The sequence below is a fragment of the Misgurnus anguillicaudatus genome, chromosome 10 (assembly GCF_027580225.2).
Source record: "Misgurnus anguillicaudatus chromosome 10, ASM2758022v2, whole genome shotgun sequence".
Taxonomy (NCBI): Eukaryota; Metazoa; Chordata; class Actinopteri; order Cypriniformes; family Cobitidae; genus Misgurnus; species Misgurnus anguillicaudatus.
In genome coordinates, this window is record NC_073346.2 from 20,459,961 (window position 1) to 20,585,923 (window position 125,963).

Genomic DNA, 125,963 nt, shown 5'->3' on the forward strand with positions numbered 1-125,963 from the left:
ACCATTCACTTTATTCATAAGCCTGTCATTTCTCAGATGCGGACGGTGCACGAGGCACAGCGCTCTGGAACTGTCCAAGGTCCTGTATGACAGATACGTCTGACGTACATCAGACGATCAGCTGTTCATCTGCATCACAGATCACTCACTAGCGCACCTGTCAATACAGGTTATTTACGGATCGTTGACGTTATCACCTCCCGTGACAATGATGCTCACTCGTGGTTAGTCTACTCCATGTATGGATTAGCTCCTCGGGCATGGTCTTAGAGGTTTCTCATTTGACATTTGTGACACGGCCGGCTGGTCCCCGCCATCCACGTTGTTAGTTTACAGCTTCGACATCCCTGCTTCGCGCACTACTGAGGTTTGTTGCATTAAAGGTGCGCCCGTTAGCTCACCTGTATGCACAATATGGTTTTTAATTACATGCTTCCACCGTGCGCTTAGAGAAGCTCACATATGCACGCTATAACTTTTCGGTATGCGCTTGGAAAAGCTCACCTGTATACACGGCTGTGTTATGCTTTGAGACACATACATTGTTGTTCATCTGTACACATTCACGGCGCGTTCTGTGCACTGATTTATCTGTACGCATTTACGGTGCACTGAAGGGTTCACCCGTGTGAGCACAATTTATTATCAAAACACATGACGGCGCGCTCGAGAATCTTGCCAGCCTGTGCATTATAACACTCTGATTCATCTATATGCATTCACGATGTACTCAAGTGTTCACCTGTGCCCGTGCAATTTATAGTCAATACACATTTACGGCGCGCTTGGAAAGCTCACCGATCTGTGCACTATAATACTTTATACCACGGGTCTGTTAAATGCTTTATTCTGATTGGTTGAGGAATGTTCCATGTGTGTTGATTATCTTTCTGTAAAACACACACCTAATCTGTCAAATGTCTTAAAAATAGGCACCAGAGCAATGTTTGTGGTAACCATGGTATAAGAGGAATAATTGACTCTGGTCCTTTGAATTATTTAAAAAATAATGCACACGGTGTAACGGCATTACCACCTTGTGTGTGTATTAATTTATTATAATTCAATGACCTGTCGTCAATTATTCCTTACATCTTTATGCATCCCGATGCGCTCGAGGGCGCACCTGGGTTCACACTATTGTGGTATCTGTATAATCCCACGCTACGAACCGTTCTGCCGCATATTATAGTCAGATCGGCCGTTCGTGAGCTTCGCAGATCACTCACTACGTATGCCTGTTGCTAACAGTGGTTATTTAGATGGATCGTTGAAGCCATCGCACTGGCTCACGCCCCTCTATGAGCTATGTCCTATATGTTAGAGCCCACTCTGTGCGAGTTTGGCTTCATCATGGACTTGGTCTACTGGGGTATCTATATTCGATATCTGCTATGTGGCCGGCTGGTCTTCGCCGTCTCCGTTTGTCAGATTGTACAGCTTAGACGTCCCTGCACTAAGAGCGCAGGTTCTCTAGGCTCAATTATGCACGCTCATGCGTTTTATGTGTACACCACGGTGCGCTCAGCGAGCTCACCAACGTGACTCTGAATTTACTTATCTCGCACACCCGCTGCGCGCTCGGTGATCTCGCCGTCTTGTGCTATGTTATGTGCTCCCGGTGCGTTTTAAACCCCACCGTATGCTCGTTAACATTGTAAGACAATTTCCTGAATAAATATAGCACCTCCCCAAAGGATACTGCATGGGGTCAAAGTGAGTGCTCGGGAAAGCAACTCTCTACGATTCACAGTGGACTTCCCACTGAGAAACATTTGGGTTTCAAAGACACACCTTTAGGGTGTCATACATTTGTATTCTTATTGTCTCAAAGCAAACTGTATATGAAATGCTACATGCACAAAGAATCTAAAATCTGTATCTTATTTGTTTTTCATTGAAATATCTCATTGCAAGTGGTTACAATGGTCTCACCCATATAACAACAGAATACAATGTTAAAGTATATGTGAAACTTCATTCAATGTTAATAGACACCTCCCATTCCAAGCATAAACCAATCACCCACTGTATACAGATTAAGGACAGCCCTTGGTTCTACAACAACCAATCAGTACCAAATTCCTATATGCTTTGTTCTCTGGTTATTTAAGGAGATATGTAGAAGACTCAGACGGGACTTTCGATATCTAGAAATGCACCCCCATGATGCTGTATCTTTGATACAGCATCATGTTTCTTTTTATTTTATTTTGAGGAATCTGTAACCAGATCTTCATCTCCTTACCAGGTATGCAATGGTTTTTCGTTTGTTTCATATTTGAATCGGAATGTAAATTGGCTTCTGAATTATGTGCTACCTACCTGGTTAATAAATTGTTACATTTGCATTCATTCTAATTTGCTCTGTATCATTGACTCTTCTAAGTTACAATAAGTATTATCCTTTGTCACCATAAATCTATAACCGGGGTGTAAATTCATGCTAATTGTCTATATCGATGAACCAAGAGGTTCAGCCATTACTTTACTATATGTGGACTATCAGATGATAAGTCAGGACCTCTGATCAGTATCTCTACTACAATTATAGTTTTGAGTTCTGTATTAAGTTGGATATAGTTGGCTGGGTTGCATAATATTTTCTAATGATAATTAAGGGCACGCCAGCATGGGGCAGTTGCTTCAACCATTTCCTCTGGTTACACGGATAGACTAATTATTTAACCCTAACTAAGTTGAGGGTAATTGTAATGATTATTCGAGGGCTATATAAGTCAGGACCTCTGGTGTGGTTAAGTTTAATTATTTAACCCTAACTAAGTTGAGGGTAATTGTAATGATTATTCGAGGGCTATATAAGTCAGGACCTCTGGTGTGGTTGAGTTTTATGTTTCAGAATCCGCACAACGGCCGGTGTGGGCTGATATGATATTGGTAATCGAATGAATGAGTTCAATGTTAACATGAGTAAATAGAATGATCAAATGTTTATCCAAATTCTATATTTATATCAATTTGATTCATATTACAATACGTTTTATATCCTTGGAGTCAGATGTAAAGTTGCGTAACGTTAATTTGTCTTTATAAGCGCCGGAAAAGACCGAACGCGCTATAACCCTTCGTTTGGATTCCGTCGTTGGGCCAAACGGATGGATGGGGTCATATTTGTCCCCCTTACAACATTTTAATTGGTGCTTACACTTTGGCTTTAAAGTTGTGAATATGCCGGATATAGGGCCACACGCAGTGTCTCTCCGGTAATGCACTTCAGTCCGTTGTGTATGCACGGCGTGATAGGATTACGTTCCCCCATAGCGTCAGCAACTGACGCAATGCGAAGTGAACCGCACTGAAAGGGAACGCTTAGGTTACTCACGCAACCCCGGCCCCCCGAAACAACGGGAACGAAGCACCGCGTCTCTTGCCGTGCTACAACGTCTACGCAGCGAGTGTTATTCGGCTGCGCGCTTCAGTCGAATAATAATAAGCTCTTGACGCTTGACCCGCGCTTATATAAGGACGTGTGCATCCCGCGCGCTGGCTCAAACGTCATTGGTCTGTATTTTTTACAGAAGTTTACCAATAGGCTTCAATCGCGGAGTAAACAGGAGTTTCCCCCCATAGCGTCAGCAACTGACGCAATGCTTTGTTCCCGTTATTTCAGGGAACCGGGGTTACGTGAGTAACCTAAGCGTTCTCTAAGCGAATCTGTGTGTTGATTTTTTAAATGTGTTTTCAAACAAACTGAGCGTAGTCAACTTCTCCCCCTCCCCCTCCCTTCTGTGCTTTCATGAACGTGCCCAAACCCAACCCCCAAATCCTTCTTGGCGTTTATTGGTTAGAACACTTTGTTATGGTTTCTGGTTTGGCTGTTATTATTGCAGTTTGTGGAGGCTGGGCTGTCTACAGAGATCGCGTTTTTTACAGTTTGATCAGCGGACAGGAAGCAAGCAGATAGTGAGGAGATGTTTGCTGTATGTAACAAAAAAAATGTTATGGTCTAAAACGCGTGAATTCGCTTAGAGAACCTTTAAGATGCACTTATACAGGTATATACTCTTAAAAGTATGGGAGAAAATGAAAAAAGGTTTTAGATCACAACCAGTGGCAGATTTAGCAAATTGGGGGCCCAAGGCGAAGGTATGTATGGGTCCCACCATCTAATCTATAAACATTTTTTAAAAGTTTAAAAAATAATTGTTTTACTCCAAAATAAAGATGGAAAGCAGAGAACACAAACCAACAGAGAATAAGTCAATGGGGCAAAAACAGCCATGAACAGTAAATGAGGGAGAAAACATTTTAATCTGATGCTGCACAAAACTAGCAATGTATCAAAGCCAATGTTGTTACTAATCTTTCACATGCCCAAGACTGTGATAAAAGGTAAAAAAAATCTAGTCCACAATCACTTTTTATATTGAAAATAAGTAATTGTATGTGTGTTTCCCCAAATCCGTTTTAAGTTTTTGAAAAAATCATTGGCAATGAAAATACGTGTGAAAATAAGATTTTGTCACCAAAAATAATTTTATTTGCTAAAACACAGAGAAAGTTGTTGCCAAATTAAGACTCAACAGCACCCTGTAGTGGATGAAAACATCACCAACATAACATAAGGGTTAAATTCGTTTTTTTTTCTGTAGAAACGTTGTTTACTTCACCACAAAATAATTTTTATTAGTGTAGGGCTAAGGCTATTAGGACAAGGAAGTTGACTCACCAAAGCCCCATTTTCGCATTTATTTGTCTTGATTTGTCTCTGCTCATGTACTTTCCCAGTCCTCCTGTCACTTTATCTTTTGCACTACACGCACCGTTACAGACTAGTCCATATCATTGTGAAAGAAGATATGTGGGACAGATAAACATGAACTGGACATTTGAACTACTATTTCAAAGTTTCAACATATTTCTTAAGAATATTACAATTTACAATGCTTTTGAAGTGTTCCTGATGATAAGGGTTTTATTTATTTATTTATTAGGTTGGCCCCAAGCAGCCGCCTACCTATGCCTCTATGTTAAGACCGCCTCTGATCACAACTAGAGAAAAATTGTAGCAATACAAAAAATATTTTTAGAGTTGTTTAGATCGTTTCAGGCTTTAGAATTCAAAATGTATGACCAGAGTTCAAAATATATGAATAGTCAGATTTACAATAAACAAACAATTGGGTCGCACCCAACAGCTGAACAATGAGTTGTTTAGATCATCTTCAGTGTGTTTGAGCTGCCATCATTTAAAAACATCTCGCAATGACATCAGTGCCATTGTTTTGTCTCAAGATGCATACCAGTAATGTTTTTTGTTTTGTTTTTGTAAGGTTTGTTTGAAACAAATTACTTACATGTCCTAATACAACTAAGACCTAGTCCTGGATTAATCTAAACCCTGTGGGAAACTATTCCAATATTTATTAATAATCATGCAGTTGCTATGGATTTGCTGCTGGTGGGTTGCAAGCGGTTCACCCATAACATATGATAGTTAAAGCTATGTCTCCTAACCACCTTTTTATCCATAAGTTTCGAATTCCCTGACTTGCCCGCCCATGCATGAGTCATATGCAAACAAAATATGCATATTATGCAAAAATATGTGTTGCTCCTATACGAAGTGCACTTACAGACATTGTCACTTACAATAAGCATACACTATCAGCACCACACCAACTTATCTTTGTCTATTTGTAGTGTTATTAGCACTCAGTTTTTAGCTGGCCCTGTATCAGCGTGTTGTTCCTGCTTTCCTCTTGCTTACAGAATTTTAAACTTACAAATAAAAAACCCCTGAGCATCCTTTGAGGATCTGTGCACTAAAGAAAGGTAAGCATTGTAAAGATGTTATCTTTTAAAAAAAAACTTTTCATGATTTTATGAAAAATGAAGTAAGATTAAGTTATTGCTATGCAGATAAAGCTTGAAAAGATTTTAAAGGGTTGTTGATGTATAAGGCTGATTTTTATTTAATGGATGATGTCTGTGTCAAAGCAATGTGTCAACAATACACGTCAACACGACATTAGTAATATCTGAGATTAGTGGGAAAACACATAGCCTCGCTTTTGAAATAAGCTATAGACTGAGTTACAATTTAAAGTTGGACATTTACTTTATACAAAAATATTACATGGCCTTTAGGAATACTTGATTCTGATTGGTCATTCGCAACATTCAAATGTCTGTTATCCTCCCAACACAACTGCTTAAACTGATAACACAATACTTATCCAGGTACTTCGACAATATAAACAATATGTTTAATGAATCACTGCACTGTATCTTTTCTTATGCCAATTTTGAGGTAATGAAATTTTTCAAAGCAATAGTGTCAGGTTATTTACTCATGTAGCCATAAAAATGACTCTAAATCATACTTGAGCTTTTCAGCTGACTTTTATTTGTTTGCAATTAAACGTCAAGAGAGTGCCCATAAGATTGTTTTTATAGGCCTTATTTCTTCCTCCAGACTGTGCCCAGCATGGCCATGGCCACACCATTGAAACTTTGTGACATGGAACACTTGTGGAGTCAGAGACACCGCTGAAGTCCCTGAGAAACTTTCTATAATTCTAGAAACGCTGAATAAACTAAAATCATCAGTGGCATTTCTTCAAGAGACACATATAGGTCCCAACAATATTGAACATGTTAACAACATTTTGGGTTGGAAATCATATTTCAGTGTTCACCATCCACGTAGCAAAGGTGTTGCAATACTGATAAAGGATGATTTGCCTTTTGAATATATAAATATGGACGTGGACCCCACTGGTAGCTACATTGTACTTATCTGCAAATTATTTGGGAAATGCTTCACTTTGGTTAATGTATATAACCATATACATGAACACAAGGTCCTACAACGTCTGTCTGAATATCTTTGTCAGACAGCCAAAGGTGTCTTGATAGTTGCAGGGGATTTCAATACAATTGTAAACCCAGATCTTGACAGAGAGCACCAAACTGGACATACAGAACCCCTCAGACCTTATCTCGAAGAATTCATATCATCTTTAATGCTTGAAGATATCTGGGGAAGATTACATTCTGACACATTTAAATCTTTTACTCGGTTTTCATGGAAACCATCCGGCAAGAAATTATCATTCATTAGGAAAGAAGCCAAAACATCATCCAAGAAAAGAAAAGCGTTTAAAGGTGCATCAAGGCTGGACATGGTCCTTATGCCACGTACTACTGTGCAACTCATTGAAAGTTGTGAAATCCTCAAAATTTCGGATATTTCAGATCACCACCCTGTAATTCTGAGTCTGCATTTGCCGAAATCACATGACACTGAAGCAGTTTACTCAGGAGATCAGGCAGCATGTTCTAGTAGAATGAAGATGATTGTGTTCAATAAGAGGCCTTCTGAACCAAAAGCAGGTGAAATTTGTGAGGCGGAAGTTTTGAAAGCTTTAATGTCTCTTATAGAATATGAAACACCATTAGGGGAGAAACTGGAAAACTTCAAGAGTAACAAAGAGCAAAAATCAAAAGAACTTAAAGCCCGTTTCAACCAAATGATCAGAAAAGGCATACCAAAAGGTTTTACTGAAAGTCACGAAAAAAATGGGTGGCACGTTTTTAAAGTGGAGTACATGATACTTGCCACAATATATGCTAGGCGAGTGGAGACATTTCTTCAACCATCATTCAAAACAAAAAGCATCAAAAGAATTTATAAACTCTTTGTTGTTGTTAGCTTTTCTGAAAAACCCACAAAAATCAAAAGACGTTTTATAAAAGAGGCTTTCTCATCACTGAAGCGCATACATCCTTCACCCCCACGTGACTTCAGAATTGTGAAAAACATGCTTCCAAACATTGATGGAGTCTATAAACAGCTTAGAGATGGCTGTCCACTTACACCAACTCTCCTGACAATGTCTCTGAAACATCTAGCCAGTAAGTTAAAGGTTGCTTTGAAAGATTCTGTTGTTGATGTATGTCATCATAGGAAATGCATTACAATCTACATGGATCCTAATCAGTATCTCACCTTAAAACAAAGCATACACAAATTCCAAAAAGAGTCTGGTATTTCTCTTTTACCAAAAGTAGGTCAGGTTTGGTTACAGAAAAATCGTAAAAAAGCACCAAAGGCTATGCCTGTGTTGAGTAATGTTCAATGAGTCAAATGCATGATGCTGCATCAAAAATTATAAACATAACAGGAACTAAGTAGGAAAGGACTTTTGCGGCAATGGCATAGAAGGATATTTTTCGTTTCATACAAGTTCTTATAGAACCATTTTGTAATTGTTTAAATCTAAGAACCTTTTTTTCTACAAATGGTGTAATGGGAAGGTTCTATGGAAGTTATGCATTGTTTATGGAACCACAAAACTTGACAATAAGCCATTTTAAAACCTTTGTTTTATTTGTAAATTGTACATTTAAATAATTTGTTTCTCTGCTGTAACTGTTTGGTCTGATAATGTATGGTTGCATTGTATACTGGATATTGTGATCAAGTTTTGATTCTTTTTTTTTTTTAATTTCAATTCTCTATATGTCAGGTCATAGCATGCCAGATTATATATTTTTGTATTAACAGTATCTTAAAAAAGCCATTTAGTAATTGTATAATTTGATGTTTACCAAAATAATTTTTTTTTACTATGTTAAGCAATTATTTAAATGTGTGCAGTCGTATTAAGTTGTATTTAGTTGCTACAATATACATAAATGAACAATATATAACACTAAGATATTGATTTTAGATTACAAACTGTAAAGAGATTCATATAAGTCATTGTAAATATTGTGTACATTGCCCTATTGGTCATACCGGTTCTGCAGCCTATGCATAAAAATAATAATACATGCCGTGTCTAGTGAAGGATCCTACCTTAAATCCTCATGTGCAGAATGTTTTTATTATTGTGTTTTTTTAGTTTATTCCTTATCATTTATTTACATAATCATTTCATAATCATTAGTTATTCATATAATTGTTTGATTATTCAATATTATTTTTATCATAATCAATTTCATTATTATCATTTTTATTATTACATTATTGTTTATTAATTCGTTTATTCATTATTCATTTATTTATTCATTATTATATTTCTATATTTTATTATATCATTCATTAATTCATTGTATTTCTATATTTTATATGTCTCTTTGTGGTTCAGTTTCACATTTGGGAAGTTTTATAGAGCTGTTCTGTCTGTGTATAAACAAGATAGATAAAGAGAATGTTTCTGGAAGCCCAAGGTCTAAGGGATGATGCAGCTGAGCAAATTTGGATATAACAAGTGCATGCTGTATTCCTGGGTAGACGAGGTGGACGAGGTTTGAACATTGAGGCATATGCAACTGAAACTAACTGTCATCAATAAAACTCTGTTCTATTTTATCATCTAAAACCTCCGTCTCACGACTTTGTTTACAACTCTGTTTATGCTCTCTTCTAGCAACAATTGATCAGCCTTGTATCTGACAGATACTTTAACAAAGTAAACTTATATTTTCTGACGTGATCTGGTGTCCGGGGCTGGATCGTTATATTTTTTCTGTGGTGTGGAGACCAGATCTAACACTATTCTTGTTTTACTCTAGTTTCTAGACTGTATGTGTTTTAATTTACTGCTGTATGTATATATGTAGGTAAAAAGACAAAGTACAAGTTTAAATTGTTACTAGATTTTTCTTCTATGCTTTAAGATATCTGTTATTTAGCAAGAATTAGAAGAAATAATGTCTATTGTTTTGTTGTTGTTATTATTATATTATTTTGCATGCCTGCAAGTATACAATACTGCTTTTGTTCTATGTTTGGTTGGTTTTTGAAATTGAATTAATAATGTGTTTGGCTTCTCTAAAACTAAACATATTACATCTTGACCTAGACCCTTATATACCTTATATGTTTAGATGTTATTAGAAAGGAGATAAATTGTAAGCCTATGCAGACTATCTCTAATTATACATAAACACCTCTATATTCACCTTATTATTGACTTAAGAACCTGACGATTACAAGCATCTTAATACAACATGTTTACAAAAACAATGATTAGACTGATGTTCTTTAATAGATTTGCCTTGACAACAATGCACCAAAATAGCTTAATCAAAACATTATAATCTCTGAGTGAATGATTAAGCACATTTTAATGGATAGTTCACCCCAAAATTTACTATTCTTTCATCATTTACCCACTCTCATGTTGTTACAAACCTGTATAAATGTCTTTGTTCTGATGAACACGAAGGAAGATATTTTGATATGAAAATGAAGGAAGATACGTTTGTGAGCCCCATTTACTTTCATAGTAGGAAAAAGTATTATTTTCATCAAAAAAGTACTTAATTTTCAATTTTGGGTGAACTATCCCTTTAATACAACTTTCTTGTCTTATCTAGATTTTTAGTATTGGTGAGAGTGATAGATGGAACTAGCATTATGAAGATCAGTGACTGATAAAACTATGTTGCATTGCCAAAAAATAAAGAGTATCGGTGTGTGTGTGTGACTGGCCTGTCTTTTCTGATGGCTTACATTTTATTGACGTCATACTTTAAGAAAAGTATATGCTTCATTACACAGATATCTTGGAATTGAAATAATGTGTAGTTCTGGTAAACTAAGCCATCCAGTAAAATGTGTCAGATAAAGTTTGAGGATTGAATTAACAACACCCATGATTATTCAGATTTAGATAGTTATTTATTTACTACTAAAAATTAATTGGAAATGGTTTAAGAGCCCCTTACGGCAATAAACACCCAAAACTAATGATTACAAGTTACACTGTAAAAAGTCCAACTTCAAAAAACTCTGATAAAGTAATTAAACAAAGATAATTAGACCAAAGATTTATTTTACATCTTAAAAAAGTCTTGAAAAATGTCTTAAAAATGTCCCCTTTAATATCCAAACAAATATATAAATAAGTAAGTTTGAAAGTTCCCGACATGCATTGTAGCATGTAAAATTATGTTGCTAATATTATTTTGTTTCAATGTTTGTTGGTTTTATTGATGCTGTTGTTGTTTTCTCTGTTAGTTGTCTGTTGTATTTAGTTTGGTTTTAAGGAATGATTTGATGATCTGTTTGTGTTTTCAGTGTTAAGGTCTAAGGGTTTGACAAAATGCAATTAACACAAACTGTCTGACTTTTAAGTGCAGTATGTGTTGTATAGCAAATGGAATAACAACGTTTATTAAAAAACGTTGTTTTAAAAAATAGTATATCCATAGATTAGCAAGATAATCTTGGCAAATTAAGTTATAATAAATTATAAATTATAAATTGATTCAGCCAATATTGCTTTAGTATTTTTAGGTGGTGGTCAATACTTTAAACTATACAGCTCAGCAGAACTTACATGCAAAAAAAGTTTTAAAAACACTTTTTAACAGTATAACAGCTGTAGTATGTATCAAATAAACTAATATCAGAAGAGCAGGAATATGTCAGAACACTTTTAAATAACATGAATATACTATTTTCCATTTCAAGTAAAAAGTGAAGTAACATGCAAACACATAAACAAATATGTCCTTTGAAAATGACTAACCAGATTTTTTAAACCCAAGAAGACAGTATATCACAGTTTGTGTGGATGTTATAGGTTACACACAATATTATAGTTTAACATCTTTACACTGTAAAAAATTATTTGCTGTCTTAGATCTTCAAGAGATGAGTTGCTACAACTTATAAAATCAAGGTAACATATTTCAACTTTATTATATTATTTATTATGTTGGCTTGACAAAGCCAACATACTGTTATTGTATCTAAGCTTATTATGTTGGCTTGACAAAGCCAACATACTGTTCTTCGATCTAAGCTTATTATTATTATTTTTCTTCTGATCCCCAAAATTTCTGACTGTAACTCCTCCTAGAGCTTTCAAGCTAGATTCACCAAACTTTCCAAAAGTCTTCAGACTGGTCTGACTTAGCGTGCTATGACTTTTCTAACTGATGGGACCTACCGAATTCCTAAACGGGGCGCTCAAACACCCCAAATTTTCCATTGACTTAACATTGCGACAAACTTTGACGGGTCATAGCTGCAAGCGAGAAATTTGTAGAAACTTGTGCGTTACCACATTTGAAGAGGCTGGCAGGCTCTGTAAGAACATACATCACATTGGGGTGTAAGTTTCACCCCTGGGGTGTAAGAGGCATCCAAATTTCCCCATTGACTTATAATGGGGCAGGAAACATGCCCATATAAGGGAATAAAAGCGTCCCAGATGGAATATCTTCACTTTAGAGGGTCGTAGAGATATGGGGGTAGGCTCATTTTACTCAGGCATCCAATCAGTCTCTCAGGATCGACCCATAGCTATTAAGCCACGCCCCTAGCAACCATTTTTGGGCACCATAGCAACATATCCCATAGACTGCCATTATAAAATGCCCAGATGGATATCTTTGCAGCACAGTGTCACAGAGACATGGGGGTGGGCTCATTTTACTCAGGCATCCAATCAGTCTCTGAGGATTCTTATTGAGGTATTAAGCCACGCCCCTAGCAACCAAATATGAGCACCCTAGCAACATAATAAACAAAGCCTTATATCTCTGGATCCGAAAATCATAGAGACATAGGGGTTGGGTCTTTTGGTCATGTTAGCTTCATGCTAGCTTCATGCTAAGTCATACTAGCTTCATGCTAGTTTCATGCTAGCCTTATGCTAATTTCATAGTAAATCTTGCTAACTTCATGTTAATTCATGTTAGCTTCATGCTAGCTTTATGCTAATTCATGTTAACTTCATGCTAGCTTCATGCTAATTCATGTTAGCTTCGTGCTAGCTTCATGCTAATTCATGTTAGCGTCGTGCTAGCTTCATGCTAATTCATGTTAGCTTCATGGTAGCTTCATGCTAATTCATGTTAGCTTTGTGCTAGCTTCATGCTAATTCATGCTAGCGTCGTGCTAGCTTCATGCTAATTCATGTTAACGTCGTGCTAGCTTCATGCTAATTCATGTTAGCTTCATGCTAGCTTTATGCTAATTCATGTTAGCATCATGCTAGCTTCATGCTAATTCCTGTTAGCATCATGCTAGTTTCATGCTAATTCATGTTAGCATCATGCTAGCTTCATGCTAATTCATGTTAGCATCATGTTAGCTTCATGCTAATTCATGTTAGCGTTGTGCTACCTTCATGCTAATTCATGTTAGCAACATGCTAACTTCATGCTAATTCATGTTAGCATCATGCTAACTTCTTGCTAATTCATGTTAGCATCATGCTAGCTTCATGCTAATTCATGTTAGCATCGTGCTAGCTTCATGCTAATTCATGTTAACATCGTGCTAGCTTCATGCTAATTCATGTTAGCATAGTGCTAGTTTCATGCTAATTCATGTTAGCATCGTGCTAATTCATGTTAGCATCATGCTAACTTCATGCAAAATTCATGTTAGCATCATGCTAATTCATGTTAGCATCATGCTAATTCATGTTAGCATCATGCTAACTTCATGCTAATTCATGTTAGCATCATGCTAACTTCATGCTAATTCATGTTAGCATCGTGCTAGCTTCATGCTAATTCATGTTAGCATCGTGCTAGCTTCATGGTAATTCATGTTAGCATCGTGCTAGCTTCATGGTAATTCTTGTTAGCGTCGTGCTAATTCATGTTAGCGTCGTGCTAATTCATGTTAGCGTCGTGCTAATTCATGTTAGCGTCGTGCTAGCTTCATGCTAATTCATGTTAGCTTCGTGCTAATTCATGTTAGCATCATGTTAATTCATGTTATCATCATGCTAATTCATGTTAGCATCATGCTAACTTCATGTTAGCATCATGCTAACTTCATGTTAGCATCATGCTAACTTCATGTTAGCATCATGCTAACTTCATGTTAATTCATGTTAACATCATGTTAGCTTCATGTTAATTCATGTTAGCATCATGCTAGCTTCATGCTAATTCATGTTAACATCATGCTAGCTTCATGCTAATTCATGTTAGCATCATGCTAGCTTCATGCTAATTCATGTTAGCATCATGCTAGCTTCATGTTAATTCTTGTTAGCATCATGCTAGCTTCATGCTAATTCTTGTTAGCATCATGCTAGCTTCATGCTAATTCATGTTAGCATCATGCTTACTCATGCTAATTCATGTTAACATCATGCTAACTTAGTGCTAAATCATGTTAACATGCTAACTTTTTTGTTAAATCATGTTTACGGAAAGTTAGACTACTAAACTAAACTTGTTTTAAGTTTCTCTCAAACTGTTTTAAACGTTTAGGCCAGGCTTTGTCAAGCCAACATAAAGTTTGTCTTCAAACTTTTCTATCTAGTTATTATTATTATTATTCTTCTGATCCCCAAAATTTCTGACTGTAACTCCTCCTAGAGCTTTCAAGCTACATTCACCAAACTTTCCAAAAGTCTTCAGACTGGTCTGACTTAGCGTGCTATGACTTTTCTAACTGATGGGACTTACCGAATTCCTAAACGGGGCGCTCAAACACCCCAAATTTTCCATTGACTTAACATTGCGACAAACTTTGACGGGTCATAGCTGAGAGCGGGAAATGTGTAGAAACTTGTGGGTTACAACATTTGAAGAGGCTGGCAGGCACTGTGAGAACATACCTCACATTGGGGTGTAAGTTTCACCCCTGGGGCGTAAGAGCCACCCAAAACTCCCCATTGACTTATAACGGGGCAGGAAACATGCCCATATAAGGGAATAAAAGCGTCCCAGATGGAATATCTTCATTTTAGAGTGTCGTAGAGACATGGGGGTGGGCTCATTTTACTCAGGCATCCAATCAGTCTCTCAAGATCGTCCCATAGCTATTAAGCCACGCCCCTAGCAACCATTTTTGGGCACCCTAGCAACATATCCCATAGACTGCCATTATAAAATGCCCAGATGGATATCTTTGCAGCACAGTGTCACAGAGACATGGGGGTGGGCTCATTTTACTCAGGCATCCAATCAGTCTCTGAGGATTCTTATCGAGGTATTAAGCCACGCCCCTAGCAACAAAATATGAGCACCCTAGCAACATAATAAACAAAGCCTTATATCTCTGGATCCGAACATCATAGAGACATGGGGGTTGGGTCTTTTGGTCATGTTAGCCTTATGCTAGCTTCATGCTAAGTCATACTAGCTTCATGCTAGTTTCATGCTAGCTTTATGCTACTTTCATAATAAATCATGCTAGCTTCATGCTTATTCATGTTAGCATCATGCTAGCTTCATGCTAATTCATGTTAGCATCATGCTTATTCATGTTAATTCATGTTAGCATCATGCTAGCTTCATGCTAATTCATGTTAGCATCATGCTAACTTCATGCTAATTCATGTTAGCATCATGCTAGCTTCATGCTAATTCATATTACCATCATGCTAGCTTCATGCTAATTCATGTTAGCATCATGCTAGCTTCATGCTAATTCATGTTAGCATCATGCTAGCTTCATGCTAATTCATGTTAGCATCATGCTAGCTTCATGCTAATTCATGTTAGCATCATGCTAGCTTCATGCTAATTCATGTTAGCATCATGCTAGCTTCATGCTAATTCATGTTAGCATCATGCTAGCTTCATGCTAATTCATGTTAGCATCATGCTAGCTTAGTGCTAATTCATGTTAGCATCATGCTAGCTTCATGCTAATTCATGTTAGCATCATGCTAATTCATGTTAGCATCATGCTAGCTTCATGCTAATTCATGTTAGCATCATGCTAGCTTCATGCTAATTCATGTTAGCATCACGCTAGCTTCATGCTAATTCATGTTAGCATCATGCTAGCTTTATGCTAATTCATGTTAGCATCATGCTAGCTTCATGCTAATTCATGTTAGCATCATGTTTACTCATGCTTATTCATGTTAACATCATGCTAACTTAGTGCTAAATCATGTTAACATGCTAAGTTTTTGTTAAATCATGTTTACGGAAAGTTAGACTACTAAACTAAACTTGTTTTAAGTTTCTCCAAAACTTTTTTAAACGTTCAGGCCAGGTTTTGTCAAGCCAACATAAAGTTTGTCTTCAAACTTTTCTATCTAGTTATTATTATTCTTCTGGTCCACACTTTTTCTCACAGTAACTCCTCCTAGAGCTTTCAAGCTACACCCACAAAACTTTACAAAACTTTTAAGACTGGTACGTAGATTGGTGCTATGACTTTTCTAACTGATGGGACCTACCGAATTCCTAAACGGGGTGCTGAAACACCCCAAATTTTCCATTGACTTAACATTACTACCAACTTTGACGGGTCATAGCTGCGAGCGAGAAATTTGTAGAAACTTGTGGCTTACCACATTTGAAGAGGCTGGCAGGCTCTGTAAGAACATACATCACATTGGGGTGTAAATTTCACCCCTGGGGTGTAAGAGGCACCCAAATTTCCCCATTGACTTATAATGGGGCAGGAAACATGCCCATATAAGGGAATAAAAGCGTCCCAGATGGAATATCTTCACTTTAGAGTGTCGTAGAGATATGGGGGTAGGCTCATTTTACTCAGGCATCCAATCAGTCTCTCAGGATCGTCCTATAGCTATTAAGCCACGCCCCTAGCAACCATTTTTGGGCACCCTAGCAACATATCCCATAGACTGCCATTATAAAATGCCCAGATGGATATCTTTGCAGCACAGTGTCACAGAGACATGGGGGTTGGCTCATTTTACTCAGGCATCCAATCAGTCTCTGAGGATTCTTATCGAGGTATTAAGCCACGCCCCTAGCAACCAAATATGAGCACCCTAGCAACATAATAAACAAAGCCTTATATCTTTGGATCCGAAAATCATGGAGACATGGGGGTTGGGTCTTTTGGTCATGTTAGCTTCATGCTAGCTTCATGCTAAGTCATACTAACTTCATGCTAGTTTCATGTTAGCTTTATGCTAATTTCATAATAAATCTTGCTAACTTCATGCTAAATCATGTTAGCATCATGTTAGCTTCATGCTAATTCATGTTAGCATCATGTTAACTTCATGTTAATTCATGTTAGCATTGTGCTAGCTTCATGCTAATTCATGTTAACATCGTGCTAGCTTCATGCTAATTCATGTTAGCTTCATGCTAGCTTCATGCTAATTCATGTTAGCATCATGCTAGCTTCATGCTAATTCATGTTAGCGTCGTGCTAGCTTCATGCTAATTCATGTTAGCATCGTGCTAGCTTCATGCTAATTCATGTTAGCGTCGTGCTAGCTTCATGCTAATTCATGTTAGCTTCGTGCTAGCTTCATGTTAGCATCATGCTAACTTCATGCTAATTCATGTTAGCATCATGCTAGCTTCATGCTAATTCATGTTAGCATCGTGCTAACTTCATGCTAATTCATGTTAACGTCGTGCTAGCTTCATGCTAATTCATCTTAGCTTCATGCTAGCTTCATGTTAGCATCATGCTAACTTCATGCTAATTCATGTTAGCATCATGTTAGCTTCATGCTAATTCATGTTAGCATCATGCTAACTTCATGCTAATTCATGTTAGCATCATGCTAGCTTCATGCTAATTCATGTTAGCATCTTGCTAGCTTCATTCTAATTCATGTTAGCATCATGCTAGCTTCATGCTAATTCATGTTAGCATCATGCTAGCTTCATGCTAATTCATGTTAGCATCATACTAGCTTCGTGCTAATTCATGTTAGCATCATGCTAGCTTCATGCTAATTCATGTTAGCATTTTGCTAGCTTCATGCTAATTCTTGTTAGCATCATGCTAGCTTCATGCTAATTCATGTTAGCATCATGCTTACTCATGCTAATTCATGTAAACATTATGCTAACTTAGTGCTAAATCATGTTAACATGCTAACTTTTTGTTAAATCATATTTACGGAAAGTTAGACTACTAAACTAAACTTGTTTTAAGTTTCTCTCAAACTTTTTTAAACGTTCAGGCCAGGCTTTGTCAAGCCAACATAAAGTTTGTCTTCAAACTTTTCTATCTAGTTATATATAAAGTTATATAACAACTGAAGATCATTAATAATAAGTTGAAATGACTTGTAAATCTTTTTTTAAATTAAAGAATAATAATAATTAAGGGAGCAAATTATTTTTTACAGTGTACTTTTAAGTCATCACAGCAACATAACCAAAGAAAGGCCACACCTAACAGTGACGCATTTCTATAGCATGGAAAAGGTGTTTACTCTGAATTCAAGATGCCATTAAGGGAACCACGAATGCACACATAGTTTACAAAGTCCTGGGTGCTCGAGAATACTTACAATTTCTGCATTTATGGTGAACAACAGTGCTTTAAGTGGCCCAAAAGAGGTGCCGGTACTCTTATTTTTTATTTTTTTTGCTGACTTGACTCCTATATTGAAGGGGTTTTATATTCAGCAGTCAACAGACGACCTTGTAAAAAATAATAAATCCTTTTATAAGTTTGTGGATTTGCTTGAGCTAGAAATAGCTACTGAACATAAATAAAATGTGCAAAATTATTTTGAAAAAAATACCCTTAGAAAGAGTTACTGTAGAAAGAGCTATTGAACATAAATAAAATGTACAAAAGGTAGATATGTGAGTAAAATTTTCAGCATGGTTAAATGCTAAAACTAGTTCAAATAGAAAGAGCTTGAAAAAACTTTAAAATGACACCAGACCAAGTCTATGGGTTCAAGAATAACAAAATACTGTCCATTTGAGAATAGAAAGTCATCACTTGATTTTGTCCCATTGTTTTCCATTTTGCGGGTGATAAAACTACTGTGCACGTCGTTCAAATTCATTGAAATTCCGTTCACTTGTAGTTTAGCAATTAAACTAAATTAGTATTACAATTTCAAGAATGTTTTTACTCTGCACATCGCCTGAGGAAATCCGAAGTTGTATCGAGGGGAACAAAACTGACAGCCGCGACAGCTGAGATTATCACGTACCTACAAAAGGGTATTGGAAAAGGTATTGGAAAAGGCTTGCGTCTGACCTGCAGCTATCATTCTGGCTTGGTGGAATGTCAGCCAGCGAATCCTTTGATTCTGACCTTGTTCTTTTACTACTCAGAGTCTAAAACAAGGAGGGAAGATTAAGTGTTCATTGTATTTTCATTTTAACCGTTGTGCGTTTCACACACAACACACCCCTCCAGACCATGTTGACACTGACTGACAGCAGCAAAAGCAACGCCGACGCATGCGCTTTTAACTTGTAAACGCAAGGGTGTATGGGTAATGTAGTTGGTGGGACGAATTAAGCGTACATTGTGAAGGGCGCTATGAAAAGCGGCAGCGCAGCCAAAGGATTAAATTAAACCTCTGATTTTTAAACAGATGTGCAAATGAGCGTTCCGGTATGCTAAAAGCACGTTCTGGGCGCACGGAGAGGTGGTGGTACGCTCAAGAGCTATATTTGGAAGTTGCGGAACTGAGTACCGCCGCGTTCCGGCCCACTTAAAGCACTGAGCAATATATGTCAATGTCACAGGTCAGGGCTGGCCACAAATATAGAGAAGCCACGCCCCTTCCTAGTTTCCACCTCGAGGAGGTCCCAAAGCCAACCCAATGACCAGACAACACAAGCGTAAGTATTAATTTAAAATGAACTTTATTTAATTTATTTAAAATGTAAGGGGGAAAAGGGGTAGTTAAAAGAAAGGGTCTCTGTCTGCTCTCCAGGTGGACAGTGCCAGAAGGTGGAGGGGAAAAGGAGACCAGGTGCCGGGGATCCAAGGCTCCACTGAGGACAGGGGGGGAAGGCAACGGGTCGAGGCTCCTATGCCTTTGTTTCTTGATCCCGTGGTGCCCTCCTTTTCTCCTGGAGGCAGATTAAAAACAATATGGTAAGTGGTGGGTCAGTGTTACGTATACCTGGGGGTCTTTCCGGCGACAGGCAAATACTTCACGGGTACTGTACTCCGGTTCTCTCTCTCCTTCTGCAGGCCCTTAGCTGTGACACAGAGGATTAATTGGCAGACACTGGGACTTTCACTCTCACCTCATAGGCTCGTGACAAGCTACGGTAAGTACTTCACAGGTAGGATACTCAGGCTCTCTCTCTCTCCTTCTGCAGGCCTTTAACTGTGACACAGAGGATTAATTTGCAGACACTGGGACTTTCACTCTCACCTCATAGGCTCGTGACAACATACGGTAAGTACTCCACAGATATGGTACTCGGGTGCTCTCCTTCCCAGGCTTTTGGCTGTGACACAATGGATTAATTGGCAGGCACTGGGACGTTCACTGGTTACTCTGGCAGCACATTACATAAAGCAGAATCAGGGTAGCTTTAGCTACTCATAAAGCAGAATCAGGTTAGCTTTAGCTACTGTATCTCTTCAATTTTACTTCGATTGGTAATAACTTTTGGTCATTCAACAGGCAATTTCAACATCGACTACTGCTCGTGGATGGTGGACTTACGGTGACTGCAATCCCATGGACCGATGAATGTGCTCCAACCCTCGAGATGGTGGAGGTCGTGTACAGCCCTCCCAGAGGCCTCTGGTACTGCAAGGGGGAAAGCTAGCACCGTCACGCAGAGCCGTACCCTGCCCTCTCCTCTCTTTCACCTCGGCTACAGATAACTGGACAGGGGCGCACCTTTGAAGAGGCTCCGTAACAGGTGAGATATAACCTTCGCCACCCTTTTTACAACAGTACGATGTTCTTTATACACACAAAGCACTTGTTAATATTTGGTTTACTCACAGCAGTCTAGCACAATCGAGGTCCTTCACCACCGTTCCACCGAGTCAGGCTGGATCCGAGAGATGACCAATAAGAATGCTTCACTACGGGGCCGCACACAGCATATGCTGTAAGTTGGTTTACCGGCTTCCACAGCCTTTCGTTCTCCCACGGCGAATTCAGTGAAGGGAGGGGGCTACTGACAAAACAAACACAGCATCACACTGCACCACTTCAAAGTGTACTTTCACAGCAAAGGCACAGACTCACCCACAGCACTCGATGTGAACATTAAGGTCACCGCCCCGTCTTCCTTGAGTTACTCCTGGGACCGGTTGGCGTTGTAAGTGTGGGCCAGTAATATACACGTCGCTGCGGCGGCCCCAGAATCGTCTCTTCCTGGCTCTCCCACCACTCTGCTCCGTGGCAGGGCCGTCAATGATAGTTAACAATTCTCCTCCGTTTGTTCTTCTTCTCCTATAAACAGATGAAATCTTCCTCGCATACTCAGCCTCTGGCTCTGTTTCTTCTGCTGCTTCGTCTCTAGTAACCAGTAATCTCCTACCGCAACCAGCGTGACTGTACCCAGGTCTTTGCTCTCCAACACCGGAACGGTTTGTTCACACCACACGGCCACCACAACACCAACAAACTGCCACGATCAACGCCAGTGCTCCTTTAACACTCATGCACAACTCCTTCCTTTCGCCTCCTATGGCCGGTACTCTTTCCGCTCGCTTCCAAAGCGATCCCCGGATCATCGGCGCCTACCGACTCTTCAGAAGGAGTGTGTACTTTAGTCCGCCCTTGGCGGAAAGGAGCTTACCCTGAAATCGACCGCCCTCTACTTGTGTTCCTACAGAGCTATTTATATGTCCCATCCTCACACATCCTCCAATCACAAATTACCACCTTAATTCTTCTCACCTGTGGCTCGTAAAGCCCCGATTGTGTTGCCATTGGAAACCAGGAAGTACTGGTGTTTGAAAAATTCGGTCCGGGCGGAAACTTTCTTCCCCATTTTAGTTCCGCCCTATAAAGTCACCCTGTGACATAAACATTTATCTTTTAACAAATAAAATGCAGATATGCCGGGTATCGTATTAAAGTTATGATACCATAACCCAGCTGTTTAATTTTAAGTTGGGGTCTAAACCTGAAATGCTTGTTAAACAAGTCTGAAAGATTTGAGCACTTATTAAGTGCTTATTAAGTGCTCAGCAGCAAAGATGCTGAAATAGTATTTCTTCGGATCTATTTATTACAGGGCATTATTACACCCTGATTTTGGGTGGAAATGTTTCTTCACAGTCTATGACTGCCAAAGCAAAGGAGTAGCTATCCTAATAATATCCTAATGGATTTACTACAATGCTTAAGGTCATTGTCCTCAGTGGTGTAGTGCAGGGTATACGCAGGTATAAGGCCTTCCTGCTTTGCTACTGTTCGGACGCTCTTGCTTACTGCTCTATCGCTTTTTAAATTTTATCTTATAATTTTAACTTCAGCAAATCAGCATAGTGCTCAAACAACAAAGCTTGGCATCAACGTTAAATTACAAACTTTCGGGACTGGAGGATTACCATCAGCTTACATTCCAGAAGGAAATACAAAGCTGCCTTCATTCAAAAGGATAAGAAAAAGAAATGCCTCATCAAAAATCTACTTGCTGCACAAACTGCCACAGACTTTTACAAAGTATTGCTGTTTTTGAAGCAAAGTTACTTACAGGACTACCAAACCAGAAGGAACACACAACAGAGCTTCATCATCATAGATGCCCTCAGCATACAGCCGGTGAGTCCCATGAATCTAATGATCAACACACTAATCAATGGTACAAACAGGGAGCAGGACCCAAAATCACTCGAGAAATCAGACTGTCACGAGCATCAAATTTTGCCGCAGTTGCTTCCTCTACCCCAGATACAGCTATGACAAGGATTGCAAACACTGACTTTCTACACCACCTATACATCTTGAGAACAGATTTGAAGTATTAATGAATATGAGTGAGGAATCCCCAAATGTGATAAATGTGATTGAACACCGATCAAATCAGCCAGCAGCTAAAACTGATGCTAACTGCCGCTCAAGATCGAACACACAGCGGCACTCAGCGCAGAGCACATCCGAGCCCAGAACACTGATATTGGGTGACTCAATTATCAGAAACATTAGCAACAGGGACTCACAACGGGCTGCCTTCCACAAGCAACCGTTTCTGATGAAAACAGGGAACTTCAGAACATTCTGATAAACATAAGACTGTAAATCGAGTTGTCATTCATGTGGGGAAGAATGATATTCACAAAGAACAATCTGAACTCCTTAAAGGATTAGTCAATTTTCTTAAAAGAAAAATCCAGATAATTTACTCACCACCATGTCATCCAAAATGTTGATGTCTTTCTTTGTTCAGTCGAGAGGAAATTGTGTTTTTTGAGGAAAACATTGCAGGATTTTTCTAATTTTAATGGACTTTAATAGAGCCCAACATTTGATACTTAACTCGGCACTTGGCAGTTTTTTTTCAGCGGAGTTTCAAAGGACTGTAAACGGTCCCAGGCGAGGCATAGGGGTCTTATCTAGCAAAACGATTGTCATTTTTGACAATAAAAATAACAAATATACACTTTTAAAGCACAACTTCTCGTCATGTAGATCCGGTAGTGATGCGGCAGCTGACCCCACGCAATACGTCATGATGTCAAGAGGTCAGAGAGGACGAACGCGAAACTCCACCCCCGTGTTTACAAGTGTCTGAAAGAGGACCGTTCCTACGTTGTTGTATGTCAACTGATACTAATTAATGTCTTTGTGGCAGTTTATTGTTTAAAATGGTCCGCAAATGTGTGTTTTATATATGTAACACGTGACCTCCCTACGTCACTACGCATTTACGTTTTCCCAACGAAAAGTTGTGGTTTAAAAGTACATATTTTTTATTTTCATGGCTAGAAGAAAGCTACAGTGCAACAGTCCTTAATGAAACAGCCCCTCCTAACTTTACTTTTATGAGTGTCTGCAGAACTGCTAGGCGAGGTGGAGGTGTAGCTACTCTTTTTAAAGATGTCTATCAATATAAGCAAGTGTCATTTGGGAATTACCCATCTTTTGAATATCTAGGTGTTGAAAGGTACTCCACGCATTATATTTATAATTATTTACAGGCCCCCAAAATACTCTCCAGCATTTGTTGAGGACTTTACAGCCTTCGTGCTTTCAGTGTGGAACTAGGCAAAGCTAGACAGACTTTCTTTTCAAATATTATAAACAACAACATAAATAACACGTGCACTCTTTTTTCTACTATAGAGAGACTAACAACCCCCCCCCCCAAGTCACATTCCAAGTGAAATGCTCTCAGACAGCAAATGTAGTGAGTTTGCTAACTTCTTCTTTGAGAAAATCAATAATATCAGAAAGGTGATCAGCACATCCTTGAGCTGCGCCGGGGTCAGACAAGTCAGACCACAACATCAGAAAGTAGTTACGATGTCTGATTTCAAAGCAGTTAATGGTAAAATTTTGGAAGAAACAGTACAGCATCTTAAAACATCAACCTGCGCCCTTGACACACTCCCAACATCTTTTTAAAAGTGTCTTTAACTGTTTAGAAGCAGATCTCCTAGAAGTGGTAAATTCATCACTTAACTCTGGGACTTTTCCAAAGTCCCTTAAAACTGCAGTTGTTAAGCCCCTCCTGAAAAAGAGCAACTTGGATAACACTGTGTTGAGCAACTACAGACCAATCTCAAATCTTCCTTTCATAGTCAAGATCATTGAAAAAGTTGTTTTCATCTGCTGAACAAATTCTTAATTTCTAATGGTTACTTTGACATTTTTCAATCTGGTTTCCGACAGCACCACAGTACAGAGACAGCGCTCATAAAGATAATAAATGATATTCGTCTCAATACAGACACAGGCAAACTATCAGTGCTGGTGCTACTCGACCTCAGTGCTGCTTTTGACACTGTCGATCACAACATACTTCTTGACAGGCTGGAAAACTGGGTCAGACTTTCTGGGATGGTCCTAAAATGGTTCAGGTCATACCAGTGGCGGAGCCAGAGTGCTAATTGGGGTGGCAATTGCCACCCCAGATGAAGTCCTTGCCTGTTGCCACCCCGCTGAAAACATTACACTGTTTGATTTTTACGAACATTTCTCAAATCTCCCAGCGGACGTGAATGCGCAGCACGGACAAGCGTGCAGCGTGCTGTTGCTGTTACACTTTTCATTATGCTTGTTCAACTTCATGCGGCGCCGCAAGAACCGACAGCCAGTGACGTCAAAGTTCCACGAGAGCGACTAAAAAGCAAACTCCTCCGTATGATTTCGCGAATCGCTCTCGCGGCACTTTGACGAAATATAGCTGTCGATTCTTGTGGCGCCACATGAAGTAGAACAAGCCTATTGGTTAAGCTTACACGCAGCTCCTTCAAGCTCCAAAACATAACGCGGCAGCAGACACAGGAACGATGAAGAGCGTTTTGCTGGTATGTACATCTTTTATTGGTATTAAATTAAACAAAGTACTGTTTTTACAGGAAGTAAGGGAGACGTTGCACTGTAGTGCTTAGCATTAATACTTCAATGAGCATTACTAGTCTTGTGAAACTGACTAATAATGTCACGCCTGCGTGAAGATGCTTAAAACAATAAAAAACATGTCGTTAGCAAATGTTCAGCAACAATCACAGACATTAGGTAAGCTTATTCATATTGGCAGTGTAATGCAGCATATTGAACTTAATAAAACCACCGTGGAGATAGTACAGGTATGTAAACAACGCGCTTTTTGGCGCCTCACGCTTTTTTCACATCAGTTTGGGTGACTTGGGTCTGAGAGGGTTGGATTATAATTTCACAAAGTCATCTGATGCCATTCCATAGCTTAATGTGAGTGAAAAAAGTCTATTTACATCATTACATTAAAGTTTATGGAAACTCGTTCCCTCCTGCCTTAACATAACATTTCTAGACGTCTTTAAGCTATTTTTCTTGTGTTGTCAAATAGGCTAGACCTCAATATACTCAGATCTTGTCATAATGTATTACTTTAGTATTTGTATTATTAGTAACGGTGTACTTATGGTAAATAAAAACAAGCAAATTGTTCCAAATTTTGTTTTCTTCATGAGGTGTGTAGGGACAGCAGAATGAAGAGAAAAAGCGATATTACCAACTTCTTTCTAAAGAAGCAAAAGTCAGGTGCAGATCAAACAGATCCCAAACAGATCCCAGTTGTTCTATTTTTGCTGTATACAAAAAAGGCTATAACTGTGTACATTTTGGAAAATAAACAACTTTAATTTAATCTATACACATTTTGTGGAAAATAATGTATTTTTAGTGTTATTGAACACCTTTTATATTGACCCCCCAAAATAATACCTTGCCACCCCTGTTTTAAAAGTCTAGCTCCGCCACTGGGTCATACTTAGAAGGGAGAGGTTATTATGTAAGTATAGGTGGCCATAAATCTGAGTGGACATCCATGACATGCCTCAATTCTAGCGCCACTCCTGTTCAACCTGTATATGCTCCCACTAAGCCAAATAATGAGAGAGAACCAAATTGTCTACCACAGTTATGCAGACGACACTCAGATCTACTTAGCTCTATCCCCTAACGACTACAGCCCCATTGACTCCCTGTGCAAATGCATTGATGAAGTTAACAGTTGGATGTGCCAAAACTTTCTTCAGTTAAACAAAGAGAAAACTGAAGTCATTGCGTTTGGAAACAAAGATGAAGTTCTCAAGGTGAGTGCATACTTTGACGCTAGGGGTCAAACAACAAAAAATCAAGTCAGGAATCTTGGTGTGATTCTGGAGTCTGACCTTAGTTTCAGTAGTCATGTCAAAGCAATAACTAAATCAGCATATTATCACCTCAAAAATATTGCAAGAATTAGATGCTTTGTTTCCAGAAAAGACTTAGAGAAACTTGTGCATGCTTTCATCACCAGCAGGGTGTCAGGGTTTGTCTGTGTGTTTTTGTTTTTTCACCTTATTTGTGTATGCTCTGTTTTTGTTTCATAGTTTAGTTATTTTTCTGGGTTTTGATTATGTCTTGTTATTCATTTGGTATCATGTTACCTGTATTTTATGTTCTTTATTGCTTTGGTTCACCGTGTTGTGTTAGTTCATATTTTTATTTAGTTGTGTTCTCCCCTGTATTCTTGTTATTGTGTTTATTAGGTTTTCTCTGTGATTTGAGATTCTCCGCCCTGTCACTATGGTTACCCTGATTGTTTCATTCATTGCCTCCCGTGTGTTACGTTGCTGTGTTCCTATTGGTCAGTGTCATACATTTATTCACTTCCTGTACACTTCCAGTTACGTTCCATTGTGTTTGATGTCACAACGTGTTGCCCAGTGTTTTCGTGTATTTTGTTTTCCTACCGTAATAAAGTCTTAAACTGCATCTGGATCCGTCCTCTTTGTCATCTGTGTGTCACCATCGTGACAGAATGGAACGTCAACAGGATCCAGCAGTTTTAGTGAGCCCGGCTAAAGGACTTTGTTGTTCCGGGATTCGTTTGGTTCCGGCCATGTCGGAGAAGGAGTTTCGGGAGAAACGCACGAGACTTGCTAGGTTGCGCCCGGGGGATGAGTCGATCGAGGAGTTTGCTCAACGTTTCTGGACTGATTCCATTGGATTACGTTTAAACGACTCTGAACTCAAGATATGGTTCAACCACTGTTTGGGCGAGCCCATTCCGATGGCGGAGGTTTGCGATCTGGAAGTGCTGAACTTTTTTGACTTTGTCTTTCACGTTAATTTGCGATGCAGGCAGCGTGCGCGACTCGCGGCAGAGTTGCCTAGGAGGGGGTCTGCTGCCGCTGCACCGGTTACTTCCGAGTCAGTGGGCGCTGCTTTCTTGCGCAGTACACGTCGGAGGAGCAAGAAGTCCGCACATGAACCCTCCGTTGTCAGCGACGATGCCGCTCTCTCTTCTTCCGTTTCCTCGGCATTGAAATCCGAGCCTGTCCACAAGATGGCTGCCTCCACGCACCAGACATTGCACAAGATGTCTGATAAGACTAAGACACTTCACAAGATCGCTATTTCCACCACCTCGCCTATATATTCAAGGACACAGCGGATGAGATCGAGTTTGGCGGAGGAACCATTAATTTCTGTAAGGATGGCTATAAATGTATTTCTTACTCTGAGGTCAGTCGTCGCTGAATCCGTTACTCCAACTAGGCCAGGACGAGGTTCCAGGTTGACGATCAGACGTAGACCTTTCTCCACTGCGCCGTTGGAATCTACACCTGTCGTCAGGATGGCCAATGTTGTGTCTTCACCAGCTATCGAGATGGCCACCATTGTCACTGCACCTGTTCTCCAGAGAGCAACTATTTCTTCTGCACCTGTTTTTATGAAGGCTATTGATACATCTACATCAGTTCTCAGGATGGCGGCTGTCATGCCTGCACCTGAGCTCCATATGGCCGTTTCCATTCCTGCTCTTACTCTCCTGAGGGCCGCTGACACGACTGTTCCTGTTTGCAGGGCCGTCGTCATGCCAATGCCTGTTGTTAGGGTGTCAACAAAGGTCTCCCAAAACCCCAAGACTGATCCTTTGGATTTATCTGATGTGCTGCCTGTTACGGATGGAGGATTTGGACCTGTGTCTCCTGAGTTTTCTCCCACGACAAGAAGGTCTGAATCTAAGCCTCCTACTCGATCAGTCACTATTGGGCCACCAGCGTCACTAAGTTCACGTGAGTCAAAAACTTTTGTCATGTTGGATAAGAAGGTGGAGAATGATAGTTGTGAGCTAACTGCTTCTACAGAGTCTGCTGAATCTACAGTTTCTGGGTTTCCTGTTTCGACCATAAGGTCTGTCACTGAGCCCCCTAAGCTCCCTGTAATGTCTAGGATGGTTTTTGCTGGGTTACCTGAGACTTTTAGTTCAGCTACATTTTAACCTAAGCTCCAAAGACTTTCTGCCCTTGCCAAAGTGGTTTTGTATGATTCACAAAGACTTTTTGCACTCACTGATCTGCTCACTTGTGACATTGAACTGTTTGCCTCATCTAAGATTGCTGAACATGAACTTTGTCTCCTGTCTTTAGTGACCAAGAAGGAATTTTGTGTGCTGTCTGATTCAGAACTTTATGAACTCTCTGTCTCACCAGATATGTCTGTTTCTGAACTCTATGCTCCAATTAAGGGGTCTTGTGTTGAATTTTGTACTCTGTTCGGAACCTCTTGTGAACTGTCTAGTGTATGGCTCCATGATCTCATTAACATATTACCCAGTGAACTGCTTAGCGTGCCACTGCCTAGTAAAACTAATGAGTGTTTTGAGCATTATTATACCTGTGTAGTTTATGAGTTGTTTGCTTTGTCTAAAGGGTCAGATTTGGATCCCTTTGTCTGGTTCAAGAAGACCTTATAGTGATGCGCGGGTCGGCGTTTTTTCCAACCCGCGGGTCCCGCTTTTATGAAATATTTGGCCTGCCCCAACCCGCACCGCAACACTGTATCTATTTTTACAACCCGCACCGCCCCGCGCCCGCGACCATTAAAATAGACATACTAGGCATTTGTAATGTAAATAAAAAGAGGCTTTATTTCAGCCTAAGTGCTTGGAAACAGCCATTAGATTACATCGCCCTGTAAACTTGTAACAACATACACCAATGAGCCATAGAAACCAGCATGGTCATATTAATATAGAGATAGGATAATGATAAACCAGGGGTGTCCAATAAATCGATCGCAAAGGCAATGCCGGTGTGGTGTAGATAGCACATAAGTTAACTGTGTATTCTCATGCTGCTCCATGCCTCCATGGGAAAATTGGCATTATGAGTAATTGTGAAACACTTAAGTCTTTTTGAGTTGCTGTGCCTTTTTTCTCATATGTGTTTTTATAAATCTTATGCCTGCCCCTGCAGCTCGGTCGTGTAAACTTACGAAATTTACAAGCATGCAATCGCATCGCATTCTTGCTTTCATGCACGAGCTGAAGCACGCGAGAGCGAGCGAACGAGGGAGAGAGAGAGAGAGAGGGGCAGCGTTGTGCTGATATATGCTTCTGATACTATTGTAATTTTCTTTCAAGTTTGTTTCACTAAATCTCCGCTATTTTAAACAGTACTCGACATGTGCTCCAGGATTTTTTTTAACTCCTCAAGAAAATAGAATAATGGTGACATCCCTAAATCCAATGTAGAGATATATGCAGTATAGTCCACGCATTTAAAGTGTTTTTAACATGTAGAACTTGTCGGCTTTATCATTTTAAAAGTAGATCACCATACAAAAAAGCAGCATTTGTATTATCTATTCACAAATTCCCTACCTTAAAGGGACACAAGGCAAGTCTGAGTATTATTTCTCTACTAGCTCCCCCTAGTGTCTGGGAGTACATGCTTTCTATATCTGAGACTTTACGAGACTGAAGGACACCGGGTCGGATACAGCGAACTTGCAAGTGGGGTATTCTTCCTACAGACGGTAGGGGCGGGCGAGAGAGTCTTCATTCGTCATGTAATGAGTCATTTAACCATATACAGACTTACGAAGATGATTTATTAACATAAAAATGCTGCCTTGTGTCTCTTTAATTTCTCCTGCAGATCGTCTTTCATCTTTTAATTTTCCGTTTGTTTTGTTGTTGTGGCTGGCAGCCAGCGGGAGCTGCTTGGCGCTTCCGTGACGTCAAAGGTTTGGGGATATCAAGTTACGTTGCGCAAGTTACGTTGCGGAAGTTACGTTGCCACATAGGCCTACGTAATTTAACCTTATAAGAACGTAATTAAATGTAAAAATATATATTCCCAAATATTTATTATAGATGCTACAGGGAATTAGACGCAACATATCAGTTTTTAATTTTGTTTTAATGACCCGCCCCAACCCGACCCGCGGGTTACCCGCGGGGCCCGCGGGTTACGAGACGACCCGCGCATCACTAAGACCTTACCCAAGTTTGTGGCCTTTGCTAATCTGGCTCTGAGGGCCTCCTGTTTATCCCTCTCTGTGCCCAGGTTCCTGCTGCCTCCAGCACCACCCTGGTCTCCACTCCAGCTCTGGTCTCTGGCTCTGCCCGCAGCGCCGCCTTGGACTGTGCCTCTGCCCGCGGCGCCGCCTTGGACTGTGCCTCTGCCCGCGGCGCCGCCTTGGACTGTGCCTCTGCCCGCGGCGCCGCCTTGGACTGTGCCTCTGCCCGCGGCGCCGCCTTGGACTGTGCCTCTGCCTGCGGCGCCGCCTTGGACTGTGCCTCTGTTTCATAGTTTAGTTATTTTCCTGGGTTTTGATTATGTCTTGTTTTTACTTTGGTATCATGTTACCTGTATTTTATGTTCTTTATTGCTTTGGTTCACAGTGTTGTGTTAGTTCATATTTTTATTTAGTTGTGTTCTCCCCTGTATTCTTGTTATTGTGTTTATTAGGTTTTCTCTGTGATTTGAGATTCTCCGCCCTGTCACTATGGTTACCCTGATTGTTTCATTCATTGCCTCTCGTGTCTTACGTTGCTGTGTTCCTATTGGTCAGTGTCATACATTTATTCACTTCCTGTACACTTCCAGTTACGTTCCATTGTGTTTGATGTCACGACGTGTTGCCCGGTGTTTTCGTGTATTTTGTTTTCCTACCGTAATAAAGTCTTAAACTGCATCTGGATTCGTCCTCTTTGTCATCTGTGTGTCACCGTCGTGACACAGGGTGGATTATTGTTATGGCCTCCTCACTGGCCTTCCCAAAAAGACCATAAGACAGCAGCTCCAGCTCATTAAGAACGCTGCTGCCAGGATTCTGAGCAGAACCAGAAAATATGAACAGATCACACCAGTCCTCAGGTCGCAGAACCCGCTTAATATCCGCTTAATCTCCTTATCCGTTTCAATGTATATAAATATATATATATATCTCCCAAGGGTTTTTTCCTCCTAGGACTTTTTTTACTTCCCCGGCTAATAATCCGGGGTTTTTTTCTCCTAGGGGGTTTTTCAACCCGGGGAGGCAGCCCTCTTGGGCTTAACTTCTATACTCACATTAGTAATACGTTCGCTTTTAATGTTGATTTAAAGCCGCAGCAAATTTAGCTGCTTGTGCTATCGTGTATTATGTTGTGCTATCTGTCGATTTTCTGTGCTTTTCACTGCATCTATTATGTAAAGCTGCTTTGATACAATTACCAAATTGTGAAAAGCGCTATATAAATAAAATTGAATTGAATTGAATTGAATATGCTCATTGAATATAAACCCAACAGATCACTCAGAGTCAGATCATTAGGATCACACCAGCTAGAAATACCAAGGGTTCACTCAAAGCAAGGAGAGTCAGCTTTTAGCTATTATGCCAGTCGCAGCTGGAACCAGCGTCCAGAAGAGATCAGATGTGCTCCAACAGTAGTCACATTCGAATCCAGACTCAAAACACATCTGTTTAGCTATGCATTTACTGATTGAGCACTATGCTGCGTACGAACTGATTGCACTATATTTTATATGCACTATTTTAATTCTTTTTATTTCCCTTGTTTTTATTCTTATTTATGACTGTTTTATACTTTTATTCCTGTTTCATTCTTTTTCACACATTTAAACAGTTTTTATTAAAATCACATTTATTTTCTTTTAATTGATATTTAAAATTCATGTATATTTGATTTCTTGTTTTCTCATTTCTATGTAAAGCACTTTGAATGACCTCTGTGTATAAAATGTGCTATACAAATAAACTTGCCTTGCCTTGCCTACGGAGTATACCCACCTCTTTATTTGTTGGCATGGGGTATACCCACTTCTACTGGGGGCATAAATTAAGAGTATACCCACTTCTCCAGACACCACTACTACACCACTGATTGTCCTGTTGCATCAACTAACGTCTACTGAGCTTCAACTGGTGGACAGACACCCTGACATTATCCTGTAGGATTTTTTTTTAAACTTAATAATTCATTTTACCCTCGATGATGGCAAGTGGTCCAGGCCATGAGGCAGCAAAGCAAGCCCAAATCATGATGTTCCCTCCACCATACTTCACTGTTGGGATGATGTTTTGATGTTGGTAAGCTGTGCCCATTTTGGGCCGTAACAATTTTCCCAAAAAATTCAACTTTTGTTTCATCAATCCATAAAATATTTTCCCAGTAGCACTGGGGTTTGCCAAGGTGCTCTTTTGCAAACTTCAGGCTCACAGCAATGTTTTTCGGGAGAGCAGCGGCTTCCTCCGTGGTGTACTGTCATAGACACCGTGCCTGTCCAAAGACTTCCGTATGGTAGACTCAGGAACAGAGCTGTGTGCCCGTTCCAATGATGTCTTCAAGCCTTTAGCTGTTACTCGTGGGTTCTTCTTTACTTCATTGAGTATTCTGCATGGTGTCTTAGGAGTCATCTTGACTGTGCGCCCGCAAAGTACATGAATGCGCAGCAGCACAAAAAATGCTTTTAAATATGAAAGATTAAAGGATCGAATGTAAAAGATTATTATTGAGTCTCTTGGACATAAATGAGGACTAATTATGAGACGTTAGAAGGCGCAAAGAGTTGCTTCACCTGCAGCCTGGTAAGTAAATAAATGCTTTGCTTTAAACAAATGCATCTGTTTTTAAATATTTTTTTAATGCTACCTCACGGATTTATTGTATATGATGTACCTGTGGATATGGTGAGATGAGAAACATTTTTAAGTAATGCTTAAAAAAACTCTTTGCTAAAAAAACGCTGTCCAAAGTGCTGAAACGTGCGGAGAGCCGTTTGTAATTTCTTTATCTCCTGTTTGTTACAAATAAAGTATTTTTAGAGTACAAACCTTATCTTACATACTTGTAAATTATTTTTTGATGATATTGGATAGCCATACATTTAAAGCAATTACAAGCCTGTACAATTACTTTTAAAGGTTTTAATAAAAAAATAACAATTTCAATACAAGTGAAAAACAACACAATTATTTAACATTAATCTTAAACTGGGGATCTTCTTCCTCCGCTTAGTTTTTCAGTTTACAAAGTCCGTCATCTAAATAGGGATTAGACATAGCGCCAGCGCAACTTGCTTTTAAAGGGGATGAGAGCTGTGACTCTCATTGGTTTACTGCACGTTACGCCCAAAATACTCCCATTACAATAGGACCAACCCTTTTCGACCATGCGCTCGGCGCACAAACCATTTTTCCCGTCGTTAAATTAGCAAAAGTGGATTCGGACACGCCCATTTAGACGTTGCGCTGTGCGCTTTAGACAATGCGCTTAGATCGTTAAAATAGGGCCCATGGAGTGCAACATCTCTTGATCAGATATCTTTATAAGAGCATGGTTCAGAAGAGCTGATGCTTCTTTAGGACAGCAGTCTTAAAATGTGTGAGTGTCTTAATGTCAATCAAAATTGCACTTAACCACACATTTAAACTCATTTTATTAATTGGACTCCAGTTTGCCAGCTTCTGACAAAAAAGCTTTCATTAAAGTAATTAGTCCATGGGCTCACTTACATTTTCCTCCAGCACTGTGAATGTTTAATGGGTGTTTCCAAAAAAGACACAAGAAACTGGAATTATTTATGTCTCGTGAGCTTATGCACATTGTGTTTGTTTATTGTTGTGACTAGGGCTGTCAACGAATATTCTAAATTCGAATATATATTCGAATAGTTAAAAAAAACGAATTTCGAATATGAAAATTAATATTCGAATTTGATGTCTCTTGATTTACTTGTTTTGACTCTAAAAAAACAAACGGTGCTATATAGCACCAAAACTGTTGATTTGAATCGTAACCATAGAAGAACCGTTTTTAGTGCCATATAGCACCGGTGAAGCACCTGTGTAGAACCATATAGGTGCCATATAGCACCACTATAGCACCACATTTGGTTCTACATAGCACTATATGGTTCTACACAGGTGCTTCACCGGTGCTTCACCGGTTCTATATGGCACTAAAAACGGTTCTTCTATGATTACGAGCAAAGAACCACTTTTGGTGCTATATAGCACCGTTTGTTTTTAGAGTGTATGTAATATACGTTGTCAAATATGTTTAAACTTAAATAGACTATAGAAGTAGTTATGTCTCTTTATATGAATTTGTCCTGTTATTGACGTAATGCGTCATTAAACGTCGTTAATGTCATTGAAAAAATGGGCAACCAGATATTCGAATAGTTCGAATATTCGTGGGTTTTTTAGGGCGAATATTCGAACGTCATTTTTGAGCAATTTTGACAGCCCTAGTTGTGACCTAGATGAGGATCAGATAACATTTTATGGCAAATCACTGTAGAAAACCAGTTCATTCCTAGGGGTTCACATACTTTTTCTTGCCACTGTACATAACAGAAATTAAGTAGGAAAAAACTTTTTGTTTTTATCTTAAAACCTTTTTTCCAACAACGGTATGTTGTAAAGGTTCTATGGAAGTTATGCCTTCTTTATGGAACCACACACCCTGACAACACGCCATTTAAAAACCATTTATTTGTAATTTGTATATTTAAATAATTAGTTTATCTGCTGTATAATACTATTTTATTGTACTGAATATTGTGATTAAGTTTTAATTAGTTTTCTTTTATTTAAATTCTCTATAGTATGTGCTAAAATATACATAAATTAACAATATATAATACTAAGATATTGATTTTAGATTACAAACTGTGAAGATATTTATGTAAGTCATTGTACACTTTTGTTTACATTGCCCTATTGGTTATACCGGTTCTGCAGCCTATGGATAATAATAATACATGCCGTGTCTATTCTTGTTTTCTATTAAAGTTTATGTCTTTTAATTTACTGCTGTTGTATATATAAAAGACAAAGTACAAGTTTGAAATGTAACTAGATTTTTCTTCTATGCTTTTATATATCTGTTAATTAGCAAACATTGGTAGAAATAAAGTTAAGTATATTATTATTTTGTTGTTATTATTATATTAATTTACACGCCTGCAAGTAGTGTTTTTGCTCTATGTTTGGTTGTTTTTTGAAATTGAAATAATAATGTGTTTACCTTCTGTAAAACTAAAGATATTACAGCACTTTACTGTATGTGACTCTTGACATGGACCTCTGCTTTTTTCTTAAGGAAATTGTTACCTGTCCTTTCATTAAATACCTAATATGTTTAGATGTTAGATAAACTGTTAGACTATGCAGACTATCTCTAATTACACATAAAGAGAGATTCTAGGACTGTATGTGTGCTCTTCTAAATTTAATTTGTAGTATTTTTCCCCAAAATCTATCTAGGCTATATTTGTGTATTGTACTTGCCTTTTTAACCCTGTTTTGTGTAAGTTATTAAAGGCTGGGTGCATGATCGCTGAAAGCCAATGTTGGTATTTGAAATCACCTAAACCAACATGCCCCTACTCCAATAGAATCTAGACCTTCTTTTGATAGACCCCCCCCACACATATGCAACCCAGGCATCGATGTCAGTTAGTAGACAGCAGTGCTTTCAAAAGGTATTAAATCCCATTTAATTATTTCTAAAGGCAAATTAAAATAATCAGATAGATATGGTCCTGGTGGCCATAATTTATGTTCTGGGCTGGGTCATTTTATTTTCGTGTTTGTCTTTGTGTCAAGCCCGTATTTAGTAAATCACGACATTCATTTAACACAAACATGATGGTTTGCGCTGGCGCAAGCTCTAAATCTGGCCCTTAATGTGTTCTTGTTTTGATCATCCTCACCTGCCTCTGTTCTAGTCCTCTAGAACTATCCAAACTCTCATCCAATAAAATGTCGAGATAAGACAAGAATGTTGTATTAAATGTGCTTTATCATTCACTCAGCGATTATAATGTTTTGATTAAGCTATTTTTTGTGCATTATAGTCAAGGGAAATCTATTAACAACAGTCTATTGTATTGAGATACTTGTGATCATCAGGTCCTTAAAGTTAATAATAAGGAAGATATTTGTTGACTACTTAAAGGCGGGGTGCTTGATTTTTGAAAAATGCACACTTGTAGCCAATCAGCATAAGGGGCGTGATCATTTGACAAGGTAGACAAGGTAAACAGAAAAATCTAATCCACCCTGAGAAAAAATGAGTTCCATTTTTTGCATAATGAAACTAGCTTTGTAAAGATCAGTGACTACGTTGTTTCTTTGACAGTAAACAATATACACAATACAACTATGTTGCATTGCCGGAAAATAAAGAGTGAAAAGTATGCTTCATCACACATATAATATCTTGGAATTTAAATAATGTGTAGTGTGAATTCTGGTCAACTGAGCCATCCAGTAATATTTATTTACAACTAAAAAATCAATTGGATATAGTTTAAGAGCCCCTAAAAACAAACACCTCAAACGGAGTACAAGTTACACTGTAAAAAAAGTCTAACGTCCAAATAGGGAAGAGTTTGAAATTCCCAGCATGCATTGTGGTATGTAAAATGATGTTGTTAATATTATTAAAAAGGATGACTGTTTTAGTGTTTGTTGGCTTTAGTCATGATGTTGTTGTTGTCTCTGTTAGTTGTCTGTTGTATTAAGTTTTGTTTTAATTAATGATTTTTGATGATCTGTTTGTGTTTTCAGTGTAAAGGTCTAAGGGTTTGACAAAATGCATTCAACACAAACTGTCTAAACAGTTGTCTTTTAAGTGGAGTATAGTAAAATGGCATTAAATCAAAAATCTTTCAATTCTTTAATTGTTTAAAAAAATTGTGTATCCTTAGACATTGGACATTACTCAGTAAACTGAGTTAGGTGAACTAACTGTCTCAAACACTGTACTAAACTAAAATTTCCTGAACTTTGTTGAATTAAACTTTTAACTTTTCCCAACCTCTGGTTTTATAAAGAAAAGATAAATGGGGCAATGCTTTGCATGAGGCTGTTATTGTATAGTTTTATTCTGTAAAGATAAAGGCTTGTTAATATTTAAAATGTATTTAACTTTGAATAAGTAAGTAAATAACATACATTTAAATCTACGGTAAGTTACTGGCAACCCAGCTGCAATAACATTGTAATTTCTACTGAATTTTTTTACAGTGTATGGTTTTGATTACAAACAATATTATAGATTAACATCTCTGCACTGTAAAAAATTCTTTGCTGGCTTATTTTTTGCTTAATCAACTTAAAAGAGATTGTTGCTAAAACGTATAAAATCAAGACATATTTCAACTATATTTCATATAACTTATATTATAAGTTATAACAACGTATCTCTAGTCAAGATGAATAATAGTAAGTTGAAATGACTTGTAAATCTGAGTTAATTAAACAAAAAAAAAATTAAGGCAGCAAATGTTTTACAGTCATTTTAAAGTCATCACAGCAACATATCTAAAGAAAAGCCCCACCTAACAGTGACGCATTTCTATAGCATTACAAAGATGTTTACCTTGAATGCAAGATGCCATTGAGGGAACCACGATCGCACACATATACGAAGTCCTGGGTACCTGAGAACACTTTCTTCATTTACGGTGAGCAATATATGCAAACATGTATCTTTTAACAAATAAAATGTCGATAAAGATTTACAACATCGAAAATTCAATTCAAAAGTTATATTAATACTGATATTTTTTTCAACATTTATGAATATTTGTAAACTAATTGAAACTATGGAATAAGGGGCAGTTGTAGCCTAGTGGTTAGAGTGTCAGGCTTGTAACCCGAGAGTTGCCGGTTTAAGGCTCACTGTGGTGCCCTTGAGCAAGGCCTTAACCCCACTTGCTCCCGGGCGCTGCAGGGATAGCTGCCCACTGCTCTGGGTGTTTGTGTGTTCACACATTGGCAAATATGTCACTTTCACATAACACAAATGTATCTATGGGTATCATATTAAAGATATGGTGTGTGTGTAACCATAACCCAGCTGTTATATTTTAGGCATCTCCCTTTGCCTAGAATTTTACTTTTGGCAATTATCAAGGTCTTAGCCTGAAATGCTTGTTAAACAAGTCTGAAGGATTTTCTGGGCACTTATTAAGTGGTTAAAATATTATTTTACATCATATTACACATTTATTTAGTAGAGAGAAACCACTTGTTGCAAGTCACATTTTTTTTCAATAATGATTGAGAGAATATTAATATTAATTGGAATTCTTGTAATGTTCTTTACGATCCTCGATTTCTTAATATCTAATCAGTGATGGAACCACTTAAACTACGATTTGTTTCATGGAATGTTCGTAGTGTTAAGAACAAAATTTTGAGAATAATTGAAGAGCTCAGCAGAGAAAATGCTGAAATAGCATTTCTTCAAGAGACGCACATCGGGTCTATTAATTACAGGACATTATTAGAGAATGCTGTTGGGTGGAAAAGTTTCTTCACAGTCTATTCCAGCCAAAGCAAAGGCGTAGCTATCCTGATAAAGGATGATGTACCATTTAAGTACATATGTCATGATGAGGATTATAGTGGAGGATATCTTGTACTCTTCTGTACCCTACACGATGAGCTGTTTACCCTTGTTAATGTGTACAATCACAAGCATGACAAAGAGATTCTGAACCGACTCCATAACTATTTGAAGGAAACAGCTGAAGGGGTGCTTGTAGTTGGAGGTGATTTCAACACAGTTCTGGACCTTACCTTTGATCGAAAATCCACGTCATCTGAACTTAAACATACAGCACTGAAAGCCATGTTTGAGAAATTCACTACCTCGCTTAATCTTATGGACACATGGGTGCACAAACACACCACAGACAAGGCCTTCACCCGATCTCAGAATGGCAGTTTCTCTAGATTAGACATGTTCCTTGTGCCTGAAGACATCTTAGAACGAGTGTGGAATGTCGAAATCTGTACGAGAAATCTAAATGAAATCTCTGATCACAAGCCTATAGTTTTAGGTCTAACTCTTAGAAAAGACTCTAGAAAGAAAAAACAAAAAGTTGTAAACTGGATAAAGAAATACACATACAGTAGAGATGATAGAGCAGGAATGATTAGTGGAGCAGAAATACTGAGTGTTATCAACTCTATGACTGACTCTGATCAGCCACACCCTGACGGCATCAGTATACAGTCATACAAGATGCACCGCTGTCTACTTACAGAAACCCTAAAAATATCTTTCAATCATTTGCTATATTGTGAACAGATACCTGACCCTTTCAAAGAACCAGCCTCTGCGACAGCTCCTAGAAAAATCTTCAATGTGAATTATTTGATATTTGCTATGATCGTGGCCAAACGTCTCAGTATGTTACTGAAATGTCCTGAAAAAAACAGCCATCCAAACACTGACTGTTACATTGCAACTTTCTCCACAAAACCAATAAGAATCAAATGGGCCTTCTTAAAGAAGATCCTGTCAGACCTGTGCGAAAATTGGAAGAAAACCATACCACAACAACAGCCGCTAGGTGATTTCAGCATTCTTGAGGCTTTAGGATTCCCCAATGATTTCTGGGTTTTAGACTATATTCTTCCTAAGGTCCGCAGCACTTATGGTGTCATCAGAGAGTTACAAGAGGGCTGTCCACTCACTAGGCCACTAATGACTTTGATCCTGAGGTACCTGGAGATTCACATCACAGAGAATGACTACGATACTCACATCTGCCACTTCAGGCAGGTTTTAGTCATGCATAAAAACATCACCAAACAACACAACATTTTTAAGAAGTTTGAAACTAAACTGAGTATTTTAAAGATGGAAGAAGCACACTTTGATTCACTGTAAGCCTAAATGATTTTTAAGGCTTATAGGGTTATAAACAGAAGGTTAAAGACAAAAATATTGAAAGGACTCTATAGTTCTACAGACACATAATCATAAACATTAGTGTAAACAGTTCTACAAGTACACATATTAAGCATTTTTTTTACATTTTTAAAAAAATTTGAAAATCATACTTATTTCTTAACTGTTTAATTTGTTAAAAGCAGTTTCATTTATATGTGGAATTAAAAATGAATGTGTGTATTATGCTTGCATGCAAACATGCCATGCTTCTGATTGACTTTAATCTAAAGAACAAATAACTGATACATTCTTAAACAATTTTAATGTATTATGCTTTTGCAGCAATATACACCATTTTTATTTGTAATTTATCGCATGATCAAGTGCTAAGGTGGAATATCAGTATGGTGGTGATTCAACATAAACAAAACTGTAAATTGATTAATACAAACAATAAAGATGATTTAATACAAAGTTTGATATATGAAATAAAATTATTATACTATAAAGCATATTGTATGTGTGACTTTTGGTCTTGAATTTTAATTAAAGTGCAAAATGAGTTTGTAATATTTTTTGATTGCTGATCTGCTTTTATATAAGACTATTTTATACAAAATTGTGGTTTTAAATTAGGGCCCAGTTTCACAGACAAGGCTTAGCTACAGTATAGCCAGTACTAGGCCTTAGTTAAATGAAGATGTTTAAGCATGTTTATAAACATGACATTACTGGTGTGTACCTTGAGACAAAACAACTGGCATATTTTAAGATGTTATTTTCAGTTAAGACACCTTAAGCATGTGTCTTTAGTCTAGGACTAACCTTAAGCCTTGTCTTTGTAACGGGGGTCGGGGTATTAAAAAAAAGGTTTGACTTAAATTTATTTCAACAGTAGCAAAGTCAAGGCACAAATTGTACAATTAAATATTTGAGATGTTGTGAGCGCCAACTTGTGGTTGTACTGCAAAACTGAATAAGTCAGTAACCTCTGATGCCCATCAACAGTGTTTCTAGTTGGAACAGCTAAGAACAAGCACGTCATCTAGAGGTGAAAACTGGAACATACACACAATAAATACAATAACTATAGTGTCTGTCTCACACAAACCCGTAAACCAGGACAAACTTTACAGGCTGTCTTAGAAAACTGTGTGCTTTAAACCACAGATAATGTGCTTTGATCAAACATAATACTACTGTGTGTTTATGGGTGATGATTATTTGAGTTATAATACACAATTTATTATCATAATACACATTTTATTATTGATTTAAAAATGTAAATTATTGTGTTCTCCTTTAATAAAATTAAAGAATTAAAAACATTAATTAATTTCATTTTCTTAAAAGACACCACTTAACATTTCTTAAATTACAATGAGTTCCTCAGTTACATTACACAGCATTCTGAAAAAAATGTTGCCTGAAATACACATATGGTTGCTACTCAGACTGACTGGCTCCAGATTCACCCTATTACAAATGTGACTGGGATAAAAAAGACTCAAATCTAAAAAATTTTTTTATTTCTTTAGCTCATTTTGAAAATGGTAAAGACAGGAGATCTTCACAGAAGATGTTGACAACTTCACAAAAATGTGAAACACTCAAATTACAAAGAAATTGACATTCCTAGATACCATAACAAAAACATTGTAAACTGTTTTCTTTTGGCACCCATTATTAACAATTCTGAGATTAACAAAAAACCAACATGTTTTAGAATGTAAAAGGGCCAAGAAACTTCAATATTATTAGAAATCAATGGGAAAAAAAACTATACATTTTGAGTATTAATTAAAATCTTTCTTGAATTTACAGGTTTTAAATACAAACATTTTCTCATCACCTCAAATACTTAAAGTATCCTGAAAAACAGGATTTGTATATTAATAAAATAATTTATTTCCCACTAATACTAATAATTTAATGTTAAAAAAATCAAAAATCAAAAGTTAAGCAATATTTTACGCAATAGTGTGCATAATGTTTTTCTGCTCTCATCAATAAACTACTTCATAATGGAAAACCACACAATGCTTATTTCTATTAAACATAAAACAATTGCATATTCCCTCATTCAGTAACAAATAAACCAGCCTGATCTCACGAGAATTCATACATATTTTACAAGTGGCTTATTCGTATGAATTAATATGAAGTTAATCGTGCAAAAACGTACTATTATCATAAAAAAACAATAACGAAAACCCAACCCCTAACACCAGCAACACAGGGGTCAAGGCAAAATTTACAAAAATCTACAAATGAGGTTGTATGAATTAATACGAATTAGCCACCTCGTAAAATACCTACAAATTGCCACGAGACAGCGCTAAATAAACATATCACACAGAATTCACATAGCCACAAGTATACTGTAAGAATAAGGAAAGAGTATAAAAAAGAAATATAAACAAAACAAATTTAAAAGAAAACAAAGTGGTAAATTGGTCATGTTATCTAAAAATGTTTAAGTGCCTAGTTCAGCAACTACTTTCACACTTTATAGACAGTCACAAAACGTGCAGGCCAACAACAGTACATACCAAGTGGAGCCCAGTCATAGTTTTTCTTTTCCTGTGTGAACCAGTATTGGCCATCCGCATCATCACCACTAACACATGATGTACATGTATGAATCAAATATCATCCAATCCCAGAACGTAAAAAATCCATAATATTCTATAAACAAAATTCCAGGATTTTCCAGGCATTTTTTGAGTTCTGTCAGGCTGCTGAAGGACAACACAGCATAATAGTATTTAAAAGAATGTTTGTCCAGAACAAACAACAGCTTGTCATTGGATAACTATTTAGGGTGTTCTGGCTTTGGTTTCAGTCTTTACTTCATGTGAAAGATAAACTGTCCAAAAATACTACAACACTTTTGTAGTATGTTTTCTTTCCAGCCATTGATCCCCTCCACTACTGGAAAACTCCAGATATTCTTGGTGATGTGTTTGGTGATCACAGGTACGAGTGGTCACTTTGTCCCTGATCTTTCACTCAGTAGTACATACAGCAGGACTCTTTGGCTCAGTTTGGTGTACAGGAGGGGAATGTAATGATTGTCTTATAAGGACAACCAAAAGTAAGTTAAGCTCTTTGAGGCAGATTTGACATAGAGAGCATGCCAAAAAGACAACTGAAGGACAGAGATTAAAAATATACAGCAAAGGAAGAAGTTAGAGTCTGTGTGTGTGTGTGTGTGTGTGTGTATTTAATTCAGAGCACCACCCTAGGAGGGTTGAATAGCATTTAGTGTAATGCAACTAGATATAGAAAATATCTCCTGGAATTGATTACTTGTCTGTTTTTAAGTTATTTAAGAGCAGGACCTACAGGAAAAATAGCAAGGAAAGGAAAATGAGGAGTAGGGAAATTTGTCCGCCTGTCACATGATGAAAAGCGGTGCGGTCGGATGTCACTGATGTCTCTGTGGCTGAGAAAATAAAAAAAATAATTTATATATAATATATATCATTTATATAAATTATATAAAATATACGTTTTTTACATTTATTCTATTGGCAGACACATTTAACTCATTCCCTGCCAGACATTTTTTTTTAATTGCCTGCCAACATTTTTTTGTGATTTTCACAAAATGCTTTCCAGAAAAAGTTTCTTCTAAAAATATATAAATATACAAATATATCAAATAAAAGAACAGCTCCTTTGCTTTTAAACAAACAAACAAACAAAACAAAAAACCGGGGAAAAAAACGTTTCATCATATCTATATTTTTTGGTCTGCTTTATTTACTCTTAAATATGGGTATTTTTCTTTAAAAATATAATTTTCTTAGCAAAAAGCTGAAATAATAGCATTTTTGTGAAGAAATGTTGTTAGAGATCAGATTCAGAAACGATTATTAAAACATACATGGAGTTTAAAATTAGTAAATAAAATTCTGTCTTATTGGGCCATCTAGTGGATAACCGCGGTATTGCAGATTAAAGAAATAGTCTACCCTTTTGCCACACCAAACTATGCCATTACCTCAACCTAGACAAATTAATAAATACATATCTTTTTTCAATGCGTGCACTGTACAACGCGTTGTGAATGTGTTAGCATTTAGCCTAGCCCCATTCATTCCTATGCTACCGAAAAAAAGTTTTATTTTGTGGCACCATACTTACTGGTATAACTCCTCATGTCTTTAAATAGGGAAAACATGGAAGTGTTTGGTGGCTTCCCTGTTTGGTACCATAGGAATGAATAGGGCTAGGCCAAATGCCAACACATTCACGACGCGCTGCACAGTGCACGCACCGAAAAAGACAGGCATGCATCAATTCGTCCAAGTCGAGGCAACAACACAGTTCAATATGGCAAAAGGGTAGACTATTCCCTTAACATAAAATTGATCAGAAACACGTTTTTATGCAAATGTTTTCTCTTAATTGATGAGATAAATGGCAGGGAAAGAGTTACGTATTACAATTATAAAGTATCATTTAAAGTTTAGAAACACTTTGTTTGTGTGAAATGTTTCTCATGACCATGTTAAAATGTGCTCATATGTTTATCAAAAAGTAATTATAACATCAATCTGAGACTATAGGTTAAGCTGGAGGGATAGGCTCAGAAAAAGCTATTTCTGAGAAGAGGTTTCACATAAATGTCACTTGTTTTCATAAGAAGAGTTTTTACATTAAACTTTTACCTTCTCGTCGTGATGATCCGGCTGTTGCTATAGAGAAAAGAGAGGGAGGGGAGAGAGAGAGAGAGACAAGTGAGGTGTAAGTGCCTTCTCAATTTTTCTTTTTTAAAGAACTACTTGGAAAATCATTCTTCAAGAAAAAATGAGTTAAAAAATGCACATACAGACACATTTAACATTACACAAACAGAAATGCACTGAAAAATTACTACCGGCTGCGCAACCTCAAAATACATCCCTAATGCAAATTCTTTTAAAGGTCGCACACAGAAAAAGAGCAAAAAAAATGAAGGTGTAGGGAGATGAAAGATTTTCCAGAAACAAAAACTGGACTGAGAGAGGATGAGGAATGAAAGGTGAACCAAAAAGGAAAGATTTAGAGGGAAAGAGGAACGAAAGAGCAAGAGATACAAGAGTGAACAGAGAAGAGCCACAAAAGCAACAAAGAGAGAGTGATGGAGCGAGACACAGGAGAAGACAGAGAGAAGAAAAGATGAGGGGAAGAAGTGTGAGAAAAAGCAGAGGGAGAAATGCAGGGGAAGACGAGAGCCTGTAAGAAGGTCAAACGGCAAGAGACGAAAGTGAAGAGGGGGGCGGCGTTTGTGTCTGAGTGTCACTCTCACTGCAGGGGTACAGACTGAGAGACGTAATGGAGAATAGATGAATAGAGAGAGAGAGAGAGAGAGAGAAAGAGAGAAATGTTGTGGATGTTTATATGTTGTGGATTAAAACAAAGTGACCCAAAAAAGTGTTGCCTAAACAAACTAATGTATAGGGTAAGTAACACATGACACATAATGCATTAAATTATTGAGATTTGAAATAAAAAATTCACATTAATATTTTAGAAAATGTATAGTATACAGTATAAATACATTTTATTTGCTCTGCTTTTTCACTTTTTCTCAATATTTTCTATGTCTTTTATGTCTATTATTTTAAGAAGCCATATGACAAAAAATAAGCATAAACAGAAAACTACACTCTTACAGCAGCCTGGTCTCACTGTTAATATGATGTAATAATACATAACTTTCAAAAACACAAAATGTACGTTTAAATAGAGACTGAAGTGTACAATGTAGACGTATTTGCAACATTTAAACGTAGAATTATTAAGTTATTACAGCTACAAAACTTAAAATATTTACAAATCTTTTATACCATAAAGATTGCTGTAGAATTTCCCTTTAACCATTTCATCGATAATGTTACCACCCTAACCCTACCCTAAACCTAAACTTAAACCCTTTTTGTACAAAAAAATTAAAATATGTAATGTATTCTTTTTATATTCTGCAACGTAATGGAGAGAAAAATGTAGATTTTTTTTTACAATAATAACAAGCATTTAAAAGATATTTTAAGCCACTAATTCAGTCCTACACGAAACAGTTTATTAAAATCATGTACTATTAGAAATAAAAAGTGTAATCACAAATAATTTATTTATTGCGAAATTTTAAAGTAGTACCAAAAGTAGTTAAAATGACTATGTGCTGACGTGTAAAGTACAGAGAAGTATTAAAGTTATCAATCCACAACGAGAACGTTAATCCAGCTTCTCCCCCCTGTCAAAATTTGTGCATTTCAAAATTCAAACGTACACTGAAAGACGACAATCATTGTCACAAATCTCCTGATGTAACACACAAGAGCCAATGAGCATCACTGCTGTAAAGCTTCTTGAGGCGCCATATTTGAATTCAGATTTATAACTAATGCGAGATTTGATGTTTTTGGTTGCTGATGAGAACTGGAATCAAGATCGCTGGATAAAGGGCAGAATTTGGATCTATTCCTCGTAATCGTATGAATTTTTAAGATGTGGATACAGCGAATGAATAAAATGAACATCTTTTGTGAATTTATGTTGTGTTTTGATATAATTATTGTTGCACAGAAGAAAATGTGTTTTGTGTTTCATGGCAAACAAACTAAATATTACAAAATGGTTAAATGATAACAGAAACGTTATTCATTTTAAGGTCTTAAAGTGTATTTTTGTTTAATATTGTGTTATTTTCTGAAAGTCATGAACATTTTATTAGGTAAATGAGTAAACAAAAAAGTCAGAAAAAATAAAAGATGTCAGTAATATGAATAAGAAAAGCCAATGCCCGCTCTTCATTTTAATATTTATAAATATAAATACGTTCAAATCTGTACATATGTAAAGCTGCATACATAATTAGCATATTAGTCCCTACAATACGTCAATATTATACGTTTTAGTGTGTATGAAAACGTAAGTAAATTTTTACGTAAAAATACACATGTATTCTCATGGCATCACGTTGGTTAGAATGGATGTGTTAAAACAACACATATTTATGTTATTATTGGAACAACACATTTTGTGTTACTTTTAACACAACTTGTGTTTTATTGTAATACAAAATCAACACAAAATGACATATAACGTGTTAAAAGCATGACACAAACAATGTGTAAAAAATTAACACATCCTTTCTTAGAGTGTATCTTAAAAATGATCATTAAAATAATAAAATAGATAACAATTATATCAGAATTAGCCAAAGGCTACCAGATTAAATAAAAAGCAACCAGTTAAACAACATTAACTAAGGGACCAATTAGTCCAAGAAATAACTTAACTTCAGTAATTCTGACCCGAAAATGATAAAAGCATTGACATTCACAAAAGAGTGCAATGGTGTACAATGGTAAAATAATTTTCTGGGTGCATGACTTTTATTGACTTTACTAAGAGGACTGATAAAGTGTCATTAAAAGAGGCTGCTAATGAGACTGATATATGCTGTTAATGGTGTGTGTATATAAGGAGACTATTGAATAGAACAAGCATCTGCAAAGACTAAAAGGATCTAGGAGAGTGTATAGGATAAAAATCACAACCATATCAATAAATTAAACCAATTAAGTTATAATATTTTTTTTTACAACATTTAAAAACCTAATACACTTATAATGCAGCAGTTGTCAAAAGGCATTTCTTTATTTTAATTATCTAAAGATTATATGACATGTCATGTGATATATTTGATAACGACTATAAGAAAACTGCTGAATGATGAATCCTCATTTGTAAGTCACACTAGACAAAACCATTAACAAAATGAATAAATGTAAATGTACTATTCTCCGTATACATTTTAACATGTGGGTTTAAATCAAATCAGCATATAGCAGAAAGAATAAAAAACATACAATTAATTTGATTGTTCAAACAGGTTTAGATACAATTGAAGGTTGCAGAAAAATGTGATTAGGTTAAATTTACAAAAAGTAATAAATAAATAAATAAATAAATATAATGTATTTAGGTTGTTTTATTAAAATGTATTTATGAATTATTATTTTATTAATAGTACTAAAAGAATTGAAATTGTAATAAATAAATAAAAATATATAAACCATGCACATTAGTTAGTTAATCAAAGGCTGGGCAACTCCATAAAATTTCATTAAAAAAACTTGTAATAAAATTTCTATTAAATTGCAAACTTAACAGTTTAAACATTGAATGAAACAAGATCTTAATCAGTCAGTACAACAATTCATATATTTTCTAACCTTAATAATTACCTTTACAATTAAATATACCAAATACTAAATGTTTTATTTTAGTATCGTCAGTGTTCTGTAAAAATACAAACGGCACCTACAGCTTTTCTTGTAGGAAAATTATTATTCGTATACAATTTTTTTGAAAATGTACAAAACAAAATGGCAGCGTTTTGTTTTCATGCTCAAAATGGCTGCAATTGCGGTTTTTCCTTGTATCAAAAATGGCTGCTGTGGTATGAAGCAGAGACCGACTGGCAAAGAGAAGCGAGAGATGAAGAGCAGGCGAGAGGGAGAAGCAAGAAAACCATCTCCTTACTGCAAGTGCAATATTTTACTTATTACAGCCAAACGAAAAACACACAAAAACGTTAATGCTTTTGTTTTTCGTTTACGATTTCTGAACAATCGGTGACTGCGGTTAAAAACTACACTGGGTGAAAAGTCACCAAATTAGTTTTTCCTAGCGTTTCGAGAGAAAAGCTTTGGCGAATGTGAAACTAACAAGGCGAGAGATGTGGGTAAGAGGAGAGGATGAGGTATCCACAGAAGTGGGCAGTAAAAATGGACAGGGTTTTTTACGGGTTTAAAAAATAAACAAAAGAGCTAGAAAACTAGAAGAAAGAGAAACAGACAAGATTTGGGAAAGGAAATGTGCTCACAGCGGTATAGAGTGAGTTAAAAAAGCAGAAAAAGAGAGAGATCAATTAGAGAGAAAGTAGAAGTGACGGAAATGCTTTCTCACAGCGGGGAGGAAAAGCAGTATGTACGAATGAGCGAGAGGAAAAAACAACAGCAGAATTAATGTTTTGACAAGTTGCCCCGAGTAAGTGGAGGTAGACGAGCGAGTGAATAAGATTAAAGACGAGGCACCCAGGAGCTTTTTTGTGACAACACTCTTATTAAGGAAAAATATTGGGATCTTATTTTTTATAATTTAAGCACACCACAAAATTATAGCTTTTTCTTACAAACACCCATTCTTGGCTGTTGTGGGCATTATATATATTTTAGTTACATAGTAAGGGGACGGATTTAACTGCAACACAGATCTGAGCTTTTGGGGAGCCTTTAAACATAAGGGGGAATGATTTTACTGTTACACTCCACAAACAGCAAAATCCATCACAGTCTAATGAGCACTAAATTTGCTTTATATATATCAGACCTTTAGTACAAAAGCTTTAAACACTTACTCGCACCCGAGATAGCAAAAAGCTTCTTGCAGCATTAATCATCATCATCCAAGAAAAGACAGCACATTATATCTGTAGTGGTGACTCTACTCCTGATCTGAGTTTTGTCCTTAGCTTATTCTGGATCCCAGGAGTCCGGTCATTATGGCTCAAATGATCTAACTGAAAAGCGCTCCACTCGATTAAACTTTAAACAGCTTTTTGAAAGCACAGCATGACTGGTGTTCAGTTCTGACTGCGACTGCAGCATTGTTGCTATATGGCTAACGGTTCGGAGGCTAACGCTGGCGGGTCTGACAGAACCCAGAACACAGACTGTAAGATAAAAGACCTGTCACAGGAAGGAACCAAAACAGTCTGCAGCATTACTAGGAGGGACAAACAACACCTGTGCAAAACATGCCCCAATACAAACTCTCATCATCCACTTCTGCTTTCATTCAGGATCAGAAGGGAAAGGCAGTGAAGGTGTGGAAGAGATGAAGGGGGTTATCATAAAAAAATTGAGTGCTGAAATATTTAGAGCAGAGTGAAAGCAAATGAGGATAATAAAAGTAGATATTCATTAAAAAAAGACATTTTTAGGTTAAGAGAAAAGCTTGAAGTGAATAGTTTAGCAGAATATTGGGTCACATAATATGGGATTTTAAATGGCCAAATCTAAATAGTGAAATAAAGAAAGCACATTGACCAAGACCAACACACATGTTAAAATTCAGTGATGACACACAACAAACACACAGAATGGCTGAAAGAAAACAAACAAAAACAAAAATCACTTATATTTTACACAATAGGCATGGGCCGATTACCGGTTTCAAGATCGAGGTTTTAAACACACTGTAAAAAATTCTGTAGAAATTACAGTATTGGCAACTAGCTGCCAGTAACTTACTGTAGATTTTACATTAATGATATTTACTGGCAACAGTTTGTTCAAAGTTAAATGAACATGAACATTTTTCCGTCTTTATTTTCTACAGTAAGTTACTGGTAACCAGCTGCATAAATACAGCTAATGGTTTACAGTGCAGTCAAAGTTTCAAAACCACTAAAATGTTCTGTGATACCATCTCCAAGGTATGAGCTGTGTTTATACAAAATTCATTAAATCATTAAGTCATGTGATTGATTTGATGTTTACATTTAATTTACATAACGAAAATATTATATATTTTTTGAAAGCATATTATGATTTAAAGGCTTTATTTTTACGTGGCGTTTGAAAATTACACATTTTAGTGTTGCAATATACCGCAACACCGTGAAACCGCTATATTTTTGCTAAAGGTTATCATACCGCCAGAATCTTATACCGGCCCATGCCTATTACACAATTTGTACTCTCAATTACAATATTTGATATTGGACCAGAGACAAAAAAAATATGGTAACAATTTACAATAAGGTTGTATTAGTAAATTAACTAAAATGAACAAACAAGGAACAATAGTGTTTTCAGCATGTATTCATTTTTGTTAATGTTAGTTAACGTCAATATAGTATTCATGTTAGTTTATGGTGCATTAATTAGTTAACAGTTCACACTTGAAATTATAAATGTAATAGTGAATGCCGAAATTAACATGAACTAAGATTAATAAATGCTGTAGAAGTGTTGTTCATGGTTAGTTCATAGCTAATGCATTAACTAATTGTTAACAAATGTATAACTAAAGCGTTACCAAACATCTGTTAAATAATCTGCTATAGTTACCAAAAATTTTCATGTAATAAAATTACACTTATAATATATGCAGCATAAAGTTGCAAAGTTGGTTATGCAAGTCAATTCAACCTAATGTTTTAAGTTTTGACTTGTAATAAATAAATAACTTGAAATTGTTTAACTTTAATTTGTAGAAACATCAAAATTAAGAGTTTTGATTTTAAAAAGCGATATCTCAGTTTTAAATTTTTTTTGTCAAAACATAGCTATATTTTTTAGTTACTGTATGAAGGCTTAAATCAAAACAAACCAACTGCAGTTGGATTAATATCAATTGGAAGGCACAATCAAAAACAAGATAAAAAATGGATTTACCTAATTTTGGAAGCAAACTCTTATATACAGTACTGTGCAAAACCACCACTAGACTTGTTGTTTCAGACGTTTAATGTCCATTCATATTTATTTTTCAATCTATTTTATTAAGATATAAATAGGTAATATGTACAAAAATATATATATAATTTTCAGGACTAAATGTCTTCTTTAGGCATGGTTGGTTTTTAGTGTGACCTCTCCTGGCACTAAACACAACTTGAGCGTTTGAATGAAGTAAAAAAACGAATTTCTTTAAATTAGGATTTAATTTTATTTAGGTTTAAGAGATCCTGCAGTTTCCTGCTATTGCTCAAATGGAAGGGGAGTTTACCCTAAATACATGACACATCAGTTTACATTTTTATACAGTTTTTAATACTACAAACACATTTCCTGTATTTTCTGGATGTATTCTATTAAAGGGACTGAGAAACAATTGTATATGATCACTATAACATTGCAAAAACAACAAATCTAATTCTGGCATGGTGGCCTAAGACTTTTGCACAGTACTGTATGTTGATTTGATATCATTTTTTACAGTGTACAAATGTTTTCATTATCTTAACAACCTTTTGATCTACAGGAATGTGTGTAAATGTTTGAAATTAGTATTGTGGAGAAAAATATAACTTTGAAAAATATAACATTTTATTAAAAATGTTTTTGAAATAGATAACTTGGACCAAATAATGAAGAAAAAGCAAACAATAACAGGCTAGAATAGGTGGGTAGTCCTTTATTGCTGCTTTAAAAAGCATCTCATCGTCTCAGAAGCTGCTTGTATACATAATAACATTTTATCATGTATACATTTTTGTAAATTAGTAGATGGTGGCTACATTGAAAATAAGTTCAAATAGAACAAGTTTTATTTATGTATTTATTTATGAATTCATATGAAATCATACAAAATAAATCGTGCAAAAACGTACGATTCTAATAATTAAAAAAAACAACAACAGCAAAACCCAACCCCTAACCCCGCACCTTACCCCAACGTCACAGGGGTCAAGGCAAATCATACAAAAAACGTACAAATGTGGTACAATATGTACGAATTCTCGTGAGATAGCGTTGAGATTTACACAATGAAAGACAACCAGAAATCAGGAAATGAAAAGAGATTGAAGGACCAAGTGAAAGTCCAGTGGATCAGAGTGTGATTAGTTTTGCTCTGGTAACGTCAGATCATAAAAGTGAAGGAGGGGAGAAAAAGACTAAAGGAAACCGAGTGGGGAAGATTAGTGCCACTCCAGGAGCGACTGAACACTAGAAAGAGAGAGAAGAGCAGGAGGGAAGAGCAGAAATGTTACAGTTTAGTCTGGATTAGTTTCAGTCAGAGAACAGAAAAAGATAGAGAGCAAGGGAAAGAGAGGAGGATAAAAGAGATGGACCATCTCTTTGCACAGAAAAATGCGCAAAGACGAGAAAGAAAAGTTGTCATTCCACAGATTCATTAAAGCACCCAGCCTGGATAACAAAGTAACTGTCAGTCAAAATGAAAGAAGATCCATTTTCTCCAAAACAAAAAAAAAACTTAATCAAACATTCAGTGCCTCTGAATTAAACAAAATCCACCTCAGATCATCCTCACATATTAGAGAAACATTTCAAATCAATTGCATGAGATATTATCCTCTCTGACCTCAAAATCTAAATTTTTCTTATGAAATGCTACATAACTCTCACAAAGCAGCAAAGCTCTCCTTAAAAAACAGATGTACTGTTTGATTTCCTTTATATAGAATAAAAACAATGAGATCAAGTAATTCAGATACATGTATGTTACCTATCAAGCTCCATACTACGAGGCATAATCTTTTAAATAAGCACGGTGGACGCCTCACTAAGCTTTTGAAACATTTTAACAGCATAATTAGGTTGACTGCATTTTTACAAAAGGTGCCACGAAAAGTTAAGGAGACTACGAGAGGCCAAGAGGCAGGTTTGGGGCCAAGGCAGGACTTAGATATTGGGTTAGACAGCTCCTAAGCTTGTGTGCGTGTATGTACGCGTGTGAAGCGAGAGGTGGAATTGGGTCGGACGGCTTACGGACTGGACTGCCATTCCCACTCTAACTGGGCGGCATTCCCTGCTGATCCCGTATCAGGCAAGTCAGGCGGAAGGTCAACATAACTGCAGGGGTCTGAGAGCAAGCCTTGCTTGATGCACACACAAAAGCTTTGGCACAGACGATTTTTATTACAATATTAAACATTAATAACACTTATACACAACAATGAGGTTCTATTTGTTAACTAGAATTAACAATGAACAACACTTTCTAAGGATTTATTCATTTTAGTGTACTGGTCACTATATTCATAATAAAAAATGGAGTAATGGAGTTCACTTTGTTTTCGCATTTACTTGAGATATCCCGTGCATGGATTAATATTAACCTTAAAATAAAAAACAAAATGTAATTATTATTATTATTATTAAATTTGAATACTTTTTTTATGAATGCCATCAAATTAGTCTTTTTTTGATATTTTTTTTTTATTTATATTGAAATGTAACTTTCACATTAACACAAACCTCCTCAAATTCCCTTACAAACCCCATAACCCTGCAAACCCTTGAAAAATAAAATAACAAACACTTCATTTGTCGGAAAAGTGAAATCCATTTACAACAAATAGAGTGTAGTTTTAATATATAAGCTTTAATATATTTACCGCAAAACACAAGTTTGCCAGGAACGGCATAGAGAAAGAAAAGATGATAAATAAAACGATACACAGGGAAAGAGGGAATACATTAGAAGGGAAAATGGGATGATGAAGACCAATGTATAAAAGCTAGGGCAGGGAGAGGGAGGGGCAAGAGAGGTTTGCGTGCGGAGAGAGGGGGATATCTGAGTGCGTGACAGGGTTTGTTGGGGGGGCACTTTTTAGAAAAAGTGTGGACAAAAATATATAATAAAAGAAGTATGTACTTACTGGGCGGACAGCACACGGTGACTCGTAGCTTCATACAAGGGAGGGGGGGTCCATCATCCGTCGATAGAGCTAGAACGAGAAACAAAGACGGAGGCTGAAATCTTTGGAAGTGAGAAAGAAGCAGCTAAATTTGTTGCCACCAAATCGATGCTTATGACTACTCGCACAAAACACAAATACACATATAACTCAAGTCCATAAAACGAGCGCTTGACTCCGAAGAAATGGCTAATCCATTAGCGCGAGCGGGAGGCGTAACGCTCCCGTTAATGCTGAGCTCGGCAGGACCGACTGCAGAAATGATGGACACTGTGATGCAGTCAGATGGGTTGCGTGCAAACATTCACACTTCATAAATGTACATGATTACACCATTACGACATTATTTACACACTTGGAGGTGATATTTTCTTTCAGCCCATCTCCATCTAACAGGTTTCATTTAAGCGTGACTGCATATCTATTCCAAACAAAATTTAATAACGTAGTCGCTTCAAACAGCTCAGACATGGACTAACACTTTAAATCCACAGAGGTAAACCAGAGGTCAATTTAAACACCTACTATGTGTATTTTAATAGCATATAATAATAAACAAAATCACAACAGGGCAATTTAATATCAATTACATGCTTCTACCTAAATGACATATGGAAATATGTTTAAAGGGGCCATGGCATGAAAATCTGACTTTTTCCATGTTTAAGTGCTATAATTGGGTCCCCAGTGCTTCTATCAACCTAGAAAATGTGAAAAAGACCCAGTAACTTAGTTTTGGTAAAGCATTCTCTACAAGCACATGAAAAAATAAGTTGTTGAAATTTGACTCTTCTTATGATGTCATAAGGAGCGCTTATTATAATAATACCACCCCTTCTGCACTATCCAATCACAGCACTCCCATTTAGTGCAGAGAAAAGCACAATTGAGTTTTAATTGCAACAAACCACCATCATTGTGATCAGTGTTTGAATTTCATCAGCTCATTTGCATTATAAAGGACACACCCAAAACGGCACATTTTTGTACACACCTACAAAGTGGCAATTTTAACATGCTATAATAAATCATTTATATGGTATTTTGAGCTAAAACTTCACATATGTGCTCTGGGGACACCAAAGATTTATTTGACATCTTAAAAAAGTCTTGTGAAATGGGCCCTTTAACGCACTGAATATGGAAAATATAATATGCATATAGAAAGTAAACTAAGGAATTAAAGTAAAACTGAAAGTCAGTGATCATCATGCATATCATGCTATTTTTATTGAATTGTATTAAAATCTACTTCCTGAAATGTGTTATCAATTAAATTAATATTTAGATAATATTTCCTATTACATTAAACTTGCCAAAATAGTTTATTTAAAAAAAATCTGACTTTCTGCTAGTGATGGTCGTTTTCGAAGCACTGCTTCATGAGGCTTCGAAACATTTACGAATCTTTTGTTTCGAATCATTGGTTCGGAGCGTGTTTCAAACTGGCGTGTTTCACGTGATTTTAGCAAACGAGGCTTCATTACGTCATAACTGTTTCGAAACGTTTCGAAAATCCGATGGTTCACCACTAGGGGGAGTTGATCACATGACCAATGTCTACTATGTTTCGGTGAACTCGGGTCAGTTTTATTATAAAAGTTCATAAAACATTTATCCTTCTCACTAATAACGCTGCCATTTTGTCTATTTATTGTTTATAGACAGATTTAATGACAAAAATGTGCATAATTAAAAGGGTAGTTAGTTTTAATGATTTGTTTGCCCTAAATAAAACTAAAAACACATAAAACACTTTTAACTATGTCTTAATTAAGTTAAATAATTTTTTGAACATATTTTAATAAAAATCTTGCTATTATTTTGTAAAAAAAGTGTAAAATGTTTGGCCATATTTGCTTTACACTATTTTGACCAGCAGGGGTCGCCAGCGTGTGTGGTGTTTCGAACTGCTTCGAAAAACTGAATCAATTTTCGAAGCAATTGGTTCAATTGATTCGAAGCTTGAAAAGCTTCGTTTCCCCCATCACTACTTTCTGCTATAGAGGCAGTTGCTGGCGTATTAATGTGTTAGGTTAAGATTAAGGGTAAGCTATATTGCAACTGTGCAGACACGCAGACAGACAAAACAGGTGTGTTTCGCTTCATTAGTGAAGACTCTCGCAGACTTCATACCAGGCCAATAATATTATCAATGGCATAGCCCTGCCTCAACACCTAATCCTCACATAAACCTGCACACATTATTAATTTAGAGTAATGCACCCAATTTATGAGCCGAACATTTCATTAAAATGTGACGTTTCACTATAGCCTATTTGTAAGACCACTTCAAATTTGGGCCAAACCTGTACACACACAGACAAATCTATAAAGGACATCACGAGCCCTACAATGCAATGTTTACACACAGGCAAACCTCAATATCAGCCGGCCATCGCAAATTCTCTTCCCAGAATCGAAGCAGCAGGTCTGAGGGAGAGCCTCTTAAATTCAGGCCTGAGTGAGTCTCTGGCTCCATCTTTAATCATAACCATAAATCCATAACAGCCATTTCAGTAACACACACCACAGCAGTGGCCATTTTCATCTAGCAGAGAGGCTTTTACCCCACGTCTAACAACCGCAGATACGTCCATTTAGCATACGTCGTAATTTCACATTGACGATAATGAGAAAGGCTGACTCCAGCGGGGCTGTGTGTGTATGTTTGTGTATACGCGTGTGTGTTTGGGTTTTCTAAAACTCATACATGCAGTATGTGCTGTACGGTAATGTATGGGTATGATTTATAGCGCTTGAGTGACCCTGGATTTTAGAGTCAAAAGTAAACTCAGAGTTATATAGTCAGATCATGAACATCTTTAAAACGAAGCAGAGACACAACGGTGAGGTGACGGAAACAGTTTGTCTTGCTTAAATTTCACAGTCAGGCACAAAATCCTATTTGCCTTAGCCTGAAAAACATGACTATAGCAGAACTGTTCACCCAAAAATGAATTATTTATTTACCACCCGTGTGTTATAAATGTTTTTTATTGATACCAAAACCTCAACAAATCAAAAATTAAAAACCTTTAAAAGAAATATACAAAACTGCATAGCAAATAATACCAAAAAAGTCAATATAATTAATGTATCCTACAAGTTTTCTGAAACCAAATGATAGTTTTGTGCACAATTTTCTCTTCCAGTGAGTCACTTACTATTGTAACCAGATCAGGGGTCTCATTTATAAAGCATGCGTATGCACAAAACGGGGCTGAAAACGTGCGTATGCCAGTTTCAACGCAAAGGTTGTGATTTATAAAAAAACAAACTTAATGGGAGAATGGGCTTGCAGGGTAGGATCTGAGGATGATTCATGTACGCACACTTGCAGGTGATTAGGGCTGTCACAATTATTTAAAAAAAATCATCTTATCGGATTGTTTGACCTCATCGCAATGATTTCGGATCACCGCAATGATTGCATATCTCTTTAAAAAACACAAGGGGGGGCTGCAGCGCCTGTGTAAACGAGACAGTATCAGATGGCGCTCCTTAACTGACAGTGTAATGCGAAACATTGCAAAGCCATTCAATACCATGGAAAAAACAGCATTTAAAGAAATGCTGCAAATATTTGATTAGTATGCAGTGCCAGGTAAAACATACATTTCCAAAACTTCAATTCCAAATTTAGGGAAGTGAAGAATGCTATTAATAAGGATCTGTAATGAATTTATTTTTTGCAGTTATTGTGTTTATTTTCTATGAAGAATTTTCAGTTTTTGAAAGATAAATTCATTAAATAATTACTCATAAATATGTGTTATGTGTATTAAAGGAATAGTCTACTCATTTTCAATATTAAAATATGTTATTACCTTAACTAAGAACTGTTGAATCATCCCTCTGTCATCTGTGTGTGTGCACGTAAGCGCTGGAGCACGCTGCGACGCTACGATAGCATTTAGCTTAGCCCCATTCATTCAATGGTACCATTTAGAGATAAAGTTAGAAGTGACCAAACACATCAACGTTTTTCCTATTTAAGACGAGTAGTTATACGAGCAAGTTTGGTGGTACAAAATAAAACATAGCGCTTTTCTAAGCGGATTTAAAAGAGTAACTATATTTTATGGCGTAATAGCACTTTTGGGAGTACTTCCACTCGGCGCAGCAACACCCTCCCTCTCCCATTATGAGAGTGAGAAGGGGAGCAGACTTTTCAGGCGAGTCGAAGTACTCCAAAAAGTGCTATTACGCCATAAAATATAGTTACTCTTTTAAATCCGCTTAGAAAAGCGCTATGTTTTATTTTGTACCACCAAACTTGCTCGTATAACTACTCGTCTTAAATAGGAAAAACGTTGATGTGTTTGGTCACTTCTAACTTTATCTCTAAATGGTACCATTGAATGAATGGGGCTAAGCTAAATGCTATCGTAGCGTCGCAGCGCGCTCCAGCGCTTACGTGCACACACCCAGATGACAGAGGGATGATTCAACAGTTCTTAGTTAAGGTAATAACATATTTTAATATTGAAAATGAGTAGACTATTCCTTTAATATTTACCCGGTAAACCTTTTCAAAAGATTAAATTTAAATAATCACAACAATGTATGAAAATTATTTCATAAACAAACAAAAAATGTATGAGAATTAAATGTCAAAGCAATAAAACAGACAATTAATTGTCATAATCGTAAAATTCCAAAAACAGGCAATTAATCGCCATAATCGTCACAATTTAGCAGACAATTAACCGTCAGCCAATTTTTATAAACGCTTTGTTTTATAAGTCTTAATATTATTTGGCGTATGCCATTTTTGGCTTTTGTGCATACGTAGACTTTTAGTAGTTTTATAAATGAGACCCCTGATCAGGTAAAATTGCTCTTTAAAGTCATTATTCTCCCCAAAATGAACCAACCCGCAAATCAGACTGAATGATTAATTCACAAATAAGACTGATTGAACTTCACAAATCAGACTAAATCATTCATGAAACTCATTCAGCTCACAGCAGACTTGATCCAGTCACAGCGGTTCTTGAGATATGAAACTATTTCTTTAGTTAATGACTTAGAATAATATGCACATACAGTACCAATACAAAATACAGTAGGGGTGAGTGGGGTACAAACTAACGCTGGGTTAATTGTAACAGGGCGACTTTACGTATTTATACAGGGCCGAGCATTCTGTGCTTTTTGTCTTTTTCTCTTACTGTCAGAAGATGATCTTCTGTGAATTTATGAATAGTTTTGATGTGTTTTTGTTAAGATATTGTACAAATAGTGATAATGAAATGAAAGCAATGTAAATACTATTAATCCAAATGATAGCTATTAATACAATATCAGGGGAAATAACTGACAAATATAATTTTTTCGATTTAAATGCAGCACTTTCTAAAAATCTATTTATATGCATTGATGCATAATACAAGGATGGTTAGATAAAGAATCATGGATGGAGGAATGTGTGGATATCTAACTATAGGCAGATATTTAAACAATATCCACCTTTAGTAATTAGACAGAATCTTATTTTATTATTCTAGCAGATGTTACAACAAACCCCACCTATGGGGTAAGTTGTAACGTTTGCACTCCTGTCACTTTCGACGTAACTGTACAATAACGGTAGGTCCCACAAACAAACTTTAAGGGCTCTATCATACACCTGGTGCAATGCAGTGCAATGCGCAACGCAAGTGTCTTTTGCTAGTTTCAACCTGGCGCAATTATCATTTTCACATGTAGCGCCATGTTGTTTAAATAGCAAATGCATTTGCGCCCAATTTTGCGCCCATGGGTGTTCTGATCTGAAAACGAGGTGTATTCAGGCGCATTGTTGGCGCGTTGTTATTTTGAGGCAACTAAAATAGACTACACCATTGCATTGACCAACAAAAACCTGCTCTAAAGTCTAAAGTCAATGGCGCAATATTGTTTTTGTTATTTAATGAGCTCGTTAGTAATATGCGCCTATAAAGGGACTACAACGCGGGTTTGCTTATCACATGGAAGCGCAGCAGCACATAAACGTTAGTTTCTTGGACATAAATGAGGATCGATTATGAGACACTAAAAGGCGTAAAGAGCTGCTTCACCTGCAGCCTGGTAAGAAATGAAATGCTTTTTTTGTTTTAATTTTCGCTTTAACCAAATGCAAATAGTGCATATATATAAAAAAAATTAAATACTACCCCATGGATTTATTGTATATGATGACTTTGTACCTGTGGATATGATGAGATGAGAACCGTTTTTAAGTAATGCTTTTATTTAACCAGGAGAAATCATATTGAGACTATAGTCTCTTTTTCAAATGATCGGCGCTTACCGAGTGCTGAAGGCTCTCCACATGTTTGTAAATCCTTTATCTCCTGTTTGTTACAAATAAAGTATTTTTAGAGTACTAACCTTTTCTTGAATATTTGTAAATTATTTTTTGAGATAACACAGATCATGTAGGCCAGTGCTTCTCAAACTTTTTAGCATATGGCCCCCCTTGTGTACAGTATGGTGCATTCCTTCGCGGCCCCCCAAAGAATGACAAATTTGTTCTAAAACATAACATTTTAATAAAACAAAACATATTAAATTATAAAAAGTAGTGCTGTTGGTTGGTAGCCCTACTTTTTATGTTTAATTACACAGAATTCATGACAAATCAATGTTAATTTTAATGTATTTTATAAAATTTCATAAAACTGGGGCCCCCCCGGCCCCCAGTTTGAGAACCACTGATGTAGGCTATCCATTCATGTACAGCAAAAAAGCCTGTTGTTTTATATCCATGACTGAAAGAAAATTACTTTTAAAGGTTTTAATACCAATAAAAACAACGCAATTTTTTAATATCAATCTTAAACTGGTGGTCTTCTTCCTCCGTTTATTTTTTTAGTTTACAAATTCTGCCATCTAAATAGGAAATCGGCATGGTGCCAGCGCAACTGGCTTTTATAGAGGATGAGAGCTGAGACTCTCATTGGTTTATTGCACATTACGCCCAAAACACACCCATTACTCATTACAAGAATAGAAACAACCGTTTTACGCTGTGTGCTTGCCGCACAAACAATCTTTCCCGTTAAATTCGCAAAAGTGCCATCGGACACACCCGTTTAGACCGTGTGCTTTAGACAATGCAATTAGATCATTAAAATAGGGCCTTAAGTGTTCGTTTCTAGCAAAGATGTGTGTGTTGGCTGTGTAAAAAATGTTTAATCTAACTTAAATATTTTTTGAATGATAGAGCCAAAGCCAAAAAGCGTTATTTTGTGTCACGCTCTTCCTTAATTTTAGAGAGCTTTTAGTGCTTTTGTGTCACTTGTGTCACAGGTTTTCTTCCTTGTAAACTGTCATTGAAATGGTAATTCTGCATAAGAATCTTCTGATGAGAATCTTCATGCTGTTTCTTTATACAAAATATCTAAACTGTTGGTCTACAGAAGAAAGGAACTGAAAAGACAGATTGAATAAATTAAAAACTGACCCAAACAACAAATCTAGATCACACTGATCCCTTGTTTTTAGATACAAGATCCAGCTTAAACAATTAGAAAGATAGACACATTGTTACACGGCCTTTAAAGTGAACAATAGACACACATGCACGCACACACACACACACACACACACACACACACACGCACACACGCGCGCGCGCGCGCGCGCACACACACACGCACGCACGCACACACACACACACACACAGACGAGTATGGGCAGGGGTGGGTTTGTGAAGTTTGAATGGCTCTATGCTGTGTATACACTCTTAAACTTGAACAATGCACTATTGTCCCAGTCACCACTGCCATAATTTATGTAAAGATAATTTCCTCACATTTCTTTCGCTACTTTCCCACCCTCTCTCTGGCCCTTGTGGTCCCATTCCTTCTTTCGAAGAATTCACTGTAAAATAATTTTACTGCCTTAAATTTGTAAGTTAATCAACTTGGATTACAAGTCTTTTCAACTTAGTCTTTTTAATTTTGACTAAATATAATTTGCTACAACTTAAAATAAAAATAAAATGATGTAGACTTTTAAAAAAACACATAATCTCTAGTCAAGAAAGGAAGAAATCCAAGTTGATTAAACTTAAAAATTTAAGGCAGCAAAAAATAGTTTACAGTGTGGGTCCTCTTCGTCCCTTCACACATCATATTTTAAGTTTACTTTGTGCTCCTTCATGGATTCTGTTGTTTTCTCCTCTTTACTCCATCAAGCCATTCAGCGCATTACTGGCTTTATCACAACTCTCTCAAAGCTTGCATGCTTTTCCAAACCCTCTTATGATACATAAAGAGTAAAAGTGGGGGGGAACGGAGAGGGAGGTGAAGAGCTTTGGCCTGAAAACAAAGTCCTGTAAAAAACAGGAAAAATGTCATGTAATTTTATGGCCACAGACCATCTTTCCTTCCTCTCTAGGACTCCTGTTGAAAGCAGGAGGGTGTGGCCAAAAGCAAGGAAATAAAGTGAAGGGTAATTTCACATATGCTGTGCTATCATACATACCCTCCAATCATTTCTTTTAAAGCTGAATATGTTTAAATTGATGTACTTGCCAGGTGCTTTTATCCGAAACAACTTAAGGTGCATTCAAGTTGACTGTATCAGTACTGTAAATGTGTTCCCTGGTTAAAGAGCTCACGAACTTGCTGTTTCTAGTGCCATGATTTACCAGTAGTAAAAAATGATGTGTAAGTCATATCATATCATGTTTTTACGTTATTTTAACTTTTCAAATTAAGTTAAGCATTTTTAACTTGTTTTTAAAAGTTATATAATGTCTTCACTAGTCAAATTATAAAATAGTAAGTTGAAATGACTTAGTCAATTGTAAAACAAAACATTTGGCAAGGATTTTTTTTACAGTGAAAATATTTTAATATTTATAAAACTGCTTAATATTCAAATACAGCTATCTACTATTTATCACTTAAAATTAAAAAAACATTTAATGAAACATTTTATATCAACATTCAATATTGGTTTCATTGCTATGATTTTGAATTTTTTATTTTAAATTAGGATGTTTAAATTGTTTGGCTATACTGTAAAAAAGTGAAAGCTGCTTTATAAAAAAAACGTACTTCTATCGGTAACACAAAAAAATTACATTTTGGAAACTAAAAATTTCTCACTTTAAGTAAAAAAATGTAACATGAAAAAAATTACTTTAGTTGGTAACAACTAAAACAATTAAACATTTTCAACTTATAGTGAGACAACTATGAAATAGATCCAACTTGAACTTTTTACAGTATACATCGAGTGTACATATACAACCCATTATCACGAAATTATGTACCTATAGTCACGTAATTTTGTGTTTGCCGTAACACTGACACGTTTTTCCGCCTTTTTGCGTGAACATGTCACGTATTTCTGTGAACGTGTCACTGTCACGTATTTGTTACTCAACTGTTTTGTCCTATTTTCTTACCATTGTAGCTTTGGTTTAGGGTTAGATTTACATAAAATGACATCCTTACCCAAACAAACGCTAACCCTAATGCCAGGCGACAATGGTTTAAAAAAAAAATTATAAAAACTAAATCATGAAAAAAAAGTATAAACCAATACTTAAAGTGATATAAGTCAATGGTTTGAAAATAGGACAAAACAGTTGAGTAACAAATACGTGACAGTGACACGTTCACAGAAATACATGACATGTTTACGCAAAAAGGCGGAAAAACATGTCAGTGTCACGGAAAACACTCACGAAATTATGTACCTATAGTCACATAATTTCGTGAGTGGGTTGACATATAACAAAGTTTAACTACGCTAACAACTTTTAGCTAACAAAAGAGTAACTTGGCTACAGCTAAAACTTTTCAAATTAAGTGCAAGCTACACTTTCAATGCATCTTCCCAAATGCCACCGTTCACTTACAGCTATAGTAGTAATGATGTCCTGGCAGGAATTCGAAGCCCAGGGAGAAGGGTGTGAAGCGCTGGATCTTCTCAGAGAATCTGACAGGGCCGTAGGGAGCGTACGGCTGGTTACACTCCCATCTCTTAATGGCCTCTTTAGTCTCCACACAGCCTCTGAACTGGCCTTCAGCCACCAGGTAGAGTGCAAGAGTCTCAGCGGGACCGGTCGACGGGTGGCTGGCAGGGTAGTGGGGACACAGTATATCCAGATAATCACTCAGATTGACCTGGACAGAGTAATCATCTCCTGTTAACCTAAAAGAGAGGGAGAGAGTTAGAGGTTATATTTCTATCATGAGCGAAATTCATTGCCACAATCATTAAAAATGGCATTTTTCCAAGCCGACAGAGCGGATTCGGATGTGTCAGCAGGATCTGCACTGAATCACACTTTCATCTGCGTTTGCTTGGCTGCTCTGTGGAATATTATTAAAAGTTAGCCATCATTCACGCGCCCGCAGCTGAAAAACAAATGCTTAAACATGACACAGACATCTTTACTACCTGATGGTATAGATGGGGGGGATGTAGCAAAACTGTGTTATAATGAAATAAATCATGCAGGCTGAATCAAGCAAGTTTAAGTGTCATGAAAGTTGTAAACTGCACAGCATGCAGGATAAGAAAAAGGAACCCTAAGGATTTCAACAAGGTCAAAAGATTCATACAACATAAGATACGGAACGTGGCTCTCAATAACAGCTTCATGCTAATAAAGTTTCATTCATCTCCTTGCTCACACACACACGCACACACGTACACACACACACAAAGTCAAAAGTCAAGTTGCACTAATAGGGTAAGAATTAGCATAGAATGGCCCTTAGTGAGTAGGTAAATAAATTCACGCTCCATTTGTTTACCCAGTTGCTTGTGTGTAAGTGTCACCATCAATATTTAGGGAAGGAGCAATAGGAAAAAAACAAGGTAAAATAAAAAATAAAGTAAAAGAAAGCAAAAGGAAGAAAGCTAAAAATATTTTTTTATTAAAAAGGCAGTTGAACTACAGAGGAAGTACAGTAAGAACGTCTAGAGCAATGGAGATGAAGCGAGACAGAAAGAAAGGTGAGGGTGGAAAGGAACGGGGTTATAAAGCAGGGCAGAGAGGCAGACAAGAGGAGAGACAGACACAGAGAGGGAGGTAAGAAAGGCTGAGAGAGGAGGGCTTCTATTTTAATTAGTGGCCCTGGAGAGAGTTTGGTGGGAGACAGCAAGAAGACAAGATGGATTTTAATTGGTCTTTCTTCGCTGCAAACGTGCGTGTGTGCCAGAGAAGGGAAACGAGCGAGGGATGAGAGGAGGCCACGGAGGAGAAGAAAAGACAGGATGTGGGGAGCAAGAAGGCCGGTCCAGGTCTGTCACCAGGAGTCTTTTGTAAAGAAGCGACAGACCGGTAGATGAAGAGGAAGTCAGGGATGAAAAAAAGGGGAAAGTAGGCAGAACAAAATGAGGAGGGGTTATCTTGAGTTAAGTGGGTGGACAGAGAGAAGACGGAAAAAGGCTAATGAAGGACTCCAGACCAGAGAGATAAAGAGAAAGAGAACAGGAGCGAAAAAAGGTAGAGAGAAACAGATGGAGTGCAGAGGGAGGAAAAGAGAGAAAAACTATAAACTATCTAACCCACTTTGGCCTAGTTAAAAAACATCACACTGCAGGCGTTTAGGTAGTTATCAAATATGGTTTGTCTGGTAAGCAGGTGTCATTTTACTCCAGTTTAAGTCAAACAATGAAATATGTGAGCCAGTCTGTGAAAAACGCCAGCTGAAGAGTTTTTTTTTACATAATATAAAAACCATTCTGTTAAAATATAACGTTGATATCTTTTATATTGACAAAGATTGAAATCATTGTAAAATTATTAAAATTGGCATACATTTTTTTTTAATTACATATTGTGACTTATTTGTGAGCTTCATTATTTTTAATAAATTGATGTGCCCTCAAAATCTTTCATTCTAAAAACGCTTATCTATTCCCCTACTCGAAACGATCTCTCTTTACTTCCGGCCACCAGGTATGACACTAGGGCGGGGCCCAGAAAAATGTTGCTGTGATTAGCAAGTAACAACATGACCCGACTTCAAACGATCCAATCAGTCCTCGATTGACAAATCAAGTCCCTCAATTTTTTTTCTCATTTCAGAAGCTGTTTCACTCGGATATACGTTGAGATAGGAAAAATAAGACAACAGCTTCCGTTTCATGCCGACTTTAAAGGAACAATATGTAGGATTGTGGTCAAAACTGGTATTGCAATCACAAAACTTGTGGCTAAAACTGGTACTGCAATCTCACAACTGGTGGCTAATACACAACATGACAACATAAACATCAGTTGAGGGCTGCAACTCCACTTTTTAAATGACAATATCCTGGCCGGACCACTGTTGTCAGTGTTATAAGTATTTGAAATGAAAATGATTTCTTAATGTCTAGTGACATATCAGGGACATTTTATGATTCATTGATATAAATTTCTTACATACTGTTCCTTTCAAATTAAACGGCTCGCAAATATGGAATTAGATTATAAAACTTTAGACTGGATTTCACAGACAGGGTCACATATAATTATTATAATAACAAGTTTGACTATATTACTAAAGGTCAGATGAAGTAGAAATTGATCCCTACTGTAACATTTCCGCAGTTTCACATTTTACAGTGTACAGTAAATCTCATCTTTACATAAACTCAAAAAAGTTTAAGACACAGAGTTCACTTTTCTTATCAAAGACCATCAATTATAATCTCCCCCTTCACTAAATAAAGATCATCTCATCAAAACTATCATATCATCATTCACACAAGATCTGACAGCAAATGTCATATTCACAAACAGTGGCATGCTTGACCAGTGATGAGACATTTATAAGTTGATTATTAGCTGTCAAGAACAAGAAAGTGTCATCAATCAGTCACTTATTAAATGTTAGTGTTAAATAAATAAACAATGCGCCAGAATAAATTGAGTTTATTTGATTTACAGGTTAATGCATTCTGCCATTCTGAAGAATCTGTTTTCATGTTTAATTGTATTAAAGATAGGCATTTGATATTTATTGGTTAGGAGTAGGCTTATGAAATATTTGGTAGGCGCATACTTGAATTAGTCAATTTAAAAAAAAAAAATCCAGATAATTTACTCACCACCATGTCATCCAAAATGTTGATGTCTTTCTTTGTTCAGTCAAGAAGAAATTATGTTTTTTGAGGAAAACATTCCAGGATTTTTCTCATTTTAATGGACCCCCACACGTAACAGTTTTTAATGTAGTTTAAAATTGCAGTTTCAACAGCGTTTCAAAGAACTCTAACAAAAGGACTCTCCGGTCCTGTGACGCGCCAGCGTGGCCTCGCGCAATATGTCATCACGTCAAGAGGTTACGAATGACATATCGAAACTACGCCCCAGTGTTTACAAGTGTGGAGAAAGAGGACCGTTCCTACGTTGTTGTATGTCGAATGATACTAATTAATAACTTTGTGTAAACTAATTGATTAAAATGGTCCGCAAATGTGCGTTTTATATATGTAACACGTGACCTTTCGATGTCATTGCGCAATTACGTGAGGTCGCGCTAACGTGTCACAGGACCGGAGATAGACGAGAAGTTGTGGTTTAAAAGTGCATATTTTTTATTTTTCTTGTAAAAAATGACAATCGTTTCCCTAGATAAGACTCTTATGCCTCGTTTGGGATCATTTAGAGTGTCAATAAAGTCCATTAAAATGAGAAAAATCCTGGAATGTTTTCCTAAAAAAAACAAACATACATTCTTCTTGACTGAACAAAGAAAGACATCAACATTTTGAATGACATGGTGGGGAGTAAATTATCTGGATTTTTTTTAAGAAAATGGACTAATCCTTTAAACGTGCACAGAACATATAAAATTATTTTCATAATAATATATATATTATTTAAATAATAGAGACCAGTGGCAACTCATGACTTCTTTTCCGAGGAGGCACAAATGTGAAATTTGTGAAAACATCGTCATGTGTGTGAATCGTCGTCAAAATATGTATTTTGTGCATCATGTGAACCATCATGTTAAAATATGTGCCTGCTACAGACGCTTTGTAAGCGTTTATAATAAAAGAGAAGCTCGTATTTGCTAGATACTCGCTTTATCTCATTTGTAATCAAAGTTTAGTGTTACATGTGTCTTGCGAGACGTGAGCATCTCTTTCATCATGAACCCTTTCAACGGGTATGCAGCATGGACATATTTTGACAAGATGCATGATGCCCATAGGTTCCCATGATGCACACATACAGTAGTTTGACATGACAAGCCACGCACATGAGACCCCGAACACATAGTTAGCTTTTTGGCCGCCACTGATAGAGACAAAAGTGGAACACAGAATTTAAACGGCCTTCTAAAATAACCAAAACAGAACAAGTTATGTCTAGTCTTTATCTATAATAAAAATAGCAATTTGTTAAATTAAATAAGTTATAGACGGAGTTAATTTTAAATATGGATTGTAACCATAAAGACCAAGTTTAAACACACAGCAAATACTTGGGAGTAGACTGTGGTTTATCTGGATTAAATTAAGTATGTAACCCACATCTGGTTAACCCTACTGGAGATAAGGTTAGCAGAATTTTAAAAATGTGTAATTATGACATTATGGAAATGCGTGTACTGTAGCTGACCTTTAGCAGTGTGACTAAGACAGCGTTATTCTGTAGTCAAAATATATAGTTATAATAAACTCCTATACTTCCTAGACACACCAATAATTACATTTAGCTGAAGTCAGAAGCATGTTTCAGTCTCAGCAGGAGTCTCTTTTTAAATGATGGTGGGGATGAAAGAGCAATAAAAAGGGTAAAGGAAATATGTTTACTGTTCTCACTCCTGCTCCACACAGCCACTGGAGTGATGAACCAGCGACCTGATCGATACTTGTGACATAGTATTGGTGATCAATCACCAGGACAGGCTGAATCGATCAGGAGTCAGTCAAACGCAACTCAGACGAGACCTTCTGATCAATTTCTCTCCCGTGTTCAACACCCTGAGCTGCACAACATCTCTCAATTAACACACACAGATTTGTTTCGTCATATTTGTGATAGTATACTTCTACTGAGCATCAACTAAAATTTCCTTAGAAGACGGACACACGTCCACACAAATATATCAAAACATTTATTTATTTATAATAATGCTGTCCTCAAGTTAATGCCAAATCTGCGCACACACGAAGAAAGGCACGCTGTAATCAATTGCTCTTAATCTATTTACTCCAGAGCTAAAATAAGCATATAGAACAATGAAAATGAACTCATGCATTTGCATATTATTTTACATAAGAGTGAAAAGGTGATAGAGAGCATGAAAGAGACTAGAGACATAAAGCAATCAGCAGAGAGAGGTTAAAATGTCGAGCTGTCAGGCAAGGTAAAAAAACACCCGGCGTAATAGAGAACTGAATCGGGGGTCCTGTAATATATGTGGTAATCATGGTCATATTCAGCGCTGATAATGCATTCACTTTCAAGAAAAGACATGCCATGTCCTCACGGTTTCTCTGTGCAAAAGATGCACCAAATTAGGTCGAAGAATTATTTTTGGTATAAGCACAGTACTTTTGGTTTTGGATTCTATGATGGTCCAGCCTAATCTCACGAGAAATCGTACATATTTTACGAGTTGGCTAATTCGTATCAATTCATACGAAGTTAATCGTGCAAAATTGTACGATTCTCATGAAAAAACAACAACGAAACCGAACCCCTAACCCTGTCCCTAACCCTGACGTCACAGGGGTCAAGGCAAATCGTACCAAAACTGACAAATGTGGTCGTATGAATTGAACGTAAAATATGTACGAATTCTCATGAAATAGCATTGGATGGTCAAACTATGACTACACGATGACTTCTGTCATGGCAACCATCACAATTTTATTGTGAAATTAAACTTGAAAAAGACCAAATTGAACCAAAAAGACATGTACAGTTTGATTAGACGCACATTTTTTACTACTGTATCAACAAAAGTAACGGAAAGCTCCAGTCCCAGTATGGTTAGTTGCATTTTATTATTTGAATTTTCCCTAATGTCTGTCAGCCTCAGAACAGATCTGTGACCTATTTTCGACTTGCAAAAACCTTTAGAGAAAACCTTTAGGGATAGTTCACACAAAAATGAAATTTTCACAAAAAGGAAAATTCTGTCATCATTTACTCACCATCATTTTGTTCCAAACCTGTATAAATTACTTACTCTATATTTTAAGCAATGTTTGTAGCAGTTTTGGAGCACCAGATTTGTTGGATAAACTTAAAAAAGTAAGTTACCTGGTTGCTCTAAAATTTTGAGTTACTTCAACCTAAGTTGTGTAAAAATTGTTGTGTTAACTAATATCTTTCAGTTGAATTAACTCAAAATTGTGAGACAACGAGGTAACCTACTTTACGTTTTTTTTAGGGTGTATGGAAGTCAAAGGTACATTGTGAAAAAATTCTGTAGAAATTACAATGTTATTGCAGCTGGGTTACCGGTAATTTACCGTAGTTTTAAATTTATGTTATTTACTGTCAAGAGTTTGTTCAAAGTTTAATACATTTTAAATATTAGCAAGTCTTTATCTTTACAGAATAAAACTATACAATAACAGCCTCATGCAAAGCATTCTGGGAACCAGAAATCATCATCAACCTTTTTCTGTTTTTTGCTTCAGATTTTGTTTCCCAGAATGTTTTGCTTGATGCTGTTTTTTTTTGTTTTACTCCATAAAGACAAAGACTTGTAAATGCTTAAAGGAGTAGTCTACCCTTTTGCCATATTAAAATATGTTATTTCCTCAACCTAGACGAATTAATTCATACCTATCTTTTTTTAATGCGTGCACTGTACAGCGCGTTGTGAATGTGTTAGCATTTAGCCTAGCCCCATTCATTCCTATGGTACCAAAAAAAAGTTTTATTTTGTACCACCATACTTACTGGTATAACTCCTCATGTAACAGTCTTTAAATAGGGAAAACACGGAAGTGTTTGGTGGCTTCCCTGTTTGGTACCATAGGAATGAATGGGGCTAAGCTAAATGCTAACACATTCACAACGCGCTGTACAGTGCACGCATTGAGAAAAGATAGATATGTATTAATTCGTCTAAGTTGAGGTAATAACATAGTTTAATATGGCAAAATGGTAGACTATTCCTTTAATGTTAACTTTGAACAAAATGTTGCCAGTAAATAACATAAATTTAAATCTACGGTGAGTTACCGGCAACCCAGCTGCAATAACACTGTAATTTCCACTGAATTTTTTTACAGTGTTCAACCCAAAATGACCCAAATCACTTTATACCCGAACCTGACGTGCATAAATATTTTTCTTTTAAATAAAGACCCGACCCGAGACAAACCCGAAAAAATTAGACCCGAGTCCGACACGAACTATTGCCAATTTTTTTAACCCGACTGGACCCGAATGTAAACGGCACTGACATGTGTGCATTCTGCAGACCCACACGGAGCAGTCAGACAGAAAGAGACTCCGGTGGCCTCGCAACCAATTTGGCGAGCTGCTACATTTGTTTTACTTTGTTATCTGACGACGACACCAAGGTAACTGCTAAAATGTACATAAAAAAATTTACCGACATGTCTGTCTCAACAAAAATTAACTAACCGCCAGCCACACAATGTCGCAAGCGCTCTTGGCAAACAAATGAAAGGTTTGAAAAGGACATTGACACGCACACGCAAAAGAGTTCGGGTCTTCTCGGGTCCGTTCAGCAAAAACACGTTCATTTTAAATTACCCGAGACCTGATGCAGCTATTATTGTACCCGACTCTTGTCCGAGGCACATGTGAAACTTTTAGACCCGAACCTGATCGGGTCTCGGGTCAGACCTCGGTTTTTCGGATCTAAGTGGACCCGTGAAGACCTCTAGTCAAAGGTGATCCTGCTTTCTGCTTAATTACAAATATCTTCCTTTCTGAACAAAGAACTGTATACAGGTTTGTAACAATTTAAGGGTGAGTAAATGATGACAAAATTTAAAAAATTTTGATGAGCCATCCCTTTGAATACAGACACAGCAGGCCGCCATACAAATCTATATAATGTGTGTAATGTATATAGTGCTTTATTAAATCCTACAGCAGAAAGGAGTCAAACTGAAGTCATTATGCCATTATAGCAGTCGCTTCATGGTTTTAATAATAGAACATATTAATAGTAAAAGTAAAAAAAAACGTGAGTGGGTGTATACGCATGAGGGTGAGCATGAATGAAGATAGGCCGACGTGCCAGCAGCACCTTTGATCCCTTTATAAAAGAGAATAATTAAAACACGAACAATTTCACAACCACAGTGGATGAATACAGAGCAGCCCGGACAAAGCGTGCATACCAAAAGAGCTACGCTATCTAACTGCGGTCTTACTGTACGCAGCGACATCATTGCTAAATTGACCTGAAAATGAATCAACAATGCTAGACAATCCACAGCAAAACATGCTGGGAAACAAATTTGGGGTGTGTGTGATGGGAACAAGGGCATGGAGTTGAGCTGATGAAGGTGAGAGTAAGGGATTCTGATGGGCTCGGCAGTCGAGGAACCTGGAATGAACTCTGGAGCAGATCAACAAGTGAAAGGGCACAGTGATGTGAAGCTGCCCTGAGGCAAGGCGATATCAGGGTTATCTGAACATCTTTGATAACAGAAATAGAAAAAAGTTTCGATTGCATAGAGCAAAGCTTAGTGAGACAGGTAAGCTGAAGTGTTCTTGGAAAGTTGGAGGTTTTGGTTGAAGAGTTAGGGCTTAGAGTACTAAAGGTGGGCTGGCATGCTTGGCCAAGCAGAACTGTACTTTGGAGAACCACCAACATAAGGATGGAGAGAAAACGAAGAGAGGAAGTAAAAAATGTTAGAGACCCTGGAAACAGGAGAGGTGTCTGTAAAAGAAACTAGAGGGAACAAGTGAGACAGAACAAAAAAGGAGACAACACTCATATCCCCAAAGGGATTTAAATGCTCTACTGACTTTCAGTAAATGGTCTCTACATCAGAATCAAACACAATGGTAGATTTAAGAGCAAATAAATAAGAAGAAATATATAATCTTTTAAAAATTCATAGGCAGGAACATTTATGCATTTAGTGGACACGTTTACCCAAAACACATTAAACACAGATTTTTTTTGGCATTGCAAGTTTCTCGCTCTTCCGACTGAGCCTTAAATAGAAAATGTCTAAGTTTGGATTGCTGGTCAATATTGATCACTGTCTTGAGTCCAGTCACTCCATTTTTCATTCATTGCCACACACTCTTTCACTCACAAATATTTCATGTAATACACATATGACCTGTATCAAAGTCGTCCTCATATTCACCATTAACCCTCAACCCTAATCTCTCTCACATTCTCTCTTGCTCTCTCTCTCTCTCTTATCAGTTCATGTTAGTCAACGGGGTTTGACAGCCACGCCGCAGATGTAAGAACTCATTTAAAACAGGACTTACAAACCAACAGTGAAGGTTTTGGTCAAATCACTCAACTGTGGAATGCTACAAATACAAAGGAGTTTACACCAGTGGTCCTAAACTCAAACTACCTGGGGCCACTGGCCAGGTGATGTTCTTTATTGTGGGAGAGCTGACGAGTTACAACAAATACATGTCCCAACCATGAATTTTAGCTATGTGAAGTTACTGCAGGTGTTAATGTAAATTGCAGGAGGGACATTTGCCAGGTGGCGTTCTCTATCGGGCCAAGTTATATATGGTCAAAAATGGTCCAAAGTGGGGCAGTACTCAAAAATTTCTTATTATGTACCATTTATGTACAGATATGTATACATTTGGTACCAATGTGTACCTTTAAGGTACTAATATAAACTTTGTGGGTGATTCTCGCGAAATTAGACTTATGAGGTGTCATGAAACATTTTGATAAAAAAGTAAATGCAAAGTAAGAGTATCAAAATAAGAACATTTAGTTACAAACATCTCTTCATGTAATATTATGCACATGATTTCAGATGACCAAACCAATTTTTTTTTTCACATTTAAGGGGAAAATTTTCATTACCGCAACGTGTCCATTACTGGATTTGGGTTCTTTGACATGGAAATATTTATAATTAAAAAAATCAAAAAATTAAAAGCTTCAGTGCATGTTATACTATAATCATTTACAGTAAAGAAACATGTGGTATTTGGTGATCATTGGTAAATGTAGAGACAATAATAAGGAATATAAATGTGTCCAAGAAAATGTTCCCATAATCCGCAACAATTTTCAATCATTGTTTCAGCCCTCAAGGAACTAACATTTTCAAAAAAAATTGTTGGAAGGGACATAATTGACTGGGACACTCAAGATGGCTACTAGGTAAGCAGTTCTAATTTTATCTCTCCAGATAAAAGTTGAACTTTTGTTTGTCATAGTACCTAGACAACATTTTAGTTCTCATTACCGAAACATGAGTTTGTAAATGCATATATTTAATTTAATATCATGTTGCAGTAATGATATTTTTTTATTATGCTAATCTAAAAAAATCTAAATAATTCTATAGAAAACATTATTTAAATCCTTCAAAAATAATGGTTATAATAAGTTCAGACCTAAATCTTATATGTGCAAAAAAATGTCTTCAATGGCTTTTTTAAAAAAATCTGATGCTGGACACCTTTTAAGTCTGCATTTCATGAGAATCACCCATTTGTGCCGTTGAGGTACTATGAACTCTTAAGGCACAAAAGTGTATTTTTGAAAGGGTACCATCAAAAATGCGTACATGTGATTTATAAACTGAACTTACGCGCGTACCTCTTTCTTTCAGATGTGAAATTTATTAATCGCAAATGATCTTGAACTTGTGCACAGTTGAGCAGTTTCAAACCTCCGCCTTTAAAAAAAGCATAATTAATGTCATAGATATATAAAAGAGCGCTTGTCAATGTTGAAACACAATTTCGAGCAGCAAGAATGGCTTATATTTCCAAAAACCAAGCAAAAGTGCGTACGTCTTCTCAGACCCTGACATGGCGCTAAGCACTTTTCCACGTCAAAGACTGTTTTTATATGGACTTTGCCATGGATTTTTGCGTATGCACACTTTATGATCAAATCTGTGCGTATGCACGCTTTATAAATGCACACACACACACACACTATTTGAAAATAAAATAATTTTATTTGAGTTTAACAGGAAAAATGTTTTGCAGAGCATTGCTATCTAAAATAGAAGTGGGGAAATGAAGCGTCTGTCAACTGAAAGTGCATCGCCGCTATGGGCTCTCCTAGTGTAGACAGCTCCATTAATTATAATGGGACTGATCTAGTTTTGTTTGTTGTAGACGCATTTAACCAAACGAGCACACTGTACGTGTTTACATCAGTGTTTTGAGTATATTATAAGCTCTCTGGAAAAATATAATTAGGTGTCTATTTAACAATCCTTTAAGACTACAACAAGATAAAATTAAAGCCCATATCAAAATGCTGAGAGTAAAAATAAATTTTAAGTGTTTTGTGAGACAGTTCACACTTGACAAGACAAATCTGCCATGTTGTGAGCATTTTATGTCACAGACCCATAGTTTCACACCTCTGGTTTACACAGGCATGCTATACAAATACAAATTAGATGCATGATTTGCCAAACAAATGGCAGAAATATATTGAAACTGGCTACAGTAGTTGTCTACAGTAGAAATTCCCCAAATCCTCTTTAGTTGGCTCTCATCCAACAGCACAGAAGTAAATATTTTATGTTATCTATAATGTGATTCACAGAAGGAAATTTTTAATTAGTAAAATATTTATAAACCGATTTGTATCAGAAATATGCCCTGTTTTGCTCATAAACCAATGAATTTGTGGTGCATTTTGTCTTTGATTTTATAGTAAACAATAAATAAGCAGTAATTATGCAGGAAAAAGCAGGCAGACTTCTGGGATTCTCAGTCAGATGAAGGAAGGCGCGCACAAGCTCAATAACAATCACAAATCCAAATGCACACATTAACTGCCTCAAGAAAAAAACACCCGATCTGTGCCACAAAATCCCCCCCCATCCCCTCCTGTGATAAACCAGCCTAAGCTCCAGCATGTGGCCCATCTCCAAATCCCACGTTAGTCCCAAAGCTGGCCCAACAGGGGCTTAGCTCCTCACGCAACTCTGATGTGGTCAACTGTTTTGTGTGTGTTTGCTCATTGAGCCGTGTTGTGTCTAACGTGACTCTTAAGGCAGTTCAGACAAACACCTACTTGGCCTCCTGCTTTGGCCATCTGGAACCCTCTATATCCCCCCTTTTTCATTTCTTTCCACTTAGCAATGATATTCATTCGACAAGCATTTCCTCTGAGCTGCTCTCTGTGTCTATTTATGTGACTTCCAAGCAGAGACACATAAGCAGGCTCCATGGCATTATTCTGAAAGATTTTTCATTTTTCTTTGTTACCTAAACCTATAGGGAACACACACACACACACGCACGCACGCGCGCACACACACACACACACACACACATACACACAACAACACCAGTATCTAATAGTGATAAATCTTATTTTAGTTCTTTTTAAAAGAATAAAAACAACATAACGTCTATAGTGCGAGTTATATGTGAAATCTTAATATTATTATTAGTCAGTGGCGGCGGTGACTTCTTTTTTCGAGGGTGCTTGATGCGAAGTTCGTCACAACATGTATGTAGCCCGTCATGTGTGTGGTTCGTAATTTCAAAATATGTGTGTGCGTGTTGAGTGATCCTGTGTGCATCACGTACATAAGTGCCTGCTGCAGACGCGTCTAAAGGGTTTATAATAAAAGAGACGCCAGATACTCGCATAATCTCATGTGTAATCAGAGTTTACTGTTAAGGGAGTGTCTTGCGTGTATTTTGTGAACGTGAGCGTCTCCTTTATCATAAACGATTTTGATGCCTGTGCAGCAGGCACTTATTTTGACAAAACACGTGATGCACATGGTTCACATGACGCCACAAACACATATTTTGAAAACACAAGCAACACAAATTACACTCCGAACACATATTTTGAATTTGCGCCCCTCGGATGAGCAGTCACAAGCCGACACTGTTATTAGTAGCTTAAAAAATGTGACCATGTAGCTTAATGGGTAATACACTGCATTGACAACCAAGGTCATGTGTTTAATCCCTTATTCTTTTAGTACCTTCATAAGAAAACAACATAGCAACTGTAAAATGCAATATAACGTATGTGGGACCTTTAAATTAATATTACTAACTTGTTATTGTGTAAATTTGTTAATATACCTCAATGGGGAAAGCATTGCGTTAGCAACGCAAAGGCCATGAGCTCAATCCCAGGCAACACACATTCAAATAAAAAAAATGTAGAGATTATATGCAAGTCACTCTGAATAAGAGATGTACTGTAAATGAACAAAACTGCAAAAAGATAAAAAGCATAATATTGGTTTAAAGAAAATTTTTTTTATTTGCCATTGCAAAGGTGCCTAACACAAAAGTCTGGTTTGTGTGACCTCAATCTCTTTTAGGTTCCCCTCCCTCTCTTTTCTATTAGCATGGGCAGGCAGGATCTAAACCCTTTGTTATGGGATGTTATTTTATGCGTGTTTTAGCCGCAGTGGAGGAAACAAGGAAACGCACACGCACACGAAAACAAGCAGGACTCCTGACCTTACGCTTCCTTGTTGGTGCCAACATTTAGCATGTCGCTTTCTATCTCTCCTAAGGTGCCAGGTGTGGGGCCACATGTGGCTAGGAGCTTAGTTTGTCTGCCGTGCCTTTCCTGTTAAGGAACTGGGTTTCTGCAATCTAAACAACCACACTCATTTAGTGTGTAACATTTGCTTATAGTCCACATAAGCCTTTTCTAAAACTTCTGTAGTAAGTCTACCCTCTCGAAAAGCTTAAGGGGGTCGCACACCGGACGAGAAGCGCAGCGCAGTGTCGCATCACGTCTAGGACAACTAGGAGTTATCGTACACCGGAAGTGCACATCAAATAGCGCGAGCTTAGTCAGATAGCATCTACAAAATGCAAAATATACGTTAGCAGCCAATGTTACAATTTGGGACAAATATGATGTTATTTAATATTAAACTATGTGAGTGGCGCGACAGGGATTTGAGCAATGTCCAGAGTCACAGTGTGCATACGTTCATAGAAATAATGTGTTCCATTTTTTGATTCATGGCGCGACGCTGTGCTTTTCGTCCGGTGTGCGAGTCCCTTTATTCCAGCAATTGCCATGCTGACCCAAACTGGTTTATACTGGATAGTGATGATTTGATATTTGCAAAGCTACAGTAGATGACTAACACAACCATGCTCTTTAAACATATTGTGCCATTAGAACATACTACAGTATAGCTGGTTGAGAAAGTAAATCATGTTGGTTCTTTAGGATCACTAGTGGAGACACCAGCATCCTTATATGAACTCCGGCCTCTAAAACCCAACACATGTTGGTGACCAGCTGGTTGTTTTAGAAGGGTAGTTGTTTATGAGTAATGTACATAATAAGGTAATGCAAATCTATGTGGTGTGTGTGTTGGCAGTGATGTGTTTTAATGAAAATGGCTGAGTGATTTGTTCAGCATGAAACCTGGGTATAGATGGGGTGAAACCACGAGTACTTTAGGGATTTGGTCCAAAGTCATCTCATTCAGAGGTACCACTACCATGTTTCAGATAAAAGATCAGCCCCCAAAACCCGTAGATACCTTTACGAGGACAGAACAAGGTTGTTCTGCAGGTGCAGAGATTCAGATATTGATTTCAACATTTTTCAGAACAAGGCTTTCGTGCCGCAGAAAGCTGTAACTACACCGCAGCTCTTGAGAGATTAATTTCTGTCTTTACGCTGAGTACAAGTTGACAAAGATAAACACTTCTGACTGAGCTAAGCTGTATTTGTTTGTCGGTGGCATTTAATAAAAAACAACTCATGGGAATTTTCTTTGGTCGGTGTAAAAGCAATGCTGTAAATGTCAAAAAGTTCCGCATTTCTGGTTCCTAATGAATGCGTTTGTATAAATGTGTGTGCGCGCTTGGGAAAGCATCAGCACTTGTCTAGAAAAGTCTGTAGCAATTAAATTGAATGGTTTTTTATTCAATACATTCATTAGGTTCGTTCGTTTATCCAATAAAGGTGTCGCATCTATGCAGAAGCTACACAGTGGCCTGCATTTTACTGCTATCACATGCACTAGTGTAACAAGGAAAGATGCATCTGCGCTCCGGGAAGCTCCAGTTCGCTCAGGCCGTGGTATTGGCCGCTCCTCGGCATACAGCTGCAGGAGATACGTTTGCAAAAATCCCTGAAAGGGGATGCAAGTGTCTGGATGGCATTTAGCATTTAGCAAGGCATCGAAAGACTTTGTGTGCCCCCTGTATTTAAATGCGTTTATCACTGGGCAACGGTGCGGCCCAAAGCCTCTTGAGGTTAGCGCTCAAATGGAAAACGGGGTCTATTTTCTGCCTGTTAGCACAGCGGCCTTTTCACCTCGAGTCAGCACGACCCACGGCACTACAAAGAACAGGAGGGGATGACTTTAGCGCGGTGCACCAGTGTGCGGGTGTGTGCGTGCGTAAGTCGGGACCTGAAAGAGAAAGATTAGCAAATGGCCTTCTCAGCCCCGACACGAACCTTGGTGCTGATGCTCTACTATTGAAGCGGACACCGGCTGCCTTTTTTGCTGAATACCGATAAAGCTAATACCTACATAAAATAATAGCTTTTCAGTGAATAACCCCAAGCATTTTAAGGCTCTTTACTGGTCTTTTTTTACCTATTTAATACCATGAAAGAAACTTACCACCTACTTCAGCCGGTGAAAGAAACCCTGAAGAGCCGAAGAAACACACAAAAGCCAGAGAACATTGAATAGATTTTTTCTTTCCTTATTTCATGAAAAACCAATAAAATTGCAATAGAACTGCAATTAGAGGCAATTTGGGTACAGAGAGACACGGGGTACAGTTTGGGAAAGTGTATAATCCAATGAACTGACAAAGCATCTCAGAGGAGATTTTTATTGCTCAGGGTGAAGCTCTTTCATGGCTTCAGATTTCAACGAAACCTTCTAATAAAGGAAAACTTGTTAATGTCACCATCATAATTGTTTTATTTCTATTCGTTATAATGAATTTTGGCAGAAACATTAAAGACATTTGGTTCCTAAAATGGTTATAGCATAAAAAAAAACATTTATTACCTTTATTTTTAAGAGTGTTAAGTATTTATAAGAGTGTAAAGTAGAAAGCATAGCTCAGATAATTTGGGATTTTGAGGAGAAATGCTTCATACTGAAATCTCTTATATTTGACTGCTAAGAGTACACTGTGTATCTTGGCACAGTTGGCACCGCTGTTGAGGTTTTTTTCTAAAACATCCAATATTAAATAGACAAATATGCAGCAGGAGATTTAAAGGTTTCCATCTGATTTCCAAATAATCTTATTCAATAAGAGGTCTCCTTTGTTATTTACGTCCTTTCCTATGGAATGTTCAAAAGTATAGTTATCATAGTGTGCGTATGAATATATGACAATACATCTGGGTGTCCAGGGGGTATGTGAGGCCAGAGGTGCCGTGGTCTGGGTGTCAGCCAATCTGGAACTGGGAGTCACGCCAGACCCTCTCTGCCCCACCCTTTCCTCCATCCCTGCCACTTCCAAACCTCAGCCTAATGATGGTTCTGCCTGTTTTTAAAACCTTGGCTTTAAATACAACTTCCTCGTTTAGCTACCGTACAACACAGCCGCCAGTTCCTGGGGGATCTCTGTAGGGTCCGGAAAGAGGAAAAAAGGAAGATGAATGAAATGAAGCAAAGAACTAATACATAATGTAAAGTGCCATCAGAGACAAGTGTCTGCCTGTGGAATCACTGTTGTGGCAGCTGTAGGGGTCGGTGGTGCACGGCTGCGTCTACGGTGCGATGAACCCCTCTCTGGGTCTGCAGGCCCAGCTGTCGACAGTAAGTGGGTTAGAGAGCGCAGCCACTGGAGCTGCGTGCTCCAGTGTTCAACCCTGAAAAGGGCGCCTGCTAAGCAAATAAGCAATAACGATAAATCTGAGTTGGCTTTGGACATCCATCATTGCAAAAGTGGGTCAGAGTTTTGATAGGCTAAGAACTCTTGCCTCTTTCTGCCTCTCTTCTCTGTACATGCTCGCTCTTTGATTTTTAACTCTGCACATTCTGTTCCTGTCTCCTTTTTCTTTTCAGTCCATTTCCTCACCAGACCTGTGATGTGAAAGCCTGCTTGTACCCAACACTATTTTACAGTACTCCATTTATATTTGTCATATTATAACTGTGATGTCTGCTAAAGCAAGTGTCACTGTTACTATTGGTCATGCTTGGGACAAAGAACCTAGGGACCCACATATTTGGGAGTGGCTTCTTTTGACTTGGACTTGAAGGTCCTTAACCTGAGTCATAGACCTCATGGACCATTGGCTGGACATCTGATGCATAAGGCACACAAAATTGGAGTCATCATCTGATTGGACAGTCCTTGGCGAGTGCAAGCTAGTATAGAGTCCAGACCTTCTGCCGTCAGTCTGAAAGTCTAGCTACACTAAGAAACATAACAGACCGCCTTCCCATTTTCTCTCTCTCTCTTTCTCTCTCTTTCTGTCTTGAGTGCTTGGCAGTGGCACAGAGAACATGAAGCATTATCATTGTGAATTGTAGGACAGGTATCATCTCCATTAAGCTCCCTCATCTCTCCCTCTCATGCTTTCTGGAATTTGTATCTTTTTAATAAAGTTCTGTCATTCCTTACCACTCATTCCCAACAGTTTTTTGTCACTCTCTCACCTTCCTTCCCTCCCTCGCTTCCTCTCGCTCATCTCCATTTCCCAGTGCCCATCTCTTCTTCGCTTGCTCTTCCTCTCTCTCACACACTGTTTATTTAAGCACTTTCACGGTCACTGCATTGTAATCCCAAGGGACAAAACTGCCCTTTCTCTTTTGCTCTCTCTCTCGCTCTTTCCCTCTCATCCCATTCTGTCTTTGGTAACCTTCTCCATCTCTCCCTCAGCCCCTCCTCTCCATCTTTCTCTGTCAAAACGTTTCAAATTCAAATTCAGACTGTTTTTTCCTCAGCTGAAAGAGCATGAAAGAGTGTTGGTGCTTGGCAGCCCCGGGTTTTGTGATGCGGTGGCCAGGCAGAGAGCCGGAGGAGAGCCAAAGCACCTCTGAACATGCTCAGGTCACAAAGGCCCCAACCGCACAAAGGAGCAGAACTTGTTCTATACAAAAAGCAGCATCCACACACCGCATTAGGCACGTATGTAACAAAAGACTCAAAACAAACCAACACCAAACCCGAGAACCCCGAACACATTAGACACACAAAAGAAAATGAAAACAATTATTAAATAATTACTATAAACTATGCTCCCCAACTCATTTTAAAAATGAACAATTATGTAATTATTTCAACAAAAGAAAATAAATGAAGGCAGAATACTAAAGAAGGGTATTATCCTCCAGAATCCACTGACTTAATAATTCACAAAAAAATCTAAATCTATATTTACTCAAATCTATTTACTCCATGGAACAAAAATGCTCATGTAAATGAGCATTTTAAAACAGGATCTTATGTTAATGTTTAGTAATTTCACTTTAAATGGCAATAAGAAAGTTATAAGTCAGAAGCTGCGTTTACATGGACAATTGTAATCGTTTAAATGTTCAATCTGAATAAAAGTGCTCCATATAAATGCCTCAATCGGAATAAAGAGAGCCATGTCGATTAAAAATCTAATCAGCTTGAGAGGGGTGGTTTATACCTTTTGTAATCCGCTCAAAAGGACATGTAAACACTTAATCGGATTGATAGTGCTGGGTACACACCAAAAGATTTTTTACATCTTATAAGATTTTAAAAATGTGATAGACCACAAACATGAGGATAAAAAATCCTAGATTTAACCGTTTTGCTCCTATAGTGTGTGGTGTGCCATGTGTCAAAGACAGCACACCACACACAAACAAACAGATTTTTAACCAGAGTCTCGACTGTGAACACAGGAAATCCCACAAAATCTCACGAGTCTTCGGAATAAGCATGGCGGACGATATGCAGCAAGATATTTCAATGATAGTGCTTGGAATCATTTTTACAAGACACGTTGTATAAACATTCGTACTGTTGCCACAAATCAATAAGCTGATCCTCCATCTCTGCTGTCCACATCAACTTCACTTCGACCGTTTCTCAATCCGAAGGCTGTAGCCTGCGGAGGTCGCATATGCAGGCTGCATACGTCATGAAACCTGGTTTATTCAAGTTAACTGAGCATTACATTCGCAAGTCATAAGTATATTACAACAATATACGATAAACTAGGAATAATAAGCCCTTTTCACACAGTAATTCCGGAAAATACACGTAAAACGTGTCTGGGTATTTTGCGGGATTAGTTTGATTTTGGTTTGTTCACACAGACAGTCTTTTTCCGGAATCTGTGTGAGCGTTCAGACACATCCCGGATAATTCCCGTATAGACACGTGAGGGTGTGACGTATAATGTACGAGTATTTGACGAGCTCCCTGATTTCTGCTTTGATACAGTTTTCAGACATTTCTCATCGTGATTGTTTATATGCATTTAAAACCCGCATTTTGAGGAGCTGAACGATATTATCTTGTTGGCATGACGTGCGGGTATTTTCGTTTATTATAGCTCAAATGAGCACGTGACGCGATATTCTTTTATGCTGCTGAATGATCTCCGTTTCAACACAGTAAGTAATAAGCTAACTTACATGATATCTGCTTCAGTCCAGTTTGCTGCTATTTCTCGTCGTGAATGTTGTAAATCCCTCATTTTAAAGAGTTGAACCAACTTCATGTTGCCATGACACGCGCGTCCTCACTACGGCACGTGCGTCATTGTTTATGCGTCTCATATATCATTTCCTGATAACTGCTTCAATCTAGTTTGCAACATTCCTCGTGGTGAATGTTTATATGCACGTTATCTCTCGTTGTAAGGAGCTGAACCATAACTTGCGTTGTGATGATGACGCGCGCGTCCTCACTTCGACACGCCCTTTATGGCATTGTTGCGGCTTCTGTTCACACAGAGGGTTACCCGTGTATCTGACTAGGTCCTCTTTCCGGCAACGATCCCAGAAGATTAACGGAACGAGTTTTTGTTCACACAGACCCTTGTCTGGCAATTTTACGGGTATTTTCTGGGACCAGAGGTCTGTGTGAATGAGGTTTAGTCAATTTTATAACTGTTAATATTCTGAAATAAGTCTTGATGATGCATTTGCAGCCTGGAAATGCGACCTAGGAATTGAGAAGCGGCCTTTGTGCTGCGCCATGACTGCTTCCGTCTTCCCTCATCTCGCTTTCTGATTGGATATGGTTTTATTTCACGTGATAATCTCAATAGCGTGCTCGCGTTTGTCCTCGGGATTCCCCACACACATCAGGATTTCGAATCGTAAATATTCAACATGTCCAAGCAGGTTCAGACACTCTTAACACACCTCACACCAAGGGACAATCTGATAAAATAATCTGTAAAACCATTGCGATACTCGGGACATAGCTAGGATTGTCAGACGGGGGAAAATCGGCCCAAAATCAGCCCGATTATCTTTTGGTGTGTACCCAGCATAACTGAAACTGGGATGCTCTGTGCATGTGCAATTTTCTACTTCTTTTCTTTTTAATGGCAGTTGGCAAACCCACTTAAATGTGCATTACCGCCACCTACGGGACTGGAGTGTGGAGCATATGCGCATGGGCAGTGACAAGTTTGTTTTGTTGAAGGAAGTCACATAAAGTAACTGTGCGGTCAATTTTAAAATGTTCCTAATCTCCTTCAAATCCTCTGTAAAGTGATACGAGACTGTGTTGTCTGGTGTCCATGATTTATACTCTGATCCACAAATGTGTGTTTCGGCTCACTCTCTTGGACGGTCTCTGCAGCACCGCGTGAAGTAAAAAATGCTTTTTGGGCAAGCGTGAATGGATTTTTTTGCTGCTGTTTGATATTCAGCAAAGCACAAAGCTTCATGGGCTCATTGTTTATTAATTATGACCTAAAATAGACGCACAGCGATATTAAAGGGACATTCCACTTTTTTTGAAAATATGCTAATTTTCCAGCTCCCCTAGAGTTAAACATTTTATTTTTACAGTTTTGGAATCCATTCAGCTTGGTTACTTTCAATAGCAGTGGACTATTTTCAGGCAGTGCGTAATATCACGTCTCCTGCTGCAGCAATGTTATGTCTTCTATGCACTTAGAGGACTTTGCTGAAAAATCAATGTAGTGTTTAATGGATTCTGACAACAAACCGGTATTTCTGAATGGCCTGAGGCCAGAATTAAGTGGATTTGAACCTCAAGTATTTGATGAACGTATAGTACATGTAGCGAGCATTTAGTAAATCTTATTTTTGATTCTTTGTTCTTTTTCTATAAATCACGAAAATCTGGACAGCAAACTATGCAGAACTTGTGACTCATTATACAGTGAAATAAACACTGTTTGTAAAGACTAATAAAGGTTATAAAGAATATACATTTGTAATGTAATTTTATTTACTTAAGTAAGGAGGACTAAATGTAATGTAATACTTTTAATTGTCCCCACGTTTAGATATTGTATCACAAATTAGTTACATAGAAACCTAAAGGTCTCTAAGTAGGGCTATATCGCTGAGAAGCAGCTGGCTGTAGCAAAGCAGTAGCGCCACTGCTAGCTGTCTGTAAACAGGAGGATGCACTTCAACTACAAAACTCCTTACACAATACTGAACAGCAGAAGAGCCGTGGTTAAGGCGGGGCCAGGCTGGGTTCAAGGAGGACACATGTTGTGTAGCCATGTCTTCTCTCATGCACCATGCAGTGAACGAATTATCCACTTAATTTAGGATTACAGACAAGCAGCTATAGCAAGAACAATAAGACAGACCGGCATTGTCCTTTCAGATAACATTACAAAAACCGTAGGGAGGCCCATCTTCAATGCATGTACAGCTGTCACCTCATACTTACATGCAGAGATGTTAAAAGGATTTGACAAGTAGAGGACACATTCATGCATCGGTATTGATTGTCCCCCAAGAAGTGGGCGGGGACAAACTGAAATAACGACTACTATACACAAGCGCTCCGCTCAGGCAGATTTCTGCATTATAATTTTATTTTAATTTTAGAATAAATTTGCTTCCAGGGTCCACAATAACGGCGGCATGGCTAAGAAACGATACGGGAGCCTCTGCAGGAAATTTGTTCTGGGTGTTCTAGATACTAACAGCCTAACCTGCTTGCTCAATAAGAGCCAGTCATCATTAGGCCTTTTGATCATGCTTTGCTTTCACGAAGGGAGGACAAATCTGTTTAATAACCAGAGAATCGTGAGCTGCCGGTTTAAGTGACTAAAGCGGTTATTGTGAGGCGTTTATCAAAATAACACGCCCATACCTGTACAAAAAAACACAAGCTGTATGCTACACGTACACATGCGGCATTGCCAAAATGCTGCTTTGCCAAAAGATACCAGCATTTCAATCAACTATAGACCTGTGTGTGGGTATCTGTTAATCAACCCGAAACACCGCACACACACAATGCACACAACTTACCCACACCCAAAATGTGAATAATCAAAACACATACACACAGTCAGAAAAAATATCCAAATACCTCAGCTGTCACTGGGGAGATACACTTTCAAAAAGTACAGCGTTGAACCAAAATAGTTCATATTAGTACCTCAGAGGTACCAAATCTCCTTATTGAACATATTAGGACATTTTTAAAGAGTACTGCCCCCAGTGACAGCTGGGATACATATGTATACCATTTTTTTCTAACAGTGCACAAAGTTCACACCTTTGTGCTGTAAAAATGAATGCGAAACTAAAAACAGGTCACATACATACACTAATGCACATTCTGTATCTATCTCCTACAATTACTATTCAAATAAATGAACTAAAACCACACATACGTAACCACACATTATTTATTGAAGGCTGGCATAAATATTTTTGGGAAGCTGTCCTGCGGTGTAATATACAGGTATGAACAGAGCTCCAGACTGCCAGCAAATGGTGGCATTTTGCCACCAAAATTTGAGAGTGTGCCACTGAATTTTACATCCAGTTGCACATGTGAGACCAGTAAATTTGACCTTTTTTTGTAATGTGACACTGAATTTAAAACAGCACATTGTACTTTCTGCATCTATCATCAAAGTATTTATAAGTAATACAGAAATGTAAATATTTGGTAAGCATGTTGATTTACGGTATGTGCCCCTAAATTTTCTGGTTGCGCCCCTAAAATTTTCAGTTTGGTCCACTGTGCTCCTAGTGAAAAAAGTTAGTCTGGAGCCTGGAATGTACTACAGTACAGCTAAAACACTTTTAAACTGCAGCTCGATCATTAATTTTATAATTATAATGCATGCAGCTTTTATGATATCATATTAATTGAGAAGCCACATGAAACCCCATTTTTTAGATTTATGTGTAACACCACAGGACAACTTAAAAATGAACTAAAAGGGAAAATGTTGATTTAAAGAGATAGTTTACCCCAAAAAAATCTGTCATCATTTTCTCACCTTCAGTATAAATTTCTTTGTTCTGATCAACATGGAGGAAGATATTTTGTAACTAAACTGTTCATGAGCTCCCATTCACTTCCATAGTATTCTTTTTTTCTACTATGGAAGTTGGGGCTCATGATCGATTTGGTTACAAACATTCCTGAAAATATCTTCATTCGTGTTCATCAGAACAAAGAAATTTATACAACATGAGAGTGAGAAAATTATGAGAGGTTTTCCCTATAAAAAGTTTTTAACTTAAAAACTTAAAATATATAGACTTTTTCCTAGACCTCGCACAGACATATTAGGCATTAACTACTCATACACCCGCTAGCTAAAGAGAAAACATTTTCCTAAATGTAAACATATCAACAGAAATGATGCACACACAAACCTGACAATATGGTAATTTTATGATACATGCTATTCCCCAAATGTCTTCCCTTTAGGGTAAGTAAGCATGACGAGGGTGTTTCTCTCCACTACTGCACAGTGACAGTGATAGTAATACCCGCTGACATCTCTTCCTCTCCTCCTCTCACCTCAGCTCTTTTTCCCCAGAGGGGCTCCCCTGCCAATTCACTGTTGATTCTTTCCCTGCCATTCCTTCATAATGCGTTTTCCTTCTTTCTGCACATTCAGTATGGGCATAATGTCTTTTCCTCCTCTGGAAGGAAGGAAGGAAGGTCGAGGGTAGGCAGGGAAAAGTGTAAAAAACAGGAAGAATAGATTACAGAGTAGAACAGGAGTTAAATCTGTGCAGGTCTGGGTAATGTATAGCTCATACAATCATAACTTGATATTTTCCAGATTTTTGATGACATAACATTGATGCATTTCCTCTAAAACTCCTTGATGACCTTTTTCAATAAGAGGAATCATCATTTATAAATCTAATGCTGTTTTTGCAGCTGAAGTTATCTCTTTTAATGCTCTCATAGAGTCATGGGTCAGGAAGCGGACACCAACTGATTTGTTGGCACATCTTTTGGAAATAACCAAATAATTTTAAAGTTTCCCGATTTAAAGTTGCAATATTTACAGCGTTGCTTAATTTTATATTGCTTGTGAATATTAAGCACATCGCTAAGCCTGTTTCCATAAGGCAAAATTCACTGAATGCTTCATGGTGATACACAAATCAGAAAAGCAAATGGGTACTTTCAACTGCGGATAAGAATACAAAGCGGTCTGACAAGAAGATAAGAGACAGAACCACAAATCAAAACACACCCACTAGACTCTCTCTCTCTCTCTCTCACACACACATAAGGTGTATTGCCAACAAAAACATAGCAAAACACTAAGTGCACATAAGGTATTTTATAAGCCATATTCCTATAAGGTTATGCCCCTTAAATCAATATAAAAAGGTGAATGCCCACTAATTTTGTTCATAAACAACTCAAAGAGATGTTACGGTGAGGTCAAAGATCACATGGATTAGAAATGGAGTTTATTTGTTCGATTCCTGACTGGTTTACAGAGTACACTGTGCCACACGGCAATAACTATTGATGGAACAGTACAAGCTAATGAAACAGTAATATAATTTGGTCTTTGCTAATAAGTAACTAGGCCAATTTGAAATTAGACTAGTAGTATATGATTAACTTTTTATTGCTTAGCGATCAACAGGCTACTTCACAGAAGTTTGTACATGCCTCGTGCAATATTATGAATGTTTTCGGTTTTTAATTTTGAACTGAAATGAGAAATAAATGATTTTGAAGAGCTAAGATATTTTGTTAGAAAAAAAGATTATTGTATTTTAATATCTGTATTAGTCACTTTATTAGATAAAAGTATTAGTGACTGCAAAAAATAAAATAAAAGGTGGAATTCAGTGGAAAACAGGAAATGGCAATGAGTTACTTATAGTTAAGGAATATGAGAAAAGGAAAGAGTGTTTGGAATTTCAGAGACATCACAGGCAGGCACAGCAGGTCTATATAAGTCCAAAATGCAACAGTGGATAAAGCCTGGACACTTCTAACTCTCTCTGTCTCACAGATAATACATGCCCATTAGCAGAAAAAGGAGGACACCAATCACGATCAAAGTCTGACAGATACAAAGAGAAAGAGCATTCTTTACATCCTGACACAGGAAAGGAAGCTAAATGTATGTGCACATCCATATGTTTGTGTGCAATGTGTTTCCCTAGGGAAAGTAGCATTTTCTTATACACAATTGTGCGTGTGTAATATTGAAAGCCAAAACAATAAGATTTCCGGTCTGCATTTGATCCCTCAAACAGGCAATGCTAGAAATGCAATATCTCCCAGCCAGGCTAATACGATTTCACAAACACAGTAAAACCCCCATATCCTTCAATAATTCGATTTTCCCATCGAAGTGTTGACACGTAGTATCAAGTTGGAGATGTTTTCAAGAGGGCACCCTAAGGTTAAGTTCAGTAAAAAACAAAAAGAAAAAGACGGTTATCATGAATCTTTAGCTGTGGTCGCATCCACAGTGCACAGCGAACAACTCAGCTGCTTTTCTAGTCTAAAAGATTACTCTTATGTGTGAACTAACCCCTCTAATTTTTTGAAATAATTGTTTGTTTGTTTGTTTGTTTTTAACACAATTCCAGCATCTATGGTTATATATTCATGGCAAGAACTGTAACAAAAGTGCCAATCTCAGTGGTCAGCCAATTCAGAGACACGGATACAGAAAAAAATATAAAATGTATTTATTAGGTGTTTTATATTAGGTGTTATTTAGCTTTCGAGTGTGTTTGTTACCCTTTTAAAACTTATCACCATTTACGATCGCTGGGTTTAGAAAGTAAGTATTCCTTGTAAAGATGATTTGAAACAAGATTTATTGTCAAAGTTGCCTCAGTACAAATTAGGGGTGGCACGGTTCACAAAACCCTCGGTTCGGTTCGTATCACGGTTCTATGTTCACGGTTCTCGGTTCAGTACGGTTCTTGTTGTTATTTTTTCTTTTAATTTTTAACACTCCAGAAATGTATTATCTTATTAATGTATTAATTATCCATAATTTAGGATACAGTAATAAAAAAGTTATATCATGTAATCATGCACAAACTGAATTTGACTTTAAGCACATTATTGGGAACATCCCTGAGGAAAGCCAGGTGAGATTTTGATACAGCAAGAGGGAAGACATTGATGATTTCAACATGCTTTTCATTTATTTGGCAAAAAAGAGAATGTGTATTGCCATCTACATGAACTTATGTGCCTTTTTAGCACAAAAAGATAACTTGCATTTATCAAAATCCCAACATCAGTGTAGCTCTAAGATTTATCACTGAGAGGCTGCTTTTTTACTGCAGAGAGTATATGTGGACGAGAGAGAAACATAACGTTTACACCTGTAATATTTAAATCCGTCTCTTTTGTCCACTTTTGACTACTTCTGTCCTGATTACTTTAAGGGGCAGTTTATGAAATAAGATCGCGCAACTTTCACGCGGTAGCAAAATGAAACTACGCGGAAATCAGCCGCTTTCGTTTCATCAATGAAAGGCTAAAAATAGCGCTGAATACGAAAAGACGTAAAACAGTGTTCATTACCTCAGATTAGATAAATGGGCGGAGAGAAGGCTGTCGTCGCGTGTGGCTGTTTTGAACACATTCAACCCATAGCCTGCAGTTATATCTATATCATCATAGGTAACATGAAATAAAAAATGTTTCCACACACCAAACTTATACGATGCTGGGGCATCCTCCAACTCCGGGCAGACTTCCATTTCTCTCCCTCTTGCCATTTCCACACGTAACATGACCGGCAGCACTCACTCTCCACAGCAGTCACCTCTTCTTTCGCGCTATTCGCGAAAGGGAAACACGCTATCTGGGGTCACATACAGGGCATGAGGTTACGCATGCCATGAACCGTTGAACCGTACGGCACACACGCGCTCAGAACCGAGACAAGCGAACCGAACGGTTCGGATTTTTTTTCATGAACCGTGCCACCCCTAGTACAAATACATTTTAATAAAAAAAATTATCTTCATGTTTATTTACAGCTTATTTCAATAGAGACAGTTATATTCAATGCTGTATACTGTGCATAAAATATATACATTAAGGGAATCCCTCACAAAAGGTTGATCATAGAGTATTTGGGAGTCTGTCATCTTACAAAGTTTGAAAACCAGTGACACAGAATTGCAAACATAAATGATAATTTTAAACAAACATTCCCTAAACTTTCCCCCCACCCACCACTGGTCAGACAAACATAGGTCAGACAGCTACACCCTTAAAGGGACACTGGCGGTAGGCTACCACTTTTAGCATAGATTAGCACAATCTATTGAGTCTGATTAGGCCATAAGCAATGCGCTCATAAATGACCAAAGAGTTCCGATATTATATTAATGATATTACGCAGTGGCCGAAAATAGTCCCCTACTATTAAAAGTTACTAAATGGACTATTTTCGGGCGGTACGTAATATCATTGCACCTGCTGCAGCCATGGTAGGGTAGCAACGTCCTTGATTATTACACCGGAATGAGAGTATAGTTCCTAGCCGTATGAGCTTAGAAAATCGCAACTTTTCGCAAAATTTTCCGTCAGTCTTAGTTCACGATGTTACTACAGAAGAGTCAAGTTTTAAATAAGAAAAATATCAAAATGCTGTGGTCATTTTTGAGCGCAATGCTAATGGTCAAATCAGATTCAATGGATTATGCTAAGCTATTCTAAAAGTGGTACCGCCAGACCTGGAGATCGGCTAAATGGATTCCAAAATGGTAAAAATCAAATGTTTCAATCTAGGGGTGCTGGAAAATGAGCCTATTTTCAAAAAAATTGGAGTGTCCCTTTAATTCACACAACTGGACTAACCGTAACTGTGTTGGGTGGATCCGTATACTGACTGTCACCGACACTTTCTATTATTTTGGGAAATAAACCTACAAATGACTTACTTAGAGCGGTCACTCACTGCATATTAAACTGGGTTAGTAGCATCGAAGAAACTATACAATTCATCTTTAAAACATTTATTTTCACCCAACAGACACTTTTAAGGTCACTGGCCAGTATGTTGACTCTGTCTCTAATAATGCAATAGTTTATGCATGTACAAGCAGCCATGCAAAGGACAGGAAACTGGTAGGTGATATTGATGCGGTCACGCTGAGAGAAGCGCTACTGGTCAATGTGTAGGTGTGAGATAATGGAGTGAACATGCCGATAACATCTGTACGGTGGATATTAGCCAAATATCCAGGCAAGGCAGAAAATATACAAAGTCTCTTTTCGCAGTGTGCAGCGGCACGGTTGGAAAGCGGCACATATGCAATCACACAGACAAATCTGAGCCACACATAATCACTAAATTACAATATTAAACCGGTAATGGAATATGACTTTCTCCCAGGTAGACTGAAAGGTTATCCTTGCCAGGTATGGCCAGCGCTCAAGACCAGTTTTAGAAGATTACATCCATTTTCCCTCAATCCATCAGCTTTGCAAATCAACTCTGGTTTCTTCAAAGCAGTTGATTGGGCCTCAGCGATTTGGGAACCTGCCATGTGACACAGACCAGGCTGTAAAGTCCCTCTATGAGCCTCCAAAATCTCTTCGTGCCCAGTGGGCCAGGTGGCCTTTACAGTACACACTGATAGGAGACTCACAGAAAGATGCCGATTTATGAACCGAGCAATTTCATTTTTCAATCGCATACATAAAGACAAGAAGGATAAACGGAAATGTGCCTTCGAAAAGACCAACATGTAAATTACTCATGAAGAGAACCATGAAAACCGACTATGAGGTCGAGCTGTAGTACTGTAGGTGTTTTGATAAGAGTATGTTTCTTGGAACATGTTTGATCATTACAAAGCGGGAAAAAAGTGCGATAAGGACATAACTGTGCTTGGCGAGTACAAGGTTGAGGAATATTTCCTGTTTTCCCAACATTTTCATTTGATTAATAACCCTATGAACCTACATTTTCTGGAAACAACTGTTTATGACAATTCACAGCAGATTACTGAACGTTACAGGCGGACACTGGGAAGGGCAGGCGAAAACAAAGTAAATATAGCTCCAGTTATATGGATAATTACACAATACAGTATGATGCATTAAGCCGTACAGTCAACCACATAATAACCAGCGTGTGTGACAGAAAGCAGCAGGGAGTTCGCTCTTTACGTCCTACAAAACACAAGCTACAATGCGATTATTTCTGAGTAGCTTTGCTGATTACAGTTCACAGGTTCTTGAAATTAATGACTTATAGAAGTAGCAGAGAGATTATTTGAGAATTATGGAAGTCCTTGCAAAATATGACATGTGCAGCCCTGATTGACAAAATTACAGTTGAGCTTCAAGAATAAATTTAAATTTGCATGAGCATGGGTGCGTCCATCCCCCTACCCCCACCTCCATGCTGAGATCCAGCCCTGTCCATCACAACTGAATGTAAATTGTATTTGGAGTCCATTTGTGGGTGTGATGCACTTGTATGCATGCATTAACAAGTATGCATGTACACGTATGCCAAAACAAAAATTGGAATTATTAATTTCCAAATGAGCAATAAAAAAATTATTTGTTCTTTTGAAAAATACAGAGGTGGGAGGTGTTGAGAAAGAGGCTTGTGGTATTTCCACACCACAGTATCAGAAATGTGTCCAAACTTGTTGAGTAAGTGACTCACACAAAAGAGGGCCACACAAACGCAGATTTGAACTTGTAAAATCACGAATATGTTTAACAAAATCACTGCCTTTTAAGCATATGTTCGGTTGAAAGTCCACACACGGCTGTTGCATCAGATTTTAAACTTATTGGTTAAGAATGTGAGAAACATGAGGAAATAAAGGGGCAAGCTGAGAGAGAGCAAGCGTGGGAGATAAGAAAGAAAAACATGTTTTGTGCTTTATCCACCTGGCAGACCATGTGAAACATCAACTGATAAATGAAAAGTAACATAGCTGTTCACGGTTCAGTTGCAACCGAAGAGGCAGGATTAGATTAAGGAGGAGTAAAAATGACATATCACATTCACACACTAGATACCCTGGTGGATAGACCTAGGAGAGTCTTTCCCCCACACTTTACAAATAATTGATGCCATAAAACATGAAAAGCTAAACATGACTACCCTGCAGCGATCATGGATACAGAATTCAGCCACATTAATCTGGTTATATTGTAGTGCTCTGTGTAAACAAAAAAATCCATGTTTGCGCAACATGGTGATTGTTTGCAGGTTAGCACTACTGAACAGGTTTGTGTTTGGGAGTTTAGCGTACAGATATCCTTACCTGTGCACACCAGCGTATATTGGTGTTAAAGAGCACTAATTATCCGGTTCACATTTCCTTTGGTGTGTAAGTGTGTGTATTAGGACATGTTAACGATGTACTAAATGACGCAAGTTATCGTTTCCAACTTAAATCTCTTTACTTGGACTACAACAGATACACGGATTGTAGGCAACACTTTGCTTACTCCACCTGTTAGCGTGGACACAATGGTCATTATCATATTGCTGTCTGCTTCTGACTCACAACCTGGAAGTAGTCATATTTAAAAGAATTTAAAGAATTTACTACGGAGTCTGACTAAACCATGATTCAAATGGAGGTTTAGTGCAGTGCAGAGGAGCGCTTGTTGTTTGTTGTTTCTACGATCACAAATGCAGATATGATTTAAAAGGAAAACACCACAGTTTGAGTTTTTCACTATTTTATTATGTTCTTACCTCAACTTAGACGAATTAATACATACCTATCTTTTTTCAATACGTGCACTTCATATTTGCACAGCGCGTCGTGAATGTGTTAGCATTTAGCCTAGGCCCATTCATTCCTTATAGCCAAACAGGGGTGATTTTTATCCGCTTAAAAAAAGCCACGTTTTATTTTGTGTAATTACTCATGTAACAGTCTTTAAATAGGGAAAATATGGAAGTGTTTGGTGGCTTCTAAATTCATCCCTGTTTGGATCCTAAGGAATGAATGAGGCTAGGCTAAATGCTAATACATTCACAATACACTGTGCAAATATGAAGTGCACACATTGAAAAAAGATAGGTATGTATTAATCCATCTATGTTGAGGTAAGAACATAGTAAAATATTGATAAACTGTGGTGTGTTTCTTTAGTATCCTTAACTTACCCATCTGTTACGTTCTGTCCAAGCCATGCTGGTAAAGTTGGTTGATGAGCTTGGTCATCTGGATTTTTCTAGATCAGATTCGGCTCGTACTGATAAGGTAGTAAAGATAATATTAACTCCTGTCAGTATTGCATTGGAAGCTAATCTTCCAAACATGGTAAGGAGCGTCACATTTTGGCTGACATCAGAGGTATTCTGGCCAATTACAACGTACTGGTTAGCTAGCCAATCGGAGGACACTGCGCTTTTCAGACCAATGAGCTTTGTACAAAATCAACGCTTTTCAGGGAGGCGGGCATAGAGGAGCAAAAATAATGTACGGTACAAAAAAACACGCAAACTCATTCTATTACACCAAATACAAACAATAAAGTTGTTTTAAGCAATGTAATACAGTAGGTGCTCAATGTTGGTTACAATGTAATACCAACATGAATCTCACAGGAACACGTGACTATTTTTTAAGGTGCTGATTTCGTATGATTTCGTACAATGTAAATCATACAAAGACCAATGATTATTAAAAAATGGAAGCATGAAGGTAAACCCCTAAACACAACCATCACTTAAAGGCAGGATAGGCAGGAATTATCTAAAAATCTTTTTTACAAATTTGTTCAAACTCTCTTTATATACCAATACATAAGTAAAATGCAAGCACTCCGAAAAAGAGAGTACAAAAATCGAGTGTCTGTAGACCTCCCACGACTGTTTTAACTCCACCCCCTCCCTTCTGGGTTTCTTCTAAAGCCACGCCCCAAAACACATGAACGCGCGATGCTGACCGGCTCTGCTGGGAGAAGCATTTTACCTCAGACGAGCGGAGAGGAAGGAGCGCAGTGCATGTAGTAACATCATGTCACAATCACATGTAATAATACATCTAACTTTATTACTATAAATATAAACAAATAGGATGGCTTTTAGTTCTCACTATCAAGCTAGCATATCGATACTGGTAAAGTTAAAAATTTTGTTTGATTCGGTAACAAACGAGCTAGTTATATTTATAAGACAAAGCTAAAAACAGATTGCATTGATACAAGTATTTTTATTACCATCAGTTACACTGTAATGAAGGTGAATTTCATGGAAGATTCATAAAATATACAGTGTTTTGCATGTAAGAGTTTCCGTGATAAAAGCATTGTTGACTCTGATGAGTACTACACTACGGAGACAATACCGCTACCGCATAGTCGACTCGAGGAAAAGCCATGCGATATTTACTCTCGTTTGATTTCTTCATTTATTCCTTTTTTTGCCTCGTTTGCCTTTGCTGACTGGATATGCAGGTACTGTGAGTTCTGAATGCTCTTTCTCTGCCGTACTTTTGCTCTTCCTAGAGTGCCTCGTGCACGTTCAAATCAATCGGGTGTGCGCATGTGTGGGCAGATCCCGTAGCAACAGGGGTGGTGCCATGGTCGCGAGAGAGAGTGATAGTCGGGCAAGCCAATCATTTGTTTCGTCCCGAATGGAAAGATTAGCTGTGTTTAAAACAGTCGTGAGAGGTCTACAGACACTCCAGTTTTGTACTCTCTTTTTCGGAGTACTTACATTTTAGTTGTGTATTGGTATATAAAGACAGTTTAAACAAATTTGTAAAAAAAAGTTTTTTTAGATAATTCCTGCCTATCCTGCCTTTAATAATATATAAAAAAATACAAATCACATTTGTATTCATCAAAGTAAGCCACCAATAGTTTTAACGATTTCCATGAAAATTTTATGTTATTACATCACATCACCACTAAAACCAAACATGATCATACAACTTTGACCCAAAGTGTTGCTTTAAATGTATACCAGATAAAGGAAGCAAACCATTACCCATAAAATATATCTAGGTAACCTTTAAAAACCTGACTAACTCTTTCTCAGTGGAGAACCTAATGAGCTATGAATAAAACAAATTTTAACAATTTGTTTATGCGCAAGCCAAACCAACACTCAAAGGCCTGTTTCTAAGTACTTTTGGGCCTTATTCAGAGTACAAGTCGTACCAGGAGGGGCAGATAACTGCTGGCCCTGGAGGCTCCTTAAAATCAGCCAATCCAGGCTAACGTAACACCTGGAGTGGCAGGTGAGCGAACCATCAGTCTAACAAATGATGCCAATTAAAATCATTATACAGCAAGTCAGAGGACAGCTCTGCTGCACTACAGGAAGACAGCTGATAGGCACGCACCATTAACAGTGATTTATTCTTACCTTTAACATTAACTGATCAAACCTGGAGAACCTGTTCACTGGACTGTAAAGATCAGGAAGGCAAAGGATTTTACAACATGTACTTAATTTCCTCTCCATCGGATGCAAAAGCCCTTCATCTGACCCTGCTTCCCAATTAATGATGTTGGAAACCAGATGCAAATAAGATACGGTTGGTAATTGGCACACTGGTTGTTGTGTTTATATTTATAAATGGGGGCAAACACTTTTATCCAAAACGACTTACAATGCATTCCTTCAAGCAATAAAATATATCTCAGTATGTGTGGATCGAACACATGAACTTTGCGTTGCAAACGCAATGATCTACCAGTAAAACAGCAGGACCACCTGCAGCTACAGCCTGTGAGTAGCCTGCATTTCACAATGTAACCACATTAGGGATAAATACGTGAAAGTTTGGGAGTGTGTTACAATGGAAGTGCTTCAAATGCAAACCCGTTTATAAGTACAGGTGTGTTTTCAGGCTTCAGACAAGAAGAGACAAGAGATCCAGGAGCGCTTTGTGCTTACTCACAGTCTCACACACATTTCAAATATCCGCAGTAGTGGGCTGAGCTCCTGCTGTGCCCACTGAAGCGCAGAAAGCGCTGAATTTTACGCACAAGCAACGCGCAGCTCAGCAGGCGTACTTATGTCCAACAGGGTTTATAAATTGATCTTACCTCGTATTTGTAGAGTTCCAGTATACAACGTGTCTCTTTGCTGTAGCCGAATAAACGTGTATAAACAGCGCCAGAAGTCTCACCAGAGCGCAAAATACAGAGGACCTTGGCACAGTCATGACTGAAGTAGACCAAGCCCTTATACAAAAAGGCTCAGAGTTCAAAAAGTTGAGTAATATCCAGCAAAGCAACTTTCATGGATTTGAGAGGAAATAAAACTCACTTCGGTATTCCACTTAGGGGACTCCGAGCGTTTATAATAAAGAACAGAAACATGTTCTAGTTACCAAAATGCAACAGGTTGTATGTTGCATGTTATAGTGTATATTAAAGTTACATAACATACGTGTTTAAGTGAGGAAAAAGTTCCTTATAATGTCAAATTCTTGCGATTCCTTGAATTCCAGAGACATGAAGTTTAGTATTTCCTTGTGAAGGAAAGTATTCCACTTTACGCTCATCCAAAGAAAAACTTCTTCATCTTCAAATATAATCCCAACATTGATTCATGAGGCGCGCGTGTGACAATCCTCCAGACCTTTAAACAATGGGAATGTAAGCATTTGTGGTCGCAGGACGCTCTCAATCACGGCCGTTGAAAGTTGACAGTGATTAGGAGTGACTTGAACGCGACGCTGGGCGGGACGCAGAGCCCAAGGGCGTGACTGTTGAAACTTTGGACCAATCAGTGAATATCAGGGGGCGGGATTAACATTCCATAGCGTTTAAAGGTGTGCTTCCCGCTGGACTGACAGCTTGAATATGGGATAAAAGTCTTTTAAGTTTCTTCCACGTGAACGTTTGGACGTTTTTCATCGTTTGCCTTCACTGTAGAAAATTTAATAATTGACTTCAGTTAAAGGAATAGTTCACTTTAAAATGAAAATTTTGTCATCATTTACTCATCCTCATGTTGTTCTAAATCTGTATAATTCTTTTTCCTGATGAACACAAAAAATATATTTTGATAAATGATAGTAAAAACACAGCAGTAAGTGACCATAGACTTCCATAGTAGGAAAAAAATATTTTGGAAGTATTGTGATAAATGACTAAGAAAATATTTTAATAAATGATGGTAAGCACACAGTTGACGGTACCCATTAATTCCATCATATTTTTTTATTCCTACTATGGAAGTCTATGGTCACTTACTGCTGTGTGTTTACCATAATTTCTCAAAATATCTTTTGTGTTCATCAGAAAAAAGAAATTCATAAAGGTTTAGAACAACATGAGGACGAGTAAATTATGACAGAATTTTAATTTTAAAGTGAACTATCCCTTTAATTTACATTTTTAATTTTAACCAAATTGGCCAAGTCATTTTAACTTATATTTAAATTATATTTTACTAAAAAATCGCTTTGAATTTTGTATAATATTACATTATATTTATAGGTTTAAAACACATTAAACTTATGTTGCCATGTGTTACTCATAATATTTAATATTAATAATAATATATTTAATATATGAGTATATTTCTATTGGTATTGTTAATAATAATATCAGTGTGAAAATGCATTGGCTTTCGGTTTAATTTAGGTTAGCGTTGATCAACCAATGATGTTTGATTAACTAGAATAACTGGTTGTAAAACCTTTTCTAAGCAGGCTAATGCAAATGAATATAACACATTTAACAAAACACCATTGACAGATAAATCTCTGCTGTGAATACACACTGTAATTTTCCTCTGTACAATCTGGCTATTTATGGTTAAAGAAAAGTGACCTGTGTGCCCGGGAATGCATTAAGTGTGTTAACATGCTTTGTCCTTTTCAATACACTTTTGTATATTTCCGCATGCTTTCAACGTGCTTATTTATTTGTGTATTATACCTATTGTTTCTTTTTTTATTTCTGGCATCTCTTTCAAAGTCCTTTCCGAAGTAGACAAGGATGTGCCCTCAAATTTCCCCAAGCGAACAGTGCAGTGTGGTTTTGGGTGTGTGAGAGTTTACTGCTCGATTCACTGGGAGTTTACATGTGTTGTAGTCACATGTGTCTGTGTGATTGTGTTGAGATAGGTAAGAGAGAGACGAAATGAATTCACTTGCTGACGACAGAATTCCCGGGAGAGCACATGTTCGGGCGGTAATCACCACAGCCACCATGTGCGCGAGCAGTCGGTGGTCCCTCGTTATTATCTTTGTGTGTTAAATTACCAGTCTAACATATGAGTAATGCCAGGTAGGTAAGACCAGCAGTGCGGCAGGCCAATCACTTATACCTGCAGGTGGAGAGTGCTCACCAATGACGTCGGGAAACGCGGTGGTGGGTATATTTGGTTGCGTTAATTCTTCCAAGTCTTCCCCTCGGTGTGGCACTACCCATTAATTTGACTGTCGTCTTCTCATTAATATCACAATGATTGTGTGGCAGAGCCTTTCCCTGTGTGGTTTTTACCTCTGGAGGATTCGGAGTCCCCCGACAGCAGCACTGAAGTTCCTCGTTCTCTCTCTCTCTCTGAGGAACATGGGAGTAATTACACAAAAGGTCTCACCCACCGAGGCCTGAATTGGCCACGTTGGTTATTATCGAATTAATAAAACAGCACATGCACTGGGAAAAGGTATAGGCTATTCATGTCTGGGCCTGAGTTTTTGACCACCGATTTGTCCTGTCTCAAAATTAAAACCGAACTGTCTAATGGTGTAGCAGAGCCCTTGTGTAGGTCATATCCGCAGCGCAGCAGAGCTCTGATTTTTATAAATGAAGAGCTGGGTGCCAGTGGTCCACGTGGAGAAGGTCTGGGCTATTGTGCGGGAGTCTCAGCAGTACTGCGGTAATTAAGAATCGGGGCTAAACGAGGAACAGTCACCTTGTGCTCCTCCAGGAGCCTCTCTGAAGTGCGTTTCCTGCTCCTGTTATCAGCTGTTTTTCCCAAAACTTACATTCCCACCTCACCCTGTTCCTGTTTTTGCTTTTTTCAATTTTAGCAAGCCGAGCAAGAGGACAGACAGACTTCTCGCATTAGGAAAGCACAGGATAAGTAGGTTCTCCGAAATGACAACAGCGGGTCTTTCTCTCTCTCTATATAAATCCCTCAACCCTATCAATGTCACTTATGTCCTCCTTGCCTTCCTCATTTCTCTCTTGTTTCTCTCTCTCGCTCTATCCCTGTTGTACTCATGCTGTCAGGGGAGAGTTAATCCTGTTATCTGTACAGGCACAGACTGACAGCCTCACACACACATACACAAACACACATTTTCCCAATCCACTGTACTGTAATCAAGCAGGCTGTACACACCACTCTCCCCTCTATAATTAACTTTCCTCTCCAACCGGCATATAACACACACACACACACATGGAGAAAGGTACACATACACATAAAAATGAGCAATTAGGCTGCCCACATGCAAATTCAGAGAAAGAGACGTGTTTTTTTTTTCACTTTTTAGTGTATAAACCCTGTTACATTTCAAATTCAATCAAAAAAGTGCGATAGCAAGTACAAATAAATGAGACCCGTGATGGGATTGGTTTGCATTTTTGGTTTACCGTACTAAAGTGTGCGTCGAGTTGGCACTTACTGGAGCTGCCAAACACAATGTGACTGAAAGCACCTGTGTGTTTTATAATAGACCTGTGTTTTTGTAGGCCTACAGTGCATGTAGTCTACGTGTCGGTGCTGAGGGTGTGTTTGTGTGGGTAGGTAAGAGCATTTAATCTTTTGTTCATGTAAAAGAGGACAACAGTGTCCTTTCATTTATTGCAGAGCCAAAGACCTGCCCCAGCTACATACAAAATGCACATGCACGCAGGCGACATGTCGCTTCTTTGGGCATTCAGGTTGAGCTTTTATGCTTTTCAAACACTTTCTCTTTCTCAAACTGCCCTTCTCTCTCTCTCTCTCGCTCGCTCGCTCACTCTCTCTGAGGGGTAATTACAGTGGTGGGCTCAAGCCGAGACGGTAAACGCTTCTCTTTTCCTCTTTCGCTCCCACCAAGCAAATTATGCACTGGTTACTATAGAGACCTGTTTACAAAATGTGGTTTTTGCCTTTTTCATACCTCCCCCTCGGCTTTCATTCGCCCCCTTTTCCCTTCAATTTTCTGCTGCTCCCTCTATCCTGTTTGAAACTCAGTATGTCTTCTTATGTACCGACTGATGCCTTTATCTTTGTCTTTTATTTCTTTCTTTGCCTATTGCTTGCCGCCTCTTTTTCCGTACGCATGAAACACAAACGGAGACCCGCAACAGCATGGATTATATGAAAATGCGATTGTGTGTGATACTGAACGACTGTCTGCGTGTGACATGAATGATGAATGTCCCTTTTAATAAAGATGATGGGAAATATAAAAAAATCAGTTTTCTCACCCGTTCCTATTCGTAAGATTATTTCGGCTTTCATTCAGACTCGTGGAAGTTTATTACAGCTACGTTTATTTATTGTTGTGCTTGACATTAAAGAGAAGTAGTGTCAATGTGGTGTGACATGTCATAAATCATCTCAAAGTGTTTGAATGAAAAACTTAAAAGTTTGATATTAAATAAATTTTTCGTTTTCAGTTTTATGCCTAAATATCACTTTTATCCAAGCGTTTGATTGGCACGCACATTATCCTTGGGAATTTCACGCATGACCTTGGCATTACAAGAACACATCATGTTTTGTTCAACTCTCCCTTTCTTTCTTTGTCTTTCTTGGTTACACTTTCCCACACGCTTGTTCTTGGCAACCTCCTACTGGTACCCAGTGTATACAAGGGCCGTTTCTTGATTTTTCCTCTTTCTCATCACTCTTGTTTGCTGTCTTGGTGATCTATCCCATGTTCTCCCTCTTTGGGCAGCACAGATTGACTTCTGCCAAAGCTGGTCAGATATTACAGAATTTAGAAATACAAATACACCATCGCATAAGCATGTTCATACTGCATATAACCAGAGAGAAAGAAAGAGAGTGTGTGTACCTATGTTTAGAGTAGAGTATCCAAACAAACCTTTTGTGTATCTGTTGTCTAACATCCTGACAGAATGAATACTGTATATAGAGGCATAATGTTTATTACCCAGGAGTATCTGATTCCTACAGAGTAACTGCTCAACGTCTTTCTCGCCCCTATCCTGTTCATGCAGTGCTGGGAAGCATTGTCAGCACATAGTCCAGTGTTGTGTTCAGGCAATTAATTAAGACTCTTTCATCTTGCTCTGTCTTCTCCGAATTTGAGTGGTCCCCTGGGATTTATGGGCTTTATTAGGGATGTGGCTTTAAAGGTGGACATTATATACAGTATTAGACCGTATAAACCCCAGATCTTATAACGTATGTTTATAGAAACCATAATTTTAGATGGTTATTTGTGGGTGTGGCCCAGAGCATTGAAGGGAGAATGGGCGGCACATGGTGATGGGAAGTAAAAGTTAATTGTTCCCGGAGGGCACATGCAGAGCCGGAGGACGAGATATAAGCTGGAGAAGATGGTGCAGATTTTTCTTTTCCTCATTTAATCTTTACTAGATTTTCTCCTCTTGTGTCCTACTTGTTGTTCATAGGTTGGTAAAATAAGGAATGAATATTTTTAATTAAAACCGTAATGCACTGTGTTTCTGTTAATCCCAATTTATGTTTTGTAATTAAGTTTGTCTCATAAAGCTTTGTTAATTGCTCACACATGTGTAAATATGCAACCGTAAAAGAAAGTCAAATTGATTCGGTCTTATATTGATAATCACACCATTTTATTGTGTCTGTATTTGTGTGTGTTTGTGCGTGCGCAAGCCAATTCTGTTTGGTTGACACACAGGGGTGTGTGGGTAGACAGGATATTATTATGCTGTCATAAAGGCGGTTGATTGCTATAATGGGTTGATACATAATAATATGACTCAACTTATTTGTTTAAATTGTCATGTAGATAAAATACATCCATCAATTCAAACTGATTATACAAAAGCATGTAGTTTCAATATTTTGAACATCCATCCACGTATCAATCCACCCTTTGATCCATCCGTCCATCATTCAATCCATCCATTTATCCAACCAACCATTCATCCATCCATCCATCAGCCTGTTTTGCTTTCCATTTATCCATCTGCTCTCTCTCTCTCTCTCTCTCTCTCTCTCTCTCTCTCTCTCTCTCTCTCTCTCTCTCTCTCTCTCTCATTAGAGACAGAGGGAAAGTGATATGATTCTAATGATTACCCTCTTCTCCCCCACTCTCTCGCTCTTTTCAGTAAATGAGTGAAAGTGATATCTCTCTCTAATGATCAGTGTGAATAATCGGCCTCTATATAAAGTCTTGCTTTAGTGTTGGAAATCACTCTCGTTTTCTCCCATTCTGTCCTTTCATTATTTCCTCTTCTTATCCATTAGCCTTTTATTAGCATGGTTCTCTCTTCCATAGCCTTTCATGCTGTTTAATAGTGATTGAGGTTTTACAGGAAGATTAAACGCTCGCACGCAAGTTCGCACACAGTAAAATGAGGTGTTTGTACAATTTGAGAAACAAAGGAAAGCAAAAGTCGTTTACTTTATTATTAGTAACCAAGATGTCATTGGGTATTTAGAAATTTTGTAAACGTGTTTATAAAAAATACATTAATGATTTTTTCGTCAGCAGTTTTACTTAAGGTAAGAGTTTGAATTTTTTACAGTGCATGCACTGTCAGAAAAATTGTCAAAATATGTATTCCAGCTGTCGACGGGCCGGTACCCTTTCACAAAGTACAGCTTTGGACCTAAAGAGTTCATATTTGTACCTCAGAGGTACATTCTGTACATTTTGGCATTATATATGTACCTACCTAATGGTAAATATCAGGACCTTTTTAAAGGGCACTGCCCCAGTGACAGCAGGGATAAATCTTGACCATTTTACCACCATGCATGCACATTTATATATAAATGAACACCCTGCTATTTTGCATGTTCTTCCACTTAGAAATCATGGTGGAGTCTGAAATTGTCATTGTAGGTGCATGTCCACTGTGAGAGACATAATCTAAAAAAAAATCCAAAAATCACAATGTATGATTTTTTAACTCTTTATTTGTATGATACAGCTGCAAATAAGTATTTGAAGACCTGAGAAAGTCAATGTTAATATTTGGTACAGTAGCCTTTGTTTGCAATTACAGAGGTCAAACGCTTCCTGTAGTTTTTCACCAGGTTTGCACACACTGCAGGAGGGATTTTGGCCCACTCCTCCACACAGATCTTTTCTAGATCAGTCAGGTTTATGGCCTGTCGTTGAGAAACACGGAGTTTAAGCTCCCTCCAAAGATTCTCTATTGGGTTTAGGTCTGACCAGCTCCTCCCGTGTAGTTCTGGGCTGATTTCTCACTTTTGTTGGGATCATTGAGACCCCACGAGGTGAGACTTTGCATGGAGCCCCAGTCTGAGGGAGATTAACAGTCATGTTTAGCTTCTTCCATTTTCTAATGATTGCTCCAACAGTGGACCTTTTTTCACCAAGCTGCTTGGCAATTGCCTGTAGCCCTTTCCAGCCTTGTGGAGGTGTACAATTTTGTCTCTAGTGTCTTTGGACAGCTCTTTGGTCTTGGCCATGTTAGTAGTTGGATTCTTACTGATTGTATGGGGTGGACAGGTGTCTTTATGCAGCTAAGGACCTCAAACAGATGCATCTAATTCAGGATAATACATGGAGTGGAGATGGACATTTTAAAGGCAGACTAACAGGTCTTTGAGGGCCAGAATTCTAGCTTATAGACAGGTGTTCAAATACTTATTTGCAGCTGTATCATAAAAAATCATATATTGTGATTTCTGGATTTTTTATGTTTTGTATATTGTATCTCCAGACACAACATATTTTGACAAATTAAACGGCACCGACACAGCCTCTCTGTCTGGTCTCACAGGAATTTTTCATGGTGGCTGATTTGTATGAATTCCTACAGTGCGAATCATCCAAAAAAGTAAAATGATTAAAAAACAATAATGAAACCCCAGTCCCCACTGGGGTAAAAGCAGATCATACTTCATCTAACAAATGAGATTGTATGAAAAATAATTACGGACTGCCTGATTGTGAACTGAGATTGCGATGCCTTAAAATCTGTGTAAAGTGATGTTCTGAGTTTGTCACACCACAGAAAAATGTGTTATTAATCACCAGCCACATTTGAATGATAATAAATGCCAAGTAAATAAAATAAGTTATCAAAATCTGGGGAAAATAAGCAGAATTTTCTGCTCTCAAATGCTGGGGGCGTGTCTGCTGTCAGCGTTGAAACCACGCCCACTCACTGGAAAGCTGCCATCTCTTTCGACTTTACTGCTACAACCTGAATGGATGATCGCGATTGTCATAGGGGTGGGGCCATGCGCGATGGATCCAGTGTGTCATCAAGCCACCATTTTAACCCTGCCCAAATAATCCTGAACACAGAAATGTGGAATTACATGTGTAATTAACGTGTAATTCCACAATTCAGTATTACATAATTCAGAAGTCTTTTGTAATCTGTTTCAGCAATACATTTCTAAAATTTCTAATGTGTTTAGAAACTATTCTTAACACTGACTTTAACACTACTTTCATCCAGCACACAGAAGTAACACAGAAATACTGCACACAAACATCCAATAGCACACAACTATAAAATACAGTGGAGATAAAAAGAAATACAGAAAGAAGGGAAAAGAGCGAGTTTCAATGTGTTTATTTTGTGCTTACGGAAGTTTTTCGTTTTCTTCACTTTTTTCCTTCGTTCTGGTGTGGAGGACTTGAGTTATTAAAACGCCAACCTTTCCAACAAGAAACAATAAATCAACCTAAATATCCTGAGAGAGAGAGAGAGAGAGAGAAAGAGAACAGAGAAAGAGAAAAGAAGATGAGGCAGAGATGAGGAGAAGCAGAGATGAGAGCAAAAGGATTTTGAGAAAAGCTGGATTGGTGAAAGAAAAGAGAGACTGTTGAGATGTAACACTGTCAAAGAATAAGAAAACAGCTCAGTTGAGAAAAATATATACACACACATACCTTAGTCTAAATCATGTATCTACAATGTGATCCAAAAGTCTGCTACTCTTTAGCATTTTTCTCTTTAAATGCACACATCATTATTACAGACTATACAGTAATATCATAACAATTTGAGTGAAAAGTCCCTTTTGCTTTAATAAGATTATGTGCTGGAATTGGAATGGCCCACACAAGTTTATACAAAACCAGATGATATCCCAGCATGATATGATAATGTTCTTGGGAGCATCTTGTACAATTAAAAAAATTAAAATCGTACTTTTTGTACAAAAACTTCACATGGTCAATGTAAGATTCAACCTCATGAACAAGGACATGTCAGTCATGTGGTCTTTTTGGTGGGCCTTGGCCATTTAAAGCGGCTACGTAAGACTGGGTCAATGTTACTATTTGTTTACTTTTGATTCAAAAGCGGAGTGCACGATTTCTGAAAAACACTTCAGAAAAGGGAGTCGGGCCGACTACCAAAACACACTTGTAGCCAATTAGCAGTAAGGGGCGTGTCTACTAACCGACATCGTTGCCTGGGTTGAGTATGTGTGGGGCAGGTCTATCAAAAGGTGGTCTAGATTCTATTGGGGTAGGGGCGTGTATTTTTAGGTGATTTCAAATGCCAACATTGGCTTTCAGAGATCATGCACCCAGGCTTTAAAGGAATAGTCCATTTTCTTAAAAGAAAAATCCAGATAATTTACTCACCACCATGTCATCCAAAATGTTGATGTCTTTCTTTGTTCAGTGGAGAAGAAATTATGTTTTTTGAGGAAAACATTGCTGGCGTTTTCTCATTTTAATGGACTTTAATAGAGCCCAACACTTAACACTTAACTCAACACTTTCAAAGGACTATAAACGATCCCAAACGAGGCATAAGGGTCTTATCTAGGAAACGATTGTCATTTTTGAGAAGGAAAGTGAGAAATATGCAGTTTTGGACCACAGCTTTTCGTCTAGTCCGGTCCAGTGCGACCTCACGTAAATGCGTGGTGACGTAGGGAGGTCACGTGTTACATATATGAAACGCACATTTGCGGACCATTTTAAACAATGAACTGACACAAAGACATTAATTAGTATCATTTGACATACAACAACGTTGGAACGGTCCTCTTTCAACACACTTGTAAACAGTGGGGCGGAGTTTCCCGTTTCTTCTGTGACCTCTTGACGTATTGCGCGAGGTCGCGCTGCCGCTTTCAGGACCGGACCTAGACGAGAAATTGTGGTTTAAAAGTGTATATTTGTTATTTTTATTGTCAAAAATGACAATCGTTTCGCTAGATAAGACCCTAATGGCTTGTTTGGGATCGTTTATAGTCCTTTGAAACTCCATTGAAAAAACTGTTAAGTGTTAAGTATTAAGTGTTGGGCTCTATTAAAATCCATTCAAATGAGAAAAATCCTGCAATGTTTTCCTCAAAAAATGAAAAGAGAAAGGTATCAACATTTTGGATGACATGGTGGTGAGTAAATTATCTTGATTTTACTTTTAAGAAAATGGACTATTCCTTTTATAACAAACCATTTTTAAATAGTTCTTGTTTCATATCATAACTTACAAAAAATGGCAGGTTTAAATAATAGAAGATAATAGTTTTGGATCTCACTGTACAGTATGTGTATACAAATGTGTTCATCGGCGGTTAGTGAAAAAAATGTATGAAACAAAAATAAACAGATTAACTTTGTCAAAATCTGTCTTTTTCTCTGTCTCGTCCAATTTTTCTATGTAACCGTGTCTCTCTTCATCATACCTATCTATCTCCATCAAAAACCTCCCTTCAGCTCCTAGTTATTTGACCATTTGTATTTCTGTCATTTTCTGTCGCACTGTTTTCGCTTCCATTTATCCGCCTGTAGCTACCAGTAGAAAAATTGATCATATCCCAAACTTTCTGATGTTAAAAACCTCTGTGCTACACAGTAAAGATGGGCAAACATTTATTTTCCACTCCTACTGCATTGATGGAAGCGATTTAACCCCACACTTATGTGCAACAGCGCATAAAAACATGTAGACAATCCACCACTGAAGAGCACCACACAGTGAGCGCCGTCTTTCACAAACTACCATGTTTGCAAATATCACCAGGTGTTCTCACCTGAAATCACAGAGCTTCCTGGTGCTTTAAACGCACAATAAAAAGTGCCATCTAAACACTGAAACCTGCAGCGTGACTACATAGAAGTCCACCTTGTCCAGGCATTACATTGTTATAGATATGTGACATTGCTTAGTGCATGTAATGTCTCAGGGGGAAGAAAGGTTGCCTCTATTTCAGGAAGAATACTATTAAACCATCTAATGACCCGGCTGAACAGAAACCCAAAACCATGGCAACAACTGCAAAAGAGCTACTTCTCTAATTACACATTAGAACGATCTGATACTGTAATTAAAGAAAATTAAATATGGAAATCGAGCAGAACTAGAACGGCAATTATGTTAATGGAAATGAATTTGTTACATGTGCAGTGAAGTTTAACATGCATGTATGCCGATTGAGTTACTCATCTGGTTAAATTTAATACACCAGCAAATATATGCAGCAAACATATACAAAATTAATTTATTGCCAGACCATTTGAGCACATAAACGTGTTTGAATATGTGATTCATATTTTATTTTACAGTTAACAAGTACAGTATAGGATCTATGTAGCTCTCTGATCTGTTCAAAGTTCTAGAGATTGATTTTTGTGCATAGCAAAAACTTAAACTTCACATGTAGAAAAACTGCACTTGTGCTGTTACATAATTTTGGTCCTGATTTCTCAGCCTGTGTTCAGTCAGATTTGATTTGTAATTTCTGTCACCCAGCTGGTGCTGATAAGGCTGTGAATGCTGGAGGTTATAAAGCTATATCTCTCTCATTTGTTCCATATATCTGTCATCAGTCGTAAATAAGATCTATAGTTTCAGATGTAGCTCATTGACTCATGTCATAACATTCCCCTTGCTGTGCATTTGCTTGTTTATATCCATTTGTCTCACATGGTAAAATTCATCAACAGATTCTAGGAAACACAGATGGAGTGTATTTTTGACATTGCATTAATTAAACCATTAAATAGAAAGATGGTTGTATGAGTAAACCATTATGCCATTATTACGAACATTCCCAACACATGCACACACAAACTAAAAGATTGTTTTATGAGAAAAGTTTGTTGTTTTTTGCTTTATCGAACAGTATAAGGTGAAATGCAATAATGAAGAAGCATAAAAAATATATTTTGTAAATATTAAAACAACAACTACCTGTACTTGAGGGTGATTGAGAGAGTGAGATAAGATAGAGAGCGACATGGGTAAACAGAGAGAGGGAGATCAGATAGAGAGCCATCGCACATTGATATAGACTAAAGAGAACGAATGAAACAATAAAAATTGTGCTGACACCGAACAAATGAATAAATTGCACACACACACCCTTTCTTCAGGTCTATAATAAAATGGAAAGAGGAGACAGTCAATAAAATAGTTTAAAAAACGAACGATGACTGGGGAAGGGCACCATGTGACTGTGGTACCAATAGCGATTCACTTCTTCATCAGTATTGCAGATCTTGTTTGCAGTAAAACCATATCTTTAAAACAAAATAATTTAATAGAGCAAATTTAAGATTTGCATTCAGGGCAAGTTATTTTTAAGCAAAATTACATTTTAAATGAAAGGTGCTTGTAGGGTTCTTCCTCCAGCAATGCCATATGGTGAACCATTTATTGTTCCCCAAAGAACTTTTAAAGGGGACATATCATGAAAATCTGATTTTGTTCATGTTTAAGTGGTATAATTTGGTCCCAGTGCTTCTATCAACCCAGAAAATGTGCACAAGATCAACCCAATAACTTAGTTTTGGTAAACCATTCTCTGCAAGCATGTGAAAAAATAGGTCATTGAAATTTGCCACCCCCTGTGATGTCAGAAGGGGATAATACCACCCCTTAATCTGCACTATCCAACCACGGCACTGCCATTTATCAAGGCCCCGCCCTCGCTCTCGCAGAATGTGCACATCACAGCTGTCAATTATGACGTCACACCACCCTTTTTATAGCATTAAATAACTAACTAAAAACAGACTTATTTTAAAAACAAACAGTTGAATTTACACCAGCATAATAAAAACTACAGTAAATGACAGAACGAGCTTCGGAAAAAAGATAATTGAAGTGTAATTAAATTGTTTAGTTGGTCTCAAGTCCCATTGAATAACATGGGACTGGCGGGATTTATGACCTAGGACCAGTCACTTGGGGGCGATCGAGACGTTTTGGCTTTACTTTTCAGGGCTTGTGTGGCACGCTTGATGCGGACGAGCGTTTTGCGAATGTGCTGCCACAAAATGCAAGTCTGTTATGGTGTTCCTGATTCTCAACCTGGGGATGTTTTTCGTTGCTAAAAGGGATTTTGGAAACTTACACCAAAGCACAGATGACAAGAGGTTTCCTCGAGACAGCGCAAGCTAGCATGAAGGTAAAGCTAATCTTTTACATTATAGCGATGATGCTGGTAGTGACGATTCTCTCAGACCAATCAGTGATCTACATTGTTTTCGTGTCACGTTTTGGTATCAGCTCAGGTCACTTGGAACTCCAACCGAGGTGGTACAAAAAAAGCATCGAGTACTATGTACTGCACCCAGTGGAAAAGCCCCCAAAAGTAAGCTGACCCTAACCGTGGGGTGCTATGCAATGTAAAAGAGCCATTAGTGTAGAGATCAGCTCATTTGCATTTAAAACGACACACCCAAAATGGTACACTTCTGCTGTCATCCAAAAAGTGGCAATTTTATTATGTTATAATAAATTATCTATGGGGTATTTTGAACTAATACTTCACATATGTACTCTGGGGACAACAAATATTTATTTGACATCTTAAAAAAGTCCCCTTTAAGTTAAAGTTCTTAAAAATCATTTCTTTCTTACCTTTTAATAGTCTGAAGTAAAACAATTTTCACTACGGAAACTTTAATGCAAAAAAAGTTTCTGTTAAAGGTTCTATATGGAACCATACAGTACAGCATGTGAGAGGAACCTTTATTTTTAGGAGTGTAGTGAAAAACATTGCCAGTGGGATTAAACAAAAAGATTAAGTAAATACATACAAAAAACAATACAGTGAAATATGATAAATGAAAACAACAGCTGATCCAGTCACAGAGAGATTGAAATACTGGAATGAGAGAGAGAGAAAGAAAGAAAGAAGGAGAGAAAGAGAGAGAGCGAGAGAGAGCAGAAGGGAGATGATGGATGCGCTGCTCTCATTTTGTGCCCCCTAACGAAGACTCTAATTAGTGTTTGTGTAATTCTGCACTGTCTTCACTGCCTGCTCATCTTAATTAACTACATTCATCTTCTCCTCCCTCTTCTCTCCCGTTTTATCCCTCTCTTTCCATCTCTCCCATTGCTCTCTTAAAAATAACGCCGACTGACTGCGTCCCACCTGGAGCAGATCTGCTTTTACTCTCTTTCTCTCGCTCACTCTCATAAAAACTTTCATCCTCTCTCATAGACAATAAAGCTTTATTGTCATGACTTTGAGGGAATGCAATATTCCCAAAGCATTTAAATATTTGCTTATACAGGTGTTTGATGTAAACAATACAGGGGACAGGAAGGCCTACAATATTTGACCATGGGGAAGAAAATAACGCATTGACTTTGAATATGGTGGATTTGCAAGAGATCTGGTAATAAAATATAGCTAATATTGTATAATTAAACACAAGAGACTGAAGTGGATGTTGTATGTGGACCTTTTAAATTGAGGATTATCTGGACTGAGGAAAAATATTTGAAGAGCTTAAATGCAAAACCCTCTAAGTCCGTGTGCATGTTTTCTTGTTATGAGCATGTTTTTATCAGACTCTTAAAGGATCCTGCCAACAAACTGATATTCTTGAATGACCTGGGGTCGGGATTTAGCAGATTTGAAGTGAAAGTTTACAGGCCATGCATTTTTGGTGTGTGCTAAATTTTATTGCTAAATGAAGTGTTTTTTATTGAAATGTGTCATGTTTTTTATGTGGGATGTTTCTAAATGTTGAGAGACATTTTCCAGTTATTATTTTTTATGGATATGTTAATTATTCTAAAGTGCTTACATCATTTGGCTGTTTTTATGGGGATGTTAGAGGTGAAGTGTATAATTTCTGCCAACAGTGGCACTAATTTAAATGCACAAATGATGCCTTTCTCCAAACAAGTTTTCCAGATTTTTTTTACTGCCCTTGTGCCCTGCCACGTGTCCACCATTGTTTTTGCAAACAAACACATTAGATCCAGGTCAGGCTCCAGCTTTTTCATTATATTGTCACGAATTTTTTTTGTGTTTTTCGTTTTCGTGATCGTATCACAAATTTCTGTTTACGTGTAATTGTCACGTATTGATTGCTCAAACTCTTTTTCCTATTTCCAAACCATTGTCGCTTCGGTTTAGGGTTAGATGTGGTGTTTGCATTAGGATATCACTTTATTGGTTTATACAATATTTACTAAAATTATTTTTTTATATTTTCTGATTTTAAACCATTGTCGCCTGGCGTTAGGGTTAGAGTTTGGGTAAGAATGTAATTTTATGTAAATCTAATCCTAAACTGAAGTGACAATGGTAAGAAAATAGGACAAAACAGTTCAGTAACCAATACGTGACAATTACACGTAAACAGAAATTTGGTGATACGATCACAAAAAAACGCAGAAATTCGTGACAATATCACGAAAAAAGAATCAAAGAGTTACGTGACTATAAAATTTCGTGAGACTGGGCTGAGATGTAAGATTGGCCAAGCGATGTATCTGGTGAACCAGAGTTGTGCATGGGGGGTGTATGGAGTTGCAAGTATTATAGTTGTCTCATTAGATAAAAGAAAGATTACGAAGATGAGATAAGATATATACTTTATTTATCCCAGGAGGGATATTCAAATACCCAGTAGCATATGAAAAAACCCAAAAACACTATAACCACAGGAAACAATCACAATACAAAATAATAAATAATGCAAATTAATAATAGACAGAATAGAGAAAATACGAGAAAGAATCTAAATAATTACACAGACAATTTTAGGAAGAAACTTTACTGTTATTTTAATTTAAAATAAAACTCACATGTCTATACTAATAACTTATGACCATATTTGTAATGTATTTTTTGTATCTAAATGCTTAGTCCAAAACCATTAAACTTGCTCTACACTGTATGGCCTGCATACAGTATTATTATAAAAATCCAAGTGATAGCAAAACCAAATGTTTGACCTTAAATATTTGTGTGGGTGAGACCTGTCTTATTAAATCTGTTTACTTCTAGATGTTTAATTAGGCTTCTCTGAATTTGACATCACTTTATAGTTTCATGAACTCACACTATTACTTTATAACTACAACTTTTTTCTGAAAATATTAGTGAAACCATTTTTTGATGACAACTCTCACTTCTAAACTAGTGTGGCATTGCAGCTGTATTACTTCATACAATTGAACTTGAGCAGTGAAGACTGGTTTCTAATAATCTTTCCCAGTCATTAAAACTTTAAGTTCTGCATCACTGAAGTACTGCCATGCTTTTCTTTCCAGCAGTTGTTTCCATGGAGACTCTTATATTTGATGCACTGTTAAGAAGTTTTCGTGTTCAGTGTGAACACACATCTGAGTATTAAATTTGAGGTTGGGTGAAATATAACTCTGCTTTTCTAAAACTCATATCAAGGGTTAATGTTAGAGTAAGTTGAATTGTTAAAATAGTGGTCAGTGAGTTATACTGTAGGTGATGTTTTACTCATGGTTTAGCCCAGGTCATGTTCCTATTATAGTCTGCTACTTTTGTCTGCCTCTTATACTGTCAATTATGTGGCTTTACCACAACCAAAAAAGCAAAGCATAGCATAATAAGTGTAAGTATAGCATAATAAGCTCATGTACTATATATACAGTATAAGTAATCATTAGCAGGATGTATGGTGGAAAAGGGACCTCAAATGAGCTTTCAGCCTCTATTTAATCTCCTAACAATATATCATAATAACCCACAGCTGAAGACAGATCTATTCTGCAAGGACTTAATCAAACCACAACTATAATCAAAAGCATTTTATTTCATTTATTATTACTGTAAAGGAAACTATTTTTCTCGCTTTTTATTATTTACTCGTGCTTCTGTAGTACACTTCAAACTTGGCATTGCTGCACTACATGTTTTTTTGGCTCTTGGATGATAAATTGCTGTGATGTTTCTTATTTGTAAATCGTTTAGGATAAAAGTATGCTAAATGGCTAAATGTGAATAAAAATGTGGGATGACTGCCTGAAAAGTATAAACACTGTGACTCTATGGTGCTCTCAAAATTGTTTGTCTGTTTGATCTGCCTGACATCTCAACATCTGCTGCAGGCAATGGCGTGAGGGCGGGACTGCATGTTTCTATGAGCAACAACAGATGGAGAATATTTGCGAAATTATTGTGTTTATATGATATGAGAGTGAATACATTTTAACAGAATTACTATTTTTAGAATCACTTTGCTTTTATGTAAAGAAATTATCAGACTTAAGTGTGGCAAAAATAAATAAATAAATAAATAAATAAATAAATAAATAGAAAGTTTTCCGTTCTATCACATTATTAATGCAAAAGCGTGAATCATCTGCTTAAGAAATGTCACTGGGAAACATAATGGAAGTGTTTTTATGTTTGACTAATAAGTTGGTGAGAACCCACTCACAAATCATTTTGATTCAGAGCTTCATTTTGAAGCCTAATGTGATGATTCTTATGTGACGCTTGTGATGAGTGATTCATTTAGTTTTTTCGGTTTACAGCTGTGCACAGCAGATGATGTGGATCTCACCTCCACCCACCTGTCCCATGATGCAACAGCCCGGTGATACCAGCACGCTTAACTCCACAGCTGGGAGATGATACTATAAACTGTCCTATAAATCTCATGCTGTACAGGGTGCAATTATCATTAAGGCCATTGTCACATATCCAGTGCATTTCTTTGTTTTAATAGAAAAAATAAAACTATAAATGTCTCAGGCGGAGAAACTCTGAAAAGAAGCACTCAAGGGCCATTCAAAGGGATAAAAAGAGTGAGTGAGAGGAAATGGAAGAGAGTCTATGTGGTCCAGTAAAAGTGAGCGCAGTCATCGTCTCATATTGGCCAATCAATCAACCTGCCTGACAGTTATTACGCTGAGCAGCCAATCAGATTGCCTTAGCTTTGGGCTGAATAAACAGGAAATGATGCGATCACGTGTGGAAGTAAGACATGGCATGCTTACATATTGTTTGCAAATCACATTTATAATTGATTTATATACAGTAGCACATTTTAAAACAACAGCTGTGTTGTACAATTCAAACGAATTTCAAGAATATCATAATTTAATATTATATATTTTAAATCAATCCATTATTAGAAAGATAAAGCAAAAAATATCATAATATTTGTATTATTTGTCAATTCCCAATTCAAGCATTTTGTAGCATGTATAAAATATTATTGCATGTAAATTATTGCATGTACATTGTAGACAAATTAAGGGCCAAAAGTGCCCATAGAAACAACCTTACACAGACACGTTTACGCACACACATACACAAGCTTGCGTGACAAGCCGTTGCTCAAAGCTATCCATTCTCCTAAGGGCACATAAGCGTAAAAGCCTGTGCCGCTTCGCCCCCCTCACACATAGACACACATGCAGACATTATCGATTCACATGCGTCATTATAATGTGAACTGCTGACCCAGGTTTTTTAGATAGTAAGGAAAGGATGGTATGCAGTGAATGGCACAATGCCTGAAAGTAATGTTACAGCAGCAGTACTGACACTACACTCACAAACACACTATGATGAAGAGAAAGGAGCTTTTTTATTCAAAACTTCTTATGATGTGGATTTACTTGTGTAATAAAAACCTGCATTGTTTAAGAAGTCTAATGGCATTTTATTTTAAAAACTAAGAAATATGGAACATATTCAATAGAAATTTGTCTGAAATTGATTTAATTTCAATGTGACCTTAAAATCTGTTAAAATCAAAATTTTCTTCATGAATCATCATGTAAATTAAATTGTGAAAATATAACCTTGATATATTTTTAACTAATTGGGTAAGGTCATCTTAAAGATTGAAATTAAAGTGATACCAATTAATGAAATCAAACTTTAATGTTCCTAATCTTATAAATTTTGCCAGAATTTTACACATAAAATACACATAAAATATAAAATAAATAAATATAATAAATAACAAAAATGTTTTTTTTAAGCATGGGAATAACCATTTTCAAACTTGAAAAAGAGCAAATCTGCTACCAAATGGATTGGCCTTCACCCATTAACTGTAATCATAAATAAAAGTTTTTTAGAGATACCGCAGAGATCAGTTCTACAAAAGTTCACACTGTTAAATTGTTATCAGTACTTTTTTGTGCTAGATCCGTGAGAATCGTAAAAGACTATGAACGTGAAGACGACATCGCAAAGAACAGGATGCTCATACAAAATTGATGACCGGACGAAAGCTTGTTGGGAAGGCTGATGACAACTTTAAAGAAGTTGTAAAAATTTATGGCAGTTACTGGCTACTCCCTGCATATAACAGTTCTGAGTTGCAGGAATTTGAGACTGAAGCTTTTACTTCCCATGAAAAACGCCCAGGCTCATATAAATTTTGCAAAGAGGGATAACTCCAAAAACCACGGCAGAAAATCCCAAAGATATATTTGCAAGACCAGCACAACTCATTGCCAAACTGATATTATCGTCACTCTCATAGTATAAGTGTCAAGCATGGTATTGGCAGCATGATGGTTCCTTGTTGGGTACCGACCTGTGGACAGCTGTGCACTGTCTGGAGACCTGTACTATTTGACCTCGGCTGATTTAGATAAATTCTCCAAATATCCTATACACTGTAAAAAATATATATAAAATCAAAATATATATTTTATGTTACCTTAACTCAACAAATTAAGTTAAATAATTTTCACTGTTTTTATAAGTTTGTAGTCAAAACTTGTAATCCTGAGGCATTTTTTTTATTTTGTGCTGTAAAAAGTAAAAATGTGCTGTTGTTACCTTATAAGGCATATTTATGCCTGACCTGAACCTTAAAAAATTAATTTGACCCTGCTTTTATTGGTTTGAATTGTAGGCATGCTGCCTTAGTGAGACATTTTACATAATCTTTCAAATTCAGAGGCGGACACTACTTAAGTATTTTTACTTTCTACATAAAAGTACATTTTCAAGTATTCATATTTTATCAGTGTTTTTCTTTGGAAAACATACATTCCAAAGCATATTATCATAATTTAAACTCTATTTCATAATTTCAAGTTTTTGGTTCATATTTAATATTTAAGTACATTAAACATCTATTTTTTTACTTTTACTTAAGTAAAAATTACTTTTGTACTTTTACTCGGGAAAAGTAAAAGTACACAATTGTTATGTAATTAGGTATTAAATCAATTTTAATATTCAATATAATACAAACTATGATTCTATGCTTTAGAATGTAGTGAACATTTTTAAGTAAAGTAAAAAAAAAATCCCAAGACAAACACTTTGATAAAGCACAGATGCTTGGAAAATTTACTTAAAATACTCAAGTAGTATCCGTAAATTATGGTAAAACATTTTGACTCCAAGCAGACTTAGACACATTATAATAACTGTAATGAAATTGTACAATCATTCATGATATAAAATTAAGGACTATTGTGAAATATTAATTTAACATTTATTATTTTTAGGCCTACTGAAGAACCAATGCTGCCTTACATTTTAAGTTAAAATTTTAAATTTTTCATTTCAACTTACTATTATTTATTTTTTTGACTATTTTGACTAGAGTTATAACTTATAAAATATAGTTGAAATCAGTCAACTTCATTTTATAAGTTGTAGCAAATAATAGTAAGTTGAAATGACTTGTAAATCTGAGTTGATTAAACAAAAAATTAAGTCAAAGAATTTTTTTACTGTGTGGCTTCAAAAGCTGTTTTTATACCCTTTCTATAATACCTTTTACATTCTAAAAATATTGTGTTTCAGCATGGGTAAAAAAGGGATGATTCCAACCACTTGGGTTGTAATTTAACCTATGTTGGTTAACCCATTGTTAGGTATAAACATTTTCTGGATTCGTTTAACCCAATGTTAGTTTCCTCCCTTTTTGACCCAATTAACCCTGGGTTAATAATAATCTAGCAATTTTAGAGTCTGTTTATATTCCATTAAACAATTACACACACAAGCAGTATTAATGGGGGACTCCTGTGGGTCAGTACAGCTCCATGGGTGAGATTTATGTCAGCGTTTGGCAGAAAAAAGGTCTGTAAGAAACCCAGCGTCCAGCCATCATCAACCCATCACCCGTCAGGCCACATCTCCGCTCTCTACTGTTAATATTCATAGTCTTAGTGTTACCTCCACTGGTTGAAGTCAAAGATATACTTTTTCACCAGCTCTTGGTGCTGAGTTGGTTATTCAGACAGAAGTTTCTTCAGCTCTCTAAAAAAGTCAATATGAACATTTGTCTTTCAAGACAAGGGAATTACAGTAAAACACGATTTGAAGGCATCAAGTCGAAAGTCATTCTGATGATGACAGAAGGCAGTCCAACATTTCTGTGAGGAAACCAAGGATTATAAATGAATAATGTTTTAAATAACATGCCTCTGAAATGTTAGCCTTCAGCTCAGTGTTGGTAACGGACGGTACTGAATCTGAACAGATAAACACGAGCACATCTGCACTGTAATCTGAACAAAACCTGCCAAACATTTTAAATGTGATGGGAGAGAAGGGAGAAGATCGGTGAGAACTGAGAGAGATCAAAGCAGAAAGAGTGTGGAAAGAGAGCGAGAGGAAGATTGGAGGGCGTGGATTGTTGGGAGAAAGGCGAGATGATGAAATAGTTTTTGCAAAGTAATATTTTCAACAAAACCACACCATTCATCCACAAATATCAGTCAACAGAATCCAAACAAATGTTTCTCTCTCTCTCTCTTATTTTTTTATTTTTTTTAGAAACGCTGCACTCTTCTCACGGCCTTCACTTCTACAGGCAGGAATCTCTGGTTCATCCATCTTTTGTAAAGTGCTCTCTCCCTTCTTCTCCTTCTCCAGCTTCCTTCGTCTTGCACTCTCCCTCAGTGTACACTAAACAAATAACGATTGTATTTATCTCTATCAGTCTCTCCATTTTCCTTTCCCCTTGTTTTCTTGCTCTCTTGTTCAATATTTCATGTGGATGAGAGTGTATCTATTCTAAGCTTTGCTCTCCGCCGCCTCGCCTTCCTCCCTGTCGTTTACAAAATCCCTTTTCTCTCCACAACCTTCTTTTGTCTACCTGCTTTTCCTCCACTTCTATAAATCTTGCTCTCTCAAATCATCCCTGATGTGCTGTGTCCCATTTTTGCTCTCTTGCTCTCCCTTTTCTTGACTGGACAACGTCCACCACGTTGTGTTTTTACCCAGCTAAAGAAGGTATTCTTAGTTTTGCTATTGTTTGTCATAGGCAGTGTTGGGAGTAACGCATTACAAAATATAATATATTACAGTAATATATTAGTTTTTGCTGTAAGGCAGTAATATAACGCATTACTAATAAAATTTTGGTAATATTGTAGTTACAATATTGTACTCGTTATTGTACTCGCAATAAACTACATTTTAATATTTTAGTCATACTTCTGTTATTTTGATGAAAGTAACTCAAAAGTAATGCAAAAGTAGTGTAACTCATTACAGTTCCGAGACAGTAATATTGTAATGTAACTAATTACTTTCAAATGACAGCAATTTGTAATATACAATACACTTTGGAAGTTACTTGCCCAACAATGGTCATAGGACACAAACACGTGTGCCACAACACACACACACGTTTTGCTGTCCCAGGACTTTTGTTTAAGCATTAGAGACAGAAATTCTGTTAGAATCTGTTACAACTATTATCTTAAAAAATGAGCATAGCATAAAAAGTAGATCATTAAATGTTTATATTTTTCTCTTTGGGCATTTGATTATTCTGACCGTAGTGATCATAACCTTTCTATGACTCTTTTGCATTAGTTTTCAGTTTATTTCATAAAAATTGTTTACACCCATTTATTTTACTTGATACATGATATACATATATTCAGTTGTTATATGTAGCACTCAAGGCTGTTAGCACAGGATTTTATCCCATACACAATCGCATCACCCTGAAACATCCTGTATCATTTTTAACATGGGGCAGAAACAAAAGCACCTAATTTTATTATTTAATTAATTTTAAAATTTTACAAATAAGCTCAACCCTGTTACTCAAGTACCCAAGTAAGAATATATGATCAAACAAAATATTGTTCTTTAATTTATGGCTAAGTAAGTGGTTTAATAATTACAAACAAACAAACATTTGCTATTGTGTTCCCCTTCTGCTTTGTAATTGTATGCATTTAGTCTGTGTGATGTTTATTTCATCTTTATTGCTAGAAAAGTGCAAATTCAGATGTGTTGTTTTTAGACACATCCCCAATTTTAATAACAGAGTTGCAAAAACTTCAGATCTCATAAAATGAACATAAATTTAAATAGCTCATATTATACTTGGTTTGCCATCCCGTGCTTGATGATTATCGTTTTCTGGTGGTTAATGGCCTCCTTTTACTGGTTATTTGATGAAGATAAAATATATGTTCCTTTTTAAGAATTTCAGTATTTTGTACCCCACACACACACACACACACACGCAAATATTTTTTGCCTCATTGTAAAACTATTCAATGCTAAAACCTCTCCTACTTCTTGATCTGCTCTATCTCTCTCTCTCTCTCTCTCTCTCTCTCTCTCTCTGTCTCTCTCTCTCCAGTATGTGCGCTCTATCTATGTCAGTGTTGTTTTAGGCACAGCAGTGGAAGGTAAACAGTGAGATTGAAAATTCATGTCAGACAGATGAGTGAGAGGAGAGTGAAAGAGGAAGAGGAGAAGAGTGACAGAGAAAAAGAGCGCATGCATGAGTTTATGTGGTGCCATTTTTACCAAATTTTTACATATACATTTTCTCTCAAAAATAATCTGTAGCAAAAAACATAAATTGTGATAATAAACTATATACTAAAATATACTGAACAATAAATTAAATATACAAATTAACTTAAATATTCAATGGTAAAAAGCAAGAATCCTCACCCTTAAAACCATTGTCACTGGGGTGAAAGTAGATCTTACTACAAATGTGATCGTACAAATTGATATGAAATAGCCACCTTGTACAATAGTTAGAAAAATGCCGTTGTTTTGATAGTTGCCATGCGCATAGCATTAGGGTATATCCTCTTACTGTCATGCAAAGGAAAACAGATCAACGGTTTAGCCAAACATCACAGGAATTGAAAAACTAGATAAAACTTTGCACAGGAAAGGTTGTTATATGAATAATTCACATCAGTCTGATGCTAACATATGAAGTGTCTAAGTGTTATCACTCGAACGCAGTAAGATAGTTGCGTATTTTAAATTATTATGTGTCAGACAATCGCATGATGACTTCTATTATAACTAATATGTGTTTTCACAGCAGATTTTCTGCAGTTCACAGAGCTCAACGAGATCCAGGTTGTTCAAAGCTGGTACACAAACCAACTACATTTAGTCATTTACAAAATGGGTAATTCTTACAAAATTAGACTTACGAGGTGTCATGAAACATTTTGTATACAGAAGCATACAGTTACAAAAATCTCTTCATGTACTATTTTGCACATGATTTCAAATGACATCATACAAACCAATTTTGTTGTTTTTTCCACATTTAAGGAGAAATTTTTCATTACCGCAACGTGTCCATCACTGGATTTGGGTTCTTTGACATGGAAATATTTATAATTAAAAAATCTATAAAATTAAAAGCTTCAGTGCATGTTATACTATAAACAGTAAAGAAACATGTAGTATTTGGTGATCATTGGTAAATGTAGAGACAATAATAAGGAATATAAATGTGTCCAAGACCAATTTTCTCATCCTCAGCAACAATTTTCAATTATTGTTAAAGCCCTCAAGAATTAAAAAAAAAAAAAAATTATGGGAAGGGACATAATTGACTGTGACACTCAAGATGGCTACCAGGTAAGCAGTTTTTATTTGAAGAGTTTCGTTGCAAACGAGATAACTTTTTTTTTTAATGGTTCAGAAATCTGTTTTTTTGGTTGTGCATTCCAATTAATATCAATTCAACTGCAGTTGGTTTGTTTTGATTTAAACCCTCATAACTTAAAAAATACAGCTAAGTAGCACCATAAAACAAAATAATAACATGATAACATAATAATAAACATGTTTTGACAAAATGTTAAAACATGGATTTATCTCGTTTTGCAACAAGTTTAAATTTAGTTTGTCATAGTACTTTGACAACTTTTTAGTTTTCATTACCGAAACATGAGTTTGTAAATGTATATATTTAATGTAATAACATGTTGCGGTAATGATAATTTTTTATAATGAAAATCTAAAAAAATGTAAATAATTCTATAGGAAATATTTTTTAAATCCTCTAAAAATAATGGTTATAGTAAGTTCAGTATGTGCAAAAAAAAAAAAAAAATGGGTTCAAGGGCCTTTTAAAAATTCTGATGCTGATGCTGGACCTTCTAAATCTGGATTTCGTGAGAATCACCCAAATGATATATAATTTAGTATCACAACCTCAGTCACTCTTCATTTTTATTGTAAGGAAATAAGTGTCAGCATCTTATTTTCATTTGTGTTTCACAAAAGTCATATTTAAAATGTAACTTTTGAAGTAGTTTTTAACCTGAAAAATATATAGTGATCATTTTACTTTGCATGCACTCAAAAGTGTGAAATTGTCAGCAAAATAATAGGGAATGTTTCAAAAGACGGCATACCACATGCTTATACAACAATGCCTATTCCAGTTCTCCTTGAGGCCATGACTGTGACAATGATGCCATGTCACCTCTCAGTCACTGAATATAGGAACTTCCTGTGTCAACAGGTCAAAAATGCAGCCGGTTGTGTTTGTGTCTAGTTTATTTTTACAGCAAATCAAAGTTTGGAAAGAGCTGAATGTTGTATTAGATTGAAGCCTATGAGATTGGATTTGAGAGAGAACTGGGCATGTGACAGATAGAGCTAAGCACGAACTCCCAGAGCTAAATGTCATAAGGGCTACAGTGTCACGGGGTCCGAAAATGATACACTACCATTTTTCATCATCTGCTGCGGAGACAGAGAGAGGCAATTGAATTGGGAGGCAGTATTGCAAATGAAAGATGTTTTATGAAAACTGACAATGGTCTGTCACGGTTATATAAAGTGGTTTGAATTGTTGTAAATATAGAAATGAGAAAAGGATGGAATTGAAAGGATATGGAAATCTTTTACTCTAGGGGGAGCCCACAACTGACTTGCGTGACTATTACAATTTAGGAGCTATTTATGATTGCAAATTTCGAACTCAATTTGCAACATACTTAAAATACATGGAATCTTACGTGTGTGCGTAAGCAGATATTTTCATCTAGATTTATTTAACCAATTTGCATTTTTTTTTCTTGCGCCCCAAAACTTTGTGCATGCCAACAAAGAAGAAAGGGAAACTGTGAACTAAAATATTTCATTACTGCCATAGAAACCCAAGAAAAGAGGAAGATGGCAGGCAG

At 37.2% G+C, this 125,963-nt stretch overlaps 1 protein-coding gene across 1 annotated transcript; it reads right to left on the bottom strand.

Annotated features, from left to right (window-relative positions):
* Positions 1-41,484: 41,484 nt before the first annotated feature.
* efna4 (ephrin A4) lies at positions 41,485-99,905 on the bottom strand. Its single transcript, XM_055210682.2, has 5 exons — positions 99,282-99,905; positions 64,599-64,894; positions 54,695-54,763; positions 44,958-44,984; positions 41,485-43,726 (listed from the first exon to the last, which is right to left on the bottom strand). The coding sequence occupies exons 1-5, from the start codon at positions 99,398-99,400 to the stop codon at positions 43,623-43,625; spliced, it is 615 nt and encodes a 204-aa protein (XP_055066657.2). The 5' UTR covers positions 99,401-99,905; the 3' UTR covers positions 41,485-43,622.
* Between the last annotated feature and the right edge of the window lie 26,058 nt (positions 99,906-125,963).

Excerpts from the sequence above, each read along its gene's own strand:
- efna4 (XM_055210682.2), bottom strand. The coding sequence starts at position 99,400 with ATGACTGTGCCAAGGTCCTCTGTATTTTGCGCTCTGGTGAGACTTCTG. Across the intron at positions 64,895-99,281 it reads TGGAACTCTACAAATACGAG|GTTAACAGGAGATGATTACT; the intron begins GTAAGATCAATT and ends CCTCTCTTTTAG. Across the intron at positions 43,727-44,957 it reads CGGATCATCACGACGAGAAG|CCACAGAGACATCAGTGACA; the intron begins GTAAAAGTTTAA and ends TTATTTTCTCAG.